Here is a 125,447-nt window from a genome sequence, read left to right on the forward strand (position 1 = left end):
TGGTGATCTTGTTCTCCTCAAAGTGTCGCCCTGGAAGGGTGTTGTCCGCTTTGGGAAGAAAGGTAAGCTTGCGCCTCGTTATGTTGGTCCGTTCAAGATTCTTGCGAGGGTGGGAAAAGTTGCCTACAAACTGGACCTGCCGCCCGCGCTCAGCAATGTGCATCCAACTTTCCATGTATCCAATCTCAAGAAATGTTTAGCTGACGAGAACCTCCACATACCACTTGATGAAGTTCAAGTTGATGAGTCTATGCATTTCGTTGAGAAGCCTGTTGAGATTATGGATCGCGAGGTGAAGCAAACCAAGCGCAGTCGCATCCCTATTGTCAAAGTTCGTTGGCAGTCCAAGCGCGGAGCCGAGTTCACTTGGGAAAGGGAAGATCAGATGAAGATCAAGTACCCGCACCTTTTCTCTGCGCATCCTACTTCGAGATAAATTTCGGGACGAAATTTCTTAAAGTAGGGGAGACTGTGACAACTGCCCAATCCGACCCGACCCAGGTACCCGTTTTCGAATCCGATTCTTTTTATGATTTAAAATTTGATTATTAATCTTTGTAAATTTAACATTAAATAAATCATAAATTATATATATATATATATATATTTTTATAATACTTACTAATAATAAAAATTCCTTGTCGCCATCCCGCCCTTTTCTCCCTTGTCGCCGTCCCGCCCTTTTCTCTCTTGTCGCCATCCCGCCCTTTTCTCTCTTGTCGCCGTCCCGCCCCTCTGCTTAATTCTTAAGCCTTGAACCCTTTTTCTCTTAGCTCCTTGCTTGTCCTTTGGTTCTTCCCGCCTAAGGATGTCTGCGCAGCTCCACGCGCCAGACTCCTTACAAGGAAGCCTGCGCGAAGACCAACTGTTCCTGCGATACGCGAAGCGAACTGTTCCCGCAGCGCGCTAAGAATGGTAGTTCTTCCTGCGGCGCTCGAAGGATTATGGTTCTTCCCGCGGCGCGCTAAGGATTGTAGTTCTTCCCGCGACGCGCTAAGGATTATAGTTCTTCCCGCGGCGCGCTAAGAATTGTAGTTCTTCCCGCGACGCGCTAAGGATTGTAGTTCTTCCCGCGGCGCGCTAAGGATTGTTCTCTGTCTGCCTTCGCCCTCGCGCGCGCTCGAGTCTTCTCGTGCTAGACCTTAAGTCTTTTCTCCAGTTAGCCTGTATGCTTTTGAAACATCTTATCTTTTGTTTGAGCACTGTAGGTCAGTTCCGACATCTGTTCGAAAAGCCACTTTCGGCGCAGCATGCGCACCAATCCTATTGGTTGACAGAAAAAGTGACTGACATAATCTTTTGAAATCTTCTTTTGCATGTCTTGAACAGTGTTTTATCTGACACCTCTCATGCTTTAATCTGTAACCTGTCAGCTTTTCCCCATCCCCTGCAGCTGCCGGCATATCTTTTGATATCTTTTGCTTTTGGATTCTTGTGCTTTTTAATATCTTTTGCTTGATTTGATAAGATCTTTTCCCCTTTTTAAGGGATTGTGTTCCCTTGGGTTTTCCTATAAATTAAGCTATTTTCTTGTTTATTAACACTACACACACTACACTTAAACACTCCCCAAATCTCCCTTCCTTTGCTCTCTGCCGTAGTTTCTCAGCGACGCCACTCCCCTCTTTGCCTCCGTCTTCTCTTCTGTTCTGCCCAGAAATCTCGGTAAATATATAATATATAAATTTTGTTTAAGTAACTTACATATATTCAAGACATAAGAACCAATCGTTAAACCAATAACCTCTTATTTATAGGTTAACTTGTGCTTGTTTAAAATTTGGATTCTTGCTTATCTTTCAACGCACCGTTTACAAGTGAGTAATCTCGTACTTAATCCCCTTTTATTTTTAACGTTTTGGGATGTTCATGTGTTCTTACAACTTGAGTCTTAAACTTGTTTATGAAATTTATGTGCGCAAAACCCCATGTGTTATGGACGTTTACTTGGCTGTTTATTTGTATGTGTGAATCATTAACCGCTTTGTTCGGCCTATTCCGAAGTTTTCATGGATCCATTAGATGAACACGGGAGACCTATCGTTTACGGTTTTCTTGTTTTGTTTACACATGCACGTATGATTACTTGTTTTTGTGCTCGATTGGGAGCACGGATTGAACTATGAGCTATGATCTATTTAGGCTTGATTACAATCTGATTACACCCTATGTTAAACCCCAGTTAAAGCACATGTTGCGCGCAGTGTTTGTTATTATCTATTTATATCTATTAAACTTGATTTCTCACCGACACGCAAGTGTTGACGTTTTATTTTAACACATGTTCAGGTTTGCTGTAGCTGCTTTTGGAATCTCAAGGACACGTAGGATGTTTTCTTTTTCTTTGGACCTAGATTAAAATGTAACAAGACAAATTATGTTATTTGGATATTTTGAGTTATGATATGATTTATGTTACTTTATGAGATTTGTGTTCTGCGCGTGCGCAATGAAAATGTATTTATTAAATATGGACACCCGAATAGTGTCGTGAGTAATGAAACAATACGTGGCGCCCCGATGTATAATCCGCCATCGGTCGGGGTGTTACAACGAGTACCCATCCGAGCGGGACCATCACTCTCCCGCGGCTGCAGGAGCGACTGCAAGTCATTCCCCTCTGAAATAAAAAAAAAAAGAAACAGTTAGAAGAAAAACCTATATCAACAAAGAAGACAGAGCATACCGTAAGGGACAGAGTTCAAACCGTATTCGAGGACGATGGGAACCTGTGACGCCTCCTTCCACACCCGGCTCATCCCGAGCATCACCATCCCGGACTCCGCAAAGCGGTACACCGGAGTCTGGACCCGGGAGATCTTGGCGAACCACTCCGCCTCCTGGTAGTTGAGGGCGTGAAGGGCGGGGAGTGCTCTCCCATTCTTAAACGTCATCGCAAGGGGGATGACGCGAGCGGAGATATAAAAAAACTCCCGCTTCCACGACCGAAGACTGCGCTCGGTGGCGCAGATCTTCAAACCCTTGATCCGATTGACCAAGGTGTACCACCCCTGGATGCACCTCCAGGAGTAGAAGGTCATCAACCGATCTACGTGGGGCTCCACGCCCAGAATGAGGCACACCCACTCAAAGTGGCGGATCTTGGCGATCGCCATCGGGTGTACCTCCGTCAGATGCACACCGTGCCTCTCCAAGACACGGTATACAAACTTCGTCAATGGGAACCTGAGATTCCCATAAACGAAGAATGCAGCGTACACCCCTATCTTGCCCTTGGGGGCATCGTACACCGTCTGGTGTGGCTCCGGAAACTCAGGCTCGAACGGCTCGAGCATGAACTTCAGAACGACGTACTGATAAAGGTCGGCCGGAAGAGCACACTGGCACTCGCCAGCAGTACTCTTGTCATTCTTATCGGAAGTGGACGACGGATTCTCGACGAACACGTCAGACTCCTCGGCAAAAGAAGACATTCTGGAAGGATGAAAGGCAACGATTTCAGAGAATATTCGCCGGAAATCGCTTAGAAGGAGAAGATAGAAGTGAAAGTGTGGATTACAAAGGACCCTCTCCCCCTTTATATACTCATCGCAATAAATGCGATGAATTTAATGCGGAAGAGAGAGAAATCGCAGGGGCAATGAAACTATGACACGTGGCAAAGAGCAAGCTGGCAACAGCTGTTGAATGGACGCGTGACATTAATTTCGCGGCCACGCGCCCGAAAAATCGCACCCACGCGCCTGAAAAAGCGCCTGGAATGACCATATACTGTCACGTCGCCATAACTTCCTGCACGTCCTGACACTGTCAGAAGAAACCGTCGGACGACGTTTCAACAGTTTGGACTGTTCTTATCCTTTCACCAACTCTTCGAATTTCAAAAAGATTCAAAAGTAAGCGGGAAAATACCCCTTACCTTGGCAACCAAGTAACTATAAGACAGGTGCGAGTACAGTGTTAAGGCAAAACCCTTCACATACTTAGCACCTGCAGGGAATTGAAGCCAAGAATACCTCGGCAACCAAGTAACCATAAGACGGGTGCGAGTACAGTGTCAAGGCAAAACCCTTCACATACTTAGCAGCCGCAGGGAATTGAAGCCAGGAATACCTTGGAAGTAAAGTAAATATAAGACGAGTGCGGATACAGTGTCAAGGCGAAACCCTTCACATACCTAGCACTCCGCAGGGAATTGAAACCAAGAAGGATCTTCTGGGCAGTGCTTGCGGAAACGGGAATAACTCCCCGCATAGCGGGAACGTCGAGAACTAGATTGTTTGAACCTCCAAGATGGAATTGGTTGTTTAAACATAATTGATCACTATGTTCAAAACTACCAAAACCTCATGGAGAATCTACACAAGTGGAACTCAACGCTCCTGACTTGCGAGGAGGTTACAGACCTACCTGCATCACACCCAAAGATCAAGCAGAAAAGTCGGGAATTTCTGCACGTGGCATTAGGACTTCCGCGGGAAGAATCCCCATGGAAAACCTTAAAACTAAAACCTTTTCAAAACCCCTTGTTTAAATCCAAAAGTTCACCTCACTTATTATCAATTCATGAGAAGAACATTGGACTGGGGGGACTTGAAGAGGTAGGTCCCAGCAGAGCCCAGTTGGACCCGCAAGACTCACCTTTAAGAAGGACGTCTGCGCAGAAACCAACTGGGTCCGCAGGACCCACCATGCTCAGAGACGTGACGTCCTTACGCGCAGTACGCAAGCTGTTCCCGCAGGAAAAGCCTCCCAATGGTGAAGTACTCTGCCTGTTCCCGCAGCTGCGGATACAAGCCATCAGGGAAGGCTACCTGCGCAGCAAAGCTACACGCATAAGGCACTTAACTCATAATAATTCAGTAATGTCACCTGAAGAAGGAATGAGCAAAGCCGGGAATACTCCCGCACAAAGCCGGGAAAACTCCCGCCCAAATGAGCCAGTCCGTACGATACTGGAGGATCTTTTGTACTGTACCTGACGAGGTATGGACAAAAGATCTGACCAAAGATACGACAGCTCACTGACAACAGTATGACGAGCAGCACGCTCTTGTACTGTATGTCACTATTAGCCGCTGCCTACTCACCAACCTGTCGGAGGACGTGCATGGCATGGCCTGCAGTTGGTGGAACAGGAATAGTACACAGTCGGCCTGGTCACTATCAGCCGCTGCCTATCCACCAACCACCAGCATGGCATGTGCGTAGCCTACAGTTGGCAGAACAGGAACACTATTCAGCCGGCTGTACCTGCTTGGAAACCTACCTTCGGCTATAAATACTCCAACACCTTGGAATGGTATTATCTCATCTTATATCTTATCTCATATCTTATATCTTGATATATTACCTGATATCTGCTCTAGTCATTCCCTTAATATACACTTATATTCAAGAGCAATCTAGTCTGATTCTCACGCCGGAGGGTGGTCACAAGGAGGTACCCCCCCTTCTCAGTGACGAGCTCACGGTGTCTGTTTTGCAGGTTATCAGAAGAACAATCTTTGCCGGATCTAACCCCTCGTGGGAAACATCTATTTAACCCCCAGATTATCCGTAATCTGCCCGGGGTCGATTAGTGTTTCTTCAATAACATACCTGTAACACACCGTAGATAACAAGAGTCGACATAATCCCAACAACCGCAATACTACCTTTCACCAGCTTATTATTCTCATTCTTCGCATCACCCGACGGCGCGTCTCTCACACCGCCGTCCATCACTGCCGGCGGTGCCGGAGAAGCTGCTAGTGGTATGTGTTTGGTAAACCCTAGGATCAGTGATGACGTGGAACCGACATCGGATGTTATGTAATGTGTTGTTTAGGGTTTCGGTGATTGTAGTAGTAGTAATAATAATATGATCGGCGGTGTTTCCGGTGAGTTGTTTTTTATTTTTTGTTCACCGGCGATTTGAAAAATGGTTCGTGGGAAAGTGAACTTTAATTGAAAATCGTCTCTGATATTGAAATTCATTTCAAATTCATCTTTGAAGATAAATTTCAGAATAACTCAAAAATCATCAATTTTGAAAAGTCACGTTGTCGATAAAAACAGCTTGAAACATCACGTTACAGTTGGTTTTCTTCATGTTATATTTGAAGACAAAAATAACGCTTCAGACAGATTTGTGATGAAAAATAGCGTGGTAGGCGAAAATGGAAAACACATGGCAGATTTTTATTCGTCCACGAAAACTCACGGGAATCTCAAAAACTCACGAGGACGTTGGATTTGGTGGGCTATTTTTGGAATTTGAAATCTCACGGGCTATATTGCATTTTCTCTCTCATCAAAAGGACTATTTAGGTAATTTTCTCTAAAATTAATATTATAAGGCCATGTGCAGTGGAGGTGCTACAATTGGGGGTGAATTGTGACACGTGACGCCCAGTCAGCTAGGAGTGGAAATTTGTTTTTTGGGTGTAATGGTCTAGGGCTACAAGTTAGGCCCACAGTGTCTTTTTTTTATTATTTTCTTTTTATAATTAAACTAATTAAATAAAAACCAAATTATTTAAATAATTAAATAAAAATGGATTAAAATTAAAAAGAAATACAAAAAATACATAACTAAAAATATAAAAAAACATAACTAAAGAAAAAAAATTAAAAAAAACCATAACTAAAAAAAAAGAAACTAATATCTGTAATATTCACGCATTTTTTCACGTCGTCGGTTAAACAATAATGCGGGTTCCTCGTGAAACCCCTCCGCTTTGAGGGATTTGTAGTCGTCTTTCATTTGACGTAATTCCAACGTTTGGTTCAGCTTTTCTTGTTGTTTGTTGGATGCTCGAAGGTCGTTTCCTATTACGGTGGCATTTGTTTCCAAATGACCGACCAACTCGTTTATTTCAACGGGCTCCGTATTGAATTGTGTTGACGACGAACCTTCCCCTTTATTTTTTCTCGATCTCCCGCGTGGTCGAGACAACTCCTCTACCTCTTCTTCGTCGGCTATATCAAAATCGTTGGCTAAGTTGACCGTGTAGTCCAGGAAGAAGCGACGAGCATCGGAGGGTGTGTTTGGTGTGCTCGGATTTGTCGACGACGATGTCTTCGACCTTTTTGATTGTCGGGATGAGCCGGCTCGTCGGGCGACGGGAACGGTTGGTACCCCCGCTTCATTTCGTGCACAAGCGTAGTTTTTTCCAACAATTCAAATTCTTGAACGGTTTCCCGGGCTGCTCAAAAGTTTGGCCCTGAGCTCGAAAGTGCGCAAGGCTTGAGTTATAATGTCGCCGTCGTTATGCCCGCTACGCTAGCCGGGCCCTGCAACCGATTAATTATCCCGGAAAATTTTTGACAATCAGCGTTAAGCCTCTTCCAGTGGGCTTGAACCGCTTATTTTCTCTGGTAGTCTTCGAGTTTATTTTTTATCGCGAGCCAAGCTTCAAAAACTTTCTTCCAAAACATCCCAGTGGCTTGAAAGTTAGCTACAAATAAAAATTATTTGTCACAATAGTATAAATTTTAATAAACACTAAATACATTTTTAATAAATACTTAATATTAAAAAAATTACCGACGTCGGGATCCTCCGAAATGACGATCCAAGCCCTTGCGAGGGTCACCTCCTCCTCCTCGCTCCAATGCTTGTATGGATCACGTTGCGCCATCGGCTCCCCCGGTTGTTTCTTTTTGTGTTCACGGGTCGCCTTTTTGCTTGAACCGGAGGCCCGTGCCGTTTGCGTCTCCGGCACCGTCACCGGCTCCGACTCCGGTGGTGTAGACCCGAATGCTGACATTGTGTTTTGGGGGCTGAGAAAGTTGGCGCACATGTTTAGGTTCGGGTCGGAAAATTGATACGGATAGCTCGGTTGGTTCGGGTTCATCGGGTTCCATTGTAAGTTTGGCTCGATTGCGAACCATACGTTTGACCGAAACCAGGGAATTGGTAGTTCGGTTGGCTCGATTGCAAACCATACGTTTGACCGAAACTAGGGAATTGGTAGTTCGGTTGGTTCGGGTTGTTTCTAGGATTCATTTTGTTAATTTTTTGTAAGAATTTGTGTATGATTTGTGTATAAAATGGAGAAGAAGGGTTGATGTTTATATATATATATATTGTTTAAATTAAATAATTTTTTTTATTTGACCGTTGTCAAACGGTAATAATAATATAATATTATTATTTTTAACACCTCGCTGGCGACAAACTATCCGTGCCCCCGCCCCTAATCGCCCAAATATCGACCCCGGGGGCGGTGTTTGGGCCCATTCTCACCTCTAATCCACGCTCATTACACACAGCCTAATGGTCTCTAGTGAACCATATTATATAAACATATATATAAATGGAATTGAGATGCAACTTAAAAACATTAATATTTTGGATGCACTTTTAAATAAGGAACGAACTTCTTGAATAGTTGTGTAGACCACGTATCGCATTGGATTTTTCAACAAGTTTTAATCAATAATAGAGAGTTCAACAAGCTGGATTTGAAATATAAATTTATGTGGTTAAATTGGTGTACTTTTAATTTTATGTAATTTCTTTTTTGGTCTTGTTAATGACTTTTCTTCGGGTTGTGAAGGAAGTTTGTTCGGTTTTTACTGTTGATATATAAAAGTATTTAGTTTGAAAAAAAAGATTTGAAAAGATACCGATAATAAGATGCACTGTATTTAAGTTAATTATTCGAATATTTAAATATATATGAAGGGGTATGCACCCGCCTTAACATCGAGCGGGGCGGGTCAACCCACAAGATATAGACAAGAGGCTTGAAATCAGGATGTCATGAAGACACAAAGCCAAAACCTATGCGCAAGCGCATGAAACATCTGCGCGTGGCGCATATCAGATATGCACACAACACACACATTTAGTGTGAGAATAAAGAGAAGACCCTGCGCATCCCCGGGATAGGCGCATAAAGGCCGCGCGTAAGCGACACACAACAAATGAGACAATAGTCTAATTCAAATCAGGATATGGACAACCATGATTGTACTCATAAGACAACCTTCCAGAAGATATCTTTTAAGGAATAAAGAATGTGCTGATGTTGACAGCTGCCAATGAAGGGTGGACAACTCAGCAAAGCCCATGTGCCACCACGTGATGGCACATGGGTCAGGTGAAATACCTTGGTCAGAGAATAATCAATGAAAAAGCACTAGGTGTCCTAAGTACACGTGGCGCGAAGCAATAGGAGGAGGCCAAAAAAGCCCTAATTGGGTCTGAACCCAATCATTGGAAACCCTAATACTATAAATACCACACCACCTCAACAGTTGGAAAGCAGGAAAAAAAGAAAATATATATTCTAAGTCCTTCACTCATTTTTAGATCCTTATTATCTTCTCCTACAATATCTGATTCTCACACCGAAGGGTTACCCCGAAGAGGACCCCTCTGTCCCTTTCTGAGGGGTAAGCTCACGGTGCTGTTTGTTTTGTAGGTGGAAGAACTCGTATCCCGGAAAACCATCGGTGATATAGCACACTCGTACCCGAGGAACGTTGATCGTATACAAGTAAGTCGATACACGCTTCTTCAATATACACTGGTGGTTATTGTTTTTAGCGAAGTTTTTTTTGTTCTTTTAACTTAATAAATTCAAAAACTTGCAGTTTAATCTATTTGTTATATACTTTGAAAGTTATACTTCTAGAAGTTGCCATTGATGATCTTAATGATGACCAAGACACGTTGACATTCATTTGTAGATTTTTTTTAGTTATATTAACAAATAGGTTATTGTTTTGTGTCTTTTTTTTAAATCTATTTGTTATATACTTTGAAAGTTATACTTCTAGAAGTTGCCATTGATGATCTTAATGATGACCAAGACACGTTGACATTCATTTGTAGATTTTTTTTAGTTATATTAACAAACAGGTTATTGTTTTGTGTCTTTTTTTTAATTAGTATATTATTGAATTTTGTGATATTATTTATTTTTAATCTAAACTTTAGTAATTTTACGTTAGAAAAATATCTGCAGTACTTGTAATAATAATGGGAATAGTTAACTAATATCATGTTATTAAATATATTTGGATTTTAATGCACAATTTCTTTTAAAATACTTAATTATGAAATCAAATCCAAAAGGTTGTTAGTTGTATATAAACTACAGATATGCAACAAAAAAAAAGAAGGCTAAATTAGCTTGCTACACATTTTAATTATAGAAAATTGCACAAATACTTCATGTGGTTTAACTATATTGGTGTCATTTTCACTTTGATAGGGTGATAAAATGGTTAAAGTGTAAAATAAATAGTCAATAATTTAAACCATATACAGTGCAATATTCAGAATTTTTAAATTGTAAATTCAGTCCAAACATTCATGAAAGTGTAATTCACTTAAGGATAATTGAGTTTTCTTTAATTTGTAATCCTAATAAAATTCTTATACCATTGTAGATATTGGCTTAAGTTATAAGGACCTTCCGTGTATTGCACTCTTTATATAAATATAAAGATACGATCTAAGACAAAAGCAAGTACTTAACAAATAAAAATGCTAGAAGGAATAAGAATAAGTGAATTTGAATTGTGTTACTTTCATACTTTTAAATTTTAATACTTGTCATTTATAGATTTAAAGTACGGAACCATCCAAACCAAAAACAAAAAAGAAAATCTTCATATAAGTAAAATAACAGTGGAATGCGTGTTAGACCTGTATTAGTAATCATAGTCTCATATCCGTTAGATACCTGATTAATCAATACCTGTCAGGTGTCGGCTATGTTCTTTATTTTGTAAAAAATAAAATATCTGCAAGAATTATCAAGGAAAATTTATACTATTCTAGTTTTATATAATTTTATTGTAAGGAATTTAGCAATATAATAACTAAAAAAACAATGTATTAGTGGATTACTCTATAAACCAACGACTAAAGAAAACAAAAAGAAATTTTTTAGGGTATGACTTGAATAAATACATTTGTATATTTCGAGTAACTAGATCGGATATCATCCCATGTGTTACATGTTTTGGGTTTTTAGTTTCTCCATCGAGTTATGTTTTTGTGTGGCCCCTAACAACCCAATAACTACAAGAGGAGTAGTTTGGTTTCTAACCTAGTGTTGAATAAAAATTATGATAGGATACAATGTATTCTTTCTTTTATACTAAAAAATAATTTGGTTGCTTTTGGAGACATGGCTTTTAAGAATATCAAAGAGGAAGGGTTGGTTATGGAAGGTTTAGTAGGACCATTGACAATCAAGTTTTTGAGATAGTAATTGTCTTAAGAGTCCATGTGTTATCTACCTCGAAGTCAAGAAATAAAGCAAGAGCATAGTGAAATTTTCAACATACAGCACTTAGATAATAATAATAATAATAATAATAATAATAATAATAATAATAATAATAATAATAATAATTTCTACCGATAAGAACGATTTAGTCATATTGTAGTAACTTGTATTCGTCGGACTTACGTAACAATGTAAATTTCAAATTATTGATCTTTTATCGGTATTCAGCTTAGAAAAACTTTAAGTTAAATGCATAAACTAAAAAAACACTAAATCGGGAAAAAATTTGAAGTAAATAAAAGTAAACAAAGAAAATGGCTTTAATTAGAAAATAAAAAATACGAACAGTGGCGGACCCATGATTTTTTGTCAATGGGGTCCCAATTTTTTCGGTTTACAAAATTTTTCAGGTCGGTCGTTATTCGGGTCGGGTCGAGGCGAGGAACATAATAAAACACGGAACTATGGTGTCATTGGAAACGAGTAAGTAGAAAGAATCTAAATTACAAACTAGATGAAACATACACTTTTAATTCATACCCGAAAAACATGAACGTAATCTATATATATGGTCTTACATAATTGACCAAAACATGAAAAAATAACTCTAACACAAATAAATGATTAATTATAATATACATACACAAGGTAAATAATAAAAGAATATGCAAAATCCATATTAACATTATATATGTTGCATGGTGATAATGACTATATGAGAGAAACTAACAAAAAGCACAAATACCCTAACTGAATAACTAAGACTATGATATTAAAAAAACAACAAAAGAGGAGTATGATGGGGCATGAACCTACAACCTCTCACAAGTAAAACAAGGGACTTTCCACTGTACCAGTTCAATGTTAATAGTATGGGTTCCAAGTATTAATTTTTATGGGGTCCTTACAAAATTTAATATACCGTCTCTAAGTAATTTTTAAAAAACGTCGGTGTCCCGGGACCCCGATCGGACCTATGTGGGTCCGCCCCTGAATACGAATAATAATAATAATTTAATGAATTCCCACTGTTCTCATGATGACTAATCCACCAATATTTGCCATAAACTTAACAAAAGTAAAAGATTAACCAGTTTCATCAAGTTAGCCATCACCACTTTGGTGGGATGGTAAAGGCTTTGGCCTTTTGGTGAGAGGTTCAGGGTTCGATTCCTGGCATTGGCGGTATAATGTAAATAGTAGGAGGAAAGCTTGAATGTTCAAAAAAAAAAAAAAAAAAAAAAAAAAAAAAAAAAAAAAGTTTCATCAAGTTACTTTAATCACAATATATTAATATTAATATCGTCAATCCACTTGGACATGAAGAATAAACTCAATTAATTAGCTATAAAATTCGAAACAACACTTAGTTTTATTATTGGGGAAACGATTATAATATACTCAAATCCCGAGCTAGAGAGTTGTTGTGTCACCTTTACACAAGTCAGATCTCAAACATAATATAATGTATGTTTAAGACGTTACAATATTAATGGCTTGATAGTAAATACATACCTAAGTGCCTAACTAGTTACATCTACACTTGGAAGGTTTTTTTTTCCAATATATCCCGGATATTCAAGATAACCAGACGTACAAGTATGAAACACACAATTAAGTGTATCCAACCAAAAATGTCCAACTAGTGAAATAGAGGCTAACAAAAGTTACATGAAAAATAACCATTCTATAAATCTTTGTATTAAATTAAAATTAATATTTAAATAAACTATAATACTCAAAGCATGCTTGACCTCTTAACAAAAAGGCATACAATCATTAATCACACTTTTCCTCTCCACCATTAATCTTGCCTAGACTTTCATATCAAGCAACCGACAAAATGAAGAAGTCAAATGTGAAATATGTTATTTTTAAAAGTCGTCAACTCTTTTTGATTAAACGTCCACATTAATGCTTTTCAGAAGAAAAAAATATCTTCCACATTAAAACTTTTATAACATGGTTTTACCCCGTTTCTATTTATATCAACTTAACAAGTTAGGATCCCCCGTTATTCGCAAAGAAACTCTAACGTTGTCGCTAGCTGACTCATCAGAATCTCTTAAACAGTTAAACCAGCACGATGCTTATAAAACATGTTACCATCTCATTTTGTAAAAAGAATAAGGTAATATAAAGAAAAAAAACTAGACAAGAGCAATAAATTAATTAAAAACCTTGATGGGTATCAAACTATTTATTTATTTACTAAATTTAGATTTTAATCATTTTATATAAGATTTGAGTAAGTGATCCCTTTTTTAAAATGATGTAATTTTAATAATATTTAATTTTAAAAGTATTACATATTCAAATATTCAACCCTTTAAAATATAATTTACCATACTGATAAAGTTGTAATAAAAAGGCCATGTTAAAACTTAAAAGACTTTAAAACAATTGTTTAAAACCCATATGCAATTCAACATGAGCTCAACTTTGTAAATTAAACCATATCCACTATAAGAAAATTTCATAATTACAAGAAAAACACATGAAAATAATATAAAACAAAAGTAATTATGAAGTAATTACTGATATAATAATGTAAGGATGAAAGGCAAAATCATGTACTTCGAGGCGCAGTCAACTGGAGTGTTGTTTGACCAAGTCAATGACAAAAGTCATCTAAATCAACGGTTTTGATTAGGCCTTCCAAAATCAGCAATTTTCCGGGATCTGTTAGCACAGTAAGCTTTAGTAACGGATAAATGAGGCTTCACCGGAACCCTAATCTCGCCGGATAAACCGCCGTCCGCCGGTAATCCTGTCTGGTTCCATTGCCGGTTAGGACTCGCACGAACCAACGGACTCAAACAGTATTTAAATCCATACAAATTCCTCCGGTGTCCGCCACCGCCACGTGCTGGTGTCCGCCGCGGCGTGTTCTTCCACGATCCGGTTGACTCGAATTCATCTTCTTCCACGTCAGCCACATCGGAGTTTCTCACCAGTGACATTCCGCGGTCTCGGCAGTACTGCCGCCGACCGCCGGTGGTTACTGTAGATTCGTCAACGCAAACCGGCGGTTTTGTCCGGTGACGGCCGTGTACGACGGTGGAGAACCACGACGGTGATGACGTGGCGCCAACGGAATCGACTGTTTTCCGATTTCTAGATCTGAAAATGTATTGAAACGATAGGAACCGAATGAAACTTCGTTTCTTCTTCTTCTTATTATTATTATTATTATTATTATTATTATTATTATTATTATTATTATTATTATTATTGGATTCAACGCCGGAAGTTAAATCCGGTTCAATTTCGGGCGTTTTATAAAACAATTGTTCGGAGAAGGTGTGCCGATGACGTGGCCGATGTGCGGCAGCTCCGTCGGAGTGGTTCCGTGTCCGGCTGTGGATGTAGGGAGAAACCGAGTGAGGTTGAACCTGAAGCTGAACCTGAGCTTCTAATGGTTGTTGTGTAGCGATAACAGATAATAAACGTTCACGGAGACAACAAGCGCATACGCCGACGATACTACTGAGATCGGTGTAATGCTTCTTACACCTCATCTATATATATATATATATATATATATATACAAATCTGTATCTATATGCTTTCAAATTTGCAATGGATTCAAACAGTGTAATTTGACATTTGAGTTTAATTGTGTGTTTCAGGTTGTGAGGAAGAAAGAGAAATGATAAAACGCTAGCAAATGGGAAGAATGAATGTGATTTGATTTTATTTAGTGTTTATACAAACTAGGGGTTGTGTGTTGTCGTGTTGAATTTACATTTTACCTCCTTGTGATTTTATTTTCAATTTTAAATATCTACTATTTTATTCATTTCATAGTATACTTATCTATACATGTACTAAAACCAGGTTTACCGAAAATGGTAACGAAGAATTGCAACTTGTAATAAGACTAGTATCCTTGGATGAAGTGGAAGGGCAAATTTGATTTTTTAAAAAGAAAAGGATAAGAAAATTGTATAACGTTATGTCATGTCACTGTCTTGTAAATATTGGGTTTTTGCTAACTTACCCTCTAATTTGCTTACTCTAACTTATATTTGGTATGGTCATGTAGTTGAATTATTTTTCGTATCGTAATGTATTTGGATTAATATTAAAACACTGAATAAAAATATTTGTATATGTTATAAGAGTTAGTTCATCTCTAACGTTTATGATATGAAAAATCATTGGATTTTGGAGTATTCTGCTAGATCGTTATGAACATCACCACAAACATGATTGACGAACATAGTTCTGCACAACTCACTACACAAGGATGCCATTAACATATCTGGATCCTTGTGGATGAAGTCATAAATGGTAAATGGTTTAATATGATACCTTAAAATATAAAACAGCTAAAGCAAATATACATTTAGCGACCTTTTTTATTAAAATTTGTACCTTTTTATCCGTTTGCCTACTAAAAGTCTTTTAGTTACTTATCCAAATGTAAGACAAATAGGCTCGCATGTAAAATAATAAAATATCTACAATTTTGAAACTCAAATATTCAAAAAGCATAATTATAAACTACGGAGTAGATGGGTCAAACATGTAACTAAGGTAACATGACGGGTGTATAAAGAATAATTGATCAGATAGGAAAACGATAACCTGACAGCGTGGTGTACACAAATTTTACACGTACTACTATCACATTACAAATAATATTCTTCCTTTCACAAGAGAATATATATATTTATTTATCATTTAATGTATAACTTTATAAAGACAGATTTAGAGATCAAATGTTGGAACATGTTTTCCAACAATAAAATAAAAGAATCTTTAAATCATATCTTATTGTTATAATCAAAACGAATAATAGGTTGTTTACATTCATTTAAAAACTCAAATATCAAATTTTATGAGCTAGGAAATACGGTTTTCAAAAGCTACAAATCAATCCACCATCCTGGTTGTTTGGGTCAGCTAGATAGTCTACTATAATAATTTGGGTTAACGATTTAAATCTTTTTTTAAATTTAAAAGCCTTAACTAAAATTAAAATGATAATATAAATAATAACTAAAAATGCGAATGTGTTAACTGTTTATTCTAAAACCAACTCAAGTTTTAAATAATAAACATAAACGACGGGTTTCAAGTATGAAACCACTAATTTAGGTTTTTTTAAACCAAAGACAATGAAACGGTCCGTATAGATTTTAAAGCTTTTTTTTTAAAGAAAAGTATCCTAAAGTATTGAAGTTGTCAACTAAGATGAAAAAAGTCATGTTTTTATTTTTTAAAACAGAGGAATCAATTTGTTATAAATTAAACATTGAATATTGTAGATGTGTTTATTATTATTATTATTATTATTATTATTATTATTATTGATTTTTAAATAGCTGATCAAGTCTATATATTTTGATTGAATACGTCACTCTTGAACATTTTGATATATAACTTTTTTTTGAAAATAAATGTCACCGTTTTTAATAATTATTTTTATTTTAGGGAAAATCTCCAAAATGACCCATTTATATAATATGATTTCAAGTTTGTCCCTTCAAATTTAAGTGTTCAAGTTTGTCCATTTGGTATCTCGTCGCCGGCGACATGTTAGCGAACACCGACGATGTGTTAACATAACATAGGGTTGACAATGTGTTATGTTGCTAACATATGGTAGCAGCAATACGTTAACGTTTAAAGCAGGGGTTTCACGATGCGTTAGTTGATAACGCATCGCTGCTATCCTATGTTAGCAACATAAACGCATCGTCAACCCTATGTTATGTCAATAAGTCGTCGACGATGCGTTTAAGTTGCTAACATAACATAGGGTTGACGATGCGTTTATGTTGCTAACATAGGGTGGCAGCGATGCATTATCAACTAACGCATCGTGGAACCCCTGTTTTAAACATTAACGAATCGCTGCTACCCTATGTTATGTTAATACATCGTCGATGTTGGTTAACATGTCACCGGCGACGAGATACCAAATAGACAAAGTTGAAAACTTGAATTTAGGGGGACAAACTTATAACCACATTCTATAAATGGAATATTTTGATAATTTTTCCTTTATTTTATCCTTTTTAGTCAATAAGACGTACCCATAATCTCACAAAAAATTACTAATATACCCTCCAAATTGACAGTAAACTGCAATACCCAATCAACCATTACGAAGACTAGTTATAATTTGGAATTAAAAATTACCAATATGCAACTAATGGGCGTGTTTCGATTGATAGATTAGGAATTAAAGAATGTTAACAATAAAAAAAGATAATGTATGGCTTGAAACGGCGTTCAACGTATTATATTCATCTTGTAAATTGATAATAATAATAATAATAATAATAATAATAATAATAAATTATTGAGTAATGGTTTTTTTAGCCAAGACCAGTGTACGGAAACACCAACCTCTACAAAAAATTCCAAGACACATCACAAATTAAGTTATATTAAAAGGGTTGGACATTATCATGATTCATGAGTATACGTCATTCAATCGGCATTATTTTTACGAACCTTTTTATATAAACACATATAATTAGTATGTGAGATTTATTGTTATTGTTGTGGTTAAACTTTCAGTAAAATCGACTTAAAATAAATCAAATATATATGTAACTCAAACTATATGTAAAACGACGTCGTAATTATCATCGTCTACACATCAACCCAACAACATAAAAAACGAAATTATGTTAGTTAATATCCTATTTACTACTTTGTCAACATTCTTGCATTCAAATCCTTTTTTGATACGTATTTTCCTAATTAACATGATGTGTTCCATTCAAGAAGGAAAAGAACCTAACAGAAGATTGCAAGTACAATGGTGATTGTTATGTGGTTGTCCTCTTATACCATATATAAACTTTTATATATGTATATATAGATGTATAAATTGTGAAAATAATCATTTTAGATGTGTTAGGTTTTTATAGTTATGCAAGATCAAAATTAAATGTATAACTTACGTATTTTTCTTTAGTTTGATGTTAGTACATAAAAACTGATATATGAATATGATTCGTATAATTGCTCAGATTACCACATATGAAATAATTGAATAGTTGAAAGCTAATAGAATAGATTACAAGTGATTTTATGTATGTATCGTGTTTTCAGTCTAGTATCATGGACAACTTTCTAAATCGCATAATTTTTTTTAGATTAAACTATTTTGTTTATACACAAAATCAATAACATATCATGCAAAAATTTTTTATAAAAGAAGTAGTTCTATTTGTGAAATACAAATTGCCAATTCGGTGATTGAAACTAGACCATATAATTTCTTTACATATGTGTCGAACCAACACAATGGTTGTGGTGAAACGAGACAACATTTAACAAATAGTTACGGTGTAACCACTATAGTTACACGAGTAGCAAATTACCACTATAGATTAATTCAAAATTCTAAGATCTTATCATATTACAAGACGTAGCACATCCCACTTAATTAGTTATAGATAAACAAAGTAGCTATAGCTTAACTAAGTTTATAGACTATAATCCAACTCAACTAGCTTTTGAAGATCATTTTAATTCATCGTCAATCCCTTGTGTTTATTATGAATCATGATTAGAGGAGGGATTAGATGAAGTAAACACAAGAATTCATCAAAAGAAACAAACAAGCAATCATTGTAAACATAGGTGACAAAACACAATGATAAACCATGAATAAAGAAAAACAAACCTAGAATGTAATGTTATTTGATCCTTAATTACAAACTTTGGATGTAATATGAATAGACAGCAACAAACGTTCACGATATTCTTGCGACAAGAAGTATAGTTATAATATTTCATTCACTTAGGCTATCCTCTATGGTGAGGGGCTTCGAAGCCCCAACCAATAGTGTCCCGCTGTGGTTTAATGCCCATTGACACCCATACACACACACACACATATGTATGTGTGTGAGAGAGGTTGAGAGAGGAAAGTGAGGGGCCCCACCAAAATTCCTTAACCGCGCCAGCCATTGCAATGGCCAACCCTTGGTCCAACGGAGCCCCCCTATGGTGTTCCATGCCCAACGGCGGCCGCCACATCACCCAACGGAGCGCCATAGTGAGTAGTCATATAAGTCTTTCAAGTGCTTGTGCGCGAGTTGATCACCGAGTTTTCTCAGGTCACGTCACGATATACACATTCATTAGCTCACATTAGAAATCTTCGGTCTTGGACTTCCAACACATGGGGTACGGTCCAATCTTAAATAAGTATGTAGATAATTGACTTCCATTAACCTGACTAATTCAACCCCATTTAATTAATAATCTAATATCAACTATTGACTTCCATTTGATCATCTAAAGCCCCCACCCAACTATTGACTTCCATTTGATCATCTAAAGCCCCCACCCAACACACACACACACCCCAAAAAAGCTTTTGTATCAATATAAGTTTGGAAAACACTTATGGAAGTATAACTTTTAAATGATCGAAATTGTAATAATTTAAAAAAATCTTGGATGATTTATATAATTTTCTTTTGTTACTTGGAAAAGAGATATAATAGCATAACACCATATTGGTCGAATCCAACCCAACCCATCAACTAACCATAAAGGAACTCGTCGACGTGTCACATACTCACATGATAAGAGAACGATCCATGTGTTGGCAGATCCGAAGGCCAATCCAAGTGATGTCAGTCCAAGCATGAAGCATCGAATCAGGGACAACATGTCTCTATCACAAAATGGTTACTCCCAACGGAATAAGATCCACGAGAAGAAAGTGGCATGTACTAGCATCAACTATAAAAGGGAGAAAACGATCAACTTCTTCTCCACTTTCACTCAGACTCACATACTCTTTCTAATAACTTTACCGATTTTCACACCGAAGGTTAGTTAGAGGAAGAACATTCTTGTAGCATTATCTTCATAGCTAGTTTTTCTATAAATTTTGAAGAACAAATATAAAGTATAGAATAGAATGTAGTGACACAATGAGTAAATAATAATAATAGTGAAAGTTGGTAATGGAAATAATAATATACAAAGTGTTATATGCTCCAAAGTCCAAATAGAATAATAAGTTCCGAAATTACGGACCGACCCGTGAACGATTACAAGGACATAACGAGCGGTTCAAACCACGTACCCTACAATTACATACAAAATTCCGCGAAAAATTCACAATTTCGTTCGTCAAAGTCTTCTTTTGAATCGGTAAGATTCCTTCGTATGATAATAATAATATGTTACACAATTTTTTCGTTATAGGATTTGATTCATATTCATATTCGACGTGTTTGTTTGATCATCTCAAATCTTAATTCATGATTTTGTTGATTGTTAATCTTCATGAAGAATAATAGGCTAGGCCGATTGAATGTTTACGTTCGGTTGTCTCTCTAGTGCCTGCCGACTTATTATTATTATTGTTATTATCTTTCTTTTATGAAGTAGTCAAAGGCCTGTGTTTCATGTATAATTTCCACTGATATAATTATAACTATCATATTATTTCACAAACAGTTGTAACGTTTCAACAGAACAGACATCTTTTGGTGTGTTATATATACTGTAACTCACAGCTTCATGTATCATAGAAGACTTTGTTTCTTATCTGGTTATATATTTTGCACACTTGAGATACTTTATTACTTTATAATCTGATATTGAGACGTGCGATTCAGAAACCTATCCAAGACATGATTTCAAATACGAAACCTACAACACGTTTAAATTCATAAACAGCTTCTTTGTAAATAGTGACCAGACAGCGGCTGCTAGAATAGTTTAGGCGGTTCTTCCAGTTGTTTATTTTAAGCCCATGTTTTAAATCACAAAATTTCGCATGTCACGATGAATTCATATATGATAAATGTAGATAGTTTCTTTTTCTAGAAAACGTTTACATGGCAGGCAAACGGGCAACAAGCTGCGCTGCTACCCCCTTTTGAATAGCAAAGTCAATCCTACTAAAAACGAAGCTTTGAGACCTAGGAGTTGAAGAGGTTCCGTGTACGACACGCTGAACCCTACTCAAAAAATTTACAGCCTCTGGGGCAGGAGACAAATGTATCAAAAGCAAATGGGAGAAAGACATGTTGATTCTCTAAACAAGCTTTCTCGTGTTTAACAACTTTGTCTTATTCAGCCTTCAACGCAGCCTGACCCACAACAAACCCACGGTCCCTGAGCCCAACAAGAGGAGACACTCCTGTAAGATCCACACAAGCGTGTTTCCCCCCTGCCCACCCGAACACAAGAATATCAGCTGGTCGTAAAGTAGACCTCCCTTCAAGATGAACTGTGAGAAAGTTAACAGGGGCCTCCTTTTTAGCAGAAATCCCTGTCCGTTTAAGAACATCACGCAAAACATCCCTAACCAAATCATGTCTGTAAAGCCAGACAATTCATATATGATCAGAATGTTTTGTTATTGGATAACTCTAGTAGTGCTGCTATGATTTATCAATTATTCCTCTCTGTCAATTGAACTTTAAAACTCGTCTCGTTTATACAAGTTTGATGATTAGGCTGAGTGTTAAGTATTGGCAGCAGTTTCTTATGCTTACCTGTTGTTGGATGCAGTATTAAGTTAAACACACGCTAGTGTGGACTCATGGGGACTAATGTTGATGCTGCAACTACGGTAGCTATATGCTATATAGTTTCATCGGCTTTATTAACTTTAGTTAACCATAGGATAATTATTGAATAAAAAGATTTGATTTCAGGAAGGAACCGGAAGTGCTCTTATTGAAAAGAATCCTAAAATTGTTTTTGTCCTAGGTGAGAACTTTGATTTTTAGCACATATATGATATATATCCAAACAATCATGCTTAGTAAAAAGATCATACTAATTTCCCCAAAAATTTTAACTTGTTATTGCAAATGGCTAAATTATCCACTACACCTTGAGCAGGAGGTCCGGGCAGTGGTAAGGGTACACAATGTGCAAACATTGTAGAGCATTTCGGGTATACCCATCTCAGTGCTGGAGATCTTCTTCGGGCTGAAGTACAAACTGGGTCTGAAAACGGGTATATTAGTTATATATATAATATATATGTATCTTGTAAATATTGGTATTTTTTTAAATATCTTTGTTCTGAGTGGTTAATAGGACCATGATTGAGAAAATGATGTCTGAAGGAGTAATTGTTCCGTCAGAAGTAACAATCAAGCTTCTCGAAAAGGCGATTATGGGAAATGAGAATGACAAATTTCTAATTGACGGGTTTCCTCGTAACGATGAAAATCGAGTTGCCTTTGAATCACTTGTGAGTTTTCTAATCTTAAACTTTATAAAAACTTATTTTGTTTGATCTATTTTTTTGGCATTCAAGTTTGATTCTTTTGGTTTATATAGACTGGAATCGAACCCGAGTTTATTCTTTTCTTTGATTGTTCTGAGGATGAGATGGAGAAGCGCCTGTTGACCCGCAACCAGGTTGGACTTTGACTTGTTTAACCATTTGTCAAGAATGATAATAAGAGTTTGACTTTGTTATTTGGTCATGAAGGGGAGAAAAGATGATAATATTGACACAATAAGGAAGCGGTTTAAGGTTTTTGCGGAATCTAGTCTCAATGTTATCAACTATTACAACTCGAAGGGGAAGGTCAAAAAGGTAAATTCATAAGTTTTTTTTTGGTGTTATAATAATTAATAAGCAATCAAATTTGGTCTCTAGATTGATGCTAGTAAGCCTGCTGAAGAAGTGTTTGAAGCAGTAAAGGCTGTCTTTGCTCCACTTAGTTGATAAGGTATAATTATAAATACTTGTATGTATTGTTTAGTTATGATATATAAGTGGTTATATATGTTTCAGGATTTTTGAATTTGGGTTGATAGGCTGATGCATCAATGTACCACGAGACGGATCATGGTATGGTAGTTTAAGGTTACTCCAATTGCTTGTATACGAATCATCCAACGTTATATTGATTGAACAAAGTTTGTATCGTATGTTACACGAATAGCATGATTATTATTATTGATTGTTTTATAATTCTTGGAACTGTATGGTGACCATAAATCCTAGTCACGAGTCAGTTTTATGCTCTCTGAGTAATTATGTTTCGTCTTCTCCAATGTGATTTTCAAGTCTTCATAAAAAGTATCTTTCATGACAGAATTTGTCAACTCCATAAATTTATGTTGTAATTTTTTTTTGTTTAAGAACACATTACTGGAAAGTAGAAAGCAGGGCTGGCAATTCCTGATTTGTTTGGGTTTGAATTTAACAGGTTTCGTGTCATAAACAAATTGACACGATACAACACAGACCTGTTAAACAGGTTTGACCTTAGTATTCATCTTAACTTTTGGTGATCTTTATTTTATTTTGCGATTTGTCAACTATAATGACTGTTCACGGTCGTATCATATTTAGGCAATGTTGTGTCATGTCAAGATTAGTTTGAAAATAGATCACTATATGGGTGATCTTAATCATGTTAAGCTAGTTGTGTCGCGTAACACAAGTGTAAACAGGTTCGTGTTTGAAGAAAATGACAAGATTAGTTTATTGCGTCATATTCGTGTTTAGCACTCATGTTAGTCGTGCATGCCCTGTTTAAGACGTATATAACTGTTTTGTTATCCCAAATAGAAACGCTAGAAAAATACACTAAACTTTCCAATATAGATAATTTGAAAATAGATCAATTATACTAATTGTCTAATTACTAAATTTTCAAACAAAAATGATACCATTATCCTTAATAGTATCAAGAACAATTGCCAGCCTCCCTTCAATTCTTTCATTCTTTTTGGCTTCAAACGCCACTGCAAACACATCCGCTTCTTTTGACCTCTCGGCTATCAACCTCCCGATGACCCTGCAAGCCTCGTTATCTATGAGCGAAGGCAACGTGTTCCTTAAATCCTTTGCATTCGTGGTGGCAACTGATATCACTTTGCTAGTACCTCTATGCATCACTTTTGCATGGATGAATCTTTTAGAAAAAAAAATGTTTAGTTGAAACGGTCTCATGTACATATCCGTCCTTTGTTTCCATGATTTCTTGTTGGGTCGTTTTTCTGCTTCGCTTCGTGATCTTCTTGTCCACGCAGCTTGGACAACAAATCCCTTCAAAAGAAAAAAACAACAAATTAGAAAAAAAATGGAGAACCTTAAAAATCAGAAACCAAAGGTACCACTTTTATTGCTTAATGTAATGTGAGACGTTTCTCAACGAAAAACAGAATAAGCTTTATTTACAACCAGGAGTTATACGTCTCTCATCTGTTTTACATATCATCATTTTTATCAAACAAACCTTTCATAATATATTTACCTCTTTGGTTGATTTATATATAAGCCTCCTACATGCCCTAATTTTGACATTCACCTATTGACCAACTTTGACCTTTTAAGTCTAAACATTTAACATTTAATCCAAACTATAGCATTTTCAGGTCATCATAGAACACCAAATACATACATTAGAGTCAGTTTTTAAGCATACAACTGCGAAATTTGAACCAAATGACATCAAATTACGGTTCTTTCGACTCTACTATACCATGACGTCTTAACTTTCTTTGTGCAGACTGCAGTAAGAAACATGCTTTTGACTTTCATGGTCAAACTGACTAACTTTCAACTTCAAATTGGAAGAACCAATATACTTCCCAGGAAAATTAAAAACCACATCACATATTGGTGTTAAGCAAGTATTCTATAACTAAATTTATTGACATTAACATGAAACAAAAATCAAAATAATTAGCATATAAAAGGTAATTCATTTGACTTCGAAAAGTCAAAGCACAGGAAGACAATTGAGTAATTAGGTTAGTACTATTCACTGATCACAAATAATTTCACACAAACATATACTTGAAACAAAATTGAAATTAATGAACAAAAACTAGATAGATGAAAGATTTGAGGGTACCTGGTTCTTGAGGGTACGACTTGATGAGACTAAATTGATGGAAAGATTCGATTGCTGAATTGAAGAACACCATGATAAAGAAACTGGTTTGGGTGATCGATTTGTTATGAATTGTGAGTGGAGACTGAAAGATGATGATGAAGAAGAAGAAGCTACACATGAAGCCGCCATTGAAGGTCCAAGCAAGACTGAGAATAATGAAAGATGGAAGTAGGAGTAGTAGGATAACGAATGGCTTAAAATGTAATATTTGTTTTGCAAATATATCCTTAAGCTTTTACATTTTTTGTACATACCAACAAACTATTACCAATATGTTTGATAAAGCTTTTGTCTAATGTTTTCATTAATACAACTTTTTATCAATATCATGATTAAGTTATCATAATGAAATACTATCATGGTTCTTGAAATGGTTGTATAAATGTTGGGTGCAGTTACTGTACGTTAATGTCTTAATGTATGGTAGGTATGTGAGACGCTCAAAGACAAAAAACAAAGGCAAAAACCTAAAACACTCACAAAAACTTAAATGCTCAGCCAAAAACCTTAAACGCTTAGAAAACGCTCAAAAACGGTATTCGTGGAAAAAATTAAAATTTGATCGATTAACCATCCAAAACTGTTTTTTTCGGTGAACCAATGATTAATTGGATATGTATTGACAATTCCGAGATGTTTGGATGTGATTTCATGGATCGATTCGTGAAAAATGGATTCGTGTACGTATTATACGTTAAGGCATTATTGTATTGGATCTTTTCACTATAAATGTAAATATAGATACGAGTGAGAAAAGTTTAGCATTTTCTAGTAATAATAAGCATGCTACTTATTCTCTTATGACCATGATTAATCATATTTGCTAACTTGTCAATACACATAAAGTTATCAATGGCAACTCTAACCTATAAACGACGTAAAATAAAGAGTTATAATCATAATAGTTAATTCAAATTAATTTTTCATGTAAACTTCTAAAATCTTGTTTTTGTTGTGTATATAAGTTATGATTTAACGTTTGGCAACCATAGTATAGTAATCGAACCATAAGAACTTAGATAACGTATTATACTTCTTGAGCGCGAGGGGGGGCACGCCGTGTTAGTTTACACGACACCACATCGCCCTTTCATGAGCAGTGAGAGCATGAGGAGTACAAAAATGAGACATGAACTAGAAAACTGATCAACCAATAAAATAAAGACACATAGCACCTTCAACCCAAAATGAAACTTTTAGACAAATAACTAACCAAAGTTCCACTTTGCCCCGCAAAGGCTATGAAACATAATCACATGAAAAAAAAATAAATTACTCGTAAAAAAAATTACAAAATTGGTGTCTCCATATTATGGATGAGATCGGTACCGGGAATCACAATTTTTTGTTACCGGTATCGAAATGTTCGGTTGGTACAAATACTAGAAGGGTGTCTAAAATGTCAATATGTAGAAACTTCAAGGGTTCTTTTGTGGATATGAAAACAGAAACCGATAAATCGATCTCGAAGATATCGAGGGTTTCATTTCATTTCATTTCATCACTCCTTCCTTTGATCATAATAACATTTTGTTCTTCAAATCCATATTCGTGTGTGTGTGTATATATATATATAATACATATATATGCACACAAAAGATATAATACAACATGAGTGTTGAGCTGGCTTCGGACACCCATGGGAATCTCGACGAGCAGATTTCACAGCTCATGCAGTGCAAACCCTTAATCGAACATGAGGTTTTTGTTTCTCATCCTTTATTTTCATTTATTTTGAAATTTAGGGTTTCTGCGTAATTATTTGTTTTAATCTGTGTGGTTTGTGATAGATCTGAGTTTATTGAAACTGCTTTAGGGTTTGATTGATTAGAATTGGAGTGTTGTGTATTTATTGATCTGAAATATTAATTTGTTTTGAGTTTGTGATGTGGCTGATTAATATTAGAATTTAGATTATCTGTTGCTGTAAGTTTTGACTTTAAAGTCAAAGTCAATACCTACCTGAAATGTTTCAAGAGACAGGTGCTTTCTTGTTTTGAAACTTTGTAACAAGTTAAAATGAGAATTAATAATGGGGGTGTGCACAGTTTGGTTTGGTTTGGTTAATTGTCTCAACCAAAGTGATCTTTTCGGTTAGTTTTTTCGGTTTGGTTAATTTCTTAATAACCAAAATCAAATTTGAGCTAAAATTTTTAATTAGAAATACATGAAATGGATGCATAAATATATGAAATGAATTTATAAATGCGTGAAATTGAAATATATATACATGAAATGGTGGTATAAATACATAAAATGGTGGTATGAAACATGAAATGAATATATAAAAGCTAGATATATATGAAAATATGAATGGTTCAGCTCGGTTAATTTCGGTAAACCGAGGGTACAAGAAAATCGGTTATCGGTTAAATTCGGTTCCGTTTTGTCGCTTTTTGGTTCGGTTTTGTTATTGCTCTACCCTAATTAAAAGAGTATTAGGAATGGAATGATCAATTTTTTCAAGGTTTGGTTCATTATTTTCTTGAATTTGACATAAAAGATGAGTTTGCAAGACTCGAATCTTGGTTCAAGAAAGCGTTTATAAAAAAGGCGTCTCATGTAGAAACAACCTAAGAGATGCAGAGGTTATGGAAGGTCTGCTTGATAAATAGGTGTTTGTGTAAAAAAACGTGATATGTGCAATTTCTGGTAGTAAATAAACCTTGTTTGGTTGTACATGGAGTCGTGCGTCATGTAGAATTTATGTTTGGACGTTTTAATAAGAATTGAATTTCCAAGGATATCTGCTTACATAGTTATCTAGCATATTCTGTTGTCAGAATCTGCAAATGTTTGTTAAGAATAGTATTATCTATATGGCTTATTGAGAAGTGCATACATAGAGTCGTGCGCCATGTAGAATTTATTGTTGGATGTGCTATTAAGAAAGAATTGAATTTCCAAGGATAACTTGCAATTAATAATAGTATTACCTATTTGGCTGATTGAAAAGTGCATTGGTGGTTTGTTGGTGTAGGTTAGGACATTATGTGACAAGGCAAAGGAGATACTAATAGATGAAAGCAATGTCCAGGTATCACTATCATTGTTAATTTTATTTTTCACAGTTTAAATAGAATTTGTCATAATATTGTATAAACTTTTTAATGTGTGCAGCCAGTAAAAAGCCCAGTGACTATCTGTGGTGACATTCATGGTCAATTCCATGATCTTGCTGAACTTTTTCGCATTGGAGGAAAGGTATTTCTTTTATTGTTACATCTGCAGTAAATTTTTGAAGTTGGACTTAAGATCATCTTTTTATATCATTTGTCAGTGCCCGGATACAAACTACTTGTTTATGGGTGATTATGTGGATCGAGGGTATTATTCTGTTGAAACTGTCACAGTAAGTATGCTGTCCATTTTTAATTTTGTTTTTATGTATATTTCTTTGGCTTTATATTGACTCATATCACCACTATACTTTTTACAGCTCTTGGTGGCTCTGAAAGTACGGTACCCTCAGCGAATCACAATTTTAAGAGGGAATCATGAAAGCCGGCAGGTATTTTGACTCTTTCTTTTACTCTTCAACACTAGTTATCCAGTTATATTATATAACCTGACTGTTTGTTTATTTATTTATTTATTTTGTATTTGCAGATTACTCAAGTTTATGGGTTTTATGACGAATGTCTTAGGAAGTAAGTTTGTTGTTCTTATATGGTTTTCAATAATAAATTCTTATATTTAGTTTTATGTGTATATTTTTAACTAGGCTTGTAAATTAACAGAGCAAACTAGTAAGGGACATGTTTGTGTTCGTTTGTTTAACTTTAAGGGAACAAATGATAGAACATAAACAATTAAACGAATGGGGTTTTCTTGCTTGTGTTCGTTCGTTAAGAAAATGAGTGTTCGTGTTCTTTTGTAAAACAAATGGGACAGTAAAGTAAACGAACAAACATAACTGAACTTAGAAGAACCAACATAACTGAGTGAACATCAGTTAAAAGTAAACGTGAACATCACTTTGTTGGGCCTAAAATTAATAAAACTAGACTAAAGTGCGTCTAAAAAAGTTAATGAATATATAAACGAATGTAATCGAGCGACTTATAACAGGCGTAAACTAACGAACATAAATGAAAGTAAACAAACGAACATTCACAAACATAAATGAGAGAAACGAGGCTTGCGCTAATGTTGATACGTTTAACTAAATGAACAAAAAGATTTCTTCATGTCCATCCGTTTATTAACAAACGAACATAAACGAACTTCGCGCCGAACAGTTCATTGAACGTGTGATTTGTTTACAGGCCTAATTTTAATTCTTGATTTCCAGGTATGGCAATGCTAATGTTTGGAAGACTTTTACAGACCTGTTTGACTATTTCCCGTTGACTGCTTTGGTTAGTAACAAATTTTAATGCAACATTTTATGTCATCAATGAGCTAATGGTGGTTGTATAATCATGGCAGGTTGAATCAGAAATATTTTGCCTTCATGGTGGGCTGTCACCTTCGATTGAAACCCTAGATAATGTAAGAAACTTTGATCGTGTTCAAGAGGTCCCACATGAAGGTCCTATGTGCGACCTTTTATGGTCTGACCCCGATGACCGTTGCGGTTGGGGTATCTCGCCTCGTGGAGCTGGTTATACTTTTGGCCAAGTATTATTTCTTTCTAAAGCTTTTGATTTATATTATTTACACTTATAAAAGTTTTAGGGACCGTTACAAGTTTCAGAATTCATAGTTATTGATGATTTGTGTAATATATTTGAAATTGTATTTACAGGATATCTCGGAGCAGTTTAACCATACTAATGGGCTAAAGCTTATTGCTCGAGCTCATCAATTGGTCATGGAGGGTTTCAACTGGGGACATGTAAGTAATTGCTCGAGTTTTTTTTTTTCTTATTGTTTTTGAGGTTTTCTTTTAATGATGTTGTGAATCACTAAATATGTTTACTTTTGGTTGACAGGATCAAAAAGTGGTGACTATCTTTAGTGCACCAAATTATTGCTATAGGTGTGGTAATATGGCATCTATTTTGGAGGTGGATGATTGCAAGGGACACACATTTATCCAGGTATTTTAGTCTACAATGTTCATCATTTTTGGCGCACTTGAATTGGCATTTTGGAATACTGATATAACAATTAAAAGAGAGTATTTATTAGTGAAGTTATATGTTATTGCAGTTTGAACCTGCTCCTAGGAGAGGAGAACCTGATGTAACTAGAAGGACGCCGGATTACTTCCTGTAGGTCTAATCCAGGACAGACGAACAGAGGGATGTAATTTATGATTGTTTCATTTTCTAGGTTTGGTTTGAAGAATATACACATGTTTTGTTGATATATGGGTTGGAGTTATTCCTCAACTGGGTTGGAGTTATGCTTGGGTTGGATCATTGCATTGGTTTGGAGTTGTTTGAGCAGGGTTAGGCAAATACCTGTCCAAGTAAGGGTTAGAGTTGCTTGACTTGGGGTGGGCAAGTACCGGTCCTGGTTTGGGTTGGGGTTTCTTTACTTGGGGTGGGCAAGCACCAGTCCACGTTTGGGTTGGAGTTGCTTGGGTTGGGGTGGGCAAGTACCGTTCCAAGTTTGGGTTGGAGTTGTTTGGGTTGGGTCGAACTAGTACCCGTCCAAGTTTGGGTTGGAGTTGTATGGTTTGTGTTGGGCTAGTACCAGTCCAAGTTTGGGTTGGAGATGTTTGGGTTGGGTCGGCCTAGTACCCGTCCAAGTTTGGGTTGGAGTTGTTTGGGTTGGGTCGGACTAGTACCCGTCCAAGTTTGGGTTGGAGTTGTTTGGGTTGGGTCGGACTAGTACCCGTCCAAGTTTGGGTTGGAGTTGTATGGTTTGTGTTGGGCTAGTACCAGTCCAAGTTTGGGTTGGAGATGTTTGGGTTGGGTCGGACTAGTACCTGGGGATTGGAGTACCATGGGTTGGAGTTGCTTTTGGGGTGGACTTGTACTTAGGGTTGGAGTAAAACATGGGTTGGAGTTTGCTTAAGTTGGGTTGGACTCGTACATGGGTTGGAGTAATGCCTCTGTTGGGTTGGAGTAGTGGGTGGGATGGGTTCACGCTTTGGGGGGGAGGGACGAATCTGAGCGACGCATGGCTGAATCTCAGTGGATCGTGGCAGCAAGGCCACTCTGACACTTACAATACCCCGTCACGTATTTAAGTCGTCTGCAAAGGATTCTACCCGTCGCTTGATGGGAATTGTACTTCAGGGCGGCCCGCACGGCTCATCCACCGCACGAGCTTAGCCCACGACACGTGCCTTTGGGGGCCGAGGCCCCTACTGCTGGTCGGCAAACAGGCGACGGGCTAGTACAATGTCTTTAACATCAATATGTAGAGCAAACTTGACCATTGATCTTGTTTAAGCTTTGTTTTTCACCTGCCAATGATCCCCCCATCATCAGTCGATCATCGGTTATGACACCCATAATTTTTTCTATCATTGTTTTATATCATTAAACAATGCAATTTCTAGGTTAACATCAAAATTATACAAAAAACTAGTCTGCAAAATACATTTTCATTTTTAAACTCTCGTGGTGCCTACGCAACTGTTATGAGCGCTACTGTGGGCACAGCATCTAATGCTACACATTCAGACTTTGGTTATGAAGTTTGCCAAATTCCACGCCTTTTCGAATGTAGTATTTCTTAACAAGTAGTATTCACTTTCTTATAAGAGTAGCAAGTCATTACATAACTATTGACATAATCCATGTGTTATTGTGTTTAGACTGAGTAATTATTAATTTTACATCAACTTATACAAGTTCACTAAAATAATGCATACCATCCAACTATCCAAGTATGGTGTTCACTTGATTTAACTATATCTAAACACAATATATCATAATATTTTCACCCATCTACGGCATTAAGATTTAAGATTACTTAAATAAAATATACATACTAATATAATTATATCATCTTATTTACAATTTTATCAGTCCTTTGCTCATACTGGACTTCTTGATCAAAGTGTATAAACCACATACTGTTAGGCTACATTCAAGATTTCAAGGTACAAGTAAAAGATGCAGACGGGTTTGGTTTCGACAACAATCAGAAAGTGTGATTCATTAACCAAGAAACCGCCATGAATCAAAATTTCAAATACATTTCTTGTAAAACAAAAAACTTAAAACATACTTTGATACAAAACTTACCACACAAACACCAGAAAACCTTTATTACCCAGTAGCCTGCAACTCGTTTAAAAACGCATCACCTTCACCATCACCATCATTATCATCTTCCGTTGACTCTTTCGAAAAAGTCAGCTTTGACATAAACAGCTCATCATCGAGAGCACCGGCTTCCCTCAAAATCCTAAACATAGCCTCCTTTCCCTTCTCATTATTTTCTTGCTCACAAATCTTGAAAAACAATGAGACAGTATTTGGTTTCGGTTTCCAAAACCGCGATTCTTCATGAGAAAGCGCCTTTTCAAAACAACCCAATGCATCAAAAATCCTCTTATTCCTAATATGCCCTTCACCAACAATCTCCCATGAACTCGAATTCGCCTTCCCGGCAGCTAACATTTCTTTAAAAAAAGATTCTGCCTTTTCAACGTACCCGTTTCTAACATACCAACCCAATAACCGATTCCCAATTCTAGCATCATAATTTGTCTTAACCGAAAGCCATTCATCATAAAGATTCTCAGCTTCTTCAATCTCATTCATTCTAACAAAAGCCGAGATCACCGCGTGATAGCCCATGTTCGGTATATATTCAAAAACTGTCTTATACGTTTCCCAAATCCTTTTAACGTCTTTCTTTTTCCCGATACTACCATAATGACTCAAAAGATAATGATAAGGGATTCGATACCGACCACTAATTTTGGTCTCAATCTTTTTTAAACAATCTTCCGCCTTTTCAAGCTCACCGAGATTAATATAAACAGTAGATAGAGTACTATAAGTCGTCCAGTTCGGCTTAACTGACACATCAAGTTTCATTTTTTCAAACACTTCTTCCACCTTTTCAACCGATCCTTGGTACCCACGAGAGGTGATCCAGATACTGTAAGTGTATAAATCCAAATCAATGTTGTTTTGCATCATTTCTTGAATTAAAGTTTCAACTTTTTCATGATCTCTAAGGTTCATGTAAAGAGTCATCATCACGTTATATGGAAGGGCGTGGTTTGCATAGTCTTTTTCTTTCATTTCTAGTAGTAAAGATTCGGCCTTTTCTTTCTTCCGAGTGTGTACGTATGCGTTTAAGAGGGCCCCGTACACACGTTTGTCTATTAGAGAATCTTGTAGATTGTTGAAGTAATTTTCGGCACCTGAGACACCGTCTACTTTGGATATTAGATCTAGTTGAATTGCAGCATCACTTGGGGACAAGACGTATCTTTCAGGTTTTTTATTCATCCAATCAAAAACCTGCAAGGAAATTTAGAATACTAACCGTTACAACATTACCTACGGAATATTTAAAAGTCAAACTTTTATTATTTGAAGTTCATCAAAACTGAAGCAAGCATTTACCTCTTTGTAACTTTAAAAAGCCACAACTAAAAATAATAATAATAATCTCATAGTATGACATGGTTCTCAAATTGCAACAAGGGCAGTAATATTCATCAATTTCAGAAATAGGTAACTAGTTTGACCTACACAATTCAAATATGCACATTTGGGACAACATAAGTTTAAACACAGCATTCAGACACCTAAATTTCTTCCAGTTCAAGCTTCTATGGTGCTAGATATAACAATTCAAATGCTAATCTTTTTTAACATAAATCTACCAAGAGTATTAATTGTTACTGTTAAACGTGTCCAACACCAAATCAGATTCGAGGCTCCTAGGATCTTGGAGGATATATAATATAATAATTATTTTATTATTATAAGATAAGTTAGTTTTATTTTAGAGTTAATGGCCATTTTCGTCCCTGTGGTTTGCTACTTTCGCCACTTCAATCCAAAATTTGTATTTTTGTCAATTTAGTCCTCATAGTTTTAAATATTAGCCAATTACGTCCTATCCGTCTAACGGCATCCAGCTATGCCGTTAGTTTAAGGGTATTTTTGTCTTTCTCCTTTTTATTTTGAGTTATTGGTCATTTTCGTCCCTGTGGTTTGATACCTTTGCCAATTAAGTCCAAAGTTTGAAATTTTGTCAATTTAAGTCAGTTTTTTTTCTATAACCCTAGAGAGCATTATCCAAGCCCAAACAAGTCTGCATTTACTCTGTCGACAATAGTAATCATACCCCCTCCTCTCGTATTTAGTTTCTAGACGGTTCCTAAAATCTCCCCCATGGTGGAATTCAATGGTAAAGTAGTCAAAGCAATTCCGTGAAACCGAATTGTACGGAAAAACTAAAAATCGTTTCTTTGATGAATGCATAATATTTAGGGTTTAGAGATTAAAATATCATAACGAAAATCTGGGTCGTAATAAACTATTATACATTAATCAACAAAACAATTTTTAGTTTTTTCTGTATAATTCGATTTCAGGGAATTACCTTGACCACTTTACCATTGAATTCCATCATGGAGAAGATTTTAGGAAATGTCTAGAAACTAAATATAGGGGGGGTGTGATTACTGTTGTCAACAGAGTAAATGCATACCAGTATTTGAGGTTGCTCGATGGTATTGGGCTTGAATTATACTCTTCAGGGTTATAAAAAATAAAAAATAAAAAAACTGAATTAAACTGAACATTAAATTGACAAATTTTCAAACTTTGGACTGAATTGGCAAAAATATAAAACCACATGGACTAAAATGATCATTAAATCAAAATTAAAAGGAGAAAGACAAAAATACCCTTAAACTAACGGCATAGCTGGATGGCGTTAGACGGATGGGACGTAATTGGCTAATATTTAAAACTATGAGGACTAAACTGACAAAATTAAAAATTGTGGACTGAAGTGGCGAAAGTAGCAAACCACAGGGACGAAAATGGCCATTAACTCTTTATTTTATTTAATCCTATTTGTTTTGGATTCAAATTCTGTATTTGAGTTAGTATAGGATTAGGAACCGTGGGTTTATATATACCATTGGTTCAATGTATTAGTAATATTTTGTTTTTTGTCGTTTGTCGTTTTCTGAATAAAAGAGTCGTTGAGAGTTCTACAAATCTCGTGTTCGTGTTCTTGATTCGCTTGCTCGAAGTTTAACAGTTACAACATTCACTACTAAACATTTCAAAGTCAGCCTTTTATTTTCTAATGTTCATCAAAACTGAAGCTAACATTCATCGGTTTAACTTAAAAAAAAAACATAAGTTCAAAAAGCTTCTCATAATGTGATAAAGTTCTCAAATTGACAAACAAAAACCAATTAATTTGACTCATAAAAGTCAACTATGCACAACAAGATTCAAGAAACACATAATTTAAACTAAAATCATTCAATTTCACTCTACACATACCTCAAGAGCAAGCTTATACCGACCGTACTTCCTCAACTCTTTAACAAGCCTACAAAGCTCCCATTTTGTAACAGTTTTACCTTCATTTTCCCACTGATTCAACACACCACTAGACCCCTTTTCGCGGTTACCCATTATCGATATCCGCTTGTAAATAGCTTTCCAAGTAACCACCGTTGTTCCAGGCTTCTTCTCATAGTCCACTGTGCCATAGTTTGAAGCCTGTGAAACAGGTGAAGAAGATGAACAGTTTGTTATGATTAAAGGGTTGAATTTGGATGATTTGAGGTGTGAATTGCAAAACCCAGATGGGAAATTAAAGGTTTTGATGGATTTAGGATAGAAAGATGGTTGTGGGTGAAGTGGGTATTGGGAAATTGGTGAGTGAAGTAACATTTGATTAGGGTTTTAGGAAATGGGTTTCAAGATTTTTCAAGGGTTTTGATGAAGACAGTGGGAAGCACACAAAGGTTATCTTGGTGGTGGTGTTTTTTGACATGGGACAAGATACGATGAAGCAAATTAAGGTATTGATTCGAAATTGAACGTGTCTTATAAGCCCCCCTAATGTTTCTTTTGGTTACAATTTTTGAAGGGAGTTTATATGTTTAACGGGTGATGGGCGATGATGTTTAGTTGTTTACGGTCTGGTCAGGTTTGGTTTATGTTAATGTGATCTTTGAGTCGAACTGATAAGTACGAATCAAGGAAAAGCTAAACCTAACAGGGGGTGGTCGGGCGTTGTAATGGTTTCTTTTATATCGGAATCATAGGGTTAGATGAAGTTTAGCCTTAAAAAATCGAGTATTTCTCTTTTACTTTTAAGAATTAAAGAGTATAAGAAAAGAATTAAAAAGTTAAGAGAATAGAACTGGTTAATTTAATAATATGAACGTAATAGTTAAATTTGCATAAGTGACATTTTTATAATTTATATTGTATGCCTTAAAAGTTTATTTTTTAACATATTGGTCGGTTTTAAACCGTAAACTGAATCGTGAAACGCAATTTTCAAACCTTAAAGTGCAAATCGAATTGTATTACTTCTAATCGGCTTATTTGTAGTTCAGGATGGAATGTTCAATCAGTTTTAAGGGTTTTTGAAGAGCCCTATTAAAATATAAGAACTCAAAACATCACTAAGATGGTCCCGCTTTAAGAAGGTTTTCATACAAGTATTGAAAATCAATTTCCATTATACCAGTAACGGACATTTATGACAATCTACGAGTGATCATTTTTCATAGATGTCTACGTTGCACTAGTTCATTTTGTGATGTGTGAAAGGATTTGTTTGTGTGATTGGATGCTCATAAACAAATACATGTATGAGGAATTGAGGACCATCATATTATTAATTTGACACAATTATATCACACTTAGTACTTGTGCATTAGTATTCGTAAAACTTAATTAGTGATGTTTACCAAATTCAAAATCACGATATATCAAACCCATCAACAACTTGTACGACCAGATACAACTACCGTCATACACGAAAACAAAATCAAGAAATAATGACACCGATGCTAGATGAAGTTTACCTAGTTTACCTATATTGCATATTCGCTTCTCAATTTTCTAAATTTACAATTTGCTCCCAATTGTTTTTTGTAACATGTAACACCGGTCATCACTAACGTGGATGACCGTGGGTAAACAAAATACGAGGTCAAAATCGTCAAATGATCGGAAGAATACTACCCATGTTAAGGGTTAGGGTTTAACTGAAGCCGTATCTATAAATCATCTTATTCTCGGCACACATTAACCGTATATTCTGGATCTGCAAAATACACAAAATTAATCAATCAATCAATCAATCTCAAATCGAAGATGGAGCAGACCTTTATCATGATCAAGCCCGATGGTGTTCAAAGAGGCCTCGTAAGTTATTCTACTTCTAATCTGAATACCCAATTCGGGTTTTTGTTAAATTTTCAATCTTTAGATCGAAAAACCCAAAACCCAGATGCTATGATCACAACATTTGATTTCTCAATAAAGATTCTGTTTTTTTTTAATTGTTTTTGATGAGTTTGATATGGGTTTTTCTGGGTTTTGAGTTTTATATCAAAAAAATCGAAGAATGATTGAAATTTGCCATTTATGTACTCGATCTTGACAAATCTTGGTGTACAAGTATCGCGGCGTGATGTACAAGTTTTTATTAAATAGTTGATGAAGTTTTGGTTAAAATGGTGTTTAATAGGGTGGTTATTGTGTTTTTAAGATTGTGATTATTTTGATTATGTGTAGGTTGGTGAAATCATTGGTAGATTTGAGAAGAAAGGATTCTCTTTGAAAGGTACAACTTTTACTTGATTACAATGTGTCTAATCTCACAAAGATTAATGATAATTAGGAACTAATGGGACCTCTAAATTATCACTTTTGTGTGTGTGATTGTATTGATAATTGAAAATCAAAAGTAAAATAAGTTTTTATAGAATAAGGGGGTGTATGAGCATGAAGCTTAGGCTTGACTCATGAATAATGTTAAAAGCTTGGCCATGTTGCTTTATTATATGAGTAGTATTTAACTAGTTATTATCTATATGTAATTGTTTTTTATGTGTTTATAATTTTAATTTTATATGAGTAGTTTTTAAAGATTTGTTTTTAATTCATAAAATACAGAACAATATTTGTTCTTAGATATGTTATTATATTATGTTAATGTTCACGAGACCTGTCTAATCAAACTTGATGTATAAAGCTTGGTGTTGAGCTTATCTTATATGTCTATAGATAACCAAAATCTGTTTACAATGTTTTGTAGCTGTTTTCATGTCTCACCAGGACTTATTCTCACCTTATTATTTAAACAGAATTTGAAACTCAATTTACATAATCAAAGGGCGTCATTATTCATCAACTATCTTAGTTTTGAGGTTTGACTTTTTTATGTGAATATAGGATTGAAGTTCTTGACTGTTGACCAAGCTTTTGCTGAGAAGCATTATGCTGATTTGTCATCAAAGCCATTCTTTAACGGGCTAGTTGAGTACATCAAAGCATTATGCTGGTTTGCTTTGAGGGTGTTATCTGTTTTTGACATCGCGTGAGGAACTTTTTTTGCGTGTTAAATCGGTTATGTTATGGTGGCTGTGTTTTCTACTTCTTATTTGCTGTTCATTTTGTTTTTTCTCTTTCGCATAAAGATAAAATAGATTAGGATAAAAAAACTAGTAAACACACCCTAAGAAACTGTATTAGAAACTATACAACTTGTACAAACAAATGCTCATATTAGAAATAATAAACCACATAGGTGTAAGAAACTTATATCCAAACCTCTCTTACAATACAATCCTTTCTTACAAATTAAATGAAGATGAAGTTACCATTGCCTAATGGAACTACAGTTTTGTCTAAATCGAATTTTGGTGTAAATGACAACGAAAACGTCTGGTCACCCAATTGTTGTGAATAGGGGTGTTAATCGGGTCGGGTTATTTGGGTTTTAAAAAAGAGAAAACTAACCCGTAACCCGACCCTATTAAGGTTCGGGTTTGTTGTGTTCGGATTAATTTGGTTTTGGGTTAGTCAGGTCGGGTTATTCGGGTTGGTCGGGTTACTCTATAAATTTTAAGCTTGATTTCTTAATTCTTTACATTAGATTTATAGATCTTAGCCATGATTCAATATATTATTCAAAGGCCCCTAGTTTGTACTACGGTACTAGAGCAATAGAGCTTGGGGGGGTGTTCACGGTCCGGTACTAAAACTAATGACTTAACTGTCTCTCTAAAAGCTCTTGATATCCCTTATGATCTATAAAAAAAGTAGAGGCTTTTGTATGTATGTTTCGTGCATGTTTATGTGTGTGTTAATACGGTTTCTGGAATAATTTTAGCTAATTGCTTATAACTGTTTAGTACAACATCATTTCAAAAATAATAATTAACTGAAAAGGCAGAAAATGCATGCAAGTTTAAAAACCGATTTGTGTATCATATATAATTGGTTAATGAGAATTTAGATCGGTATTTGGAAATAAGTCAATAACTAAAGCAATCCTACTCTAAATTTATTGCAGATTAAAAGAATGAGAATTTGCTATGTTGGCAAGAAAGATTGAATTAAACTAATTAAGCCCAATATAATTATTATATAGTATAAATGTAAAGTGTAACTATTAATCGGGTTAACCCGAAACCCGATTTTCTTTCTATAACGGACCTGAAACCCGATTTTCTTTCTATAACGGACCAGAAACCCGACCCTAATTAGCTTATTCGGGTTCGGGTTCGAGTCTGGTTAATCGGGTTCGGGCATTTTAGACACCCCTAGTTGTGAATGTTTGTTGAGACATGTCGTGAAGGTTTGCCAACTGTATTGTTGTTCGATACAATGTAGGTATCATGTTGTTTACTTTCTCGTTTTCTAAATGTCTATACTTGACGAGATAATGTTTAAGTGGCTCTGCGTATTCCTCAAACCCTAATGTAGTAGTTATAGCCCAAATTACATCGTCACCGTTTATAGCTTTCCTCTTTTTCACGTTGACATCAATACGATGCTTCACTTGTAAGTTGTAACGAAACAAATAAACTTGGACGCACATTCTTGGACAATCTCTTTTGCGTCTTTTGATATTTTCCCATTCCCCATAATGACCTTTTTCATTATCCGACCAACGCTGGCTATTGGGAGGAACTGGTCTTGATCTTTGTTGTTATTTTTATTTTTCTTTGTTGTTATGACATCTTTGGTTTTCATTTTGTGATGTAATTCTGGTTACATTTTCTTTGTTGGTATGGATTATATGGGCAAGAGATTAAATGGCACAATAAGCATAAAAGTAGGCATATCTCAAGGTTGACCAACCTTGCAATTTCATTCAACTCCACTTGTTCTGGAGGGTAGTTAGGTAAATTTACAACAATAAAATCTGAAATGGTACCCATAGCCTAGAGTAGGATGGATACTTGAATAACGTTCGTCAAAGTACATGCAAATCTTTTGTTAGAGCATTCCCAACTCATTCCGTATATTATTGTAAGGAGAGTTTGTAAATTATAGGGTGAGGTTTTGAGTGGCTGTGAGTATAAATTATAGAGAGAGAGAAAATGTAGTGATTTTTTGTAAATTTAAATAAACTTTGTTTGTCCCTATTTATTTTTTAATATTTGTTGAATTGGTTGTGAGTAGAGAAGAGAGAAGCTGCAATGATAAAGGTATAAAGTAATATTATTTAATTGAACAGGAAAGAGAAATTTAGTGTTTTGTAGTGTAATTATAAAGATTGAGATGGAGATCCGGATGAGAATGCTCTTACTATTGATGCATTTGGTACAACTCGTATTTTCCATAAAAATTGATCATTGGCTTTTCTTCAATGGCTATTTATGTCTATTTTCATCAATGTTTTAAAAACCATTTTTTAAACCTTATCAGGTTAGACTCAGAATTGGTACAACTGGTTGTACCGGTCGGTTCAACCAGGTTGACTGCCCTACAATTCCATAAAAATACAATTTCAACTAAAAAAATGATCCCATGGTATAAAAAATATCGCTAGGTTAAAACTTTTAATAAGAGTTAAATATGGGACACTAAAAGTGTGTGGTCTAAAGTCTAAACAACAAAATTTACTTTAGGCTTAAACCGGTACATGGTATCAACCAGTATTACCGACGATCTAAATTACAAACCGTTCGCTTAATTTACCGGACTAAAACATGCCGCCACTTGCCTGATATCTTATTTAACCATTATTACTTGCATGTATAAACCGATATTTAAAACATCGATTTTCACTCCATCCAATCTGTAGTATGAGATTCCCAAGATCTGAACGTAGATTGTGTAGGTGTTATACATGCTATATAGGTATTTCGGTCTTCTTGAATCGTTTAATCACTCTCATATTTAACTCGTTAAGCATGCGTAGCATTTACACTCTTTAAAATCACACATTGAAATTCCAGATACATTTCTTACTATATCTTTTATATTATGTTACCACCAACGAAAATTATAAATATAAAAACTAGAAATTATAGGTATAGCTCGTGTAAACTTGTAACATCCTAAAAATATTCTAATATTTTTTTTTTTTTTTTTTTTTTTTTTTTTTAGTAAATGTATTTTTTTTTTTTATTTAATTATGACAAAAATTTTATTTATTTCTACTGATGAAACATAGATATTACATCAATATAGCAGGTAGGCGGGCAACAAGCTGCGCCGCCACCCCTTTCTGAATTGCAAACCCTAACCTGCTAAAGACATACCCCTGCCCCTTTGGAGTCGACACATTGCTATGCACAACCTGTTGGACCCTGGTTAGAAAACGGATAGCTTCCGGTGCCAAGGAGCCAAATGTATCAAAAGCCAGAGGGACAAAAACATGTTGGTTCTCTTCGCAGGCTTTAGCATGTTTCTCCACCTTCTTCGTTTCAGCCCTTTTTATTGCTTGCCCAGCTACAAACCCATTATCCCTCAAACCAGCTAAGGGAGATACCCCTGTGAGGTCAACACAAGCGTGTTTTCCCCCGGCCCAACCAAAGACGAGCAAATCTGCCGGTCGTAGAGTGGATCTCCCTTCCGTGGGGTCTGTAAGGAAGTTTACGGGGGCTTCCTTTTTAGCTGATATCCCAGCTCGCCTTAAGATGTCCCAAAGAACGTCCCGCACCCAATCATGTCGGTATTTGAACCCAGGCATCTCCTTGCAATGAATCGCATGCTCTCCGAATTTATCCAGGCAGGCCTTACGGCAGATCGGACATGTTTCGTCTTCGGGGTACATTGGGACCATCAAACGGTACTTAAGAATGGCCCTATACTCAACCGCAGACATGCTTTGGCCCAAGCCATCAATCGGGATAACGGTCAGAAAATCTTGGGCATGAGGACCTTGTAAGCATTCAAAAACCGCCTTCTGTCGGGGGGACAATCCAAAAACTTCTCCCAGGCTCTGAGCGATTTTTCCAAAAAGGGCATTCGCCAAAGTTTTTTGAGGCTTTGGTGGGGCGGTGTCCATATTAGAGAAACCGCCAATGTCAAAGTCTGGGAGAGCGCCATTTAGGCGTTCCAGGGCCTGCACGTAGTCTGGGTCCAGGTCGACAACTCCGCTATTCCTTAAGATGTGATTCTGTAGCTTCCAAGACTGAGCCCTCGACGCTACAAAAGCGTAAACCCCGACATCATGAGCCGAAAGAAGGCCTAAACCCCCTAAGCGCATCGGTAAAGATGCAAGTCGCCACTGAAGATCACCAAAGAACGGGCCTCCACATACAACTATGTCTTCGATGGCTTCTCGTAGCCCCTTATCAAAACAGGATACCGCATCATCCATCATATGGGGGTGGCATGTTCGTAACCCAAAAAGCAACTTAGCAACCCCCATGCAAGACCTAAGCAGGAGGAGTTCGCTCTGGGGATCCCTAAGGCAAGGTAAGAGTTTCATAAGATCAACCGCACGAGATGCTCTCCGCCTCGCCAACTCCTTAATAAAGTAGGGATCTCGACTAACAGCCCCTCCAAGGAGCTTTACCCCTCTCTCTGGTCTACCAATCCCACTAGGGAAGAGCCCATCTTTGACTTTCACCCCGTTACACGTTGGCCAAAAAACCTCGGTTTTCTTAATATTAAGTTGCAGCCCCAATGATGGCCCTTCCGAGTTCTAATATTAAATAAAAAAAGTTGTGATAAGTTTTCGTGTGTTAATGACTAATTAATATTAAACAAGAAAGGATCATGGACTTGGATTAATTAAGATAGATTAAGGGTAATGAGCCTTAGGTCCATGGGCCTTAAGGAGTATATATACCTCCTTAAACCACCCTAAAACCCTAAATCATCATTTCCTTTCATCCAAATCTCTACACACTCCAAACACACACACACACACACACACACACACACACACATGCGGCCGTGAGATTGAGCGAAGTTAAGGATCGATTACACGCTAGTTCAAGAAGATCTTTATTACACGAGATAAGTACAAGATCGATAGCCCGAGCTCGTAGAGGTATGTCGTTTACCTTTAAGGTTTACGTTTTTATAAGCTTTTAACCTCGAAACTTAGAACGAGAATGGATCGGTATGAACGAAACGTAAAGATGTAAACTTGATGATAAAACAAACCTAATGAACCCGTAAACATAAATGGATCGTTTAGGATAAACCGTAGTTATGTTACTAAACGTTTTAAAGCCTAAAGGTCCCAACTTTACATATTTTCGGGCCAAGTTTTTACCCGAAAATGACCATGGGACTGTTTGCGGGGATGGTTAACGCCGTATCGGAGGGTTATCGGCTGAAACGGAGGTGGTTATGGAGGTTAAGGTCAAACAGGGGCTGCTACTGGGCAACTTCGCCTGCAGCTAAACCCTGCGTAAGTTCGCCATATGAGAACTTCGCTAAGCGTAAGTTCGCCAGCTGAGAACTTCGCTAAGTTGTAAGTCCACCTAGATGAGAACTTCGCTAGTCGTAAGTTCGCTAGATGAGAACTTCGCTAAGTGGTAAGTTCGCCAAGCTGTGAACTTCGCTTATTGCAAGTTCGCTTACTTAAGTTCGCTGGTGGCCAACTTCGCTACATGCTAAGTTCGCTTGTGTATAACTTCGCGTGTATATAAGTTCGCTAAATGTTAAATTCGCTTAATATTAAGTTCGCCAAAAGTTAAGTTCGCTGAGAAATGAATAAAAATCCTAGTGAAAAATGTGTTAAGATAGTTAATGTAAATAAAATTTTTTCAAGCTGACCTGGCAGCTTAACCCCAGCCAGGGGCTCTGCCCCTTGGACCCCGCTAGGGGCTGCCGCCCCTAGAACTCCGCTGCCAGGGGCGCTGCCCCCGGAACCCCGTTCGTTGTGTGTCATATAAAGATAGAAATACGATACGAGTAGTAATAGTTAATTGATACGTGTAATTGTTATACAGTTAGTCGTGCACAACTCAAGAAAGGGATTACTATAAACGGTGAACGTAATCGGCTTCAGGTGAGTTTCTAGCCCCACTTCCTTGTTATGTTTTCGGGGCTGTGTGCATACTCGATGTGAATGTTAATACACATACCTTAAATGGTAAGTGTATGTCTTAATGACATATGTGATTGCTATGAATGTATGCTTGACAGTACGTGAACGACCTTCGAGTATTGCACGTATCGTTAAGGCAAGTAAAGTGTAGTATGTATGTTATGTGTATGTGAATAAGGAAGTATGTACGACTATGATATGTAGGATGTTAAATGTATGGATATGATAATGGTGATGATAATTAAAGGTAAGGTAAAGTAAGGTTAAAGGGTTGCATACCCTAACAATTTATGTGAAGGTTAAAGGGTTGCATACCCTGATAATTTATGCGAAGGTTAAAGGGTTGCATACCCTGATAATTTATGCGAAGGTTAAAGGGTTGCATACCCTGATAATTTATGCGAAGGTTAAAGGGTTGCATACCCTGATAATTTATGCGAAGGTTAAAGGGTTGCATACTGTAACACCCCGACCAAAGGCGGATTATACATCGGGGCGCCACATATTGCTTCATTACTCGCGACACTATTGGTGTCAATATTTATTAATACACATTTTATCGCGCACGCGCAGCGGGGAAAATAAAGAACATAAATCAAACAAAAATCAATATATTATAAATTATAACATTCAAACAACATGAACTTGTCTTGATACATTTTAATTCTAGGTCCAAAAGTAAAAACATCCTACGTGTCCACAAGCTCCAAATCAGCTACTGCAAACCTGAACATGTGTTAAAATAAACGTCAAACACTTGCGTGTTGGTGAGAAATCAAGTTTAATAGATAATCATAGATAATCACAGTAAATCTGCGCGCAACACGTGTATGTCTAGAGTTTAACAAGTGTGTAATCAGATTGTGATCAAGCCTAAGATAGTTCATAGATCATAGTTCAATCCATGCTCCCAATTGAGCATAAAAACGAGAAAAACATCTGTGCAAGTGTAAACAAAGAAAACCGTAAACGATAGGTCTCCCGTGTTCAACTAATGGTACCAACGGAACTGCGGAATAGGCCGAACAAAGCGGTTAATGATACACACATACAAATAAACAGCCAAGTAAACGTCCTCAACACATGGGATACTGCGCGACTAAAGTTCATAAACAAGTTTAAGACTCAAGTTTTGTATGAACACATGAACATCCCAAAGCATTTAAAATAAAAAGGGATTAGATACGAGATAACTCACATGATAAACGATGCGGTGATAGATAAAGCAAGAACCAACTTTTAAACAAGCAAGGTTAACCTATAATTAAAGATTATTGTTTTAATGATTTGTTTTAAGTCTTGATTATAAGTTAGCATAATTAATAAGTAAATTATAATATATATTACCGGAAAAGCAGGAAGAACAAGGAGGAAGACGGAGGCAGAGAGGAAGACGGCAGAGAGAGCAAGGGGCAAGAGAACAGGAGAGATTAAGTGTTTTGTGTGTGATGTGTTAGGAAAAATAATACTATTATTTATAGAGAAACCCTAGGAGACATAATCCCTAGAAAAGGGGAAAAGATCTCAAAAAGCAAAAGATATCAAAAAGCATAAGAATCCAAAAGCAAAAGATATCAAAAGATATGGCAGCTGCAGGGGGCAAGATAAAGCTGACAGGGAACAGTAACAGGCATGGGCGGTTCAGATAAAGGTACTGGTCAAGCATGGCAAAAGCAGATCTCAAAAGATAATGTCAGTCACTTTTTCTACCAACCAATGGGGGTTGGTACGCATGCTGCGCCGAAAGTAACTATTCAGACATTAGATAGGTTAGGTCAACAGCACAGAAGATAAGACAACACAAAAGCAAACGACTAGATTTAAACAGAAGATACAAGGGTTAAGCGCGGGAAGGCTGAGTGCGCGAGCGCGAAGGCTGGCACAACAATCCTTAGCGCACTGCGGGAAGAATCATAAATCCTTAGCGTGCTGCGTGAAGAACAAGAATTCTAAGCGCATCGCGGGAAGAACATACATTCTTAGCGCATTGCGGGAAGAACATGCATTCTTAGCGCGCTGCGAGAAGAGTTCTCTTCACGCATCGCAGGAACAAGATGTCTTCACGCAGGCTTCCATGTAAGGAGTCTGGCGCGTGGAGCTGCAGACATCCTTAGGCGGGAAGAACCAAAGGACAAGCAAAGAGAAGAGGGAAACAAAGCGTAAGGGCTAGGGCGAATGAATCCTTTAGCAGTCAACTCTTGAAGTTGGCTGGCCAATTCTTGCATCTCAGCGGGTGCAAGACGGTAAGGAGATTTAGCAACGGGGGAAGCACCAGGGACAAGATCAACACGAAACTCGACTTCACGAGCGGGAGGGATACCAGGAAGATCATCAGGAAAAACTTCAGGAAAATCACGCACAACAGAGATATCGCGAAGCTTCTTTCCTTCATCGGGTTTAACCACATGGGCTAGAAATGCAATACACTTCTTCCGCATGAGTCTTTGGGCTTCGGCGCAAGACATAAGTTTAAGACCACTGGAGGGTTTTTCGCCGTAGATATGAAGATCACCATTTCCTCGAGGTATGCGAATCAATTTCTTGGCGCAAATAACTTCGGCGCGATTCTTCGAGAGCCAGTCCATACCAATGATAACATCAAAGCTTCCAAGAGGCATAGGGATGAGGTCGATCAGAAAATCGTTTTCGTTAAGGTTAAGCGTACAATCTTTAATCACCGAGTTTATTAAAACAGTTTCGCCATTAGCCAATTCAACTGAAAAATCTTCTTTTAAGTTATCGCGCGGTCGCGCAAGCTTCCGCTCAAAGGCGCGAGAGATAAAACTTCTATCGGCGCCAGTATCAAAAAGCATAGATGCATAAAATCCATTAAGCAAAAATGTACCATTAACTACGTCGTTATTCGCTTGCGCTTGGTGCGCGGTTATGTTAAAAGCTCGGCCACGCGTCACTTGGTTCGAAATTTGGTTCACCGGATTCGCTTGAGTAATCTGAACTTGTAGCCTTGGGCACGCGTTCCGGAAATGACTTGGATCACCGCAGTTAAAGCACGATCTGGGTCGTGGGTTTTGGTAAGTTGGCTGTGGGTTCTGCGGGTAGGCTGGTGGTGTTGGCGCAATCGGATTGGAGGGAGGGGTTCTACAGTACTCAACGGAGTGACCTACGCGGCCACATCGGTTACATTGTCGACACGGGACTTGAGGTGGGTGATGAAGTCTACAGGTTGGGCAAAAGGGTTGGTTTCCTGTGTAAGGCTTCTTAGTTGGCGGGGCAGGAAGTGCTGGATTGGTTAAGGCATAGTTGTGGACTACAGGAGGTGCTGGGTAGGTTGACAGTGGGTTAGGCGCGTAAACTGGAGGTTGGTAAGCGGGTTGCTGGACAATGGGCGGGTTGGTAAGCGCATAGGCTTGTCTGCGCCTACGTTTCTGGTTATGGTTTGAGGGTTCTGGTTTGGTTTCTGTTGGTTCAGGGACAGTCTTGGTGGGTTTGGTCTTCTCAGTTCCCCGCAGGAACAGGGTTCCTGCTCTGACATGGTTGTCGCTGAGCACAGCGGCCAATTCGATGGCGTCAGAGAGGGTAACTGGGTTTCTGGCCCATACAGAATCTTGAATTTCCATGGGGAGACCCCCAAGGAATTTCTCGATTGCTCGGCGGGAAGGGGTAACAAGGTGAGGGACCAGTAAGCTTAGCTCGTGGAAGCGCGTCGCGTACTCGCGCGCTTCACCGCTGTATTGCTTCAAGTTCCAGAATTCTTCCTCCAGGCGCTTAACTTCGTTGGGAGGGCAGAATTCTCGCGTAAGAATTTCCTTGAATTCCTCCCATGTCATGCTAGAAGCAGCCTCTGCGCCACGCGCATGAGCTACTCCATTCCACCATGTAAGCGCTCTGGATTCCAGGACACTGGAAGCATATAGGGTTCGTCTTTCCGAGGGGCATTGGGTATGGAGGAAAGCGTTTTCAATCTTCTCAAGCCATTGGAGCATCACGGTGGCTCCTTCAAGACCTGTGAACTTCGGAGGGTTACCCGCATTAAAGGACTTAATGTTATAACTGGAGGTATTAGCATTGTTTTGGCTCAAGGCTTGGGCTATCACGGCGGCCATTTCCTGGGAACGTTGCTGTCTACGCATGCGCGAGGCTTCTCTTCTCTGAAATCGGCGAGATAGCGGAGGCATTCTATAAAAGTTTTAAATTTTAATTAATATCTTGGTTTTAGCGCAAAGTTTTAATCTTATAAAGCTTGGTTTCGCAGAGTTAGATACTATCAAAAGTTAAAGTAAAATAAATGACTTTAAATGCAGACTTAATAAGGGTAACAAATTCGAATCAAGAACCGACAATTCACGTATCACCGTGACTTTCCGAGTTCTCAATTTAAAATAGCTAGTAAACGAGTATTGGAGATTGACGATTCATGTATCACCATGACTTTCCAATATTCAATATAAAATATACAAGAAAATGAGTATTGGAGGTTGACAATTCATGTATCACCATGACTTTTCAAGTCTCCAACCTCAGAACATAATCGTAAATGGAAATTGAAAATCAACTATTCATGTATCACCATGACTTTTCGGATTTTCAAATTCAACAAACGAATATGTAAGTAAAATCAATAAAAATCGAAATTCAACAAAAATCGAAATATCGCGAAATAAAACATAAAATCATATACTGCGCAAGCGCGAGCATATTCATAAATAACGAGTAATTAACAATAAGTGCGCAAACATGAGATTTCTCTCATGCGCGAGAAGGGACTCTTAGGTATTCTAGGCCGTTACGTCTAACCACCTATCCTAAAGTCAACGAGCTCTGATACCAATCTGTAACACCCCGACCAAAGGCGGATTATACATCGGGGCGCCACATATTGCTTCATTACTCGCGACACTATTGGTGTCAATATTTATTAATACACATTTTATCGCGCACGCGCAGCGGGGAAAATAAAGAACATAAATCAAACATAAATCAATATATTATAAATTATAACATTCAAACAACATGAACTTGTCTTGATACATTTTAATTCTAGGTCCAAAAGTAAAAACATCCTACGTGTCCACAAGCTCCAAATCAGCTACTGCAAACCTGAACATGTGTTAAAATAAACGTCAAACACTTGCGTGTTGGTGAGAAATCAAGTTTAATAGATAATCATAGATAATCACAGTAAATCTGCGCGCAACACGTGTATGTCTAGAGTTTAACAAGGGTGTAATCAGATTGTGATCAAGCCTAAGATAGTTCATAGATCATAGTTCAATCCATGCTCCCAATTGAGCATAAAAACGAGAAAAACATCTGTGCAAGTGTAAACAAAGAAAACCGTAAACGATAGGTCTCCCGTGTTCAACTAATGGTACCAACGGAACTGCGGAATAGGCCGAACAAAGCGGTTAATGATACACACATACAAATAAACAGCCAAGTAAACGTCCTCAACACATGGGATACTGCGCGACTAAAGTTCATAAACAAGTTTAAGACTCAAGTTTTGTATGAACACATGAACATCCCAAAGCATTTAAAATAAAAAGGGATTAGATACGAGATAACTCACATGATAAACGATGCGGTGATAGATAAAGCAAGAACCAACTTTTAAACAAGCAAGGTTAACCTATAATTAAAGATTATTGTTTTAATGATTTGTTTTAAGTCTTGATTATAAGTTAGCATAATTAATAAGTAAATTATAATATATATTACCGGAAAAGCAGGAAGAACAAGGAGGAAGACGGAGGCAGAGAGGAAGACGGCAGAGAGAGCAAGGGGCAAGAGAACAGGAGAGATTAAGTGTTTTGTGTGTGATGTGTTAGGAAAAATAATACTATTATTTATAGAGAAACCCTAGGAGACATAATCCCTAGAAAAGGGGAAAAGATCTCAAAAAGCAAAAGATATCAAAAAGCATAAGAATCCAAAAGCAAAAGATATCAAAAGATATGGCAGCTGCAGGGGGCAAGATAAAGCTGACAGGGAACAGTAACAGGCATGGGCGGTTCAGATAAAGGTACTGGTCAAGCATGGCAAAAGCAGATCTCAAAAGATAATGTCAGTCACTTTTTCTACCAACCAATGGGGGTTGGTACGCATGCTGCGCCGAAAGTAACTATTCAGACATTAGATAGGTTAGGTCAACAGCACAGAAGATAAGACAACACAAAAGCAAACGACTAGATTTAAACAGAAGATACAAGGGTTAAGCGCGGGAAGGCTGAGTGCGCGAGCGCGAAGGCTGGCACAACAATCCTTAGCGCACTGCGGGAAGAATCACAAATCCTTAGCGTGCTGCGTGAAGAACAAGAATTCTAAGCGCATCGCGGGAAGAACATACATTCTTAGCGCATTGCGGGAAGAACATGCATTCTTAGCGCGCTGCGAGAAGAGTTCTCTTCACGCATCGCAGGAACAAGATGTCTTCACGCAGGCTTCCATGTAAGGAGTCTGGCGCGTGGAGCTGCAGACATCCTTAGGCGGGAAGAACCAAAGGACAAGCAAAGAGAAGAGGGAAACAAAGCGTAAGGGTGGGACGGCGACAAGAGGGAAAAGAAGGCGGAAAGAGAGAAGGAAGAGGGACGGGACGGCGGAAAGAAAGAGAGAGAGAGGCGGGAAGGAAAATATATATTATTATTAAAAGTAAAATATAAGTATAAATATTAAATAATAAAAGAGAGATCGGGTCAGAGAAACGGGTACCTGGGTCGGGTCGGATCGGGGCAGATGTCACACATACCCTGATAATTTATGCGAAGGTTAAAGGGTTGCATATCCTAATAATATATGCGAAGGTTAAAGGGTTGCAAATCCTAATAATATATGCGAAGGTTAAAGTGTTGCATACTCTAATAATATATGCGACGGTTATAGGGCGAAATGCTCTTTATAACGTAAGGTATGAATATGAAAGGAAAAGAGTAAGTACGTAAGTATGTATAAATGAAAGTATGAAAGCATGGGGTACGTATGAAAGCATGTAATTATGAATATGTTGTATGTTGTATGATTAACTAGAACTCACTCAGCGTAGCTGACTTTTAGTATGCACGCAGGCAAGTAGGATGAGACAGCTGGCTTGAAGGGAGACACATGGCGGATGAATAAAGAAGCTAGCATCTGAAGTTTTACTTGTTGATGTTGAACTAAAAGATATGTTTTAAGTTATGTTTTAAAGACAAATTATGAATGTTTGTAACGACGGTTGATGTTTTATGTTATTCCGCGAAAGTTTTAATTAACTCTGATATTTAGAACTACGTTTATGAGTAAATCCAACACCAAAGTAGGGCTACCGGTAACGGGGCCTTACAAAACTGATATGCATTTTTCTGATAATCCGAGTCAGGCATCTCCTTATACCATACATCTCCAATACCCGACGAGAATATTTATATTAATCTCGTATCCTTTCCCATAACCAAATCCGTGTCTTGAGTGTTTCAGGTTTCTGGTTTGCCCGTCGTTCGCAATCTTTATGTATAGGGGGTTCCATGTCATAAACATAAAATTAAGCATCGTTTATGTATATACATACACTCTATTACATACTATTTATTATTATTATTATTATTATTATTATTATTATTATTACTACTCCTGGTTTCATTATACAGCCGCTGCAACCCCTAATTTACAAACCCTAATTTTACAAATCATCATCTTCTTCTTCTCAAATTCATGGCACAGAACGACCTGAAACCTAATCATTCATCTTCCGATGAAGAAGAAGAAGAAGACGACGAAGAAGTAACCTCCGCTTCAGAGTCCGATGAAGCTTCCGATACCGATTCCGGCGAGAAAACAACACAGTTACCAGTTTCATCTCAATCCGCTAACAAAACTCAACCACCTTCATCGGATGACGAAGAGACAGACGCCGGTACCGATTCAGATTCCGATTCACCGCCCGCCGTCGTTGACCGTAACGTCAAACCTATCTCTTCCGTACCATTGCAATCCAAATCCGTCAAAATTGACGGATCCAAAACGGTGTCCACTCCACCGCCGGTGAAGAGTAAACGGCCGGCGGCGGCTCCGGCCGCCGTTGAAAAAGATGCGAAGAAAGCTAAAAATAATAATATTATTAACGGTGACCGTAAGAAACCGGTAGCTGAACCGGATCCGGAGTCATCGGAATCGGAAGAAACAGATTCCGGTGAAGATTCCGATTCCGATTCACCGAGTAAACCTGTTGCGTCTAAGCCAATTGAACAACGTGAAGCACAAACCCTAGCTTCCAAAAGAAGTCAAATTATTAAGTCTCCGGAGAAGAGTAAGCAATCACCGGTGACTAATGAGAAGGATGTGAAGAAAGGTAAGAAGGTTACTGCAACAGATGATGACACGAAGAAGCAGTTGTTTCAGAGGCTGTGGAGTGAGGATGATGAGATTGTTTTGTTGCAAGGGATGATTGATTTTAAAACCGAGCGGAACGGGGAGAATCCGGTTGCTGACCCGGACGCGTTTCATGATTTTATTAGGAAGTCGTTGCATGTTGATTTTAGTAGGAGTCAGTTGTTGGATAAGATTAGGAGGTTGAAGAAGAAGTATATGAATAATGCGACTAAGGAGAAGAAAAATGGTGAAGATAGACACTTTACCAAGAGTCATGAACAGAAAGCGTATGAGTTATCAAAATTGATATGGGACGGTGACGGTAATGGTAAAGTTAAGAAGAATCAGAGTCAAAAGAATGGTAATTCTAATTCGAAGTCGAAGGCTACTGGTACGCCTGCTGGTACCAGCACTGTTACTGCTGCTGGTGCTGTGGTGAAAGCGAATGGTGTGGATGATAAAGATAAGTTGAAGATGGAGGTTGAGTTGGAGAAGAAGGTGGATATATCGAGGTTTGTTCAGTATGGTTTAAGGAATGATTCTTCGATTCTGTCGGAGGAGATTGTGAAGGCTGGGATGGAGCTGGTTGAGGGTTCTAAACGGGCCGAGTTGGAGGCTAAGTGGAAGAATTTGATGGAGCTGGAGCTTGAGCTTTACGTGAAGCGAATGGAGTTGTTGAAAGAGCAAGCGCTGGTGGTGCTTGAGGCGGTTAAATCATCAGGAAATTGAGGTAACTTATGGCTTCCTGTTAATGATTGATGATGATGATGATGATTTGTAGTTTTTGATAATAACTTGTAGTTAAGTTGTTTTTGGGGTTTGATTATGTTGTTTTTGGTACTTTAAATTATGAACTTGATATATAAGTGTTTGAAGTTAAGTTTTTTATTACATGTTTTTTGTTTCAATATCATGATTTTGTTTCTATGTGAAGTATTAGAGGTTTTCTACATAGATGGTAGTTGCCGGTTCTTCATTACAATGTCCTTTTGGTTCAAAATTAGGTCTGTAGTTGGGGATATATGTATATCTAAAAACACAATTAGGATTGATTTACTTGGAAGTACTGTTTAATAATCTTCAAAGCTGTATAAACCTAGAGCATAAAAGTCTGATTTTAAACAGCCTATGAAGACTTAAAAGTCTTAAAACAGAAAGCATTAAAGTACATTAAAAACAAAACTGACTCTTAGAAAGCTAGGTTATTGTCTTGTTCTTATTATTGCAAGGTGACAGCTTTGTAACGCCTAATCTCAACTCGACGAGATTGTTTTACAATGGAATGTTATTGGGATATTCCTGTGCATGTTTCTTTATGGTATTTTGCAAAGAATCTTCTTGCTCACTGAGATTTATAGGAGAAACATCGTATACGTTGTTGAACATGTCTGCAACCGGAGGTTTTTCTTCCTGCTCTGCATTTTGAATTGCTTGGGCTAGCTAAGAACATCACCATTTACATAAGTTTAATGCAAGTCAATATATGTGTCAAAAAGAAGTCAATGTTTAAGCAATAAATGTTGGTGCATATTTGTTTCTTGATAATCAAGTACTATATGAACTTAACGGGAAAGTTCAAACAAACATAGAAATAACTGATTATCTGATTTTTACAACTTCAAACACTATCTCATGAACCTGTTTTGTGAATTGTGAGTGTGTGCATATTTGAAATACCAGGAGAACGATGTTAAATTCGGTTGTGTAGGCCTGTAGGGTGTGTAACAAAAGTACCACGAATACGCAAGTGTTGTAATTCACAAAGTATAAGAAACCAGGTCAAACATAAATCAAAGGTTTTACCTCTTTCTTTATGGTGTTCTGATGTTGTGATTCGGCGTCATTGCTCCACCAGCCTTTGTTTTCAATCCATTTCCCAAACCTCTTAATAGGGTTTTGATCATGTCTCCACCGTTCAATTTCATCAACCGAGCAATCCGAACGATATCTAGTTGAGTCATCCGATGTTGAATGGTTTCCTGCTCTGTATGTGAGCGCCTATCAAAGTCAAAATGTAGGTCCAGGGAAAACTTTGATAAAAGAAAGCAGTAACACCACTAATACATCAAACCTCAGTTAAAACAGGTGTTTGTTTTTCAATAGCCATTTTGCGTGCTTCATAAACAGCAGAATAGACAGCAATAACATCATTACCATCTACCCGGATACTAGGAACTCCGTATGCATTCCCTTTTACTACAACGCCGTCACCTACCGTTGAGCAAACACGCAAAAAGTCGATAATTCAAGATGTACAAGTAGAAAATGTCAAAAGGACATGGAATACATGGACATGCTTCTATACTGTTCAAATACTGGAGTATGTCTATGTATCTTTCCTCCGGTTATGGACATCACAATTAAATGTTTGGTTTCAAGTTTCAACATAGTGACGATCCAAGAGTTATCACACTCTTACGTGACCAACTTGACTAGGATAATCAGGGCTGATGCAACCTTTTAGGAGGTTTAAAACGAAACATGAATTCGGTGTCTTTATCGAATTTCATTATTACAAAGAAAAATAACTAGTCATGAATTTGTTTGTCCTTTCAAATAACTTAAGGGTAATGTTCATCATTTAGTATGTTTTTGGTCTAAATGGGGGCCTAAAGCCCTAGCTTGAGTTTACTCCCCCTAGAGCCGTCCCTGAGGAATAAGGCCCAAACTTAAAAAAGGGCATAACTTGGTATACAAGTAGTATCACCGGGCCCATTACCAATAAACAGAAAGGTTTCGACGAGTCGGAGCTTGTGGCAAAGCCATATGGTTTAGCCATGCTTCCGGACCCAAATTAAATCCATCATTTAAGCCTCCGATTTCGTCCAGGAAGACTTATCGTTCAAGATTCGCAACATTCAAAACGTTCCATAAATAAGTTGACGCATTTTCCATATGTCACCAGCAAGCTTGTCATTTAATATTTTTGTTTCAGTTGGCATACCGGCCAAAATTAGAAATCCCTATATAAAGGGCCTCTTATAATGGTTTGATCATTCAAATATATCACAAAAACACATTTTTATTCTTGAGAATTACTCTCTTCTCTTTTTAATTTATCGTTTCCGCTCTGTATCACTCTTGGTTACAAGCCATGTTTGTGTATATACCATTCAGGTTCACTTTAGTGGGATAATAATACCAATGAGATGCGTATTCCATTTCTAAGATCAGAACATGCTTGCAGTAGACTCACAAGTATTATGATCGTTATTCTTTTAAAGAAAAACTTAAACAAAAAGCATATAAAAGGAATAAGTGTATAATTACTACAGTTCAAAGACATTCCAAAACCAAAACGGATTAAAGAGCCAGTTATTGCCGTGTTATTATTATTGCAAAGTAACGACCTGTTATGTTGTAACGTTGATTATTGTTTTACAATGGAACGTTAGACGGATATTCATGTGCGTGTTTCTTAATGATTTTTCTCAAGGAATCCTCTTGCTCGTTGAGATTCTTAGGGGAAACATCGTATACGTTGTTGAACATGTCTGCAACTGGAGGTTTTTTTGTCCGCTCTGCATTTTGAACTGCTTGTGCTAGCTATAAGAGCATCATCAGATGTACAAGTTAGATAAATGCTAGTGAATACATGTGCATAAAAGAAGTAAATATTTGAAACAATAAAAGTTGGTGCATATTCGTTACTTGGTAATCAAGTCAAAGGATTTAACTCTTTCCATATGGTGTTACGATGTTGCTACTCGGCATCATCACTCCACCAGCCTTCGTTTTCGATCCATTTCCTAAACCTCTTAACAGGGCTTTGACCATTTTCCACCATTCAATTTCATCAACCGGGCGATACTTGGTTGAGTCATCTGACGTGGAATGGTGTCCTGCTCTATATGTAAGCGCCTGCCAACCGAAAGAGTCAAAGTCAAACTATGGTAACATAAAAGTAAACAAAATCAAGATTAGTACATCAAACCTCAATTAAAACAGGTGTTTGTTTTTCAATAGCCATTTTGCGCGCTTCATAAACAGCAGAATACACAGCAAGAGCATCATTACCATCTACTCGGATACTAGGAATTCCATACGCCTTCCCTCTTACAACAATACCGTCACCTGCCGTTGACCAAACGTGCCAAAAGTCAACAAAATGAATATACAAGTAGAAAATGAAGAAAAGACATATATATATATATATAGATACCTCTAAGTTGATCACTGATTGGAGCGCTAATAGCCCATCCATTATTTCTGCAGAAAAATATTACCGGGACCTCCATAACCGCAGAAAAGTTCAAACCAGCAGGAAAATCTCCCGGCATCAGTTAGTGTAAATAAATTTTAATAATCAAACTCCAACTATAAATAAATATTTGAGGTTCATATTTAGTTATTTACTGTACTGCTGCCTCCATCACCAAAATAAGTGATGGTGCATGAATCTTGTTTTTCCATCTTCATAGAATAGGCAGCACCAACCGCGTGTGGGATTTGTGTTCTGTCCAGGTATATAAAGATCAAAATATGTCATATGATGATATGATGTTAAGTTGATACTTACGCGACAGTAGATGACACTGTAATGTAGTTGTGCTTTTTAGACCCGTAATGGATAGGCATCTGTCTTCCTTTTCCATAATCGTGTTTGTTTCCAAATAACTGATTTGCGAACTCTTGTAAAGTAAATCCTCTCCATAGTAGAACTCCGGGCTCCCTATACTGCATATCGGAATCACATTTTGTACATTAACTAAACTAAAGCTTTAAGTTTATGTAAAAAATTATCTTTGTGTACGTTTCGGTTGTGTCAGAAATTGTTACCCTTAATGTGTCAGAAACATGTGTGTAAAATACAAGCATTAACAAATATTCTAAACTTAATTAAAAGAATGCTCAACAATATATAAAGATGGAATAAAAAAAGAGATCAAGTTTTATAAAAGTTTAAATAAGCTGAGGGAAGACAAAGTCATTGTTACTAAGAGCTGCTGCAGATGCAATATTAATGGCTTCCTCTCCTATTGTGGTCATATAGAAGGATATTCTTCCTTGTCTTTGTGCTTCATAGAAAATAGTATCCATAACTTGCAGTGTTGCCATGTTTGTATACATCTTCACAGCAAGTTCTTTGGTGATCTTTATATTCAAAATCCACAACATCATTTCTTTTTCTTTGTTACTTTAATAATTCAAAAACTGAAAGTCGAAAAAAGGCGATTTACCTTGAGTGAATCATTATCAATGACCAGCTCGCCATTTTCATCGAGGACACGATAACATTGAGCCCTTTCCTCGTTAGAACTGGATGTGAATATCCGTGTTGATGTGAACTTAACGTTTCCGCCAGGAAAATGTAGTTCTTGTCGTGAAGGAGCTTCGGTATACAACTGCATCAAGATGGACACATTAAAAACTACTAATAGTCACGGGCCCCATCAAAACCCTGCTAATCAATAGGATCAGGTAAACTCAGGGCTAATTAACAATTTGAAAACTCAACAATTCACCATCCATCATCAAATCCATCAGCCATTCGGTTTTTTTTTCCTTCTAAATTTTACCTTATTAGTTGATTATTTGCTAATTAGTTATTAGATTCTTGATTAATGGATTAGACTATTTGATTTGTTAGTTGATTATTTGCTTGGATGCTTTGATTATTTAAATATGAGTAAAGTGCCATTTTCTTCTGGTGGTTTGACAAATAATGCGAACTTAGTCCAAAAAGTTTATTTTTTGCATATGGACCCTCCACGTTTCTCAATTCTTGCCAATTACATCCAAATCACGAACCCCGTTAAATTTAATCGTTATGTCAGGGGCAGACATGTCTTTTCACTCTTTCTTTATAATAACACTTATTTCAGTGAACTGCGGTTTACGTCCCTGTGGCTTGTTCAAATATGCGGTTTTAGTCCAATAGTTTCAAGTTTGCAATTTTCGCCCCTATTAAATTTGAGATTTTTGTCCTTATAGTTACATTTCACTTGCAACTAAACCCGAATTTATCAACCTCGTTAAGTCTGGTCGTTATCTCAAAGTGTGCCCACGACCAATTTTGTCGTTTTTCTCCCAAAATAAATCTCAGTCATAATTCGCAAGCCCCCCCCCCCCCCCCATCACATGAGGGGCTGGTGCGTATTTGAAAAAATAATGGATAAAATTGCCTCTCACGTCAAAGACACACTGATGGTTTAACGACCAGACTTAATGAGATTAGTGAATTCAGGTTTAATTGCAAGTGAAATGAAACCATAGAGACGAAAATTGCATATTTGAAACCACTGGACTAAAATCGCATATTTGGACAAACCTTAGGGACGAAAACCGTAGTTCACTGAAATAAGTATTATAATAAAGAAAGAGTGAAAATGCATGTCTACCCCTGACTTAACGATTAAATTTAACGGAGTTAGTGATTTGGATGTAATTGATAAGAATTTGGATAAATGGAGGGTCCATATGCAAAAAACAAACTTTTTGAATAAAATTCGCATTATTATTTGACAAACCATAAGAACGAAAATGACATTTTACTCTTTAAATATATATTACTATGTATGTTAGCATGAAAATTGAAACACGTTGGTAGAATCATTGTTAAATTATTAAAAAATTGATTGTTATGTGTGACCCAACCCAACTCTGATTAAACCGAAAACTTTTTAATAATAGATAAACAATCCAAAAAATTTTTGGTCCATACCAAAAAGTTTCTAAGCCCACCACTATCTCTATCCTATACTAGTATTTGAACTTGAAGATTAACATGTATGTTTAAAGAACTTCGAAGACTATGATAACTTTATTAAAGTTTGGCGGTAAAAACGTAAACAGTTCAAGAAAAAGAGTTACTAAAGTTCATGCACTATACCCTCTAGATAAGTTTATTAAGCAAAGTGTAGTGGGCGAGTAATATAGGCGATAAATATTATTTTGGGGCGAGAACCCCGTCCCCAGGCGATATTGGGGTGATTTGTGTGTGTGTGTGGTGTTTGGGGGGGGGGGGATATTTGTCGCCGGTATATGTTTTCTTTTTTTATTATTATATATGTGATATATATATATATATATAGGGTATGGTTAATGTAAAAAACAATATTTTTGTGAGAAGAATAAGAATAGATCTAGGTCATTGGATCTATGATCTAGTGGTTGAGATTGGTAGTTTCTAAATAATTGTATTGTTTCATATTTACATTGTATAGTGTCATATTTAGATGGTTTGTTTTATTTTAAAGCTCTTCTCACACTTCTCACAAAACACTTGTTTTTATTTGAACTCTTTTATATATATATATATATATATATATATATATATATATATATATATATATATATATTGGGCTACAACACCACTACACCTCTAAAACAAAAACCAACCATTTGCTGACTGGGCGCCACATAGCAGGGCCGGCCAAAGGGTGTGGCAGGGTAGTCGACGGCCACATGCCCGATTTTTTTTTTTTGAATTAAATGTATTATGAAAAAAATTATGTATAATCAATGTTTCAACACAATTATATAACCACTAGCTTGGTCTAGTGGCAAAGATGTATGACATCTAACCAAGAGGTTGAGAGTTATAGTCTTATTTGAGAGATTTTTAAGTTTATTTTTAGGGATATTGGTTTTTAAATACTCTTAACTTTAACCCATTGGTAGATATCACTCTCAACTTACAAAATGTTACCCAACACTCCCAACTTTTAACATATTTTCTTCTGGCACTCCCGGGGTAACGAAACACTAACTTCGTTAGTGTTTGAGGGTAAAAAGTGTCATTTTTCAAAGTTCAAGGATTAAAAACAAAATTTGTTAATTATATATTACAACATCCCTCTCCTCCCAACCACCACCTCTCTTCCCTGCTCTTTCTTCCCCGCCGACAACCACCACCGCCACTGATAGCCACTAACCACCGCCAACAATCATCAATTACCCCTCTTCTTTAGTGTTTGTAATCGACCCGTATGAATTTTCATAAAGGTTCAAAATGTTAATTTTATTTTAGTCTTGTCCTGAATCAAGCAAAATTGTTTCGGTTTCAGTGTGGGCGAACAGCTGTGTTTTTTACCAGGTTGAAACAGGTATAGTTGGGTTAGGAATAAAAGGTAGTAGTAAATAAAATATACTATACCATACTAACAGAAATTACATGTACGCTATATCTATTAAACACAATCAAAAGAACAATTCCTGTAACAAAAAAAAAGGTCACATAGACATATCATTTATACAAATCGTTAGCAATAAGCACATAAGACATTCACACAATCCTTGTACAATAATTACACCACTAATTACAATAAAAATTTAGAATAAAACATATATGAATTAGGGTTAGTTGTAATTCAGACCGTAAAATCAGAGGAAGACAAAAAGATACAACATCAACACCGACTGGGATTCCAACTTCATGTATGCAGACGACGAAGTGCACAATGTTGATTAAGGAGGCAAAACAGGGGGGGTGGAGTCTGCATATGAAGCTCGTATCTGCGGCTTCATCTTAATAGTTTGAAATAAATCGGATGCGAATTAGGGCTTCAACTCATAAATACTGTTTTAAAGGAAAGCCAAATCGATGAAGCTTTGAGTTCTTTGAGAAGGAGAAGGAGAAAGAGAGATAGATAGATGGAAGGTGGTGGTGGTTGGTAGCTGTCTGTGGCGGTGGTGGTTGTCGGCAGGGAAGAAGGGTGATGGTTGGGTAGAAAGGGATGTAGGAATATATAATTAACAAAATTTTGATTTTAATCCTTGAACTTTGATAAATGACATTTTTTACCCAAAACATTAACGAAGTTAGTGTCTCGTTACCCCGGGAGTGTCAAAAGAAAATATGTTAAAAGTTGGGAGTGTTGGGGAACATTTCGTAAGTTGGGAGTGATATATACCAATGGGTCGAAGTTAAGAGTATTTAAAACCAATATCCCTTATTTTTATATAAAAGTTTTTTGCACAACTCAAATTCATAACCAAATAAATCCACTTAAAATTAAATTTTTTAAACCCAACAAAATGTTCATTTTACTTATGGCCCAATAAAATTTCCGCCTATGGCCCAAAAACAATTTCGCCTTCTCGAAACCGGCCCTGCCACATGACACAAAACATCTCATTTTGTAGCTCATCCACTACACATAGTCTTAGAGCATTCACATCCCATTCCATATATTTTCCCTATAATTTAGGTAAAAAACACCATTCCATAAATTTATCTATCATTTTCAAAATTCTTCCACATTCTATTCCCTATTCATATCCATAAATTAATTCTTTATTATTTTTTTCTCTTTTGTCTTATTATATAGTAAATGGTGATTGGGAGATATGTGATATATTATATGGTATGGATAAAAAATGAGTCCCTATATTCAGGGATTTACTTTAGTTGTCATATAACTCATCCATATAATAAAGAATAGATTGGAGAGGTGATTTTGATGGTTTTCTTAAAATTTATCCTAAATTATATGGATTTGATAACTTTAGAGAATGGGTTGAAAATGCCCTTAAAGCTCAAAGTAAATGAATAATTGGCACAATATCCAAAAAAAAGCTGTTATGCTTTCTATTTGGAAATATGTGAATAACTAACTTGTTTATTATTAAATTATAAACCTTTCGCTGTAAACTGATACAGTTGAAGTTGATCAAAGACAGCATGCAAATATAAGAGTATCATGATGGCGAATAATTAATCGAAAGAAACTCGAATACCGACTTGATCACTGCTAATACTGGCAGCAGTATGCAAGTGTCTTCCACCATACATAGTCCCAAAGCAACCTGAAGAAGTGATGACGGGAGGTTTATTTCGTGAAGATGAATCGATCAAACGACGAAGATGGGAAGAAAACTGGGATTTGGTAAGGACAGAAGTGTGCTTGATGAATTTGACTGAAGCCATGGACATGGATAATGAATTAGTCACTGCGAGCAAAACATATGTGCACATAATGGAAATTAATGATCAAATTGATAGAGGGTGTTTAAGATTCCTTATTTATATCAACTTATAACTTACAAATTTTTTGATAAAATAAATTATAGTTTCCGTGTCTATGTGGTTTGTCCAAATCTAAAGTTTTAGTCTAATAGTTTCAAATCTGCTATTTTCGTCCATGTGGTTTCATTTTACTTGCAATTAAACCTGACCCCACTAAACTCGTTAAATTTGGTTGTTAAACTCATTAGCGTGTCCTCCGTGAGCGGCAGTTTTGTTCTTTTTCTCCTCAAAAACCCCAACCCTAATTTGCAAGCCCCCTCGCGTGAGTGGCTGAGGTGTATTTGGGGAAAAATCTCAAAATGACCGCTCACGTGAGGGGCACGCTAATGGATTTAACGATCAAACTTCACGAGGTTGGTGGGGTTGGATTTAGTGAAATGAAACTACATTGACGAAAATCACATTTTTTAAACTATTGGACTAAAACCGCATATTTGGACAAACCACAGGGACGAAAACTGCAGTTTAATCTTTTTGAAAAGTTAATTAGTTGTATAAGGTGTTTAGCAAACCATAAGGCCTTGTGGAGAAGGCAAAATAAAGGGGTTTTGAGAAGTTAGGAATTTGTAACGTATTAACTTAATGAGTTTGATTTACCTATTACGTTACTCTAACCCTCAAAACTCATTACACTTATTTTAAAAAAAGAGTGTCCATATTAGTCATTTTGGTTTTCCCCAACATATAAGCTAATCCAAACATTTTTTTAAAAGCTTCTTTTAAGAATTTCATAAGTTAATAAGTCCTTTTAACATAAAGTCTTTTTTCTCTTAAATAAGCAATCCAAAACACACCCTTAATAGCCATCTTTTATTCAGTTGGATATTTTTTAGTAGAAACTAAAGACTTTGAAAAATCTACATATATTATTAAAGGAAAACATTATTCCACATTTCATTATCCAACTATGATGCCAACTAATACTATTACCATTTATAAAATTACTACAAAGTTACAAATGTAACTTTAAATGTTATATTAAATGAGGTTTTTATATATTTATTAGTTATAAAACTTTATTTAAGATTATTGATATTTTATGAATCCAAAAGGTATATATTATTTACGTATATTATTTTATTTAACTTTTTTGTTATATTTTTTTAGTCACTCGTGTATTACACGGACTATATACTATATTTAGCTATTCTAATAAAGTAAAATAATTGTAGACACGTGCCAGTTTGTGGTTAATCCTCACAATTTTTTCCCTTCAAAACTAATATATGTCATAGATCAATAATTATTCACTTTACATTTACACTCCATTTATATTATATTTAAAACATAATTAAATTATTCACTTTTCTTTAAACTCTATTTATATATATATCTATACACTTTTATAAAATTAAATATTTACATATTATACTACTATACATTGTTTGAATATATTTCACAACATACTTGGTGAAATACAAAAAACAACAAGAAGTCGTGTTTGTTAAATATTAAAAAATAATATAATTTTAAATGTTATCATTTACATATTATACTATATATATATATATAGAAAAGGGTTAAAATAAAAATACATAGTTTTATAGGAAGAGTAGGAATAGCAGGAATAGCACAAAATTTAGAGTTAGGAAACTATATAGCATAAATCCTTAATCCTAGGAAACTATTTGGTATTTAAAAAACTATCAATCTCAACCACTAGATCATAGATTCATTGGCCTAGATTTATTCTTATGCTTCCTAGAAAACTATTTATTTTTAATATAACTCACCCCTATATATATATATATTGTTGAAGATTGTTAATTAAAATAAAAAAAACTCTAATATGCTTTCAATTTACGAAGTAATTTTTTTAATCATTAAATTATAAATATATGTTTAAAAGTTGATCTGTTTTTTAAACATAAATCCATTCATCTATTGGCTTTTTTGTACATTGTCATATAAATTTATAAATTATAAATATATGATTTAAATGATTAAATCTATCTATTTATTTTTCGGTTAATTTAATAAACTATACATATATGTGTTAAATTGTAAGGATAATGTATACCAATCACTTTCAAATGTAAAAAAGTTTATCATATTTAGTTTCTTGGGTTTTTTATATCAAAGATTACATGGGTTTTTTGTGGAGCTTATATTTAATTGTTACGAGTTAAAAGTTGGTAAATTGATGGTTTGGTACAAATTAACTAAATTTGGCTCAAATTCGTGACGGTTAAAAAATAGGTAATCTGAATATTTTTAAAAATTTTGAGAATGCAAATAGATTTGTAGTCAAACTTGATACGTGTTCAAAGTTTTGACTTAAAAATGTAAAACAAATGAAAGTTACAATTTTAAATGTGATTGAGTTTTGAATTTATTTTAAGGACATTTTTGGAAATAGTCAAACGATTCAGGATTTTACACATTGAGTATTTTTTCCATGACAATAAAAATTTAAGAAAAAATGACAAACACTTCCGACATGCCAATTCCATACCTACCAATGCTTCTAACTTTTATTAAATTATAAACATTTGTGTCAACATTGATTTTCCATTAAATAGTGATCAGAATGTTGTATGTGAAACATTTTGTATAAAATTATGCTCAAGTGAAGCAAAACATTCACTAAATTGAACGGTTTAACCTGTTATTTTTTTGGCCAGTTTGTAAGGCCCCGTTACCGGTAGCCTACTTTCGTGTTGGATTTACTCATGAACGCAGTTCTAAATATCATAGTTAATTAAAACATTCGCGGAACATTAAAAACATTCAAACCATTACATTCCATAACAATAATTCTTGTCTTATCGAGCATTCATAGTCATTTAAAAACAAAACATAGTCTTTTAAAATAAAACATCATAGCAAAATCTTCAGATGCCAGCTTCGTCCAACTCTGCCATGTGTCCTCCTCAAGCTACCTGCCTCATTCTACTCACCTGCGTGCATACTAAAAGTCAGCTACGCTGAGTGAGTTCTAGTTAATCACATACTCATACAATACATTCTTACATTTCATACTTAACCTTTTAACTTTCTTTCATACACACATAAGTGCATACACTTTCATTCTTACCTTCATACTTTCTTTACATACATAATCATACATTTTATAGAGCCTTTCGCCCTATAACCTCACAGATATTATAAGGGTCTGGTCCCTAACATCACAATATTATAAGGGTCTGGTCCCTAACATCACAGATATTATAAGGGTCTGGTTCCTAACATAACAGATATTATAAGGGTCTGGTCCCTAACATCACAGACATTATTAGGGTCTGGTCCCTAACATCACAGATAGTATTAGGGTCTGGTCCCGAACATCACAGATATTATAAGGGTCCGGTCCCTCTTCGTTACCATACAACCATGCCTTTCCTTCGTTTGTTAACTTTATCGCATTCATACATATAAGCAAATACATTATACTTACCTTATACGTAACACTACGACCTGACAGTACGTGCAATATCCGAAGATCGTTCACGTGCTAACAAGCAATCATTCATACATTTCACATCATTCATATAAGGCATACACTTATCACTTAGGATAAGTGTATTAACAAACATATTGAGTATGCACACAGCCCCGAAAACATGACACAGAAGTGGGGCTAGAAACTCACCTGAATCCTGTTACGCTCTCCATTAATCGTTATTCCCTTCTTGAGCTGTGCACGGCTAACTGTATAATATTTACATGTATCAATTAACTACTACTACTCATGTTGTATTTCTATCTTTATATAACCCACGACGAACGGGGGTCCGGGGGCAGCGCCCCTGGCAGCGGGGTCTAGGGGCGGCAGCCCCTAGCAGGGTCCAAGGGGCAGAGCCCCTGGCTGGGGTCGAGCTGCCAGGTCAGCTTGGAAAAATTTTATTTCCATTAACTGTCTTAACACATTTTTCATTAGGTTTTTAATTTATTTTCTAATTTGCTAACTCCAGCGAACTTATCATTAAGCGAACTTAACAATAAGCGAACTTAACATTAAGCGAACTTAAAATTAAGCGAACTTATCATTAAGCGAAGTTAAGCATTGAGCGAACTTATCACCAGGCGAAGTTAAGGCTCGGCGAACTTAGCTTTAGGCGAAGTTATCATGGGCGAACTTATCAACAAGCGAAGTTAGCGATCGGCGAAGTTAATTAGTTAGGCGAACTTGCTTGCAAGCGAAGTTAGGCTTGCAGGCGAAGTTGCCCAGCTGCACCTCTGTTCAATCTTAATCCCCCAAAATCATCATCGTTTTACTGAGAAATCCATGGGTATGGTATTTGACTAACCCGCGATCATTCCTATGGTCGTTTTTGGATAAGGTTTGACTCGAAAACACGTAAAGTTTGGACCTTTAAGTTCAAAACGTTCAATACTAGTGTTATTTATTAATCGAGCCGTTTCCATTTTCGGGTTCGTTACACTCGTATTTATCATCAAGTTTACAACTTTATGTTTCGTTTATATCCGATCTATACTCGTTCTAAGTTTCAAGACTAAACGTCTATAAAAACGTAATCTTTAGGATCAAAACATACCTTTTATACGTTCGGTTGGTCGCGTTTTGCTTGGTTATCTTGTATCTAGCTCGTATATGAGAGATCTATTGCTATTCGATGTTCGTTGGTCGTTTCTGTGACATCTGCCCCGATCCGACCCGACCTAGGTACCCGTTTCTCTGACCCGATCTCTTTCTTTTATGATTTAGTATTTATTTATACTTATATTTTACTTTTAATAATAATATATATTTTCCTTCCCGCCTCTTTCTCTCTCTTTCTTTCCGCCGTCCCGTCCCTCTCCTTCTCTCTTTCCGCCTTCTTTTTCCTCTTGTCGCCGTCCCGCCCTTACGCCTTGTTTCCCTCTTTTTCTTCTAACTCTTTGCTTGTCCTTTGTTCCTTCCCGCCTAAGGTTGTCTGCGCAGCTCCACGCGCCAGACCCCTTACAAGGAATCCTGCGTGAAGACCACCTGTTACAGCGATACGCGAGACGAACTCTTCTCGCAGCGCGCTAAGAATTGTAATTCTTCTCGCAGCGCGCTAAGAACGGTAGTTCTTCCCGCGACGCGCTAAGGATTTGTAGTTCTTCTCGCAGCGCGCTAAGAATCGTAGTTCATCCCTCGACGCGTGAAGAATTTTAGTTCCTCCCGCGGCGCGCTAAGAAATGTGATTCTTCCCGCGACGCGTTAAGGTTGGTTCTGTCTGCCTTCGCGCTCGCGCACTTTTGCCTTCGCGCTCCAGCCTTCTCGCGCTGAACCCTTTGAGTTTTCTTCTGTTTAATCTAGCCGCTGCTTTTGTGTTGTCTTATCTTTTGTGCTGTTGACCTAATCTGCTCTATGTCTGAAAAGTTACTTTCGGCGCAGCATGCGCACCAACCCCATTGGTTGGCAGAAAAAGTGACTGACATTATCTTTTGAGATCTGCTTTTTCCATGCTTGACCAGTACCTTTATCTGAACCGCCCATGCCTTTTTACTGTTCCCTGTCAGCCTTTTTCTCTTTTTCCCTGCTGCCATATCTTTTGATATCTTTTGCTTTTGGAATCTTTTGCTTTTTGAGATCTTTTCCCCTTTTTCTAGGGATTGTGTTCCCTAGGGTTTCTCTATAAATAATAATGATATTTTTCCTAACACTACACACACAAACACTTAATCTCTCCTGTTTTCCTTGCTCTCTGCCGCCTCCCTCTCTGCCTCCGTATTCCTCCCTGTTCTGCCCTGCTTTTCCGGTAATATATAATATATATAATAATTTACTTATTAATTATGCTAACTTATAATCAAGACTTAAAACAAATCGTTAAAACAATAATATTTAATTATAGGTTAACTTGTGCTTGTTTAAAGTTGGTTCTTGCTTTATCTTACACCGCATCGTTTATCAAGTGAGTAATCTCGTACCTAATCCCTTTTTGCTTTTAATGTTTTGGGATGTTCATGTGTTCATACAAACTTAGAGTCTTAAACTTGTTTATGAGCTTTAGTCGCGCAGTATCCCATGTGTTGAGGACGTTTACTTGGCTGTTTATTTGTATGTGTGTATCATTAACCGCTTTGTTCGGCCTATTCCGCAGTTTTCATGGATCCATTAGATGAACACGGGAGACCTATCGTTTACGGTTTTCTTTGTTTACACTTGCACAGATGTTTTCTCGTTTTTGTGCTCAATTGGGAGCACGGATTGAACTATGAACTATGAGCTATGATCTATCTAGGCTTGATCACAATCTGATTGCACCCTTGTTAAACACCAGACATACACGTGTTGCGCGCAGATTTATTGTTACCTATGTATTGTATTAAACTTGATTTCTCACCAACACGCAAGTGTTTGACGTTTATTTTAACACATGTTCAGGTTTGCAGTAGCTGTTTTGGAGCTTGTGGACACATAGGAAGTTTCTTTATTTTGGACCTAGATTAAAATGTATCAAGACAAGTTTTTGCTGTTCGAATATTATAATTTATAATATATTGATTTATGATGTTTTATGTTATCTTGTGTTTACCCTGCGCGTGCGCGAATGAATGTATTTATTAAATATTGACACCCAATAGTGTCACGAGTAATGAAACAATATGTGGCGCCCCGATGTATAATCCGCCTTTGGTCGGGGTGTTACAGTTTCACCCTCTTCCTCTCTCTCGGCCGTAAATAGTAATAAGGAGGTGTGTGTGTGTTTTTGAGTGTGTAGAGATTTATGAAAGATGGAAATGATAGTTAGGGTTTTAGGATGGTTTAAGGGGATATTTATATCCCTTAAAACCCATGGACCTAAAGCCCATTTCCTTTAATCCATCTTAACCAGTCCAAGTCCATGATCTTTTCCTCATTAGACGTTAGTTAATATTATTAAACGCACGACAATTTAACGCAACTTTCTTTATTTATTAGAATATTTAGGATGTTACACAGTTGGCATAGTCGAGAAGTCCCTCAAATTTATTCTAATATTTTTCATGATATAGCTCAAGACTATTATTAAATGAGAAGTATTCTCCGAAATTTGTTCATAACCAACTTTCTTTTAATTATACATGAGAATAAATTTTCAATAGATGGAGTGTTATTGTGTATGTTTTTACACATGTATTATTTTTTTTATTAAGTTCATTTTTTTTTTTTGAAAAATCATTTTGTGATATAAATGAAATCAATTTATGTATAATGATACAAGCATAGATGTAATACATTTTTCTATGTACATCGTGTATTGCTTTATTTGTAACTTAATTATTTAGATCATCTTGTGTGTTATACTGGCTCTAAAACTAGCATATATATATATATATATAGGGTCGGGTTAAAATAAGAAGTAATCTGGTGCGTTATGTTGATCTGATGGTGGACATGGAAAGTTGTTTATTGTGAGGTGTGTTTTATTTTAGTTGCGGTGTGTTTTATTAGATCTAATGGTGAAAACACACTTTCTACACTTCTTAGGAAAAAACTACTTCTTATTATAACTTTGCTATATATATAGGGTGGGGTTAAAATAAGAAGTGGAGTTTGTCTAATAAGCGTAAGAAGTAATCTGGCGCGTTAGAAATGTTGATCTGACGGTGGATATGGATCTGGTATGTTTTATTTTAGTTGCGTTGTGTTTTATTAGATATAATAGTGAAAACACATTTTCTACATTTTATAGGAAAAACTACTTATTATAACCTTAATATATATATATATATATATATATATATATATATATATATATAATAGTAATTGGTTCAAGGATATTGGAAAATAATCATATTCTATACCCGAATAACCTCACATAATTTTCTTTTTTTTAAATTAATTAATTTTTTTATATAGATGATAGTGTAACTTATAGATGTTTCCTGATATTGGACGTTCTTCGCATATCGTGAAGATAACAAGTGGATTCTTCATGACACGCAAAGAAAAGAGAATTCCGGAACCCATGGTTCCTTCACATGTCGCGAAGGCCGGGAGGTCCCCTTAGCAACGCACGAAGCACAACCAGACTCTAAAACTTTATCTTTAAACACCTTTGACCCCCAATCTTTGAGTAAAAATATGTAAAATTGAGTTTTCGATCTAGTTTGAAATATTTCAACATTATAAACAAATATAAATATAAATAACGTAAATGGATACGAATAATACTTTCTTATCCACAAATTCAAATCCAAAAATATAAATAAATAAACGGGTTTGATTTTCGAGTTCACAAATTAACAAATGTCACATGTAACAATAGTTGTCAAAACCTGCAGAAAGCAAGTGTATATATAGAAGTGATTAACTCATCACTTATTTGATAAATTTGGTATATACAAAACTTATAGCATCGCTTATTTGATTTATATTCTATGAATGTTTTATACACCTTAGTTTTTCGAGACATTTTATGGTAATTATTTTTTTAATTGATTAATAGTACTTGATACATATATGGTGGGTTTTGGGGCGATTATACATGGTGCGTATTTTTATTAAGCTAACTGGTATACAAACGATCTTTGATGATATTTTACCTTTTTTTTCCTTTGATATATATAGTAGTAGGAATCAGAAGTACGAAATTTCTACAATCGAGTGACTCAGAAACCCACTATTATACATGTAATTATTCTCTTGTCCTAGTATCTTTCTAAGTTTAATGCTTTATTTTGTTATATATCTATTATATATATAAAGAGAAGTGAGTGTGGACTCAATGAATATAGCCCACCTTTTTTATTTAATTATAACAAGTTTCATTATTAAATTTGAGGGAAAAAAAACAAATGTGTAAAACTAAAATTAAGGGGAAAAAAATGAACCAAAACTTTTAACCAAAGTATATATGTGAAACTTTTGTGAAAACATATAACAAATCAAAACTTTTAACTAAAGTTGAGCGGTCGAAAATTATATATATCAAACTTTGGTGGCAAAAGTTTAATAAATCATCGTTGAAAGTTGAAAATATTTAGATATATAATAATGTTATAAAATACTTTATATTGAAAACACATCCATGATCCTCACATGAGTATTACACGATTTTGCATTTGAGTTAAATAATTATAGAATAGTTAAGTTAACTAGAAAACAACAAATTTTCTAGAATACCTACTTTAGTAAATTAAGTATTGTTTCCTTTATCATATATATATATATATATAGTCGAGATACTATACAATAATGCCTTAACGTACGATAGATACGCGAGACACTTAAATGCAAAAAACAAAAGGCAAAAAATGGCGAGCCGGTGTGAGCCGATGTGAGTTTTGAGTGCGTGTACATTATGTACGTGAGGCTTTCCACAACCTTGCGTACGTAATCTATAACTAGATGGGTGCCCGCGCGATGCAGCGGGGAATACGGACATTGGTAATTACATTATAGATTTATGGGTGTTCGTCATTTCGTTTGTAATTGTGAAACCATTTATTGGTGTATGTAGATTCATAGTTCTTATTTTAAACTTATTTTAATATCGAAGTACAAACGAAACGGAACCTAACCATTGTTAATGGATTTTGTTGGGTAATTTGCAACGGTTTAGTTTCAGATTTGGTGACCAAAAGCCGTTAATAATGGCTTGGCTCATGGTTTAATTTAACCGGACGACAAACGGCTATATGTAAAAAAAATTTAACTGAAAAGAAACTATGACAATATCATACTCAAATTAAAGAGAATTAAATGCTCGTTTTTATGGTGCACTTTTTAAAAAATAATATTAACGTGTGAAAAAGTTATAACCGTTAAAATCGTTGGGGTATTTGGGTTAAAGATGAAATTACGAAGAATAAATAGTTAAAAGACAAATGACCAAAGTTATAACTATTTCTTAAATTTGCAAAATATGATTAAAGTTAAAGGGGCATTATTGTAACTATTTTGGTAAATAATTGAACACACGTGAGATTTAATGTTAGAATGACCAATTTGTCCTCATTTTAGGTTGTATCATGTGCTTGAATGTTTGTAAATACCTTAAAAAACCACCGTCTTAATTTGCCCTTCTTTGCTATATTATATATAGTATAGATGATGGTGTGAGTTATGAGTGGATTTTTTTCTAGTAGAATAGTTAGTGCGGATTAAAGATGGTCTGTAAGAGCTCGTCAAAATGGATTTAGGTTCAAAATGGGTTATTTTGTTTATCTACAGTTAATTAAAAAAATTTAAGTTTTTGGATATCAGATATCTAAAATATCCAAAAATTTTCAAAATAACTATCCGAATTCGAAAATTCGGATATTCGAGATTCGGATATCCGAAATTTCGGATAATTCAGATTCAGATATTTGGATTTGGATTCGGGTTTTTTAACGCACCAGTCCAGTCCACCACCACCTAACCATTGCCACTGTCGTCTCCACCGCTATTACCATTTTATTTTATCTTGGTAAATTTTCTTTTTTAAGGTAGGAGTTATTTTTGGTCATTTATATTTCATTCATATTTCCTTTTATCTACCAATAGCAAACACAAATTATTATTTTTATTTCTATATGTTAATAAAATAAGACAAATAAATGGTTCTTGTTTATTTCATTCCACTGCATTTCATTTCATTCTTTTTTCCATCCATTAACCTATACCAACCATCCACCTATAAAATATATATAGGGTTTAAAGCATAAAGATGTTGAAGTAGGTCGTCTAACTTAACGCACTCGTTATAAAATTATTTTTATTAACTACCGTCAATTTGTTTCGGTTATCAAAGATGATATAGCTTAATTGGTTTTTTTGTATATTTCATTTTGTACGAATCTTATAAACCAAAAAGATACCAAAAATAGTATAAATTACTAGAAAACGTGTTCCAAAAAATTAGAAGGTAGCTAACTCGTGGGAATTAAAAACAAATAAACAAAACATAGGATAAAGTTAAATACAAAATTCAATAAAATTGAGAAAGGTGAAAAAAAATCTAATCCATTGATCTTAAATTTGGACGATGGAGATTAATTTAAGAATAAAAATTGATAAAAAGAGCATGAAAGTAATAACTCACTTCTGATGATTTTCTTTCTCCACATGGAAGGCACATGTCAATTCCTGCATCATTTTAAAACGTCAATAACTTTTTCATGAGACATTTTTTTAGAATTTTTTTTACCATAATATTAAACGTTTTTTTATCTTTAATATGAATATCATATTATTATATAAAAAAAAAAAAAAGTTAATGGTTTTTTTATATTTTGTTATTTGGTTGTTCATTGTGTTTTTTAATTAAGCTTTTCTATGTATTGTGTTATATATTTTGGTCATTGTGTTTTTCAATTGGTACTCATATTAAATATAAAAATTAAAACAGATATAGTCATTATGTTTTTATGCTCAACATTTGTCTTTCTACTTATCATTATGTTTTAGTCATTGTGATCAACATTCACTTAAGTTGAGAAATAGTATTACGTTCATTGTGTATTACGTTCAAGTCATTGTGTAATATGTAGATTCCATTGTGTTTTACGTTTTAGGTCATTGTGTTAAATGTATTTACCATTGTGTTTTACGTTTCAAGCCATTGTGTTATATGTATTCATCATTGTGTTTTACGTTTCAGGTTATTGTGTAATATGTATTTATCATTGTGTTTTATGTATTAGATAATTCGTTGATATTTTTCATTATATTTACATATTATTACAAAATGGTGTTATTAGTATTTTGAAAAACACAATGATCAGTTGAAAGACACAATGGCGAAAAAAACACATTGACAAACAGAAAGACACAATGACGAAAAAAGACACAATGTCAAGAAAAAAAGACACAATGACGTATTTTTTTTAAATTTTTATATAATAAAATCATACTCATATTAAAAATAAAAATACTTGTTATTATGGTGAATTTTAATTTTTAAAAAAAATTATCATTTGAAAAAGTTATAGACGTTTAAAAATGATGGAGGAATTAACATATGACTTGCATGTGGAGATATAAAATGTGTACTATTACTTTTATATCATTTTTCATTTGACCTCTACTTGACACATATCAATTAATTATGACTTTCACACTTGTTACACTTTTTAGAATAACTCATCTCACAAAATATAATCCATCAAAAATCAAACCTTAATGCTTTATTTCGGAAGAGTAAAATTATAAGTACAAATTAGCTACGATAAATCAAATTTTAAACTCGAATTATTCGATTTAGGTTATTTTGTAGCCTACTAATAACGTCTTCACCATGGTTATATTCTAATTCAACATAGATAGCCCCATGTTCTAAGTGACTTGCATATATATACGTAGAATTAGTTTGTTAAGTCAAGAGTACTGTTTTTGTCCATTAACTTGCACGTGAACTCAAAAGATTTTAAAGAAACATAAGTTTGGCTGGGTGGGGCAGCATACGGGTACCAGTCCATGTTTTGTGGTTCTTCAAGGGCGCCTTCTAGGTTCCAAGTTAGTCAGTCTCATCGGCGCAAATAGACAATTGCCTCTTTGAGCGCCACCAAAGTAATGGTGCCATTCTACTATTTTGCTTGCAACCCAAACAAATTGACTCATGTGGAGGATGAGGGCGTCAAAGAGGTCTCCACAACACTTAGTCTAAATATGTTAGCATAGGGTAGTTGATGGAAGTTTAAAATGACCAAATTATAGGGTAACGGATGTTTTAGAAAGAAACACCCCTCCCAATATGGCAATATCTCACCCTTATGCGGGTTGGCTCAACCATTTTGGAGGCCTAAAACGAAACGAGAATTCGAGGCATTTTTCGAATTTTACTATTACGAAGAAAAATAACTAACCACGAATATGTTTGTCGTTTCAAATAACTTAAGGGTAACGTTTATCATTTAATATGTTTTTAGTTTAACTTTGGTCTAATTTTCATCATTTGATATGTTTTTAGTTTAAATTGAAATCATTTTTCAAATTGAGGTCTAAAGCTCTAATTTAATTTTACTCTTTCAAGAGACATCCTTACACTTGTGTGTAAATCAAGTAATCGTGAACCTCAAACCATTATTCTAATATGATATGCTAGGAAATTAAAGAATAAAGTACGTGACACATTAAGAAGTGTGTATATTAATATATAATATATGAACGCCATCCCAAAAAATATTACACATATAATGAACGTGTGTGTATGTTATATTATATTAACTACAAATGAGTAGGCATCTATATAAATAAATAAATAAATAAATAAATAAATAAATAAATAAATAATCAAGCTAATTTTCCATGTTCCCTTAATTTTAGAAGAGATGTGAGAATGATAACCATTACATTCATATCAATTTATTATGTTTTGACCTTTTATTTTTAGTTCAGAAAATGAATAATTCAACATATCTCAAAGGCAAACCAATATGTATAAATATGATTTATAACTAAAGTTTTAACTTTTGTTTTTTTTAAAATGTGATAAAATTGATCAAATAGTAGTTTATGTAGTGTATTTTAAAAAATAATTTATATGATTTAGGCTTTGGAACATAAAACCTTGATGGGCCTAAAGTAGCCAACCATTTTTAAGGAATTAAGGGCTGACAGATAGAGGTGAAAAAAAAACCTGAACTCGGATCAGATCCGAAATAAAAACTCGGAACCGGTTTTTTAATACCCGAACCCGTACCCGACCCTGCCCGTAGGGTACGGATAGGGTATGCATTTCGGTACTAAAACCCGAACCGGACCCGATTTGTACCCGGTAATACCCGAAAACCTGAATCGTTCCATACCCGAAACCGAGTTTTTCCATTACCCGAAATTGGGTATTTCAAATACCCGATGTATACCAAAAAAATACCTTAAAAATACCCCTAAAAACCAAAACCTTTTAAAAAATCCAATCTATACACGAAAAATACACGGAAAAACGCCAAAAAAAACCCACAAATAGGGTTTTTTCAATATCCGAAAATAGGGTATTCAAATACCCGGTTTTATACCCGACCCGAACCCAATGCATGGAATATGGTTTTTAGAGGCAATACCCGGACCCAAACCCGAACCGAACCCGGTTCCATACCCGAACCCGAGTATTTGAAAAACCCGATTCATGCACATCTATAAATGGAAACTCTCTTATGTCTATTAAATATTTTGTTAGACAATTTACCTAGAGTCATTCTTTTTACTATTTTAAAGATTTTTCTTTCCATTTTTGTTAAATTAAGTATTTTTAAATACAAACCTTTCACGTTGTATTTAGTCAAATAGATAAATCAAATCTACTCAAGCATCTATTAAATATTTACCCAAAAAGCTTTTGGTCCGGTAGATTTAAAATGCTTGATGAAGATTCAAATCCTCACTTGCGGTGCTGAAAAAAATCCGTCAGACAGATATTTAATCAATCTAATCTAGTGGCATAGATTAACTACGAATATTAACCACAATTAAAATACGTTAAAGATGACAAATCATTCATAGTTCATGGACCAAAAATGTAAATATTTATCCTCACCCGCTCATTCTCACACACGGTTTCACACTCAAAAACACACACTCACTCACTATGCTAGTCTCCGATCAGTCCATATTCTCCGGCCACCGTATCGGCCATATCCACGGCGTCGTAAACAGTTCCGTCAAAATCCGCCGGAAAATCAGTCGGAGAAACAACATTTATTTCAAATTTTCGAATTCTAGTTTCAATTCGATTAGCGGTTGTGATAATTTTAGTAAGTCTGTGAGTAATAATAATAATAATAATAATAATGCGGTGAACGGGAATGTTAACGGAATAAGTGCTGAGGAAGTGGTGTTGTATGAAGAAGGCGGGAGGAAGAGGAAAGTGAAGTGTGAGGTGGAGGTGATATCGTGGAGAGAGCGTCGGGTGAAGTCGGAAGTTGTAGTCGATGCGGATGTCGATTCGGTGTGGAACGCTCTTACAGATTACGAAAGGCTTGCTGATTTCATACCTAATCTCATTTTTAGGTAGTCGTTCAGTGGTGTTCGTGAACGTTCAATAATGATAATGTGTTTGTTTACGTCTGTTTATGTTTGTTCGTTAAAGGTTTTAATATATATATGAGTATTATGTGATTAATTTATATAATTATATGTAAATTAACATATGAATATGAATGTTAAATAAACACCAATACAAATTTGGTAGCTAGATCAAACCGTTGACACTGACCATTCTCGGTTAGACAAATAAAATAAAACATTGTTTGTGTTCATTTGTGTTTGTGAACTGTGAAGCGTTCACGAACAAGAAATTTTGGTCTTTTAGGTGTTTGTGAACCGTTCGCTTGTCTGGTAAAAGGTTAACGGACAAACATGAACAAGGCCTTGTTCGGTTTGGTTTGTTTATAGCACTATTGATACTTGATATTATTATCGTTAGTGCGAGAATTCCCTGCGCTCATCCAGGACGAATATGGTTGGAACAGAGAGGTTTGCAGAGAGCATTATGTTGGCATATTGAAGCTCGTGTTGTTTTAGATCTTCAAGAGTTTCCAAACTCAGTAAGTATCTATTTAATGTGTTATTAAATTTGATATGTTTCTGTTTTCGGATTGGTATCTGGAAAATTCATACTTATACAATCTGATTCTAAATTCTAATGCTAACTGTAAAAATTTCTCGTAGTTCAGGCTAATGGTCGTGAACTCCACTTCTCGATGGTTGATGGAGATTTTAAGAAATTTGAAGGCAAATGGTCTGTCAAATCAGGAAGAAGGTATACTCATATTCTGGTTATACCTAAAACAAATAATATTATAAACTGTTATTCTGTTAAATACATTAGCAATTCTATCATTTGCAGGTCTTCAACAGCAATTCTGTCTTATGAAGTTAATGTAATACCAAACTTCAACATTCCTGCAATATTTATGGAGAGAATTATTCGATCTGATCTTCCTGTTAATCTTCAAGCTATCGCACGAAGATCCGAGAGAAATTTTGAAGGAAATGAGAATATAATCACAGATGTTTATTCAGCTACACAATCTGCAACTTCAACCACCATAGATATTGATGGTAACCTGGATAAGAATATCCCTACTGTAGCTTCCAAACAAACTGTTGAAGTAAACAATAATTGGGGAGTGTTTGGCAAAACATGCCAAATTGACAGCCCATGCAAGGTGGATGAAATTCATCTTAGAAGATTGATGGCCTATTGGTAAGTGACTTAAAAATTATTAATAGACATGCAAGCTATTATGTTTGTTATTATTAATAATGACTTTGTGTACAGGAAAATGGAGGTGTTCATCGATGTGTTTTTGCTAGCATAACTGTGAAAGCTCTGGTTCGTGAAGTGTGGAATGTTTTGACTTCTTATGAGACCCTTCCTGAGTAAGTCGTATATCTTTACTATGGTTGAAAGATATAAAGCTAGAGTTGTTATATAATTATATGTACTTAATATTGTTATATGGTTTTCGTTTCTTGCAGGATAGTTCCAAATTTAGCTATTAGCAAGGTCTTAGCACGAGAAAACAACAAAGTTCGGATTCTTCAGGTATTTTTGGTTTTACTTCATAGGATCACATATAGGCTTGTAATCGAACTGAACGAAGGAGCGTGTTCGTGCTCGTTTGTTAGGAAAAAACATGTTCGTGTTTGCTCGCTCGTTAGCAGTATAAACAAACAGTTAGCGAACGTACATAACTAAACATAGATGAATATATTAAAACTAGACTAAATCAAATGGGCCTAAAGCATTTAAATAAATATATTAACGAGTGAACTTTAAGAAACGTGAAGTGACCAATATAAATGAACGCAAATGAACGAACATAAACAAATTTGTTTCATCATGCAGGAAGGATGCAAGGATTGTTGTACATGGTACTTCATGCGCGTGTTGTCCTAGATTTATGTGAATTCCTTGAGCAAGAAATAACATTTGAGCAAGTTGAAGGTGATTTTGATTCGTTTAACGGGAGATGGATCCTTGAACAACTTGGCAATCACCACACGCTATTGAAATACAGTGTGGAATCAAAGATGCATTCGGGTTCGTTACTTTCAGAGGCCATCATGGAAGAGGTGAGCTATCTTGTTTTTTGAAGCTTCTTTGGCTCAATGGAGTTGTAAATAGAAGTGGCAAGATTATTGGGTCGGTCAACGGGTTAAAGCTAGGTGTGTATACGGGCTGTTCATGTGCTAATCGAGATCGGCTTGCTAAAAGCTCGAACCAAGTTGAGCTTACACGAGCTCGAGCCTAAAATTAAGCTTGTTTAATAAACGATCCCAAGTCTAAGCTTCGGTTATTACGCTTGACATGACTTGCGAGCCCAAACAAGCTTATTATTTATATAACTTTTATTTAGATTTAATTACTTGAATGGTCCTTTTAATTTTCCCAAATTGCAAGTTTGGACCTTAAGTTTGAAAAATTACAAGTATGCTACCTATTGTTTCATAATGCATTTAAAATGACTAAAATACCATCATCATCATCATCATCATCGTACTCAGTATATCCCACCAATAGCAAAGCTATGGTAGGGTCTGAGGAAGGTAAGATGTAGACAGCCTTACCTCTACCCTATAAGGATAGAGAGGCTGCTTTCGGTGAGACCCCCGGCTCGATAGTAGTTTTGCATCAAGCCTTGGACATAAGGCACATAGCACTCAATCATCGGGACACCGGCTGATCGGTGCATGTACCCTTGTCTTTCGGCTATCAACGCCACTACATGATGCCTGATTAACCGTCCGTCACTTTTAACGTTATTTTCACGAGATTAGTAAAATAACGTCAAAATTAGTGCAATTTCACTTTTGCCCACCCGAGGGTTCACACATATATACATCATATGTGCGCACCACAGGCAGGGCTAAAATGACTAAAATACCCTTAACACTAAAAGAAAAAAAATAATAAAATGTAAATCATTATAACAATTTAATTAGTTATTAAGAAATTAGCCGAGCTAAAGCTTGAAAAGTACTCACGAGCCAAGCTCGATCTTTAGAATTAGAATTCGAAACTAGGTAAAGTTCGGGTTCGGCTCAGCTAACTTGGCTCGTTTACACCCCTAGTTGAAATTGGGCGTATTTCATCTGAAGGTTAACTTAGCTAGGCACTAGGTTGGGTTGACATGCGAACACTTTTTATTCCATCTTTCAGGTTGTTTATATATCATTACCATGTTAGTTGCAATTTAGGAGGTTGCATGCATCAAAAATAGGTGTTGGGCTAATCTCGAACTTTTTAAACTCTTTTCTCGCCTAGTTTGTTAATTTGACTCGTCTGAGATAAAAGACAACCCAAATTCTAATACATTTATGTTCATTGTTTTAAACATAATTTCGTTTTATAATTAGGTTATCTATGAAGACCTCCCATCAAACTTATGTGCAATTCGCGACTACATTGAGAAAAAAGAATCACAAACTTATGTTGAAGTATGTAACGATACATCACAAACACGCGACAACGATATCAGATCCAATATCAAGCATATTAGTGACATTCCATCAAAACAATCATCAAAAAACAATGATGAAAATCCTTCTAGACGAAGACACCGGGTTGTTGGCTTACATAAAGACATTGAAGTACTCAAAACCGAGCTTCTTAAATTCATTTCAGAACACGGGCAAGAAGGGTTTATGCCAATGAGAAGTCAGTTAAGAAAACATGGAAGATTTGATATGGAGAAGGCGATTTCACGAAGAGGCGGTTTTAGAAAATTTGCTTCATTGATGAATCTTTCACTTGCTTACAAAGACCCTAAACCAAAAGGGTACTGGGATCACCTTGAGAATTTAAAAGAAGAGGTCAGCTTTGAACTTTTACCATGATTGTTATTATTATTCTTTTTCTATAATCTGATTATTATAATGATTTTCGCATTCGCAGATTAGTCGTTTCCAAAAGAGCTGGGGGATGGATCCCGCCTATATGCCCAGTAGAAAATCGTTTGAGCGTGGAGGTAAACCATTTTTTTATCAAAACGTAGATGAAAATAAGAACGTCGCAACGACGTATGCGGAATTTAATAGAACATCATATTTTAAAAAAGTTGTGAACGGAAAGAAAGCTCGTGAGAGTGCCACTTGTCCACGTTTGGTTGGCTAAAGAAAAGTAAAAATATTAGAAAAGTCTACGGTTTAAATGGTAAGTTTGAATAAAGTGAGGTGGGCTTATTGTAACTTTTTAAAGGGACAAAAAATAAAATCCAAAACCAATGCATTAGTTGGTAGTTGACTGGTTGTGGCATGTGCTTATATTTGTTATACCAATTGAACATTTGAACAGCAAATAATTTGTTCCAAGTTTTTTATTTTGGAGTAAGATCGAACAATGGCATAGATACTTATGGAATCAATATATTTTTTACATATATATTTAGATGTTCTTAAGATTTGTGAATGCATGGAAATCTATATAATGTTAAAGTTTATGCCTTTTGTAGGTCGCTATGATATAGCACGGGCATTGGAGAAATGGGGTGGTTTACATGAAGTTTCACGTCTTTTGTCACTTAAGGTCAGACATCCGAACAGAATGAGAAACAACGTTAATGATGGAGAGAAAGCGACGTCTAAACCTGATGTTTCACAGGACACGGAGAAGTGGATGGTGAAACTTAAAGACTTGGATATAAATTGGGTAGAATAGCAAGTGTTTATTGGATCGTTAATTTGGTTATTCAGATTTCTAGTCTGATATATAGATAAATAGCTAATGTGTGGACTTGTATGTAGATATAATAAACAAGTTGAACTTAAACGAGATCAAAGGAAAGAAAAAGAATTAATGTAGAAATAAAAGTAAAATTCCAGCATCAAATCGGTCACATATACATGAAAATAATTTAGTTGCAACTGAAGTTATATTTCAGTCACAAATCGGTTGTAAAATTGTGATAAAATAAAATAAATTTAAATTTCAACAATAAATTGGTTGCAAAATTTTCATAAAATTGTTGAAGTTAAAAATAAATTCTTGTTGTATTTGTCGCGTCATTTTTGACCTAATTAACTTTGATTGCAAAAATAAAATATAATTTAATTATAATTGAAGAGATATGACCCGGGTTCATGAATAGATTCAGATCCGACACTAATTAATTGCACGATCTATGTGGTCTCCAAAATGACAGAATATTCCCTATCCATCAATAGAATTCAAGCAATCAGTATCGGCGATCTATTAGTTTGTTCACTAGGTGGGGATCGAGAACGTCATTGATGACCTCGGCCCTAAAACTCCACAACTATATATAGCACATAAGATGAAAGACTAATGTGTGCTCTCATTCCCACTTATATTCACACTCTTGTAATGATCTTTTCTCTATAATGAACCAAGTAAATGATTTTCATACTAGATGGTAGTCACAGGGGGAACCCTATTTCGTGATGAGGCTCACGGTGTTTTGTTTTGTAGGATTAAAATTGGCATTTGCAAGAAGATTTGGTATGAGATATATTGTTTAGAAATCGACTTTATAATTATTGTTGCGAATAACATATTTTTTTTCACTTTTTTTTGTTATTTTATAATATAAATTTATAGATTGAAGCGTTTTAATTAGGTTGGAAGACCTGAACTTGAGCGTAAATCAATAGTCAAAAAAGAGGTTTTATATTAGGAAAAGTAAACTTTGATAGGTAGACGTTAATTAATAAATAAATGCTTAAATGTTAAAAAAACGAAAAAGGTTGATTTCAATTTAGGCGGTTGCTTTTGCAACGTTTTTGGTATTCCATTTTATGATTTTATCACATTTCATGTAGGGTATGTTTGACAAAACTAGCTGGTAGCTGTAGCTGGAAGCTGTTGGCTGGAAGTGGGAAGCTGGTGGCTGGAAGCTGTAGCTTTTTAGATAAATTTATATGTTTGGCAGAGTAGCTGGAGCTTTTAATAAAACGTATAAAATTACTAAAATGAGCATAATTGAAAACAATTAATAGTAAATGTATTTATTTTGGAATGTTATTTAAGTAAATTAACATACTAAAAGCTTGTAGCTCTTTCTAAACGCTACTAGTAGAAGCTTTAAACTTTAAGCTTTAAGCTTTTTCTCCTGACCTAAAAGCTTCAAGCTCCTTGAACCAAACAGAGCTTTTTAATTGAGTAAGAGATTTTTCTTAAAAGGTTCATGCCAAACATACTCGTAAACTTTTTGAATATGAAGCAAAGCATTAATAATAGGCGATCTAATATTTAAGTATTATAAAAAAAAGTCAAAATATATAACTATTACTACGGTGAAACACAAAATTACAGTGTGTAAAATGTGATATGAAACTTTGATCATGTTTTTTTAATGGTTAAAAATCTTTAAAAATATGAAAGAAAAAAGGAACTAGCCTCTATATTATTGACTTTTCGTTTAAAACTAATCCACTGTTTTTAAACTAAAACAATTTTTATATATTTTACTATATTTTTTATTTTGTCACAAAATCAAGCATGTTACTATCTTTAATTTGTGTATCATTGTAAAATTGATATACGTCGCGTAATTTTGTGCATTATATACCTCTCATCTCAAAATATATGCCGCATTATATCGGCTTCCTACATTTATTGACAATCTAACAAGTTATTTAAAAAAACGATTAAAGAAAATTTGTGAAATAAAAAACATCTGTCAAATAAGTTTTTATGAATATACTTGAAATCAAAATTTCTAGTGGATGTAAGCGAGCAAGGGTTATAATAGATTTATCAAAAAGTATCTTTGTTATTTTTTTAAATAATTTTATACTAATATTATAAAATACGTGAACTTATAATATGCAATTAGAATAAACATTAAACGACTCTTAACATGGGATGTCGATTTTGCTCCTTCGTATTTTAATTATTTTAACATGGCATGTCAATTTGCTCCTTTTTTTATTTTTGAATTTTGTTGAAATTTTGTTTACAGGAGGTATAATTTATATTAGTATCATTTAAGAACTCTAAAAAAGTTAAGAATTTTTAGAAACTCTACACAACTAAACATTTTTTTAATTTTTTTTATATATTAACATCATTTAAGAGTAATTTTATCATATTTTATATAAATTTTTTTGATTATATATATAAATAACAAGTTTACATATGTGTAAAATTTATGTACTAACTAATTTACATGGGTGTAAAACAAAATATAGATATGTATAAAAACTAACTTTCAAAAGTGTAATCGTAAATATAAATATACAAAATGATAAAACTACACTCAAATAACATTAACATACAAAATTTTTTATAAAAAACTTTAGGTTTCAATGGTTCATTCAAGTTCTTAAATAATTTAACAGTTCTGCAATGATACTCATATATATATATATATATGGTGTCGGGATCCGGTACAAACAGTTTTAACGTGAGAAGTGTAAAAAAATATTAGAGTAATTAAAGTGTAATAATAATTATTCTATTATTAACATAACTACTCTAAAAGCGTTAGCAACGGCAATTTTGCAATTATCGTTCATCTGATGTGGCTTTTGATGCATAGGAAGTCCATTTGGAGAAGGTCCAGACTCGCAGGCCTCTAGCATATGCCAAATGGGAGTGTGGGCTCCACACACAATGTTTAATAGAGTTTGTTGAGATTTGTTGTTGTGGAAGTTGGTGTTTGTGAATAAATTTGTAATTTCAGGTGAATTATATGTTGAGATGATTTGGTGGTTATGGAGGTTTGTTTTTGTGAATGCTCTAACTCGATTTGGTGGTTATGGAGGTTTGTTTTTGTGAAGGCTCTAATTCATTTTATATGCCTTACGTTAAAAATTATTTAAATTTGGTCCTAATAGAACAACTAGCGAGAAGGTGAGCATATGTACAAACAAATACGAACAAACAATTGACATACATTCTTAAAAAGACCGTGTAAATCATTTAATGTGGAAAGCCGCTAACAAAGCCAAACACATTACAAGCATTCATTAAGTAAACAAAACCTAAGTGCATAATACGCTAATCATTTAAACATCTAAACAAGTATAGCCTAATACTGAAAACATGTGTTAATAAACTGAACTAAAGGGTAAAATATATATTAAAATTCTTAAGAATGATATATGAAACATAACATTCATTTCGGGGAGGGTGTGCCCGACAGGTTACTCGACCCACCGACCGTAACCCAACTAATCTTTTGATTTTACTTTTTTTAAATTGTTTTGAGTTATTTATTTGTTCAGTAAGATTATCTTCATATATATATACACTAGTAGAGTACCCGCGCGATGCTGTGGGAGTGAAATTTTGCAACAACATGCTCGTTTATGTTGCTTCATAAATGAAATTATGATATATTATAAAATAGTACATGAGTTAGCTTTGTTATTCATATAATATTTTTACAAAACTTTATTATATAATTCTTTTTTATGTTACATTTATTATAGTTAAGTTGGTAGCATCAATGTGGCATATCTATTTCCTAAAAACTTATTAAGAAAATGTTAAAATACAAGTATTTAAGTTATGAATTGCATAATGTTTTAACTTGTACAAATAATTATTGAGTCAAAGTATATAATACTTAACAGGATTATGTTTATTTGAACCAATTGTATGCAGACACTCGTTTTTTGTTGAGGGATAAGATAAATAACATCAACATGTATTCAAAAAAAAATTAAGAATATAAAAACCAAAGGCACAAAACAAATAAAAAGGAATATCTTTACATTTTGATAGATCATTCTTCGCGTAACACTTCCCGAAAGACAACATTTGAGGTGTATACCCTGTCTCTTCCGAAATCTTTAGCGGGATGTACTAACACCTTTGTATTTTCGCGCGATATCCCTCTAGATAACGCCACATAAAGTTGCCCATGTGAAAATACAGAATCCGGTAAATAAACACCAATGTGTGGAATTGTTTGGCCTTGAGCTTTATTTATTGTCATCGAAAAGCAAAGACGAACGGGAAATTGCTTTCTTGTAAGTTCGAATGGGAACTTGTCGTCTTCAGAGAGACTTAGAGGGATTCTTATAAAAAATACTCTCTCCCCACTATGTTGCCCGGCAGCTATTTCTGCGTCAATAGCATTACGGTGGAAACCTTTGCATATCAATCTTGTGCCATTACATAGACCACATGAAGGATCCATATTCCGTAATAATATTATTGGACATCCAATTTTTAATCGAAGTTTATGAGGTGGCAAACCACTTGTCACACCCTCAAAATCCACTAACGGAGTTTTACCGTCAGAGGGTGTGAACTAACAGGATCGGAATCATTAGTTATAATCAAACACCATAAATAAAGTTTTCAAACCACGAAAACATTTAAGTTTAAATGAGTGCGGAAGCGTAAATTCATAAACCAAGTGTTTCGTCACACAGGACGACTTAAAACCCAATTAATAACAGTTTAAAAGCAAGTTTGCAAAACGATAGTGTTCAATGAAATGCATGTTCCTATACCGCGCGCCCGCCTCGGCTACCTGAGAATAACATACTAAAAGTGTCAACACAGGGTTGGTGAGTTCACATAATATAAATAAAGAAAATGTTTGCGTTTAAGTGTTTGCGTTTGCGTTACCAGATAATGTTATGTCAATTATATATCGATAGGTAGCTAGCCTATAAAACAAGTATTACTAAGTGTTCGACACCGAAGCTGACTGTTTATCAATTGCCTTGCCACCATGTCTACCACGACCATGGAAAATGTGTTAGCCAAGATTACACCCACTCGACCTCCAGTCGAGTTTAGAGTTGGGTGGGGTTTGTCAAACCCAGTAGTACTACTCAACAGTGACTCGCTATTATACAAATACTAAACGGTTCGATGTTATGAAGGACTTTAGTTGGTTCGTTTGCCACTTAGCCTTACAAGTTATATATAATTAATAACAACATCTAAAGCGTTTTGGAGTATGTTATCTCTCCCAAATAAAAAAGCGTTTAAAAGAGTTAAAAGAGGAACGTGAAACTCACTGTTTGCGAAGAATTCAAAAACAAGTCAACCGAGAGATGCGCGTCACAGAAAATCCTCACTAGCGCTCTAAAACAAGAATGAGATTTTCTAAGTGTTGGAACTATTATTGAGTCTCTAGACTCGGCACATAATACCTATGCATTAGATACGTTTCGTGTTTCGTTTGTGAATTATGTGTGACTCGACAAACACATTGGTGACACGTTACATATGTATACAACTAATTAAGCATCAAATACTAATATTGTACATTACTAGTAAATTATTCCCCACAAGGGCAATTTAGTCAAAAACATATCAATTATCTAACAACAAGCACGTTTCAGGTATTTTCACATAGTTCAGCAGCTAGTTTTATCAAGACAGATTTCTACTTGAAAGATTACTCTATCCAATAGATCATAACATATCAAATAATTCACCAAAAATCGTCACAAAAGCACACATGAGTTAGGTTTCCAGAACTATTTTTATTGTATTTTTATTCCACATAGTTTTCTCACAAAGACCAAAACTTTACAGTAACTCACAGCAGTCAAAATCATGCGCAACAGAATGATATTTGTTATTCCCGTTAAATGGTAATTTCAATTAATGCAAGACTAATTGGGTTAGATTCTTAACTCAATATGTTAACTTCCAGAAGTGTAACTAACCCATTTGGTTTGTAGTTTATGAGATATGATAATTACAAAACAGCCTAACAGCAGACCTCACAATTCAGACTTGCACTTCAGTTTTGTAAAATAATAAAAGTTAACTTTTACACGTCCAGAAATTACAAACTTGGACTTTATAGAAACTAGAATCAACCTAGTACACTGTAGTGTTAATAATTTCGACCAATTACCACATTAACATTCAGTTACAGTCGTCTAAACATAAACTTAACAATCTGTCCAGTACCAGTTTTGACCTTTGATCACATTTAAATCGTTTAAGCAACCAAAACACCTCCAAATCATGCGTGGTTGGGTTTTCTGAAAACTAGACTCAGAGTACTACCTTTTAGATTCATAAATAGTCCAGTTTGGTTTCATATTTAACAAGTTACACCTCGTTCAAGTTTAACTATCTCTGCTGTCAAAAATCAGCAAGCACACAAATTCGTCTAGCATGCATCCTAAGCATACAACACATCCCCAAACATGCAATAAACATTGTAATCCATAAAAATCAGTAGTAAACCCTCTAGGGTTTACGAAAAATCCATGATATAACCATCTTTCACCGTACAAAATCACACATGATCATTTAAATCAACAACCGAAGCATAATCAGGCATCATCTAATCCAAACAAAGCATATGAACACTTAACACATGATTTTCGAAAATTAGAGTTTATGTTTATACCTTAAAAACGCAGAAACGAGCAAGAGGAAGGTGAGGGATGACTAGAAACAAGTGCGTGGTGCTCCGATTATGAAAAACGAGGTCAAACGGAAGTGATATGGTGGTGGTGGTGGCTGCCGTCGCAAGGGAGGTGTGAGGGAGGGGGGGGGGGGGCGATCGTATGAGGGGAGAGGGAGGGAGGTTAGGGTTTTTGTTAATATTATTTAATAATAATCATATTACACAATGACCCCTCTACTTCTAGTTATTAAATTTCTAGCATAAAATAGACTTTTGCATCTTGAGTTAATGTTCTACATATAAATATCAAATAATACATAAACCTAACACATAATTATCAAATAATTATTGTTTTGATGTTTGTCGTTTGTTCATCAATGGTTTGAGTCAACTCGTTTGCGTTTCGGTGCAATCCCGAAAGACTACATGTGACATCTGCCCCGATCCGACCCGACCCAGGTACCCGTTTCTCTGACCCGATCTCTCTTTTATTATTTAATATTTATACTTATATTTTACTTTTAATAATAATATATATTTTCTTTCCCGCCTCTCTCTCTCTCTTTCTTTCCGCCGTCCCGTCCCTCTTCCTTCTCTCTTTCCGCCTTCTTTTCCCTCTTGTCGCCGTCCCGCCCTTACGCCTTGTTTCCCTCCTCTTTGCTTGTCCTTTGGTTCTTCCCGCCTAAGGATGTCTGCAGCTCCACGCGCCAGACTCCTTACATGGAAGCCTGCGTGAAGACATCTTGTTCCTGCGATGCGTGAAGAGAACTCTTCTCGCAGCGCGCTAAGAATGTATGTTCTTCCCGCAATGCGCTAAGAATGTATGTTCTTCCCGCGATGCGCTTAGAATTCTTGTTCTTCACGCAGCACGCTAAGGATTTGTGATTCTTCCCGCAGTGCGCTAAGGATTGTTGTGCCAGCCTTCGCGCTCGCGCACTCAGCCTTCCCGCGCTTAACCCTTGTATCTTCTGTTTAAATCTAGCCGTTTGCTTTTGTGTTGTCTTATCTTTTGAGCTGTTGACCTAACCTATCTAATGTCTGAAAAGTTACTTTCGGCGCAGCATGCGTACCAACCCCATTGGTTGACAGATAAAGTGACTGACATAATCTTTTGAGATCTGCTTTTGCCATGCTTGACCAGTACCTTTATCTGACCCGCCATGCCTGTTACTGTTCCCTGTCAGCTTTATCTTGCCCCCTGCAGCTGCCATATCTTTTGATATCTTTTGCTTTTGGAATCTTTTACTTTTTGAGATCTTTTCCCCTTTTTCTAGGGATTGTGTTCCCTAGGGTTTCTCTATAAATAATAACATTATTTTTCCTAACACTACACACACAAAACACTTAATCTCTCTTATTCTCTTCCTCCCTTTTTGCTCTCTGCCGTTGTTCTTCAGCCGCCTCCCTCCTCTCTTGCCTCCGTTTTCTCCTCTCCTCTGCCCTGTTTTCCGGTAATATATTATATATAATAGTTTACTTATTAATTATGCTAACTTATAATCAAGACTTAAAACCAATCGTTAAAACAATAATCTTATTTATAGGTTAACTTGTGCTTGTTTAAAGTTGGTTCTTGCTTTATCTACCACCGCATCGTTTATCATGTGAGTTATCTCGTATCTAATCCCTTTTTATTTTAAATGCTTTGGGATGTTCATGTGTTCATACCAAACTTGAGTCTTAAACTTGTTTATGAACTTTAGTCGCGCAGTATCCCATGTGTTGAGGACGTTTACTTGGCTGTTTATTTGTATGTGTGTATCATTAACCGCTTTGTTCGGCCTATTCCGCAGTTCCGTTGGTACCATTAGTTGAACACGGGAGACCTATCGTTTACGGTTTTCTTTGTTTACACTTGCACAGATGTTTTCTCGTTTTTATGCTCAATTGGGAGCATGGATTGAACTATGATCTATGAACTATCTTAGGCTTGATCACAATCTGATTACACCCTTGTTAAACTCTAGACATACACGTGTTGCGCGCAGATTTACTGTGATTATCTATGATTATCTATTAAACTTGATTTCTCACCAACACGCAAGTGTTTGACGTTTATTTTAACACATGTTCAGGTTTGCAGTAGCTGTTTTGGAGCTTGTGGACACGTAGGACGTTTTTACTTTTGGACCTAGAATTAAAATGTATCAAGACAAGTTAATGTTGTTTGAATGTTATAATTTATAATATATTGATTTATGTTTAATTTATGTTCTTTATTTTCCCCGCTGCGCGTGCGCGATAAAATGTGTATTAATAAATATTGACACCAATAGTGTCACGAGTAATGAAACAATATGTGGCGCCCCGATGTATAATCCGCCTTTGGTCGGGGTGTTACAGATTGGTATCAGAGCTCGTTGACTTTAGGATAGGTGGTTAGACGTAACGGCCTAGAATACCTAAGAGTCCCTTCTCGCGCATGAGAGAAATCTCATGTTTGCGCGCTTATTGTTAATTACTCGTTATTTATGAATATGCTCGCACTTGCGCAGTATATGATTTTATGTTCTATTTCGCGATATTTCGATTTTTGTTGAATTTCGATTTTTATTGATTTTACTTACATATTCGTTTGTTGGGATTTGAAGATCCGAAAAGTCATGGTGATACATGAATAGTTGATTTTCAATTTCCATTTACGATTATGTTCTGAGGTTGGAGACTTGAAAAGTCATGGTGATACATGAATTGTCAACCTCCAATACTCATTTTCTTGTATATTTTATATTGAAGATTGGAAAGTCATGGTGATACATGAATCGTCAATCTCCAATACTCGTTTACTAGCTATTTTAAATTGAGAACTCGGAAAGTCACGGTGATACGTGAATTGTCGGTTCTTGATTCGAATTTGTTACCTTTATTAAGTCTGCATTTAGGATCATTTATTTTACTTTAACTTTTGATAGTATCTAACTCCGTGAAACCAAGCTTTATAAGATTAAAACTTTGCGCTAAAACCAAGATATTAACTAAAATTAAAATTTTTATAGAATGCCTCCGCTATCTCGCCGATTTCAGAGAAGAGAAGCCTCGCGCATGCGTAGACAGCAACGTTCCCAGGAAATGGCCGCCGCAATAGCCCAAGCTTTGAGCCAAAACAATACCAACACCACCAGTTATAACATTAAGTCCTTTAATGCGGGTAACCCTCCGAAGTTCACAGGTCTTGAAGGAGCCACCGTGATGCTCCAATGGCTTGAGAAGATTGAAAACGCTTTCCTCCATACCCAATGCCCCTCAGAAAGACGAACCCTATATGCTTCCAGTGTCCTGGAATCCAGAGCGCTTACATGGTGGAATGGAGTAGCTCATGCGCGTGGCGCAGAGGCTGCTTCTAGCATGACATGGGAGGAATTCAAGGAAACTCTTACGCGAGAATTCTGCCCTCCCAACGAAGTTAAGCGCCTGGAGGAAGAATTCTGGAACTTGAAGCAATACAGCGGTGAAGCGCGCGAGTACGCGACGCGCTTCCACGAGCTAAGCTTACTGGTCCCTCACCTTGTTACCCCTTCCCGCCGAGCCATCGAGAAATTCCTTGGGGGTCTCCCCATGGAAATTCAAGATTCTGTATGGGCCAGAAACCCAGTTACCCTCTCTGACGCCATCGAATTGGCCGCTGTGCTCAGCGACAACCATGTCAGAGCAGGAACCCTGTTCCTGCGGGGAACTGAGAAGACCAAACCCAAGACTGTCCCTGAACCAACAGAAACCAAACCAGAACCCTCAAACCATAACCAGAAACGTAGGCGCAGACAAGCCTATGCGCTTACCAACCCGCCCATTGTCCAGCAACCCGCTTACCAACCTCAAGTTTACGCGCCTAACCCACTGTCAACCTACCCAGCACCTCCTGTAGTCCACAACTATGCCTTAACCAATCCAGCACTCCCTGCCCCGCCAACTAAGAAACCTTACACAGGAAACCAACCCTTTTGCCCAACCTGTAGACTTCATCACCCACCTCAAGTCCCGTGTCGACAATGTAACCGATGTGGCCGCGTAGGTCACTCCGTTGAGTACTGTAGAACCCCTCCCTCCAATCCGATTGCGCCAACACCACCAGCCTACCCGCAGAACCCACAGCCAACTTACCAAAACCCACGACCCAGATCGTGCTTTAACTGCGGTGATCCAAGTCATTTCCGGAACGCGTGCCCAAGGCTACAAGTTCAGATTACTCAAGCGAATCCGGTGAACCAAATTTCGAACCAAGTGACGCGTGGCCGAGCTTTTAACATAACCGCGCACCAAGCGCAAGCGAATAACGACGTAGTTAATGGTACATTTTTGCTTAACGGATTTTATGCATCTATGCTTTTTGATACTGGCGCCGATCGAAGTTTTATCTCTCGCGCCTTTGAGCGGAAGCTTGCGCGACCGCGCGATAACTTAAAAGAAGATTTTTCAGTTGAATTGGCTAATGGCGAAACTGTTTTATTAAACTCGGTAATTAAAGATTGCACGCTTAACCTTAACGAAAACGATTTTCTGATCGACCTCATCCCTATGCCTCTTGGAAGCTTTGATGTTATCATTGGTATGGACTGGCTCTCGAAGAATCGCGCCGAAGTTATTTGCGCCAAGAAATTGATTCGCATACCTCGAGAAAATGGTGATCTTCATGTTTACGGCGAAAAACCCTCCAGTGGTCTTAAACTTATGTCTTGCGCCGAAGCCCAAAGACTCATGCGGAAGAAGTGTATTGCATTTCTAGCCCATGTGGTTAAACCCGATGAAGGAAAGATGCTTCGCGATATCCCTGTTGTGCGTGATTTTCCTGAAGTTTTTCCTGATGATCTTCCTGGTATCCCTCCCGCTCGTGAAGTCGAGTTTCGTGTTGATCTTGTCCCTGGTGCTTCCCCCGTTGCTAAATCTCCTTACCGTCTTGCACCCGCTGAGATGCAAGAATTGGCCAGCCAACTTCAAGAGTTGACTGCTAAAGGATTCATTCGCCCTAGCTCTTCGCCCTGGGGTGCTCCGGTGTTGTTCGTTAAAAAGAAAGATGGATCGTTTCGCATGTGTATTGATTACCGCGAGTTGAACAAACTCACCATTAAAAACCGGTATCCCTTACCGCGTATTGACGACCTCTTTGATCAACTCCAAGGTGCCTCTTGTTTCTCGAAGATTGATCTCCGCTCTGGCTATCACCAGTTGCGCATCCGCGATGAAGATGTTCCGAAGACTGCTTTTCGAACTCGTTATGGCCATTTTGAATTCTTGGTCATGTCCTTCGGTTTAACCAACGCACCCGCCGTTTTCATGGATCTTATGAATCGGGTGTGTAGGCCTTTCTTGGATAAATTCGTGATCGTGTTTATCGATGATGTTCTGGTGTATTCTAAGACCAAGGCCGAGCATGAGCAACATCTCCGATTGGTATTGCAAAAGCTTAGAGCCGAGCAACTCTATGCTAAGCTTTCCAAGTGTGAATTTTGGTCTGATGAAGTACAGTTTCTTGGTCATGTTGTAAACAAGATGGGTATTCATGTCGACCCATCCAAGATTGAAGCAATCAAGAACTGGATTACGCCATCCTCTCCTTCCGAGATCCGTTCCTTTCTGGGCTTAGCTGGTTATTACCGGCGCTTCATTTCGAACTTCTCGAAGATCGCTTTGCCTTTAACAGCTCTGACGCACAAAGGTAAACCGTATATTTGGGGCTCGAAGCAAGAAGAAGCCTTTCTAACGCTCAAGCGTTTGTTGTGTGAAGCTCCTGTTCTTGCGCTACCTGAGGGTAATGATGATTTTGTCGTGTATTGCGATGCATCCAACCAAGGTCTCGGTTGTGTTCTTATGCAACGAGGCAAGGTTATCGCTTACGCATCAAGGCAACTCAAGGTTCATGAAAGGAATTATACAACTCACGACCTCGAGCTTGGTGCAGTTGTTTTTGCCTTGAAGATCTGGAGACACTACCTTTATGGCACTAAGTGTATCCTCTACACTGACCATAAAAGCCTTCAGCATATCTTTGATCAAAAGGAACTTAACATGAGGCAACGCCGATGGAACGAACTCATCAGCGATTACGATTGTGAGATCCGGTATCATCCTGGTAAGGCTAATGTGGTAGCCGATGCGCTCAGCCGAAAACCCTGCCAACTTAACTGTATCTTGCCGCGCACCCAGCTTCACTTCGCGCCGATTCAAAGCAACCTTGAATCGCGTATTCGTGACGCGCAGCGCGCATCCATCAGTAATGGTAACCTTCGCGCCGAGTTAGCGTGTGGCGCGGAAGCACTCTTTGTCCCTAATCTGAGTGGAATTCTCTGCTATCTCAATCGCATCTGGATCCCTTGTGATGAGAATCTTCGCGCTGATATCCTGAGTGAAGCGCACAAATCTCGGTATTCTATTCATCCCGGCGCTGATAAGACGTACAAGGATTTGCGCATTACTTATTGGTGGCCTGGCATGAAAAAGGATATTGCTGTGTTCGTAGCTAAGTGCCTGACTTGTTCTAAAGTTAAAGCTGAACACCAACGCCCATCTGGTTTGCTCGAACAACCAGAAATTCCTACGTGGAAATGGGAATGTGTAGCGATGGACTTTATTACCAAGTTACCTTTGACAGCAAGCAAACATGATAGCATTTGGGTAATAGTGGATCGATTGACTAAATCTGCTCACTTTCTGCCCATTCGTGAAAACTACCGTGTTGAGCATCTCGCGCAGCTTTATGTCAAGGAAATCGTCTGCCGCCATGGTACTCCTTTGAGCATCATATCCGATCGCGATGGCCGTTTTATATCTCGCTTTTGGAAATCTCTCCAATCTGCGCTAGGAACTCGCTTGGACATGAGTACGACATATCATCCTCAGACTGACGGTCAGTCTGAGCGAACTATTCAAACTCTTGAGGATATGCTCCGATCTTGTGTTCTTGATTTTGGAGGTAATTGGGATTCACACCTACCTTTGATCGAGTTTTCTTATAATAACAGCTATCATTCTAGTATCGGTATGGCCCCATTTGAAGCACTTTACGGTCGTAAATGCCGCTCCCCGATTTGTTGGAGCGAAGTGGGTGAAATTCAAATCACAGGACCCGAACTTGTTCAAGAGACAACCGATAAAATCGCCAAGATCCGTGATCATTTGCTGACTGCCAGAAGCCGACAGAAGAGTTACGCAGATCGTAGGCGAAAGCCTCTCGAATTTCAAGTTGGTGATCTTGTTCTCCTCAAAGTGTCGCCTTGGAAAGGTGTTGTCCGCTTTGGGAAGAAGGGTAAGCTTGCTCCTCGTTATGTTGGTCCATTCAAGATTCTCGCGCGTGTGGGAAAAGTTGCCTACAGACTTGACCTGCCGCTCGCGCTCAGTAATGTGCATCCAACGTTCCATGTTTCCAAACTCAAGAAGTGTTTAGCTGACGAGAACCTTCACATTTCACTTGATGAAGTTCAAGTTGATGAATCCATGCATTTCATTGAGAAGCCTGTTGAGATTATGGATCGCGAGGTTAAGCAAACCAAGCGCAGTCGTATCCCTATCGTGAAAGTTCGCTGGGAGTCCAAGCGCGGAGCCGAGTTTACATGGGAAAGGGAAGATCAAATGAAGATCAAGTACCCGCACCTGTTCTCTGCGCAACCTACTTCGAGATAAATTTCGGGACGAAATTTCTTAAAGTAGGGGAGACTGTGACATCTGCCCCGATCCGACCCGACCCAGGTACCCGTTTCTCTGACCCGATCTCTCTTTTATTATTTAATATTTATACTTATATTTTACTTTTAATAATAATATATATTTTCTTTCCCGCCTCTCTCTCTCTCTTTCTTTCCGCCGTCCCGTCCCTCTTCCTTCTCTCTTTCCGCCTTCTTTTCCCTCTTGTCGCCGTCCCGCCCTTACGCCTTGTTTCCCTCCTCTTTGCTTGTCCTTTGGTTCTTCCCGCCTAAGGATGTCTGCAGCTCCACGCGCCAGACTCCTTACATGGAAGCCTGCGTGAAGACATCTTGTTCCTGCGATGCGTGAAGAGAACTCTTCTCGCAGCGCGCTAAGAATGTATGTTCTTCCCGCAATGCGCTAAGAATGTATGTTCTTCCCGCGATGCGCTTAGAATTCTTGTTCTTCACGCAGCACGCTAAGGATTTGTGATTCTTCCCGCAGTGCGCTAAGGATTGTTGTGCCAGCCTTCGCGCTCGCGCACTCAGCCTTCCCGCGCTTAACCCTTGTATCTTCTGTTTAAATCTAGCCGTTTGCTTTTGTGTTGTCTTATCTTTTGAGCTGTTGACCTAACCTATCTAATGTCTGAAAAGTTACTTTCGGCGCAGCATGCGTACCAACCCCATTGGTTGACAGATAAAGTGACTGACATAATCTTTTGAGATCTGCTTTTGCCATGCTTGACCAGTACCTTTATCTGACCCGCCATGCCTGTTACTGTTCCCTGTCAGCTTTATCTTGCCCCCTGCAGCTGCCATATCTTTTGATATCTTTTGCTTTTGGAATCTTTTACTTTTTGAGATCTTTTCCCCTTTTTCTAGGGATTGTGTTCCCTAGGGTTTCTCTATAAATAATAACATTATTTTTCCTAACACTACACACACAAAACACTTAATCTCTCTTATTCTCTTCCTCCCTTTTTGCTCTCTGCCGTTGTTCTTCAGCCGCCTCCCTCCTCTCTTGCCTCCGTTTTCTCCTCTCCTCTGCCCTGTTTTCCGGTAATATATTATATATAATAGTTTACTTATTAATTATGCTAACTTATAATCAAGACTTAAAACCAATCGTTAAAACAATAATCTTATTTATAGGTTAACTTGTGCTTGTTTAAAGTTGGTTCTTGCTTTATCTACCACCGCATCGTTTATCATGTGAGTTATCTCGTATCTAATCCCTTTTTATTTTAAATGCTTTGGGATGTTCATGTGTTCATACCAAACTTGAGTCTTAAACTTGTTTATGAACTTTAGTCGCGCAGTATCCCATGTGTTGAGGACGTTTACTTGGCTGTTTATTTGTATGTGTGTATCATTAACCGCTTTGTTCGGCCTATTCCGCAGTTCCGTTGGTACCATTAGTTGAACACGGGAGACCTATCGTTTACGGTTTTCTTTGTTTACACTTGCACAGATGTTTTCTCGTTTTTATGCTCAATTGGGAGCATGGATTGAACTATGATCTATGAACTATCTTAGGCTTGATCACAATCTGATTACACCCTTGTTAAACTCTAGACATACACGTGTTGCGCGCAGATTTACTGTGATTATCTATGATTATCTATTAAACTTGATTTCTCACCAACACGCAAGTGTTTGACGTTTATTTTAACACATGTTCAGGTTTGCAGTAGCTGTTTTGGAGCTTGTGGACACGTAGGACGTTTTTACTTTTGGACCTAGAATTAAAATGTATCAAGACAAGTTAATGTTGTTTGAATGTTATAATTTATAATATATTGATTTATGTTTAATTTATGTTCTTTATTTTCCCCGCTGCGCGTGCGCGATAAAATGTGTATTAATAAATATTGACACCAATAGTGTCACGAGTAATGAAACAATATGTGGCGCCCCGATGTATAATCCGCCTTTGGTCGGGGTGTTACACTACATGTGTAGTGATTGTCAAGCGTCATTTAAAACCCCAGTTTAAATGTAATGAGATGTGCGTTATAGATCAAGTGATCTTAAGTTTGAATTGACGGAGTTTGAATTAACGGAGTTAACCTGAAATTGACGAGTGTCACACCACTGACATTTAGTGCATTTAAGAACTCGATTGGATAGAAGTGGTGCTTATCGTCCTCGACTTTGTCAAAACTATAATAAACATGTTCCTCCCCTTGAAAATTGTCCAACATTTGATCGTTAATCTCATCAACACTTTCATTCCTTGTGGATAATATTGCTCTAGATGCTATATAATCTGATGTGCAAACGTTGTTTTCGATTAATGGAAAGATTGCATTGAACAATTCCTTTATAGAATTTTCTTTGGTAGTGAATGGAATTGTCATGTCATCGGGGATGTGGATAAAGTTTCCTTCAATAGCTTCTTCAGATCCATCACCGACTCTTAAAAGAAAATCAGAAAACCACGAATCATTTAATGCTCTCATATTTATAGTCAACCGCATCTTTTTAGTAACGGACCATAGAGGAGACATTCGAAAACTTGAGTCTGCAATCCGTGCTCGAGTGCCACGTTTAACAAACCGGCAACACCTGTCTGAAATCACCTCCCATAACCATTATCTTTCCACCAAATGGGAGTCTAACGCCAATGATGTCTTGCAATGTGCGATCGACTGCCTCTATCGCCTGCCGTTTGGCCATGGATGCTTCATCCCATATTATTAGTTTGGCTAACCTAATTAGTTCAGCGGTCCCACTTTGATGGTTGATCTTGCACATCGAATTATTATTAAGATTGATGGGTATTTTGAACCTGGAGTGAGTTGTTCTCCCTCCTGGCATATTATTAGCTGCAACACCTAATGAAGCTGTTGCAAGAGCAATAATACCACGTGAACGAACTTGAGCAAGCAAGGCTTTGTACACAAATGTTTTCCCTGTTCCACCTGGACCATCTATAAAGAACAAACCCGGACGATCATTATCCACGTGCGTCATGATCTCATCATACATGACTTTTTGGTCAAAATTAAGTGAATCTCTGGCAGATAAGTGTTCAGGTTCCACAACTATCCTGTACTCATCTTGTACCTCACGATGCATTGCATATTGTAAGTTAACATCTTCTGTAATCTTCGGAAGATCAAATTAATTTATACTTGTACCCATAGATTGTAAAAAGCCCCTAATGTCAGCAAGAACCATATCTTGAACTCGATGAATATTTTCACAATGTAACCGATAATCTTCAGACAATGAATGAAAGTGGTCATTCCATAACTTGCGGACATCTCCAGGTTTACAAAAAATCAATATTGTTGCGAATAACCCTCTAAGAGCTTTAGGAAATTGAAATAGAGAGGCTTCTGTGAGACATTGTGATCAACAATCATCGTTCTCAATTAGGCCTATCTCAAGGGCTGCTCTTCGAAATGTCGGATACTTTACACCATTAACTGTGCAAAGATCTTCAAAAGAGGTAGGCCCTTTGACATTTGACAAAAGTAGGCGTAAGTAGTACCTTTCTCCTTCAGCTGGATTAGCCGAAACAAGACGACCTCTTTGTGGCTTTAATACACGACGATTCCAACGACGTGATCCTGCATTCCATGTGAAGTGTTTTGGAAAATCTTTAAACAAGTATTCCCTTGCCATTTTATCCAATCTATTTGTCTCAAAAAATGCAGTCAGCATGGTTTTCTTATTTTTTTCCCTATCAACAACTTCAGACATTATATCATCATCTCTAAACCTGACCATCTGCTTATTAGGTAGATGAACTTGCAACGTCAATACAGCGGGAACGATTTGAGAAGGGGGAAGGAAAAAATACGCCACATAGCCTCCGGGGGAGATACGTAGCGTGCATCTTGAAATCTCTTGATCTCATTAATAACAACCTCTTGTTCATCTGGATCGATTTGAATAACCTGTTTGTCATGTCCTTTGTAAACATATTTGAATATATACTTCACATATTTTATACTTGAGCAAGCCTCGAGATTCATGTGGCAGTTGAACATCATCAAAAGCATTGGGTTATACGGGACAACCCATCTGTTATCAAGAAATTCTCCTCGTACGTCCACCATTATTCCATTGTTTCTTCTTCGATATAATGGATATGCGTCCTCTCCTTGTGTTGTTTGGTCATTAAACTGTCTTGGATAGCGAAAACGACAAGATTTTGGGTTCCCTTGCATCTCTTGCATACAAGGGCTTCTGGTTGTAAATTTCCGCAAGGACCATGCATCATGTGCTTGACAACAAGATCATGCATTTTAGGATGTCTTCGCACATTAGGAATTTCAGCACACACGACCTTATCATAATGGTCTGGATTATTAATTTTGTCTTGCGGGTACATGATAAGGAGGAAATATGCATGTGGCAAACCACGTTTTTGAAACTCGATAACATAAACGTATGCCTTAACTTCTCCGAGGAGATTTTTTTCAAGAGTTGTTCCTTAAGATCCTCAAGTTTAGCACGAAAAACTCTTGAAACAAGATCTGGACGATCTTGTGCGGTTTGACAAGGTTTTAAGTTATCACGTATCTCAGGCCATTGAGGATTACACGTCATCGTAAGGAATAAATCAGGCTTACCGTCATCTTGTACTAAAGTCATAGCATCTAGAAACCGACGTCGCATGTCGCGAGGCCCTCCGATGAAACTTGCAGGCAACACGATCCGTTGTCCGACTCTAGTCGGACGAACCTCACCAGCGTGAACACAATCCACAATACCTTGGTACAAATCAGCTCTTATCTTATCCTGGTTTCGTTCACAAAATTGTAAGCGTGACGTCTCAAGCTTTATATAAACATCTACACCAAACTGTTGTAGCAATCTACCACCAAACAGAAGTACATTTTCAACTGACCGAATTTGGAACTTGTAACAGTAATACTCTCGCATAGCTACAGTTGTTCTACTACCTTGTCTGTTAACATCTGAATAGATTAGAAAGGAAATAATTAATTAATTACACGTTAGGGTACTATTTATGATATTCACTTTGAAAAAAGAGTTAGATTATTGGTACCTTCTGTCTCTTCGTCGATGTTGTCGTGATCATTGACGACTTCACTGATTAATACACCTTGGCGTGGTATGTTAGGATGCTAACCCGACTCACCATTAGGGAAAAATAGAGGATAAGATAATGGATCATAACAACCATAGTACGGCTGAATATTTTGACTATATTCAGACCTGCCGTACACAACAATGCTTCTTTTGTATGCAGTGATATTGTCATTCCCTTCAACCCAAATACCAGCAACCTATATAATATTGTATTATAAATAAGTAAACAGGTTATTATAAGTTTATTTTAAATACATGAAATAATATAATGTTATTTAAACCTTGGACGGGTTGGTCGGTTGTACACCCTTTGGTCAAGCTCCACTGAAGCATTCAAAGTGACGTTGTAGTTGTCAAGAGGTCCAAGTTCAGCAAGACGTCGAAATGTCTTGACATATGGGTTTGTAGAAAGAACACGTGCCAAGATCTTCGTAATATCTCGATCAAGATTTGGCCATTGGAGTCTAAGATTTAACTCGGTATCGGGATCATAAAAATACAACTATAAGTATCGAGGTGTTCCATCCCTCGAAACCAACTGGTCGACTCTGTGATATATTCTTTTATGTGCACGAAACGTATATACACCGTCTCTCATATTTGCCAATGTACGATCCATTGTCACACCCATTGAGGCGAAAGAAAAATTCGTGTTATAAGCACGTATGTTTTTCATAAATATTTCTCCAATTTCATCTTGCGACGTGAAAAGTTGGTATAATTCAATGGGAATTTCTGAATTTGCTAATTTTGTTTTCCCATTCATACAACAAAACGTAGGGAATTCAAATTTAAATCGTTTCGCTCCACAATGAGGGCATGGACTCCGTTCTTTTAAGATGAGATGCTCTCTCGGAATACCATCATAAACAAAATTATATGCATTTTGTCCTATGTTCTCATCTCGGATGGATGGTTGATCATCGGTTGGAGTTTGTGTAGAAGGACCAGCATTTGATAGACGGTTTCTATTCGCTCTACGTCTATCATAATATCGTATATTGCGTTGTCTCCGTTTTTCAGCCGAACTATTTGACACAGTATCATGTCTCATTTGAGTACCATTACTTTGTAAAGTTCCTAATGGAATCCTCTCTAGTGATGTATTACCCATTGAAGATAATAACGATTCTCTTTGACTGACATCGCCATTACAAACTTTAGATGCTTTGATATTCTCTTTACGCGAAGCATAATATTGCTTATTATACTCCTTTCGTTTTGCGACTGAAGTAGATGCAGTTGAGGTAGACGCATCATTCTGATCTTTTGGTTCTTCATTGGTCATTGTAAATTTATGAAATACCTTGCAAATTAAATAATAACATTCACACTCGATTTTGAAATTATTAAGTTGTGTTAACAACATAAACCAACATTTCTAAAAAAACACGTTAATAATATATATCATACCTTTGCATAAATATGAAAAAGCCTGTTGAGATGGGACAAAGATAAAACTCGAGATAACCCGCCTATAAATAATAACAAACCAAAATACAAATGTGAATACATATTAAATACATGAATATTATATATATATATACATATATATATATATATACATATATATATATATATGCAATAATTTCATATATATATAAATAAATATATAGCACATTTATAATTGAATAGTTTAGATAGAGAACAATATAACTGTAAAAACTATATAACCGTAACAAACAAAAAAAGGTCATCCACATTAGAATAAGTTCAAGATTATGTGTCTAGAGAATTATAGATTGTGCTAAAATTTAGTTATATGCAATTATTTTAGTTACAATAAAATTAGTGATTTATATTAATATATATATATATATAGAGAGAGAGAGAGAACCTTTCTTTGAATAATTAATTTTTTATGGGTAAATATCATGCTATACAAGTCTAATATTAATAAAAAAATCTATATGATAATACTTTGGAAAATTATGATTAACCAAATTTAATATGATTTATTATAAAAACTTATTAGAACCATACCAAGAGTCCAGAATATTAGGCTTAATTTGTGATGTATTAGTTAATAAGTTTCACATGTAAATGCACATATTAAGTAACAATAGAAAATACATGTATTTAATTTTATGGAATGCAATGTCCTTTTAGTTTATACAGATGATTATTTGAGTTACAATATATCAGTTGAAAGTGTATGGATATGTCGAATTATTCGTAACCACCAACTAACAACTTATATATACATGTGTTCTTGATAAAGGAAAAGATATGCAAATAAATCAACGTCTCTAATCTAGTTAAATGGCTTGTCTTATGGATGAAGAGTAATCATAGTTTAACTTTTATGGCTTAGCATAACCTAAATATGCTTGTTAACACCAATTGGATGTGTGTATTTTGTTGAAATTTGATAAGTAATAAGGTACTGTAAATCAAATCTTATTATTCATGCAAATTGGATTTTGTTGAAAGTATATCACTTAATGTTGTTCATATTTAAATTTTAACACATTACGAGTAACCTTGTTTCCAAAAAACATTTCTTTTGTTCTCATTGTGTATAGATATTGTCTTTAAACACTTTAGTTATTGTAGTTAATAAACATTACACTTACTTTGCAAAAAAAAAAAAATTATTAATTATGAAGTATCAAATAATTTTAAATACCAGATAACTTTGTATGTTGGTATGTTTCAGGTTAGTATTTGGTGATTCAATTGCAATTGAAAAATTTATCAATCAAAACTAACTCACTAACTCACTCACATTGTAATTATATACAATAATTCATGAAGAAAAAGGTTTGGATGAATCAAAGGCAAATTCCGTCGTCGTCGATAATTGGTACATTTACACTTTCATTATTTCATTTTATTAAAGGAAATTCATTCATTCAGTCATTGTTTTTACATTTTTTAGGTACTTGAACAACAAATAGAAGTAAATATAATACTTGTTTATTGATCCTAACCAACTATTGGTTGTTATTAATAAAAATGAAACAAAAGGCTTTAAATTAAGCACACAAGTAGAGAAAACCAAAAACACAATATCCAAGGTGTAGTAAACTCAATTGTGAAGTCAGCAAAGAAAAACAAACAACAAATATAACACAAAGATAATAAGGTCTTAATTAAAAGAAAACGGGAAGTAAGCAAAAGAGAACAAATGTTTGTTCAACACGAACACGGACTATAAGAAGAACCCATCATCTTAATATCACGCGCCTCAGGCATGTTTGGTTCATAATCGATCGTAGTTAAATTCGTTGACCTTAAAATATTCCCTACAAGTAATAAAAAAATAAAACGTATAAAATTACAAATAAAAATGGCACAATTAACATAGGTAATTAAAAAAAAATGCATCACTTACTATCTCGCAAACGAATCAGCTTGACCCGTGACACGTACACAATAGATTTATTTAACATTGCTCGAAAAGTTTTTATAATATTGATTTGTGTTGTGTCGTCTAAATATAGTTGTATTATGTGACCTCTGTGACATATAATAATAGATTAGAAACCCAAAAAATAGTGAAAATATAAAACAAAAAACATATAATTTTTTTATACGAATAATGACTTACGTTACATCTTGAAGAAACACACTAAAACGATAAGTCCCACATGATCGCGAACCCATGATAATTTTTCCAACGACATCTACAACCAATATAAAGATTCTTTATATTATGTATATAATAAAATTAGCGTATAATAGAAGGACGTACGTAAGGACCATGATTTTACGTACCGGTAATTATTTTTTCATATCTCCTGTCGTGCGTGAGAATTTTTATAGTGGGCACTAATGGGTACAAACGGAATCCTCGTGGAACATGGCTTGTAAATTTAATAAGTTTAGTTTGTTCGTTAAATACAATCTTAAAATCACCGGCAAGCAAGAGATGGTTTTCATGTTTTGGCCACTCTATGTATTCAAAACTCTCTATTTGGAAACGATATAGTACGAACATGTTGCCCACTATATTCATGTCACGGTAAAAGTGTATTAAAGGTGCCGGTACGAATGCGGCTATTTGATGTCTCTAAAAAATAAAATATATTTAGTATCCAAAATAGAGTTATACTGCATGAGCATAGATGAAAAATGATCTTACGGTTTGGTCGAGAAAAACAATCAACAATTTGTTTTCACCGATTATAGGCAAAATGAAATCAACCCAAACAAAAGCCACGGTATATCAAACTCCGTGTTGTGTGAGTGATGAAAAAGAGTTAACAATGGAATGCACATTCATGATCAATTAAACCTTCAAAACAAAGATGCAATACTTTGATATTAAAAAATAGAAATGAATTTCAAAAGAGTATAACACTAAATATGAAGATTTCTATCGTATTTAACAATAAAACATACATAAACACATATAAGAAATGTAATATATAAAATAAAAACCTTTATTGCATTTTAATAAACGAGTTTTTTAGTTGTCAATATTATATATGTGTATACACACACACGCACTATCTTTACTATATATATATCTAAAACGAAATTTGAAACCTTTTATATTTGGGCATTCATAATTGTATTTACAATATTCCATTATATACTCTTTTAATATTTTGATTATGGTCGCATGACTTGTTATAACCATTTGACCAATTATATCTACTTCATTTAGAATTCGGAATTCATTGCTTACCTATTTTGCAACATTTTGCAAAAACACTTATATGTATATAAAATTTAATTATGTCTCTTACATCTTTAGAATTGATAGACAAATTTTGATTGTTAATTTTCTTAACTTAACAATACCATTCGCAATTCATCACGAACCTCTACGTCATCTTATTTATTTGCTAGTTACCTTGATTTCATTTTTATAACAACAACAACAACAACAATAATACAAATTTGTACTAAATAGAAAAGACTTTATGTAAAGCATGCATGACATTCAAATAAAAGTACATAAACGACATAATAGAGTAACCACAAAATGAAAAAGTAAATTAGACCGGAAAAACATAAAGTCAAACATTGTAACAAATGCATGATAGAAGCGCCCGAGACTAAAATTAGGGAGAAACTATAGTCTCGGTATAGATTGCACCATGATTGAATTCGCTACAAAAGGAAGGAAATTTATAACCGAGCTCATCGAACCTCAAATCAACTTCAAGCAATTGTCCCCACTCCGTCATCACAATACACGAGCCACTTAAATTGTAATACGTGATAGAGGTAATAAGTGGAAATCTCATAGACACTTTAAGACTATAAGATAATAACTTTATCCATACATCGTCATATAACTTCCACAAACTTACAGTCCCGAATTCTTTAGATCCAGGACTAACAAGCATATGGAGCTCGGATTTTATATCGGCTAAAACACCCAAATTTCCATAACCATAGACATCCGAAAAGCATAATTCTGAAAATTCCATCGTGTTTACGTCAAACCGAAGTATCATTTTTTGACCCAAATGCCAGTATTGGGCAACCGTGAAGTATAAACCATCACCACATAAAGTTCCCGGAGACCAATTGAAGGTTTCATGATGGTACGCACGCTTTTTTAGGAAGCGCACGGTCCTCCATGAGCTTAATCGCATTGAATAGACATAAACGGCCAAAGTACCCCGTCTACGTTTTATGTGTACAATGTTGTAATCAGATGAAGAGTCAGCACAAAAGCCGATTGCATCACGGTTATATTTATAGAATCCTTGTGAATTGGAGTTAGATAATTTTTTGAAGACGGTTGTTAATGGATTCCAAACAAACATCTCCCATGTGGTTATTAGGCAAACACATACCATGCCGTCTAAAGTAGCTAAGAATAAAAATTTTTCCGGACGAGCATTAAACGGGATGCTAATGTTGGTAGGCAATAAATAGTTCGCGACTTTATAATTCAACGAACGAGCCTTGCACGATCGTGGACCTGCCTCGAGGAGTTTCTGATCACCCGATGCTCTCATGTAATCACAGTGAGCCTTTAGAAAAATCGGCGTTGATATGAAATCTAACCATTCCTTACAGACGGTCTTGCATTGGGCTACAACATTTGGAGGGAGTTTTGCAATAATCTCCAACATTAATACCATAACTGGAAGGGAAGATATCATTTTGATCTAAACAATGTAGTTTGGAAAAAGACAAATCATGTTTAGTTTAACATGTCAAATGTATTAAATATAAAAATAACAAAAATATATTTAGTAAATACAAAAACCAAAAAGGAGTTTCTTGTGTATATAAATAATATAAATTTGGTTGTTTCTGACTATATAAATGAAACTGAATTTCTTATTTACGAGTTCATATTAGCGAATACTACAAATTTAATACATGAACGTAATTGAAACACAATTAGTTATAATATGTGTAAATAAACGAATTATACCATAATCATATGTATATTTTATAATTTTAGATTAGGAGGCGCCAACTAAATGACATAATATTATTCAAAGTAATTAGACTACCTTTGTACTTCTAACCGATGAAAGAACGAAAAATTTTTAGTTGAAGGGTTAATATATCTATACCACATACCATATTGTTATAAAACAACAAAGTAACAAAAAAAATCATACAAGGTGAAACTAAACAAAAATAAAAATGATACAAACATACAAGAGTTACTTATAAATAAAGATGGAGATATGGATGACAATTAAACCTGAACTCGACAAGAAAATCTGAAACATTTTGGACTTGGGACTGGGTTGGGATAGGCTTTAAGATTATTTTCATCGACAATCCAACTCAACTAATATTTTTTTAATAAATATATATTACATTATCTTTAGCTTTCATTATATTAGAAAATAATATAAATTAAAAAACACACATACACACATATATATATAATACACTATAGAAGAGAAACCATAATATGAATTGGTAAGAAACCGAAATAACTTAGAAGGCATCATAAATAAGTGATATGGAAATATGATTTATTTATGAAAAAAAAACTAATAATAGGATTTAAAAAAATAATAATAATGGGAAAAAAATGAACTTTCGTATTTAAAAAGATATAAAAAAATAATAATGGAATAAGATTAAATAATAATAATAATAATGATGAGAAAAAAATAATGAACTTTCTATTTAAAAAATAAAAAAATAATAATGGGATAAGATTAGTTTTTTTATATTCATATGTTTTTTTAAAAAGAGAAACGATATTATGAAACATTAGAAATTTTAATTTGGCAATATAAATGAGAAAATGGGTTTAGATGTGTTAGACTACAGCCGACTTATTGTCACTTCAAACAGGTTTTTCCTAATATTTGAGTTTTCAGTTTTTTATTTCTTTTAATGAAATACACTCAACCGACTAAACAAACACATCCCAGCATGAATAGTCTAATAATTGGGTATGTGGTTGAGAATACCTAAACTAGTCTCAAACCTGACACATAACATCCATGGATGAAATGTAGATAAAGATTCGAATAAAGAAGAAAATACGATAAATCTTTGAATTTGAAAATAAAGAAAGAAATAAATACTTAAATGTAGGTTTTTCTAAATCAATTTCTTAATATCAATAACATAAAATATAAATTACTTGCTTAATTTAGTAAATTAACACTAACCTTATTACGATGTATAATTTTTTGGTTTTTGGAAATTAACATATTTTATTAATTCTTTTTTTAACTAATATAGATAAGGTAATTTTTAAATTCAAATCAAACAAAAAAGTTAAATGTGTAATTTATCTAAATTGGTCAAACATCGGGTAAATTATTTTTCGTTTTTCCCAAACCACTTTAATCTTCTCAAACCCTTGTTCTAAGTTCCAACTCCAGAAAACACAGACACACACAACCAAGGGCACATCTAACAATCATTCCAAACAAATCAGACATCAGCCGTCCGGCGTCTTTTGGCCACCACGCAATCGCCGGCGGTCAAACACCGAAAACCATGGTGAAATCCCCAATTTGATTTCTTTATAGGTACGAGTTCTTTTTAATTGTGTAGATTGTTATGATTTAGTTTTTATCTTTTCTTGATTTTTTGGGGTTTGATGAATAAAAAGTTGATAGTTATTAGGGTTTGATTTCATATTTTCATCACTTATAGTCAAATTGTTTATGTGATTAGTATTGATAAAATATTGTTAATGTGGTTACTTAGTTGTTAATTGTTAAAATTGATAGGCACAAGACAAGATTACATTCTGGTCAGTTGGTTAAGTACCTGTGACAATCGTCAATTTCAGGTTAACTCCGTTAACTCAACTCTGTCAATTCAAACTTAAGATCATTGAATCTATAACACACACTTCATTACATTTAAACTAGGGTTTAAATGACGCTTAACACTTACTACATGTGTAGTCTTTCGGGATTTGCACCGAAACGCAAACGATTAATGAATAAACGAAAAACGTTAAAACAATAATTATGTGATAATTATGTGTTAGACTTATGTGTTATGTGATAACATAGTATAAAACGTTAACTCAAGACATAAACTAGTTGGTTAAGTTAGAAAAACAACAATTGAAAGTGGAGGGACTTGAGTGTAACTTGTATGTCTATAAATATATCAATAACTTAACCCTAACTAGTATTATTATTATTAACCCTAACCCGATCGGAACCCCACCCCTCCCCCCCTCTCCTTGGCTGCCGTCCACTCTACATACACATTCAACCCTCAAATCAAGTGTTTGATTGAAGAACTAGGTGCTAGGAAGGTATAATTGATCATCCTTTACATTCTTGTTGATTGATTTTGATGTTTGTTGGGTTAATAACAAACCCAAGCTGGCCGATTTCATGAGTGCATATAGTTAATATGATTGTTGTTATTTGGATGATGATTTGATAACTAGATTGAATCTTGTTGCATGATGATTGTTGTGTCTTTGATTTGAGTTCAAACACAAACCCTAATCAAGTATGTAATATGTAATTGATGTGCATGGATGGTGTTTATGGAGTCTAGAGGGTCATATGAATGCATGATAGTTCATAGATTGTTATTATGTGGAGTTTGGATGCAAACTGTTTCTGGACAGAATGTGTATATGATGTTTAAGTGACTGTAACGAAGTGTAAACGTGAAAATTGGTTGAGATTATTGGTACTGCAGTAAACTAGGTTGAGTCTAGTTTCTATAAAGTATAAATTTGTAATTTTTGGACAAGTAGAAGTTAACTTTTATGATTTTACAAAAACGTTGTGCAAAGCTGAGCTGTTAGACCTGCTGTTAGGTTGTTTTGTAAATATTATATCTCATGAACTACGAGACCAATTGGGTTGGTTCCACTTCTGGAAGTTGACTCATTGAGTTAGGAACCTAACCCAAGTGGTCTTGCATTTATTGGATTTTTCGTTTAATGGGAATTGCAAATAACATTCTGTTGTGCATGAATCTGACTGTTATGAGTTTGCTGTAATGATTTGATGATTGTGAGAAAACTGTGAGGAATAAAAATGTAATAAAATATGTTCTGGAAACCTAAGACGTATGTGCTTCTGTGATGATTTTTGGTAAATTAATTGAGATGCTATGATCGGTGAAGTAGTACAATCTTTCTAGTAGGATTTCTGTCTCGGTGAAACTAGCTGCTGAGTTTTGTGACAATGCATGAAATATGATACTTGCTAATTTATTATCGTGTTTTGACCAAATTGCCCTTGAGGGGAATGATTACAAGATAATTGTCGTGTTTTGACTAAAATGCCCTTGCGGGGAAGAACTGCTAATTGATTGTCATAATTTGACCAAAATGCCCTTATGGGGAATAATGGCTAGTTGATTGTTAATTGTTGACCAAAATGCCCTTACGGGGAAGAATTGCTAGTAATGTACGTTATGAATACATGACACGTATATGGTTGCTTACACATGTGATGTGTCACAAAAACACTTGTTAAAGTCACACACGATTCACGAACGAAACACGAAACATGTTATGTGCATAGGTATTATGTGCCGGGTCTAGAGACTCGATAATATTCCGACACTTAGAAAAATCTCTTTGTTGTTTTAAAACGTTAGAGAGAGTTTTTCGGTGACGCGCATCTTGGTGATTTATTTTGGGGAATTCTTCGCAAACAGTGAGTTTCACTTTCCCCTCTTTAAACTGTTTTCAAACGCTTTTCACTTGGGGGAGATAACATACTCCACAACGCATTTAAGATTTTGTTATAAATTATATATCACTTGTAAAGGCTAAGTGGCAAACGAAACATTTGAAGTCCTACACATCGAACCGGTTAATATTTAGAATAGCGAGTCACTGTTGAGTAGTTCTACTGGGTTTGACAAACCTCACCCAACGCTAAACTCGACCGGAGGTCGAGCGGGTGTAATTTTGGCTAACACGTACCATGGTCTGGATGACCTGGTGACAAGGCACTTACTAAACGAGTCAGCTTCGGTGTCGAACACTTAGTAATACTTGTTGTATAGACTAGCTACCTATCGATATATAATTTGACATAACACTATCTGGTAACGCAAAACGCTTAACGCAAAATGCCGTAACGTGGTTACGCAAAACGCTTAACGTAAAACGCTGAACGCAAACGCTAAACGATTTATTTTATATAACTTGTGAACTCACCAACCTTGTGTTGACACTTTTAGTATGTTATTCTCAGGTAGCCGAGGCGGGCGCGCGGTTTAGGAACATGCATTGATTGAAAACGCTTTTGTCCTGCAAACTTATTTTTAACGATTATCTTTGGTTTTAAGTCGTCCTGCGTGACGCAACTTTTGATTAAAGGTTTTTACGCTTCCGTATTTAATTACTCGTAAACGTTTTCATGGTTTTGAAACTTTATTTTATGGTTTGATTATAACTGATGATTCCGATCCTGCCAGTTCACACCCTCTGACGGTAAAACTCCGTTAGTGGATTTTGAGGGTGTGACAGTACCTAAGGATACTCGAGAAACAAAAGAAAGATAGCGAAGCCGATCATTGTGCGGAAGTTAGTGTAAGTGATTTCTATTTACATATTTTTATGGTCAATTGTTTTATATTGGTGTGTGAGATTAGTAAAATTAGGTTATTGTGCAGGCTAGCGGAAAGATCACAAATACAAAAGTTGCAAAAAATTTCAAACGCAGTTTTGATTGAACTTCAAAAGGTAGGGGTGTTTTATATTTAGTGTAAACTTTAAAACGTAAAATAAGTTCGAGTCAAAAAGTTTGTTTTATATGAGTGCGGATTTGGTCCGGGTAAAAATTTGGCTTTGAAACACTTTTTTTTTCCTGTTTTAGTTTTCATTCAGTTCTTATCTCATAAAATGATAATTTAGGCAATTGGTTTCACTTCATATGTTAGTTGAACCTGAAATGACCCGTTTCAACCCGCTACTTAATTTCAGTTATTGATTACTTGATATTTTAACACTATTTATATGGTTAGTATTTTAACTGAACCCGGATTGGCCCGTTTCAACATGTTAGTTAAAGTTATTATATGTGTTCCAGCTATTACTTTAATAAGATCAAGTTATTATGGCAACCTATGTTGCAGCAATGGCGGGGATGTAACTCTCGAGTTGATTTCTTTTCATTTGTTTTTATTATGCTTTTAGTGTTTTGATGTTCGGATATTGATGTTATCTTCTTCAAAACCTAGCGCAAAGTGCGGGTACTAAATTCTAGTTGGTTACTAATTTTGAACTTATATAGGTGAAGATTCGGAAAATGAGATAAAGATTTGAGGAGAAAATGATCAAGATGCCAGGTGTTCAAGAAAAGCTTAAGAACTGAGAGTGGCAGCCCAATACGAGCAATATGCAACTTTTGACGAAAGGCGTTCAATGATTATAATTTGCAGCCGCCACATATCAGAAACACTACACTACTGGTAAGCTTGTTTTAAAAATTATTGTTTTTGTTGTCTTTTAGTGTGTATTTCATACTGCCTTATTACATTATGTTTGAAAAAAAAGGTTTCATTAACTATAAAATGACAAAACTATAAAAAAAGCATTTAATAAATAATCTATCAAACTGTGCGAAACACATAAACAAGTATAAGTAACAAATTAAACATCTAAAACACATACCAAACTAAAACATATAACACACAATAATGTAGCACATATTTTTAGAATGTATACAAACAGTAAGAACAATTATAAAACAAATAAAGCACATACCTTTAAGGAATTTTGAGAGTAGATACAAAAGTGTTCAAGCTTTCAATTCACGGAGAGACCTTAAAATAATCTGAGAATGTAATCACAAAAAAACAGATAAGGAACTGTATAAGTAAAATACTAAAAGAGTCTAAACATAACATACCTACAAAGGGAAGAACTTGCTGAAAACTGTTGAATTGGAATGATAGTTCAGATTGTGAGTGTTGAAGCACATTTGAGATTTAATTGAAGCAACACACCCACAAAAAATAGGAACCCACGTTTAATAACTGTTAACACATCTGAGATTTAATTTAATTTAATATTTAAAATTCAAGTAACAATGGTTTCATAAAAAGTGAGTAATAAACACAGGAAAATCGTTTATGAAATAACTTTATTATTAAAATATAATTAAAAACTGAATATAATAAATACTCTATTTTGGTTATTTTTTCATGTTAAAATACTCTATTTTGGTTATTTTTTCATGTAAAAGAACGTTACCTGATTATTCTAGTGTTTGTGACGGCTAATTAAAATATACAAGGATGCATTATCCAAACAACAAAAGTAACATACATCAAAGAAATGAGATTCTAACTTTGAACCAATTAAAAGTATAAAAATAAATAAATAAAAACCCGGAAAAAAATGCAAAATTAAAAAAATACAAAATGTTTATCTAACATACCTCGTTTAGTTTAGCTTAGATGTTTTTTAATGGTTAGGGAAGGGGGGGGGGGGGTGTTTGTTTGAAAATGCACCAAATGGTAGAATAGTCATTACATAATATAGTTTTAATTAAAATAAATCAGATAGATAGATTTGCCAATTTTATAAGTGATATTTAAAAAACAAAGTATACTTTTTTTTTCATAATTCCCATCTAAAGTATACGTTTTTTATTGTTTAAAAATTACCTTATGCAAAACTTTGTTAACATGAGAATATAGGAAAAGATATCAACCACTAATTTAGGCTGATCAATGGTTTATAAAATCTTAGTGGCATATATGTAAATAGAAGGTTAATTTCAAGTGATTAAAGGGTATTTTGGGAATGTTTTAAAACAATTGTTCCCCTTTATTCTCCTTCAATGGTCTCCCTAGCGAATTTTGGGGAAATCAAATAAAAAAACATATAATACTGTTGTCAAAAAGTATATACTCAACACACAAATATTTTTTTATTAACTATATCAACACAAAGTTATTAGCAAAAACTTAAAACAACAAATTAGAATAACAATATAGTATATTAACACATAAAAAAATTAAAAAAAAAGCATATTAGTATTAAATTTATATAAGCATAATAATAGTAACGCAATGTTGTCAACAAAACAAATTAATATTAAATTTGTACCAGCATATAACACTAATAAGTAATAACAACATGATGTCAACAAAAAAATTAATATTAAATTATTCAACATAACAATATAACAACAGAGAAAAATAGTTTACGGATAATATAAACAATAATTATTCATAAATTTTGTTTGTAGTATCTTCATAAATTGAAAATTAAAACAACAATATATCATTCATATCTTCATCATTTTCTTCATTAAAACAGTAGTATATTAATTATGATTATGAACGATAATTAAGTTTTGAACATAAAACTAAATATCTCCATAATAAAGCAAATATGTCCACGTCCTATATAACTACCATATAGTTATCGATATTTAAGGGATTGTCAAGTGACCATTATGCCCTTTATAATTAATTTATTTCCTACTTTTTGATTGGTCCCTTCATTTCTTATGTAAAAAAAGTTTTTTATTCGATCCTACATCTGTATAAACATAAATAACATACATAAATAACATCAACCTTAGAATATATATATATATATATATATATATATATATATATTAGTTCATAATAAAGCAAATTAAAATAAAGTAACTCAACACAAGGCAACTCAAAACAAAGTAATAACGTCATAAGCTAGCTAAAAAACATAAGGAAACAAAGCAAGGAATAAAATTAAATCAGATGGAATCTATTCCGCTTCTGAACGGAGACTCGTGGTATCTTGATTTAAAAGTTTGTCTTTGGGCCAAAATTTGATGCATCACGTAACTTATGTTGATCCTCATTTTCATCAGAGTTGCTAACCTCAATCGCATCATTCCAGTTCCATTCTTCAAGATTTTTTAACCTTTTGGCCTTCATTGCAAATTGATGATCCTTAGCAGCAAATTCACGATCCTTAAAAATAGTAGATCGTCAATTAAGAAAATAGGTAAAATATATGAAAACAATAGTATTACCTCGTCACTAAATTCACGTTGAAGTTGAGACTTGTAGGGACTAAATTCAGACCCATAAGAAATTATCTCAACACTGTCAGAATCATCCTCATCCTGTAAAGGGTGGAAAATTTGAGTATGACGTAAATATATGTTGTATATTTATGTACTAAAAGAAGTTATAATTTAAAATGCGTCACCTTTATAAGAGAATCATTGAAAATTATTGGCTGAAGCACCTGAGTTTATACAAAGTAGACATTAGATAATAGAATATTTTAAAAATAAATTGATCAAAGAAGTTACCTTATCGGATTGAAGATTTGACTTGCCTTCAAGCTTGTAATCGGTGAGATGTAAGGAATCATCTTTGAGCCTAGCTTGTTCGATGTTTTTAGTCGGATGATCCATGAGTGAAACAAGATTTTGTGTATAATTTAATGTTTATATAGAAGATTAAATTAAAAAAAAACTGCATTACCCCACTTTCTTTGTAATCATGTAATATAGGAGCAGTTATAGATGAAATTAAATTTTCAAATTACATACTTGAGGAATGTTTATTTGTTTCCCGCTGAGTTATTATATAATATTTTATTTTTATTAATTCTAAGTAATAGGATTTTAAACATATATGATAAATGTAATTAACTATATATTCTTATTATATCAACAACATTACCTATAAAACTTGAAAATATAAGTTATGTATCCCTTGTTAATATATTTTTTGGTCCTTTATAAAATTTAGATATGTAGATATAAAAAAATTTATTGAATCGTATATCATTATTATTTGCATAATTGTCTACAAAACATGTAACTTAAAGTTTGATCAGTTATATCTTTCTCGTTAATTTATTTTTTGTTTCTTTAAAAAAATAGACATGTCATTATAAAACTGAATGCTATTGTTTTTCTTTTTTATTGGTGCAGCCTTCTTCGATTAAGCAAAAGTGGGCTACCAATGATGCTGTAGTGATTGGCGGTTTGAATGGTGCCAAAATCATCAACGAGCCAACGGGTGCCGCTATTGCATATGGTGTTGACAGGTTAGTATTGTTATATAAAAAAGGTGTTAAATTGATATTGATAATTTATTTATGAGATTTTTGCTTCATGGATAATTTTTTTGCATTTATTGACAAATGTTAGGCTTTATATTAACACAACTTATTTTTAGTTGACCAAACACCACTTATTTTTAGTTACCAAACCATATACGTATGATGTGGAGTGTGCTATATTTTAGTTTGACTTTCAAAATTTTAGTGAAGTTGTTACCATTTTGTATATCAGTTGTAGTGATTTTATTCTATTTATTCTGGAATGTTACTTGTATAAATGGGAGGGTTGGTTTTGTAAATTCATAATTGATAAACCACTATAGAACATGGGTGGGTTGCACATTAATAAATGTTTATGTATTTGAACATTGTATAGGTTTACATATTGTTGCATATTTGAGTTGTACGTTAATTCTTTATTGACTTGTACGTTTTAAAAAACACATCGGTTTTGAAAGTTTTTTATATTGAAACGTCGACAAAAATGAGCTCGTTACAATTGTATGTTTGTCTTTTTTTTAAAGCATAATATATTAAAAATACTATAAAGTTAAAACATTAAATATAATTGTCAAGTTGAGAGTTAAAGATGAGGGGGCAATGTTGTATACATTTTTAAAATTTTCATAAGGTAGTTAAAGATAAAGGGTAAAAATTGTAAAATATATTTAAATTGACACGTGATGTTTAAAATGAGATGGGAGGACTTGTTTTGTAATTTCATATATGTTTAAGTATTTATAGGTTTATTTATACTTGCATAGTGGTGTTGTACCTTGATGCTTCATTGACTTGTAAGTTTTAAAAAACACATCGGTTTTGAAATTTTTTTATATCAGTACGTAGACAAAAATGAGCTCGTTGCAACGGTATGTTTTTTTCTTTTTTTTAAGCATATTATATTAAAAATATTAGAAAGTTAAAAAATAAAATACAATTGTCTAGTTGAGGGTTAAAGATGAGGGGGGTAGTTTTGCATAGATGTTTAAAATTTTCATATGGTAGTTAAAGTTAAAGGGTAAAAATTATAAATATATTAAGAAAGAATGAATAAAACGTGATATTTGTTGTGTTAATGACCCTTTTACCCTTGATATATGTTGTGCAACATGCATTAAAACTTGTAATTTACTTAAAAAGTGCCGTCTTAATTTACCCTTGTTTGCTAAATTATATATAGTAAAGATAAAGATATTTAAAGAATCATTCAATTATTCTATTTATTTAACTAATCTTTTGATTTTATCTTTTTTATTTTATTAATGTTAGTTTCTTTAGTTTTTTTTTTAACATCAAACACACCTAATCCTGCAAGAGTACTAGTAATATCTCCCCTTTAAAGACTCGAATCCATACCCTAGGAAGAAATGCTCAAGTTTTTCTATAAAATGGAATAAAAATTAATTTGATTAGTAGGATTTGTAAAAAAAAAACCTCTAAAAAAATTAAAAAATCATAACTCAAAATTTAATAAAAAACGTAAAAAAGTAAAAACACAAAAATGTTTTCACCGTCTTTCTAGTTCTCAAAAAAAAAAAAAACAAAAACACAATGGTGGGTGAAAAAGATCATTATGTCTTTTTGTTTATCATTGTGTTGTGTGTTTATTTTCGTTATTGATTGTGTCTTTTTTCCTTGACATTGTGACTTTTTGTTTTGTTTATGTATTGTGTTATATTATTCAATATTGTGCTATATTTCGTTTGACATTGTGCTATATTTTGAGATCTATCATGCCTTTTTTTAATTATAATTGTGTTTTTTGTTCATTTTCGTCAGTGTGTAATCTCGGTATTGTGTCTTTTCGTCAATTCTATTGTTTTTTTGAACGTGAATGATGGCGGAAACATTTTAGTTTTTAAATTTTTACGTTTTTTATTTATAATTTGAGTTATGTTTTTTTTTTCTTATTTTTTTGGATTTATTTTTTAAGGTTTTTTATGTGATTACAAATCCTTCTCACATTTCTCATTTTTATCTTCATTTGTATTTTAACTTTAGCCATGAAGAAAACCCTTACAAAACCTCGATGACCACCAAGTCATGAAATTTATTAACATGTTAGGGCAAACAAGATTTTTAAGGTAATTTTTCTTTTCTTTTTACATAATCATTATTTAGATTTAAAGTCATTTGAAACTTAAAAATAAACTTATTAGTTATTTCTAAATAAATAAGTATATATATAGACCTTTTGTTTTATAACCAATAATATAATAAAAGCTACAAAAACAACATATGGTACTACTGCAGAGTACATAGTACTACTATGTGTATATGCATACATTTTTATACACCCATTTTTTAATGCGGAAGAAGCTATGATCAAAAACTGAAAATCTGTTTATGTTTTAAGTAAAGTGAGAAATGAGAAATATATGTATTACAAAATATAATAATAATAATAATAATAATAATAATAATAATATTTATTGAATGAATAAATAAATGCTTAAAAATCAAATTAGTTGATTTCAATTTAGTCGGTTGCTTTTATAAGGTTTTTCCACATTTTTACTGTTTTAGGTAACCTATTACTCTGTCTCTTACGTATTTATGATGTAAGGCAGATTATTATAAAATAAAGGCATAGGTTGCTAAAATAATCAAAACGGCATGTGTATAAGAGTTAAGGGTAAATGCATCTATATTTTTTTAAAAATTTTAGAAATAAGCATTAAAATTCAAAAACCGAGACCATGTAACCAGACATCTATACAACTAGTAGTATAAACCTATACTAATTGTATAAAGCTAGGTTGTGTTAGAATTCGTTGACCATTAACTACACTGGATATATAAGTTTATATAAGTTGTACAAAACTATATGGACATATATGATAGATATAGCCTTATACAATTCTTTTTGTTATAAAGTTGTTATATTTACTACAAAGCTAATAAAAGTATTAATTTATTAGAAAAAAAGCTCTTAAAAAATACACTAAGGGGCTGTTTGATAGCCTCTTAACAGTCATTAAAAGGCTACCTCTTAATGGCTCATAACCTCTTAATGGTTATAAGGTTATGAGCCATTAAAAGACAGTCTCTTAATTACTGTTAAGAGGCTACCAAACAGCCACTAAGTGTTCAAATATCGCATCCCTTTAACAATATGATAAGAGTTTCACAACACAACATTATTTTGAATAAACGCATTGTGTTGTGAGTATTAAGTAGTTGCAAAATCATGAAGATCTAATAAATCAATCTTGATATGTCGTTGAACGTATCTAATTCTTCAAAGTTATTTCTTTTTAAGTATATCAATACGTTATCAAACTCAAAAAATTATTCAATTTTATAATAAAATCTTTGTTAATAATTAATAGCCTACAGAAGTTATTTACTTTATTAAAAATATATAACTAAATAAAAGGCAACAATCATAAGTTTTTTTTCATTCCCTGCACCTTAAACCTTATTAAAGTGAGTTCACTTGCCACCCATTTCAGGATTTTTCACTTTTTTTTTATTTTAAGCCTTCTCTTATACTATTATATCTAACAACAATTTAGTTATTTAATAATTTTATTTATATGCTGTTAAAGAGTAGGAATATTGTTCATAACCCGTGAAACCAGCTCAACTAGACAATCAAGAAAATCAATCGGCTTTGCCGGTTTAAAATTTTATACGTGTTAATTCATGGTTGAGTTTTGACAATGTAGTTTTTTGACGATCCAGCTAACAGGATAGAACCAATTTTTTTTATTGGCGTCGAAAAGTTTTTGTGCTAAGTTGTTTATCATTGGATTTTAGATTTTTCGGTTCAGTTTGAGTCATATTACATAATAAAAAGAAAAAACCAAAATTAATTTTAGGTGCATAATAAAGACCGGTCAATCATTATTAGAAAATGCATGAATAATTTACAGTATCCTTAAAATTGGTCCATACGAGTTTGTATCCTTTTTTGACCAAGTATTACATTATCTAAGGAAACATTCCTAAACGATGCTACTGTCGGTTAAATTTCCATCACTAATTTGATTACGCAAATTAGATTTTATGTACCTCACTAAATAAAAGAATCTCTCAGCGCTTCTGTTGCGACTGGTAACTAATGATAGCTTACATGATACACCAACGAAAATACAATGTGTTTGTGTTTCAACATTAATCTTACATGAGTTGATAAACCATTAAGCTGACAAATATTGTATTCGCTTTGAAATTATCAGTGTAGTTCAGGAGTTCAATCACAAGTCTTCTTTTATCATCATCAAAATCACATGGATACATATCGCTTAACCGTAGCATCTTTGGTTTATCAAACATTCAAACTTACCAACATTATCACATGTTCTCACATTATCGTTAATACGGTTCCAAAACTCCTGGATTTGCATATCTAGCACTGTGTTAGAACATTCACACACATAATATTGTTTATATGTGATGTTTGCCCTTTGTCTTGTTTTTTTTTCTCGGTTAATGTAACACTCATCTATCATCATCATGAAAATATAATCCTTGGTTCAATAACTTTTGTGCGAAAGATGTTGAAGCACATAGTCTAAGTCAATATTCATACTTTCGTTAATCACGGTGTTTTTCAAAGTCGCCTTAGATCAGTTGATCTTGTCGAAGAAAATCTTCACATTTTTTACTGAACGAGCAATCCTACCTAATTTTGTGGAAAACGACACGCCTCACCGCAATCTCTTTCCATGGAAAATTATGATCTCTAAGTTGACATGGCCCTAAAATCAAACTTTCATTTTTTTTATTAGGAAGGTAATGAGAAATTGGTTTTTCATTATTCCATACATATCATAAGCCCTCAAACCAAATACATAGAATCCACTTTAAAACTTAAAAGTATTATAACATGCCAGGTGAATTGCGGTTTTCGTCCATGTGGTTTGTTTAGTCCAATACATTCAAATTTGCGATTTTCGTCCCTTGTGGTTTCATCTCACACACAATTAAACCCAAATTTATTCACATTGTTAAGTCTGGTCGTTAAACTCATCAGCGTGCCCCCTCATGTGAAGGACATTTTTATCCTCCCCCTCCCCCCCCCCACAAATAAACCTCAGTCGTAACGCAAGCCCCTCACGTGAGAGGCTGGGTGTATTTGGGGGAAAAAAGGACAAAACTGTCCCTCACGTGATGAGAACACTGATGGGTTTAACGACCAGACTTAACAAGGTTAATAATTTCGGGTTTAATTGCAGGTGAAATGAAACCATATAAACGAAAATCACAAATTTAAAACTATTAGACTAAAACCGCAAATTTAAACAAACTACGTTAAAAAAACCCGGTTTACTCTAACATGCCCAATGCTACATATGTGGCAAAGACAATTGAATATGTGTGTATGGCCTGCACCAAGATTAATTTTGTCCAGAAACAAAGAACCCATATGGGTCTTGAAAAGCACACCAAAAACACTTGCACATAAAGGAAACAACTAGTTGCACCCACCGGCCCACCACTTGGTCTGCACAAACCACCACCATACTCCACCACTCAATCACCATTTATTTCCTTCATAAGTTCATATATCCATCACCTCTCACAAATTCAATCCAAACCCATCTCAGATACAAGTTCAAGTATTATAAAAGTCAGAAAAATTAACATGAACATGAACATGACCTATGGTATGGTGGTGCAGCAGAGGCGGCTGCCGGAGTATGATTTTGGAGGGAAAAAAGAAAAGATGGTATCGAAATCTAGGAGCTATTTTAGTGTGAAGTCGGTTCTGGTGTTGGTGGGATTGGCGGTGTCGTTGCTAATACTTCCGGTGATACTTCCGTCGTTGCAGCCACCGCCGGGAATGCTGCTGCTGCTTCCGGTTGTTATTTTGGGTGGTCTTGTGGTGTTTGCGGTTATGCCCTTTGTCGTCGTCTACTTCTCGTCGCAAAAGGGTGGTTTAGAGTAATATTGAGTTTTGGTGGATTTAAGAGATGTATAGAAGGCTTATTATTATACTTATGGTTAATTTTTTTTAGTTAAAATGTTTATAAAAAAGCATATGTTTGGTTTATATTTTGAGTGTTTACATATTTGTAAATTGTTTAACTTTATGCATTTCATGTATTTGTGTTATATCAATTTAGCTATTGAACTTCATGTATCATAAGATTCATTATAAGGTACAAAGGAAAAAAATTCTATGTTGAGCGTTTTTCTTGATTTGATTGGTTTGTGACTTAGATGGTATTTGAGAGGAATATGGATGCTTATAAACCGTTGAAATCGACTCAATTGATCAAATGACATCAAGTCAAACCCATTGAAATCGACTCAACTAATCAAATGAAATCAAGTCAGTTGGTTTTGCCGGTTTGAAATTTGAACGGTTTCAACCTATAGTTCGATTTTGACAGTACCGTTTTTTGAATATCATGCTAACATGCTTAGTGGTTGGAACATGAATCATGTCATATAAACTAAACCGGTCATCGTCATCATCATCGTACTCGGTATATCCCACCAATAGCAAAGCTATGGTAGGGTATGAGCCATGAGGAGGGTAAGATATAGACAACCTTACATCTACCCCATAGGGATAGAGAGGCTGCTTCTTGTGAGACCCCCGACTCGATAGTAGTTTTGCATCAAGCCTTGGACATAAGGCACATAGCACTCAATTATCAGGACACTGGCTGATTGGTGCATGTACCCTTGTCTTTCGGCTATCAACGCCACCACATGATGCCTGATTAACCTTCCGCTACTTTTAACGTTATTTTCATGAGATTAGTAAAATAACGTCAAAATTAGAACAATTTCACTTTTACCCACCCGAGGGTTCACACATATATATACATTATAAACTAAACCGGTCTTTTAATATATTTCTTTCTTGGAACATGTATATATCAATTGACGATATTTATTATTTTAGATATTTAATATTTCAGAATTCCAAATACAAACTATAGATTTTGAATTAAAAAAAAAACGTTTAGCACACCAAAAACCAGTTAATTCAGCTAGATATATTTATCGTTTCTCAAAACCGTAGTAAGCATTTTAAACTTGAACTTATTGTCAACCTCGGCCGAAAGAGGGGCAATGAAGAACATCTCGGCAGAGAGAACAAATTAGGTTGCTTTTTCTCTAACGTGTTATATCATTACGTGATTAAGGGACCATCATTTTTTATATTATTCACGTTGTTAACCAATAACCGGCCATTACTATTTTGGGACTAGCAAGTTGCAACTTTTCAAATTTAAGCATCACAAAAGAAGCTTTACACGTGGAATACAATACAATAGAAAACATGATACATAAAAAGTTTGGTTTGTCAATACACGAACTTGCTCAATACACGCATATTTTTAATAGGTGGGATGTACTTAAAATAACAAGTAGGTTTTGTATTCAACTCTCCCATTGCTGCTTTGTCAAAAATGTTGGATGTTATCGTATCCATCAATACCATTATTATTAGCACATGATGGAAAGACTTTTGCACTAGCATATTTATCACATGGAAATATTACACGAAAGTTTCATATACCTAAAAGTTTCTATAAGTGGTGTACAAAGTTAACCAAAAGATGTTAAAAAATTGATCCTCCTTAAAACTTGTATAGTTGTGTGTTTGCAGACAAGATTTTTGAACAAAAGAAAACCCATCCTTTGGTCTTGAAAAACACACCAACACTAGTTGCAATCATAAGTAAACTAGTTGCAGCCACCACTTGATCTACCGATCCACTTAATCCGACCACCACCCCACATATTTCATTCACAATCTTCTTCCTTCATATATCCATCACATCTCACAAATTCAATCCAAACAAACTCATTTCATTTTACAAGTTCAATATTATTATGGAAGTCAGAAGAATTAACATGAACATGACCTATGGTATGGTGGTGCAGCAGAGACGGCTGGAATATGATTTTGGAGGGAAAAAGGAAAAGATGGTATCGAAATCTAGGAGTTATTTTAGTGTGGAGTCGGTTCTGGTGATGGTGGGATCGGCGGTGTCGTTGTTGGTACTTCCGGTGATACTTCCGCCGTTGCCGCCACCGCCTTCGATGTTGCTGCTGCTTCCGGTTGTTATTTTGGGTGGTCTTGTGGTGTTTGCGGTTTTGCCTTCTTCTTGGTCGTCTACTTCTCGTCGCAAAAGGGTGGTTTAAATGATAGAATTTTGGTAGTTTATGAGATGTGAAGAAGGGTTATTCTTTTAGTTTATTATTTTGAATTTTAGTCAAATGATTAAAAGAACATATGGATTGTGATTTTTTTAAATTTGTAAATTGTTAACTCTATAATTATAATTACTAGAGTACAATAGATTTTGGATCTTTGTGTTGTGTCAATTTTGTCATTAAACCTCGTTCATACAAGGTACCAAGGATTTTTAGTGAAGCTTTTGTCCTAACTTGGTTTATTCGTCACTTAAATGCCGCGTGCAAGGATTACGGTATGCTTATCGATGGTTGAATTTGACGAAACGGTTTAAATAAGCAAGTCAGACTTCGTGAGATTCATACAGT

At 35.3% G+C, this 125,447-nt stretch overlaps 11 protein-coding genes, 1 long non-coding RNA gene and 1 pseudogene across 15 annotated transcripts; 5 read left to right on the forward strand and 8 right to left on the reverse strand.

Annotated features, from left to right (window-relative positions):
- Window positions 1–13,834: 13,834 nt before the first annotated feature.
- On the reverse strand, window positions 13,835–14,161 carry LOC143545292 (uncharacterized). The gene has a single exon (XM_077037213.1). It carries the CDS (start codon window positions 14,159–14,161, stop codon window positions 13,835–13,837), a length of 327 nt encoding a protein of 108 aa, XP_076893328.1.
- A 6,160-nt stretch (window positions 14,162–20,321) lies between these two features.
- Window positions 20,322–23,166, forward strand: LOC143545303 (UMP-CMP kinase 3-like). 3 transcript variants are annotated; one of them, XM_077037223.1, is made up of 9 exons: window positions 20,322–20,339; window positions 21,711–21,771; window positions 21,857–21,911; window positions 22,047–22,164; window positions 22,248–22,404; window positions 22,494–22,574; window positions 22,648–22,755; window positions 22,819–22,891; window positions 22,957–23,161. In XM_077037223.1, the coding sequence occupies exons 2-8, from the start codon at window positions 21,742–21,744 to the stop codon at window positions 22,885–22,887; spliced, it is 618 nt and encodes a 205-aa protein (XP_076893338.1). In that variant the 5' UTR covers window positions 20,322–20,339; window positions 21,711–21,741; the 3' UTR covers window positions 22,888–22,891; window positions 22,957–23,161. The 3 variants fall into 3 exon arrangements, with proteins under 3 accessions (XP_076893338.1, XP_076893337.1, XP_076893339.1); XM_077037222.1 differs by lacking the exon at window positions 20,322–20,339 and having other exon boundaries at window positions 21,655–21,771; XM_077037224.1 differs by lacking the exons at window positions 20,322–20,339; window positions 22,047–22,164 and having other exon boundaries at window positions 21,706–21,771; window positions 22,957–23,166.
- Window positions 23,167–23,766: 600 nt separating this feature from the next.
- Window positions 23,767–25,248, reverse strand: LOC143545304 (uncharacterized). Its single transcript, XM_077037225.1, has 2 exons — window positions 25,031–25,248; window positions 23,767–24,219 (listed from the first exon to the last, which is right to left on the reverse strand). The coding sequence occupies exons 1-2, from the start codon at window positions 25,199–25,201 to the stop codon at window positions 23,824–23,826; spliced, it is 567 nt and encodes a 188-aa protein (XP_076893340.1). The 5' UTR covers window positions 25,202–25,248; the 3' UTR covers window positions 23,767–23,823.
- A 1,307-nt stretch (window positions 25,249–26,555) lies between these two features.
- On the forward strand, window positions 26,556–30,385 carry LOC143545321 (serine/threonine-protein phosphatase PP2A-2 catalytic subunit-like). Its single transcript, XM_077037234.1, has 11 exons — window positions 26,556–26,773; window positions 28,053–28,109; window positions 28,193–28,276; window positions 28,353–28,424; window positions 28,512–28,583; window positions 28,682–28,722; window positions 29,367–29,433; window positions 29,504–29,695; window positions 29,823–29,912; window positions 30,010–30,117; window positions 30,230–30,385. The coding sequence occupies exons 1-11, from the start codon at window positions 26,684–26,686 to the stop codon at window positions 30,293–30,295; spliced, it is 939 nt and encodes a 312-aa protein (XP_076893349.1). The 5' UTR covers window positions 26,556–26,683; the 3' UTR covers window positions 30,296–30,385.
- Window positions 30,386–31,922: 1,537 nt separating this feature from the next.
- LOC143545322 (pentatricopeptide repeat-containing protein At1g02150-like) lies at window positions 31,923–36,084 on the reverse strand. The gene is made up of 2 exons (XM_077037235.1): window positions 35,470–36,084; window positions 31,923–33,456 (listed from the first exon to the last, which is right to left on the reverse strand). Exons 1-2 carry the CDS (start codon window positions 35,863–35,865, stop codon window positions 32,248–32,250), a joined length of 1,605 nt encoding a protein of 534 aa, XP_076893350.1. The 5' UTR covers window positions 35,866–36,084; the 3' UTR covers window positions 31,923–32,247.
- Window positions 36,085–37,273: 1,189 nt separating this feature from the next.
- Window positions 37,274–38,484, forward strand: LOC143545305 (uncharacterized). Its single transcript, XR_013137401.1, has 3 exons — window positions 37,274–37,356; window positions 37,729–37,777; window positions 38,389–38,484. It is a non-coding gene; the product is annotated as an uncharacterized LOC143545305 (long non-coding RNA).
- A 13,548-nt stretch (window positions 38,485–52,032) lies between these two features.
- On the forward strand, window positions 52,033–53,622 carry LOC143545323 (uncharacterized). The gene has a single exon (XM_077037236.1). The coding sequence runs from the start codon at window positions 52,109–52,111 to the stop codon at window positions 53,492–53,494; it is 1,386 nt and encodes a 461-aa protein (XP_076893351.1). The 5' UTR covers window positions 52,033–52,108; the 3' UTR covers window positions 53,495–53,622.
- Window positions 53,623–54,037: 415 nt separating this feature from the next.
- On the reverse strand, window positions 54,038–58,127 carry LOC143545306 (2-oxoisovalerate dehydrogenase subunit alpha 2, mitochondrial-like). The gene is made up of 8 exons (XM_077037226.1): window positions 57,946–58,127; window positions 57,681–57,859; window positions 57,285–57,446; window positions 57,125–57,221; window positions 56,928–57,042; window positions 56,700–56,839; window positions 54,569–54,763; window positions 54,038–54,205 (listed from the first exon to the last, which is right to left on the reverse strand). Exons 1-8 carry the CDS (start codon window positions 58,114–58,116, stop codon window positions 54,038–54,040), a joined length of 1,227 nt encoding a protein of 408 aa, XP_076893341.1. The 5' UTR covers window positions 58,117–58,127.
- An 18,997-nt stretch (window positions 58,128–77,124) lies between these two features.
- LOC143545324 (uncharacterized) lies at window positions 77,125–82,458 on the forward strand (annotated as a pseudogene). The gene is made up of 10 exons (XR_013137406.1): window positions 77,125–77,583; window positions 77,999–78,119; window positions 78,249–78,334; window positions 78,422–78,781; window positions 78,857–78,957; window positions 79,057–79,123; window positions 79,427–79,653; window positions 80,938–81,393; window positions 81,476–81,548; window positions 82,032–82,458. The product of XR_013137406.1 is annotated as an uncharacterized LOC143545324 (transcript).
- A 6,305-nt stretch (window positions 82,459–88,763) lies between these two features.
- LOC143545293 (uncharacterized) lies at window positions 88,764–98,967 on the reverse strand. The gene is made up of 2 exons (XM_077037214.1): window positions 98,587–98,967; window positions 88,764–88,811 (listed from the first exon to the last, which is right to left on the reverse strand). The coding sequence occupies exons 1-2, from the start codon at window positions 98,965–98,967 to the stop codon at window positions 88,764–88,766; spliced, it is 429 nt and encodes a 142-aa protein (XP_076893329.1).
- Window positions 98,968–99,037: 70 nt separating this feature from the next.
- LOC143545294 (uncharacterized) lies at window positions 99,038–99,568 on the reverse strand. Its single transcript, XM_077037215.1, has one exon. It carries the CDS (start codon window positions 99,566–99,568, stop codon window positions 99,038–99,040), a length of 531 nt encoding a protein of 176 aa, XP_076893330.1.
- A 279-nt stretch (window positions 99,569–99,847) lies between these two features.
- Window positions 99,848–102,845, reverse strand: LOC143545295 (uncharacterized). The gene is made up of 6 exons (XM_077037216.1): window positions 102,097–102,845; window positions 101,865–102,021; window positions 101,607–101,754; window positions 100,862–101,421; window positions 100,324–100,395; window positions 99,848–100,225 (listed from the first exon to the last, which is right to left on the reverse strand). The coding sequence occupies exons 1-6, from the start codon at window positions 102,843–102,845 to the stop codon at window positions 99,848–99,850; spliced, it is 2,064 nt and encodes a 687-aa protein (XP_076893331.1).
- Window positions 102,846–106,572: 3,727 nt separating this feature from the next.
- LOC143545296 (F-box/kelch-repeat protein At3g23880-like) lies at window positions 106,573–107,607 on the reverse strand. Its single transcript, XM_077037217.1, has one exon. The coding sequence runs from the start codon at window positions 107,605–107,607 to the stop codon at window positions 106,573–106,575; it is 1,035 nt and encodes a 344-aa protein (XP_076893332.1).
- Between the last annotated feature and the right edge of the window lie 17,840 nt (window positions 107,608–125,447).

The sequence above is a fragment of the Bidens hawaiensis genome, unplaced genomic scaffold (assembly GCF_021521415.1).
Source record: "Bidens hawaiensis isolate Kalapana, Puna unplaced genomic scaffold, B.hawaiensis_p1.1 tig00013897_1, whole genome shotgun sequence".
Lineage (NCBI taxonomy): Eukaryota > Viridiplantae > Streptophyta > Magnoliopsida > Asterales > Asteraceae > Bidens > Bidens hawaiensis.

Coding starts and splice junctions, on each gene's coding strand:
- LOC143545292 (XM_077037213.1), bottom strand. CDS start 14,161: ATGTCACTGGTGAGAAACTCCGATGTGGCTGACGTGGAAGAAGATGAA.
- LOC143545303 (XM_077037223.1), top strand. CDS start 21,742: ATGGGGACTAATGTTGATGCTGCAACTACG. Junction 22,575..22,647: donor GCCTGTTGACCCGCAACCAG/GTTGGACTTTGA, acceptor TTGGTCATGAAG/GGGAGAAAAGATGATAATAT. Junction 22,756..22,818: donor CGAAGGGGAAGGTCAAAAAG/GTAAATTCATAA, acceptor TTTGGTCTCTAG/ATTGATGCTAGTAAGCCTGC.
- LOC143545304 (XM_077037225.1), bottom strand. CDS start 25,201: ATGGCGGCTTCATGTGTAGCTTCTTCTTCTTCATCATCATCTTTCAGT. Junction 24,220..25,030: donor GTCGTACCCTCAAGAACCAG/GTACCCTCAAAT, acceptor TTTCTTTTGAAG/GGATTTGTTGTCCAAGCTGC.
- LOC143545321 (XM_077037234.1), top strand. CDS start 26,684: ATGAGTGTTGAGCTGGCTTCGGACACCCATGGGAATCTCGACGAGCAG. Junction 26,774..28,052: donor AACCCTTAATCGAACATGAG/GTTTTTGTTTCT, acceptor TTGTTGGTGTAG/GTTAGGACATTATGTGACAA. Junction 28,277..28,352: donor TTTTTCGCATTGGAGGAAAG/GTATTTCTTTTA, acceptor ATCATTTGTCAG/TGCCCGGATACAAACTACTT.
- LOC143545322 (XM_077037235.1), bottom strand. CDS start 35,865: ATGTTACTTCACTCACCAATTTCCCAATACCCACTTCACCCACAACCA. Junction 33,457..35,469: donor GGTATAAGCTTGCTCTTGAG/GTATGTGTAGAG, acceptor ATTTCCTTGCAG/GTTTTTGATTGGATGAATAA.
- LOC143545323 (XM_077037236.1), top strand. CDS start 52,109: ATGGCACAGAACGACCTGAAACCTAATCATTCATCTTCCGATGAAGAA.
- LOC143545306 (XM_077037226.1), bottom strand. CDS start 58,116: ATGCAGTTGTATACCGAAGCTCCTTCACGACAAGAACTACATTTTCCT. Junction 57,860..57,945: donor TTGATAATGATTCACTCAAG/GTAAATCGCCTT, acceptor TTGAATATAAAG/ATCACCAAAGAACTTGCTGT. Junction 57,447..57,680: donor AACAATGACTTTGTCTTCCC/TCAGCTTATTTA, acceptor TGATTCCGATAT/GCAGTATAGGGAGCCCGGAG.
- LOC143545293 (XM_077037214.1), bottom strand. CDS start 98,967: ATGCGGTTGACTATAAATATGAGAGCATTAAATGATTCGTGGTTTTCT. Junction 88,812..98,586: donor AGTTCTTAAATGCACTAAAT/GTCAGTGGTGTG, acceptor TGTTTGGATTAG/ATGATGCCTGATTATGCTTC.
- LOC143545294 (XM_077037215.1), bottom strand. CDS start 99,568: ATGCATCGTGAGGTACAAGATGAGTACAGGATAGTTGTGGAACCTGAA.
- LOC143545295 (XM_077037216.1), bottom strand. CDS start 102,845: ATGACCAATGAAGAACCAAAAGATCAGAATGATGCGTCTACCTCAACT. Junction 102,022..102,096: donor ATATATCACAGAGTCGACCA/GTTGGTTTCGAG, acceptor GTTAAATCTTAG/ACTCCAATGGCCAAATCTTG. Junction 100,226..100,323: donor GATTTCAAGATGCACGCTAC/GTATCTCCCCCG, acceptor CCTAATAAGCAG/ATGGTCAGGTTTAGAGATGA.
- LOC143545296 (XM_077037217.1), bottom strand. CDS start 107,607: ATGGTATTAATGTTGGAGATTATTGCAAAACTCCCTCCAAATGTTGTA.